Source organism: Ammospiza nelsoni, chromosome 1 (genome assembly GCF_027579445.1).
Source record: "Ammospiza nelsoni isolate bAmmNel1 chromosome 1, bAmmNel1.pri, whole genome shotgun sequence".
NCBI classification, from domain to species: Eukaryota; Metazoa; Chordata; class Aves; order Passeriformes; family Passerellidae; genus Ammospiza; species Ammospiza nelsoni.
Window position 1 is genome coordinate 146,484,550 of NC_080633.1, and position 144,179 is coordinate 146,628,728.

The 144,179-nt window shown below is 43.4% G+C and overlaps 2 protein-coding genes across 2 annotated transcripts; one reads left to right on the plus strand and one right to left on the minus strand.

Annotated features, from left to right (window-relative positions):
• Positions 1–699: 699 nt before the first annotated feature.
• CCN4 (cellular communication network factor 4) lies at positions 700–35,945 on the plus strand. The gene is made up of 6 exons (XM_059474707.1): positions 700–747; positions 908–957; positions 28,285–28,564; positions 32,288–32,545; positions 34,506–34,699; positions 35,568–35,945. The coding sequence occupies exons 1-6, from the start codon at positions 717–719 to the stop codon at positions 35,865–35,867; spliced, it is 1,113 nt and encodes a 370-aa protein (XP_059330690.1). The 5' UTR covers positions 700–716; the 3' UTR covers positions 35,868–35,945.
• A 9,138-nt stretch (positions 35,946–45,083) lies between these two features.
• NDRG1 (N-myc downstream regulated 1) lies at positions 45,084–85,519 on the minus strand. The gene is made up of 16 exons (XM_059477946.1): positions 85,474–85,519; positions 72,042–72,120; positions 69,375–69,410; positions 61,846–61,951; positions 60,304–60,424; positions 57,569–57,631; positions 55,925–55,985; positions 55,383–55,469; positions 54,166–54,222; positions 53,140–53,243; positions 52,694–52,750; positions 51,844–51,895; positions 51,026–51,073; positions 49,454–49,489; positions 48,114–48,165; positions 45,084–46,964 (listed from the first exon to the last, which is right to left on the minus strand). The coding sequence occupies exons 2-16, from the start codon at positions 72,102–72,104 to the stop codon at positions 46,699–46,701; spliced, it is 1,209 nt and encodes a 402-aa protein (XP_059333929.1). The 5' UTR covers positions 72,105–72,120; positions 85,474–85,519; the 3' UTR covers positions 45,084–46,698.
• Positions 85,520–144,179: the final 58,660 nt, after the last annotated feature.

Genomic DNA, 144,179 nt, shown 5'->3' on the forward strand with positions numbered 1-144,179 from the left:
AAATTCAGATTAGGAATGGTTGGGGGAAAGCCTATACCTGTTCCTAAGTAAAAGGGCAAAAATACATCGGACTTTTTCTCAGCTAAAATCAGGGCATATGTTTGCAGGGATACAGGTGATCAGAGAGTTTGGGGTGAGGTTTGGGTTCAGGGTGGGGTTTGCACTCCCATGTACCTGGACAACATTTGTCATGCCCACTGCTGGCACAGGACAGAAGTGTAATAGGGCTGATGCACCCTCCTAAACACTGAAATCATGGAGGGGATGTGAGGCATGGCAGGGGATTGTGTGATCTGGGGTTGCTCTGTAAAGAGAGGAGTCCCAAAGGAGTTGTCAGACTGCTTCCCACAGGGTGTGCAGGACAAATGTCCTTTTGCTCTTCAAATGAAGTCACTCTTTTAAAAAAAATCAAACACATCAAACATCTGTGAATAATTGTACACGTGTCATGTCATTGATTGTAACCAGTAAAGCCAGATCAAACTTTCCTCGCTGTACCAGCCACATTGCCAGAGTCCGAACGCCTTCAGCAGGGTGAGGGATGAGCTCTGAGCCCTTTGGAGCTGAGCTAAAATCGCAGCGGGCTGGACCCGGCGCTGCCGCTGCCCCTTTAAGAGCCCTTTGGCTCACGGCGATGCTCTGAAATGCAGGAGGTGGGACAACACCGCGCACAAAAATGAAGAAGTGAAGGCAGGAAAAGTTTCTCCAGAGGAAAAATGCAGGGCTTGTCCTTCACCGTGACGTCAGGTCTGTCTTTAATAAAATCCCCAAAGAGCCAAGAGAAAAAGGCAGAGTGCCTAGGCTGGGTTGCCGGTTCAGGATTGCTCTGCGTTCCCCAAAGTGGTGTTTTTGTTCAAAACGGCTCTAAATCTGGGTTCAATCAAATGTATTTAATCCCGGCTTCCAGGGATGAAGTGGCTTTTGCCCTGGATTCTAGCAGCAAGCAGCATTTTGCAGGTGAGTTTGGAAACTGCCGGGGAGAGCTGTCTCTGCATACACACCGGGGTTGGATGCAGGGTGGGCTGGGAGAGCCGAGGGTGCTGCAGAGATCTGGGGAGGTGTGAGAGCAGGGGGGGAAAGGTGAGCTGAGAGGAAAGGAAAGGAAAGGAAAGGAAAGGAAAGGAAAGGAAAGGAAAGGAAAGGAAAGGAAAGGATGCAGAAGTGTCTCAGAGTTGAGCTCTTCTCAGCATCCAGGTGGATCAGCACAGAAAACTGTCGGGTTTTTTCTGTGTATTGCCACTATTTATGCCATGGAGCAGAAGAAGGATGAGGAGATTCCCCTCAGCAGCGCGGCCGAGGCTGTCAGGACCGGTGTGGAGGGGACAGGGCAGGTTCCCCACGGGTGCCCAGGAGCGCCGGGACCGAGGCAGCCCCGGTGCCGGTACCGGGGCGGGGTGAAGCCGTGACGGGGCCGGGATGGGGATCGGGACCGGGATCGGGTCCCGGAGGTGCCGCGGCCGCTCCCGCAGGTGGAGCCGCTCCCGCCGCTGCCCCGGGAGAAGGGTTTGATCCTCGATCCCTTCCCGATCTCTTGGAGCCGCTTTCCTCCCCCTCCCCTTTGGGAAAGCCGGTCCAGGGAAGCGCTCGTTTCCCAAAGGTGCCGGAGTTTTGCTGTGCCTTTGCCGGGTGGATTTCCCGGACGGGAGCCGGGGCTGGGAGCGGCTGAGGCAGCCGAGGGTCCGGCGGGACCCGGTGAGCGATCCCTGTCCCCATCCCCAGCGCTGCACTCGGGGCTCGGGGAGCCTCAGGGACCCCGGGAATGAGTTCCACTCTATCCTCCCGTCCCCGGGATGTCAGAGACCCCTTTGGGCTCCCCAGCTCGGGGTGGGGTTCCCGGATTCAGACACGTGTCAGCGGTGTCCGAGCATCCCTGTGCCCGGAGCGGGGTGACACCGCCTGCTCTGCTCTGCACCGGGGATTTTGCATCCCCTCTGCTTCAGGGGCTGGTGGTTTGTGAGATGCAGCGAGACTCTAAACCAGGGGAGCAGCACACCTGGGTGACGGCAGATGGCACACAGATAAGGCCTGCGTGGATGCTGATAACAGGCCGGCTTCTGTAAAATAAAACACTCCGCAAAGCCGACGGCAAACAAACGGCACCTCCTGTGCTCCTGCGGGAAGCTGGTTCTTACCGCAGCTTATTTTTGTTCAGCAGGGAAAAAATCAAAGGAGGGAGGTGCCCCCTGCCCCCCAAACACTGTCACTAGAAGAGATCTGTGCAAACGTTGTAAATTGTGCAGGGGTTGTCCTGGGTTCCCTTGGTATCAAAGATTTTTGTGAAAAACTTGCTGTGGAATGAAAATCTCTGTGAATGTGTCAATACATGCAGGCACATGTTTTTGCTGAGGGGCTAGGCAAGTGAGTGCAATCCAGATGCTCCTGGCAGCATGTTTGGTCTAAAGAGTATCTAAAAAGAGTTCAAAACAGTTTAAAAAATAGCCTAAAAAGTCTCCTGGGTCTCAACAGTTCCAGCTCAGGCTCTCCATTGAGCAGAGCAGGTGAAGCTGCTCCTTGGGGCATTTGGGGACGCTGTCACCTCCTGAACACACCCTTGGGTTGGAACTTGGAAAGCTGTGCTCGGAAACCACTGAGTGGGGATAATTTCTCCCCAATAATGAAATGGCTTTCTCTGGACCCTGTCCATGCCTGAGCTGGGATGTGATGGGGGTTGGTAGGCTGAGCAAAGCAGGTTTCTGTTTGTCATATACAGGGGAGTGGGGAAAAGATGAAAAAAGTAAACAGCATGAATCAGTGAGAGGGGGTGGGCAGAGCACCTGGGAGGGAGTATTGGCCTATGGAGTATTGACAGGACTTTGGGGAGCAGAGAATTCTTAAGGGTGTTGTATGAAGAAACAAGGAATATTGCAATTATTTTGAGATATTGTGAATATTTAGCTGGCCTGGCCACCCTGCTAATGAGATATTTTAGATAAGTCATGAGACTCATAACAGATGAGTCCTGGTAAAGCTCCAACACTGTCTCAACTCATCATCCGTAGCTTTTTGTCTTTGCTGGCATCATCACAACAGTAATAAAGATCTTTCTGACTCTGTGGAGACATCCATGGAGTGGTAGCACCAGGCAGGTCACTGTGCACATTGTGCAAAGCCCTGAGGTCTCCATGGAGGCTTGTCACTCTTCACATATGGGAAGAACTGTGGGCAGAAAAAGATGTTCCACTGGGAAAGGATTGACCCTCTGGATTAGATATAATATTGTTCCAGGGAGAAAGGCAGAGGAGATAATATAGGAAGGTCAGGCAGGTCTCAAAGGCATTTCAGAGGGCAGCTCTCAGGTTCTGCATCTCCTGGTACTGTTTGAAGCAGTTATTCAGTTCTTAAGGAATTTTATCAACAGGGGTTTTTATTAGGGCAAAACTGCACAGGTGATGGGCTTGTGAAAAAAAAAATAACTGAACATTGCTGGAATTTTAGGCATAAGTTTTGAAAGATTTCTTGAAATATCTTGTTGTTTTGGGGGGTTTTTTTGTGGGTTTTTTGGAGTTTTGGGGTTTTTTATGTTTGTTTCTTTTTTCTTTTTTTAAATATAGATATAGGGACAGAGACCTTGGGAGCCTAAGTCCCTTCAACCAGGCTGAGATTCCTCAGTGCCTGACTCATTTTTGCAGCAAGGACTTTAAAACTGGATGTGTTGGCTCCTTTCAGGGTTGCACATTGAGGAGTCAGAGCCAGCATCTTCAGTCTCCAGTCCTGATGAGTCAGAAGTGTGAGACCACTTCTTCAGAAAGGACAAAATGTCCTAAACCAGGGAGATGATTAAATAAACTATTCTGCACTTTGTAGAAAAGTAGCAAAGGAGCTTAGGTAAGAAGAACAGCATTGGAGGCTTCTAAAACACTTGAAGTGGAAGAATGGGTGTTGTGTGGATCTGATAATCTAAAATAAAAAATAATAGGGTGAATGCAAACCTGCAGACTTCTCAAATAGAGAAAGAAAGCAATGAATCAAGTTGTTCTTCATCACATCTACTAGGAGGCAGGTATTGATTTATCTGATGTGATGGCAGTCATGGTCCACAAACACAATGCTTTTGGCTTTGATGGGTGGGAAGGAGGAGAGAGATGCTCAAAAAATGGTTTTATTTGGCACCATCTCATTTGCGGCCACCTATTTCACTACATAGGAACTGATAATGACCCAGGCTCAGGGCTGCCTCAGGCTGTGTGTTAAGAACCACAATGTGTTATTTTTCCTTCTTTTATGAGACTTATCTTACAGATATAAAGCCAAGAATTTAATCTTTAAGATATTTGGATTTGGTAACATGAAAAAAATTTAAAATTTCTTTGGGCTCTTCCAGGAAAAACCATATTTCCACCAAACATAAACATAAACAAAACCAAAACAAAAACACAAATAAAAGACAAAGTGACACCTTTAGTCTTCCCTGCAAAAGTCCCATGGGTCTCCAGGGAGGGTGAGCTGAGCTTTACCTGTTAAGTGCTTCTTGACAGAATGCTCCTGGTTTGCACCATGGCTAATGATGCACAGATAATCTCAGGCAGCAGAGGTTCAAAATTGCAGTGTCTTGTCCCTCTAACCTTCCCACTATTCCCTCTTGCTCAACAACATCTGGTTACCAGAGGTAGACTGGATACACTTCTCTGAAGGGCTCTTATCCTACACTTCCATAAATTGTGGTCAGCAATTAAATCGCTTTGGTTATAGCAGCTGAAGATTCAGCTCTGGAAATTTAACATCTTGAGGCTTGGAGCTGGCAGACACACCTCCCATGGGCATGGCTGCATTGTGCACTGGGCCCTCACAAAGCTGAGCTTTCTTTTGGCAGACCCCCTCACACATCCATTGCAGAGTGAAATCATTGCTAAGGCAACGTCCTGAAGGTAGCACTGAATGTTCTTCACGTGGGTCAGAGACCCACACCCAGGTCTGGTTTTGATGAAGATGCTTCCTAAGTACACACAGACACTCACACACAGAATTTCTGCCAAGGGAAGTAGGGCCTGATGCATTTTATTTCAGAATTTCTCCTGGAAGTGTCTGAATTTGCATTGGTAGTGTGAAACAATATCTTTTCCAGCATTGACCACTACAGGGCTGTGGGCAGGGATTGGTTTCCTCACCCTCCTCATAGCTGTGCCTGTTTGTGTCCCCTGGGACAGGTCCTGTCCCCATTCCACACTGCAGCACTCCTGCCCTCAGGAGAGGCTCCTCCAGGAGGAGGCATTAGTTAAAAGTGAGAGGTATGGAGTTTAACAAAAAGGTGAGGTTTATTTGATGATTCTGTGTGTCTGTCCTTTCAAGTACTCATGCATGTTTACTTTCTCCTGCCTTCCCCAAGTGCTTTGGTCAAAAATTTCAGAAGTCCTCAATACCCATAGGGGACATTTGTTCTTCAGAAGCTCTGGATTCCCATGTTAGCATGTGAAGAATTGCTGTAGCATTTTGCCAGGCTCAGCTTGCTGAGAACTGCTCCTTTTGGATGTCTCTGTGTCCCAGAGGGGTCTGGAGCATTCCTGTCTGGACAGCCCTGGCTCTCAGGCATGAGTGGAATTGAAGCTGTTCACAAACCCAAGAAATGTATGTGAACCTTGGCAGCTGTGGCCTGGCAAAGCTGGACACCCACAGCTTCAGCTGAAGATACATTTGAATATTGAACCTGGCAGTGTCTCATGGTGTGGGCCAGGAAGCAGAGTGAGATTTTACTCAGTCTTTCAGATTTGTCAGTATGAGGTTTGGGTAGCTATCCTGGATTAATTTATTCCTCCTGTTTTCCCCTTTGCTTTCATATTATATAGTTCAAGCATCCTCATTCTTATGGCACATATCTTAAAAACACAATTTTCCCTTTCTTTGAGTAGAAACATTGACTGGTAGTTGATAGACCCAAAGAAATGCTACCCATTTCTTTCCTTTCTGTGTTCTGATGTCCACCGAGTTGGACTGGACTTGCAGCACCCAATTTCATGTTTTGTGCCACCCAGGGTTTGCTGCTACCTGAGGTCAGTTCACTTCAGCTCCCCATTGCTGCAGGACACCACAGATCTGATTTTCACAGATGTGTTGCAGGGTCAAGGGACTCTGAATGCTGCTTTAGGAGCTCTGTGCAGGTGTTCTCCAGTGCTGCTCTGAGTTTCCTAGCTGTGGGTGAGGGTCACAGGTTCTTCTACAGCCTGGTGGTCTCCCAGCTTTGGGATGTACCTCTGCTGGTGCCCTGTTCTTTCTTCATCCATACTGAAACCTTAAGTGTGTTTTGGCATCCTGGATGAAGCTTCTGGAGTCCTTTTAATCCCTTGTATTTTCTTGTAGATTACTGCTGGGTTTTGTAATCCTTGCATCTGGGCAAGGTGTGGGAAAGCAAAAGGAAAAAGGGCATTTTTACCTCTGTGGGTGCCAGGCACTGACTCTGTCCCACAAGAAAATATTCTTGTGGTTGGGGAAGGAAAGGAGAGCCTTCAGGCTGCAATAGCTGTGGAAGAAGATAGCACTTGAGCTGAACTTTGTGGCACAGCTCAAATAATGAATTTCTAATACTTGGGTTGGTAATGCATTCCAGGACTCTGTGGTCATCTCAGTTCCTCTTCTGTTTCTGAATAGCTCCCACGTTGTTCTTCTGTTTTATTAGTCTGGGTCTGTCATTCCACTTAACCTACAAAGCAAATGAGAGATGAGCAAGTTGGAAGGCCAAGTTCCATGAAATCCAGGATGGTGAGCCATGAGCCCAAAAGGAAACCTGAGAGGGATTTGCAGAAATAATTGTGGGCTCATCCACAGAGGGTTATGAGTCACCTGGACCCTGATGGTGCTGGACACCTGCACAGTTAAACCTTTGCAATTCCAGCACTGAAAAGGACCTTATCCTATGAGCTTGCACTGCAAATTCACAGGATTTTCTTGGAAAAAATATCTCATGCTGCGTGGTGGGAAGGTGCAGCAAGATCTCTTGATCCAGCATGAAACAAACTGCTACTCATCTCAAAGTAAACTTGCCCTTTCCCTTCCAAACACATTGAAATAATCTCCAGTGAAAGGCTTGGAAGAGGATATGATGGATTGGTTTTATTATTACATCTCTAACATGCAACTGTGTTGCTTGACTCAGTTAGTATTTACATTAGATTCAGAAATATGTAAATATCATGTGCAGTCATAGAATTATAGAATGGTTTGGGTTGGACAGGATTTTTAAAGGTCAAGCTGTCCAACCCTGCTGCAATGAGCAGGGGCATCTTCAACTCAACCAGGCTGCTCAGAGCCCTCCAGCCTGACCATCAGTGTTTTCAGGGATGGAGCAGCCACCACCTTTCTGGGCAACCAGTGCCAGTGTTCAACCACCCTACCAAAAATCTTCCCTATGTCTAATCCAAGATCCAAGTTGTCCTTCCTTCAATTTAAAGCCATTACCCCTTGCACCCTTGCAGTGTATAAGGAAAAGAACACAGTCAAATCAGGAGCAGTAACCAGTTTTGTAATTCTGTACAATGCCTGACAGAAAATTAGCTGTATGCCACCAGGAGCAGTGCAGCCCACACAGGCTTCACAGCTCTGACCAAAATTGCTCTGAATGACCCACTGACTATCATTATTTAAAATAATGATAATATTTTCATAATAATGATTTTATTTTCATTAGAAGGTAGCAATAATGTGTAGCTGCATGAACTGCTGCACTGTCCCTTTTCTAGGATTTGTAAATGCAACTCACATTTGAATTTCTGAGTGGCTTAAAGGTTTTGATTCTTTCCATGCTCCACCAGTTTTCCACACTATGATCAGGGTTTTGTTTCTGTTACTTTCTTACTGAAGCTTTATGAGTTACAAGTGATGGCAGGATGGGTAGGGGGTTGGTTTTTTTTCTCTTACTGAAGTTTCCTCTTCTCCACACACATATCCTTGTCCTGTGAAAAGAAGAATATAGAGTAAGAAATGGAGCATGGCTTTGCTGGAACACAGTTTGATGCCTTTTGGGAGCAACACTAATCATCCCAAGCAATGACTCTGGTGGATTTGTTTTATCCATGTAGAGACCAGTCTTCTTGCACTGGGTGAACAATGGCTCTGCAGAGAGACCGGGAACTTCCCCAGAAAGGGCCATGATTATCCCATAGCATCTCCTGGCTGTGCTCTACACCCCTGTGCCATCATCACTGCCGTGCCTGCTGTGTCCTTGGCATTCTCATAGCTGTGGGCACATGAGGCCACTCTGCAGCTGAGGTTTTGGACTTGCAAATCCTCCTTTCTGGTTTTGTCAAGTCCACCAGTAAATTCCTGGCTGTATGTGATGACCAAGCAGGCTACAGCTCACATTTATGGTCACCAACTTGTATCAGCTGTGACAAAGGGAACTCTGTATCTGGGCTGATAAGGAGGCAGAGACATTGAAATCCACACGAGGAGAATTAAATTCTCCTCTGAATGGCTGGCACATGTTCCTGGCTGCCCCCAGGCTACCAATTCCTGGGCTTGAGACTAACAGCTGGGTCACTTTAGCTGTTTAGCAAGGAAGGACCAAACCACAAAAACTGCAGCCAGTGCTAAGGATCTGCAAATGGATTACAAGACAAAACTCTTCAGTTACATTTTAATGAGGGGGAAAAGAAGAATAAGGAAAATAAAACAAGAATAAGGAAAATAGCCAGGTTTCATTAACTAGTTTGGCATTCAGCAGGTGATTTATTGATAAGTACTGCTGGCAATATTTCCTGCAAGATCTTGGATTTACGGGACTGGATCATACCCACAGCATCTGTGTGTGGGCTGATAAACACTGAAGTAAGAGAATGAGGGCACATTCATTTGGCTGCTTTCTGTGAGTTTAATTTCCACATTTGACCCTAGCAGTTAAATATAAAATGATATTCCTGCTATTTGACACTGCAGTTCATTTATGGAGACTGTTCACTATTAATTTTCACTGTTCTAGTGGCGTCCCAAGGGCACATTTTTAAAATGACATTTATTCTATGAGGCACAGCAGTCCTTGAGCCTGACAAAGGGGTCATAGGGAGTGGAATTTGGGAGGTTGCTTGAGTTACATTTGCAGATTTTTCATCAAAACCTGTGCTGTTGTTGCACAGTGCACTGGGGCTCCCCACAGTGGTGGTGTGATCCTGCTTATGAGGGCTGGTGAACTCCTTGCCCACCAAAGCTGCCTGGGTGTGGGTGAGCTCCTGGGTTTGTGGTGGAACAATGCATTACATACCTAGTTTCGGCTCAAATAAGATGTTTCTGCTTTTTGAAGATGATTTGTTTAATTTTGTGTGGTTTACATGTATGTATGTGTGTGTGTGTATACATAGTGTATATATATAGTACACATATGCATACTCCACTCTCTTTGTATTTTTTTGGTTTGTGTCAGTTTTTCCATACATATCATACAGAGAGTCTGCTTGCACTTGAGGAGATGTTTGTGCTGTATTATTCACTGTTTCTATACTATAGAAACTATATTAAAATGCTTGCCAGAGTATCATCTGGGAGTCTGGAGTATTTGATCAGAGGAGTAAATGCATACCGCAGCAGCAAAGTTGAGATTCCTTTAAAACCTCTGCATCCTCGATAACTGTAACATTTTATAGGGCAATTATTAAATAATTGAATTTATTTCATTCCCATGTAACTATATGACTGTAAAGGGCTTGATCAGTGTTTCATTGTTCACCCTCTAACATACAAGGGAAATCTTCTTACAAAAACTGCCTCTGCAGTGGGAGCTGACAGGATATAAATGTATACAGGATACAAATATATGGCTTCACACCTCCCTGCCCCTCCCCATTGCCTGCTCCAGTGTGGTTTTTCTGGCACAAAAGGTGTCCGTGGAGCAGCCTTAGCCCAGGGGATGCTCTGCTGGGAGCACCATTTGTGCACCAACACTGCCCTCGCGTGTCGGGGCTGGGGCAGACCAAAATGCTGGTAACCGCATCATCAGCAATTCATCTTCATCCTTCCAGAGACAGCTCACACAGCTGCTGTTCTCCCCCATGGCTGCAAGCAGCAGTGTTAACTCTTTAAGGGCTGAGGTGTTGCCACTTTCCAGGCTGGTGTGGTTTGGGATGGGGAAGTGACAGCAATACCCTGGCCTGAGCAAAGTTCTGTTTGGTTTTGCTTTGTTCTGTGTTGAGACATTCACAGTGTCAGCAAGTCTCTGGATCACAAACAGGAATTTTGTCACCTGCTTGGTTTAGTCTCAGCAGTATCAGAGCTGCCTGCAAGCAAGAGGGAATTGTGTGAAAGACCCATTTCATCACTCTGCACAGACCCATCCAGCTATAAACTGCTGATCGCCGCTGATATGTGAGATTTGAAGGTGCTGGAGAGGTGAAAGAGTTCTGCCCTTTTGCAGGCATCAGGTGCATGTAAAGATTGAAAGCCAAACACTAAGAATCTGGCTTTGCTGAGCTGACAGCACCTGAGAGGCAGCTCAGGGGAATGATTTCTTTTTTGCATCCAGTCAGAACTCAGTAGTTTATTAGCTGTGGGTAGGAGGAGGGATGATGGTATGGTTGCAGTGTAGGAACAAGAAATCTAACTGCTATTTCTGGCTCTGCCACAGATAGCCTGTCTGTCTGTGGGACAGTCACTTCACCTCTGGGGCCCCAGATTAAAACAGAGTCATTTAATAATATCACCCTCATGAACCTTGCTTCTTTCCACCATGAGTGATCCCTCCTAGAAACAGAATGTGACACCCTCTTCTTGCTTGTGCATGTGATGTATGTGCATCCCAAGCTGGAGAGATGATACCTTTAAGTACATCAGAGTTCATATTTAATTCCTGCATCAGTTTTTTAGGTTGACTCGCTGGCATATCTTTTTTACCAAAGCTCTGAATTTCAGTTCTGTTTCCACTGACAATGGGATCCAAGAGATTAATTCTCCAGCTCATTTCATCCTTTTTATATATTTACAATTTCACTCCTTTTCTTTTTTCTTTTAGTGAATTTGTGCCTGGAACTGTTCCCTTTTCCTTACTTGTAGTTTCCACTGTATTTAATTCAAAAGCTATGGTTTTGCCCCCAAAGTCATGTAAAAGTCAAGGCCTCTTTCTATTTTCTTTCTTCCAAATTTGCAATCTGTCAGCTTTTGTTAGGGGTGGCAGGGAAGGTACAGCTGCTTTTTGGAGCTTTCTGTTGTGTATTAAAAGAGGATCTGAGCTTCAGGCATATCTGGTTTAAGGCTGGAGTGAAAAGCCCAGGCTGGCTCAAGAGCTGGCTCTGATTTCTTCTAAGCCCCCTCACTCCCACTGCACAAATTTTCTCTTTTTGCTGTTTCTGGGCCAGATCATCAGGAACAGCCTGTTCTCCCTGTCCAGGGACTCATCACCCCCACTGCCTTCTCTTTTGTGGCACATGGGACAGGATGCTGCCCATAGCCATCACTCTGCTGACTGCTCCTCCCGAGCAGCTCTCACTGAAAAGAAAAAAAAAACCCTTAGGAAAATTGTTTGGATCAGCCCATGTCCCAGGCCTCACATGGGAGACTTATCCAGGTGATCTTCTCTCCAAATTCCCTTTGGCTCTGTCTCCCTGCTGGCTTCTCATCCTTTGTGCTGTGCTCAGCTGCTGCTCGGGCAGCCAAAACGTGGCTGAGAGAGCCCTGTGGTGTTCTCCTGTCAGCAGCAGGGACTCTTTGTCTCCCAGTGTGGGGCTGCCAAGGCAGGTGAGCCCCAGGTGGGGACCTCAGGGCCTGGGCACCCACAGCCCCAACTGTGGCATTCACATTCTCCGAAAAAATTCCTTCGCCCAGGATTTTCCTCCTGGGAAGCCGGGGGGGCGTCTCAGAGAAAAGGAAAACAATAATTATCTCATTGCTTTTCCTGTGTTGTGCTGGTCTGGAATGTGTTAGAAGATTGTTTACCCAAGGTGATTGTTTGATTGGATTCTGGTGTAAATTGTTTTGACTCATTGGCCAATCAGTGCCAAGCTGGGTCAGGACTCTGGAAAGAGTCACGAGTTTTCACTATTATCTTTTAGCATTCAGGAAGCATCTTTTCTGTATTCTTTAGTATAGTATAGTATTCTTTAATATAATATAGTATAATAAAGTAATAAAGTAGCTTTCTGAGAACATGGAGTCAGATGCATCCTGCCTTTGTTGGGCCATTCCCTGCAAACTCAATACCCAATGGGCTCCCCTTGACGTGGGCTCCAGGGCAGGAGCAAACTCCTGACTCAGAGCTGTCACAATGCACTGGCCCTGGGACCTGACCACCTTTATAACCATCTTTATAACCACCTTTATAACCATCTTTATCCAAGCCTTGCATGACAAACATTCTCAGCCAAGTGCTGCTGATTTTCAGAAAGGGAAAGAATTCTTTTCCCAGCCATGAGCTAGCAGCCAAGAGAAGGAACTTTCCCCTGCCAGGTCTGTTGAATTTTAAATGTGAGCTCTATGGAAATCCAGACCAAGAGGGACCAGATGTGGTGAAATTGCCCATGACAAAGTAAGGAAGCTTTACAAATCTGAGAGAACATCGAGGTGAAAATTTTGAATCTGAATTCAAGGTTTTCTTTAAAGAATGTTATCAAGTAGCCAGAATGTTATCAAGTAGCCAAACTATTAAAAAGTGATTTCCCTTAACCTGAGATGCAGAGACCATCTTGGAACATCTGTTATGGGAACTTCCTCATGAACCCCAGATCAGTGCTGAAGAAAAACTGTTTTGGAACAAAACCATTCTTTTCTTCCCTTCTCACGAACATTGAATAAATCTTTCTCAGATATTTGAATAGCAGACATTCTGAATTATCTTAATGCCATGGACATACCTGCTGCCTCCTGACAGTTGCCCTGGATTTTCAGCCTCTGCCTGTGGAAACCCCTGGTTCTTCTGGGTATTTTTTAAATCTCATAATATTTTGTGATCATCTTATTTCCCTTTGCTGCTATTAAAGTGTAAAACAGCGTTTGGTTTTGGTGTTTTTTTTTTGTTGTTGTTGGTTTTGGGGAGTTTTTGTTTGGTTTTGGGTTTTTTTGGGTTAATCTACGTGGATTATTTGATGCTATTAAAAACTATGGCATGAAATGATACAGCACCATTTCCCCTGAGTTGAGTAATTACCTGAAATAAAACCCCCAAACAAAAAGGATATGGATCTAAATCCCTCTTAATTATTGAAAATAAGGTAAAAATGTGGCAGAGTGGCTGTGAAACCCAGGCATCCTCTCTCCACAGCCACTACCAAGCAGGCAGTATCTGTTTTCTCTTCTGACCTGGGGATTTAATGGTTGTGGGCTCTGTGAACATGGGGGCTGAGGCTCTGGTCCCTAAAGGTCAGCCTTAAACTCCCCCCAGCCACCATGCAGTTTGTAACAGACTTGAAATCATTAGTTCTTGGCTTGCAAAATGAGTATATTTGGAAAAAATAAAATGTTGTTTCTTCTCAGTTTGCATCAATCTCTGTAACAGGCTGGCTTGCTTGTGTGCCTGTGGTTTGTTTTTTCTAATAAAAGAGACTGAGTAGGAAGGACACTTTTGCTACAAGTGCCCTGTAGCAAAATTTGCAGGTTTTTTACTCATCTTCTGGTAAAAATGCTAATGCACTTCCTGCCATTTTTGTAGAGTTGTGATGAACTGTATCAGAAATGGGGGGTGAAGGAAGAAAAGTCCTTTTGTATTACAGTTAAAATGCTGAATTCCACTGTTTACTTGGAAAGCTGATGGGAGATCTGGGTAGGGTCAGGAACCTGATTCACACCAATATTCTAAAATCTCTATTTTTCTCTACTTTGTGTCTGAGTTTTATATTGAAACCAATGAGTGTTGGACACTCCTCTGGGGCTGGGAGCTTGGCTGAAGGAATTCAGAAATACAAAATTGAAATCATAAATTCTTAAGGGTATTCAACCATGGAGAGTAGGGGAGAGAGGAGAAAAGTGGCCTGGAGGCCAGGCAAGATGTGGGGGTGTATGGTGAGATGGAGAACCATGGGGGTCCGGTCCACACAACTTTGGCTGCTTCTGGCTCAGCTCGACCCAAGGGCCTGTCAGTCATCCCCATGTCAGTAAATTCCCATCATCTGAGACTTCCTTGAGCCTTGAACAGGCTTTATGTCTTCATGGTGGGCTGGAGAGAGGATGCTACTGCTGATAACTGCTGTGCCAGCACACTGGATCTGCCCTCTCCCTCTCTGTCCTTTGTTTCTACAGAGTTTGCACGCTTGTGGTCTTTCTTTTTTTGTGTTAAATCTCCCCTGTTAATCTCCTTGGTAGGTTTGAGAAAGAAAAGGACAAGTTTAAAAATGCACTTCTGACTCCAGATTCCACTTCCTGTTGATACAGCTGTGTTTTCTACTGGATAGCTCTGTAAACACAGCGTTTAACCCTTCACATCTTCCAGTTGTGTTGCTTCAGCATCACCAGTTTCTCTCCTTAAAGGAAATTTCTAGCTTCTCTGTCCAGAGCATCCTTTTTTCCCTCCTTCTTCTTTTAGCACATCCTCACACATTACACATCCTGCTGTAGCTTAACACTTCACTCAAAAGGAGCAGGATTTCCTCTTGCTGTTGGTGAAAACACTTCTGTCCTTCAGAATCCCTGTTTTGTCATGTTATTTTGGTGGAGGGGAAATAATTGAATCTTCTAAGTTTAATCTACAGGTATTGAAATAATTAAATTTCCTGGCAAGAGCACCAGCAGAAAACCAATGTACCAGAATTCCGTAAAGAGAATTTTTAGTGCATGAGATGAGAAAGTGTCTAATAGACCTCAGCTGGGGATAAATGACATTCCAGGGGTGAACAAAATCTTCACCTCTGTCTGTTTTCTTTTGGGTCTGCACACTATTTAATCGATGGCATTGGGGGTATCAGACCCTATTTAATTGATGGCATTTGTGATATCATACCCATTGGTGAGGACCTGGTTGCATCTGACTCTGCCATCCTGAGTGAAACCTCTCTGCTGCTGGAGCTACAGGCATATCCAGCCTGAGGAATGTCCTGCCTGCCAGATCATGCCTGAAGAAAATGCAGAAACCCTTATTTTTCTAAAGTAGATTTCCTGAAGGTGCTCAACTGTGGTGTTCCACCATATTTGAACTCTTCCAGACACATCTGAAAGTCATATTCAGACAAAATCATATGCTAAAAGCTGAATAAGGATATTTCTGTGGGTGAGTGGGTAGAAATTTGTTCTTCCCAGGTGCAGCACCAGCAAAGCCCTGAGGTTACAGCCCTTGTAGCAGCTCTGGGTTTCCCACCTCTCCCTGTCCATACTGATGTCTTCATAGGGAACTCATCCCTCACCTGCATTCATTCCCTTCTCCCTGGCAGCTGCATGTTCCTCCATGGTCTGGGCACCTCACAATCTTCAGAGTTTGTTCCTTGTAGCAACAGAATTGTTACCACTCCTGTTCTGCAGACACAGAGAGGTTCAAACAGCAAAGTCATGCTCTACTCTTCCAAAGCAGAGTTTATGTTCTCCACTTTGGCTGCATTAAAATCAGGCATTTTATGTAGAATTGTCAAGATTCTTGTGAAGTCAATGCAATGATTCCCTCTGCATTTAACACAGGTTTGCACCAGGGTTTGCACCCAGCAGCTGTGAATGCAGCTCCTTGTCAGAGAAGCTGAGGAGAGTGGGTGGATTTTGACACATTTCAGCAGTGCCAAAGATCCCAGTGACCTACTGAGTGTCTCACAAGGGTGGTTACTGCTTATAACCAAACCTGGAATCTTCTATAGCACTGCACAGAGCTGTGACCGTGTTCACAGGGGTCTCAGGTTGAGGGAAGAGATGAGGATCTGACTCCATGTTTCAGAAGGCTTGATTTATTATTTTATGATATATATTACATTAAAACTATACTAAAAGAATAGAAGAAAGGATTTAATCAGAAGGCTAGCTAAGAACAGAATAGGAAAGAATGATAACAAAAGCTTGTGTGTCGGACAGAGAGCTCGAGCCAGCTGACTGTGATTGGCCATTAATTAGAAACAACCAACATGGGCCAATCACAGATCCACCTGTTGCATTCCACAGCAGCAGATAATCATTGTTTACATTTTGTTCCTGAGGCCTCCAGCTTCTCAGGAGGAAAAATCCTAAGGAAAGGATTTTCCATAAAAGATGTCTGTGACACAGAGCTGGTGACTTGCTCCAGCACATTTTTGGACCCAAAACACTCATACATTTGACTTCCAGGGGGATTTATTTGTGGACTAGATCAAATTAATTTGTCAGTGCAAATTATCTGACTTTTATTAGCATAAATATTCTTTTAAGGCATTGCTGTTTTAGTCATGCTGTTCTGCCTGTCATTTATCCTTTGCAGTGACTATGAGAAGTGAACAAGATGCATGCATGTGCAATTACCACGTGGCTTTGTGGTCTATATTAGAAAAGGAACTTCTCTTACATAGTCTTACTTGTAATTATGTCTTGCTGCATGGGCATCTCCAGGTCCCAGACAAAATTGATTTCCTCCATTTCTCCTCCTCTCTCCAGCTGAAAGATTTTGTGTTGTTCAGCCTGGAAAAGAGAAAGCTTCATGGTGGAGTCATTGTAGCCTTCCATGACTTATAAAAGCAGCTTATAAAAAGAGAGGCAGAGATTTTTACATGGGCAGATGTGACAGGACAAGGGGGAACAGGTTTAAATCAGAAGAGGAGGCACATTTACATTAAATATTAGGGGAAATCCTTTACTGCGAGGGTGGTAAGGCACAGACACAGCTGCCCAGAGAAGTTTTGGACACATTGTCTCTGGAAGTGTTCAAGGCCAGGCTGGATGGGCTCTGAGCAATCTGCCCTACTGGATTCTTTCCTTCTCTGGGGGAAATCTGGTCAGATATCCTCTTGAATGTGTAAGAAATGAGTAGCTTCTACATTCACAGAGAAGAAAAATGTTTCTTTTATACCTTTAATGGGATAGATTGACACTGAAATGACTGCATGCCCCAAACCCTTTCCCTCCTGATGGGCTTGTCTTGAAAGCAGATTTTCTTTTCCTTTCTTAAAGAAAAATTAGAGGTTGGTTTGCTTGTGGTTGGGCTTGAAGCTTACATGAAGTTTATGACAGCACTAAGAAAATTAATAATATGTAAAAATAATTTGTGTTTTGACATGTCTTATTAGATGTTCTCTTGGAAATGCAGTGCTGATGCTGATTTCCAGCATGATCCCCAGACAGGTTAAAGTCTGTCATAAGAACTCATCTGTCCCAGATTGGTGCCAGCTTTAGGGGGTAATTTTCACTCTAGATAGCATCCAGTCTGTGGGCTTCTGATGTCCTTTTGCACATCTCTAAATTCAGGTACTGTACAGCATTTCACACCTGACCACCACTGAGACTGAGCTGATCAGCTGGGTGAGAATATCACTTGATCTGTTTTCCTAGATTTCGAAGACAGAGGATGCTTCTTTCCAACACTGTCTGTTTTGGTAGACCAAAAACTACCTGTGCAGGCTTGTCACTTGTAACAGATCACAAAAAACTGAGCACAGGGCTGTCCTGGATCTGGTACATCTGGTGATGAGTACTTTGGGTATCTGAAATTTACAGTCTCTTCCTTTCTGCTTGCAAAACCTGTATTCCAATCTACTTCAGTGTCTCAATTACCATCTGGAAAAATTAACAAATTGCAGATTTTTTTAGTTTTCCTTTCCATCCTCATGGCTTTAGGCCTAATGGTCTTTGATATCATCATTGGGAAGGGATGTTGTGTTCATGTTTTGGCACATAATGTCCCTGCTCCACATGTTGAGCTAGTAAATTTCTTCAGATAGGCTGGGCTTGTTCCAGGGATTTAGGCTGATAAGTTCAGCAAAGCTTGGGAAAAGCAGGCCTCCAGCTAATCACTGTGCTCCTGCTAAATGATCTCACCATAAAATTGGCAAGGTTGTTGGTGCTGATCTCAGTTTAGCTTCTAATATGAGCTTAGAGCAATTCATCATTTCTCTAGCTTATGGACCACCCCGTGTCTGGCTTGCTGCCTCCCTGCTGTGCCTGGGCTCAGACTCCCTTCCAACCATGCTCTTCTGTACATTTGATCTCATGAAGTGCTTGCAGCTACATTTATACTGAATTTACTGGTTTTATTTAAAAAATCTTAAGTCTATTTTTGTATGTGTGTGTTGTTGTTGTTTGGTAGTTTTTTGCTTTTCAAGTCAGAAGAAAAATGCTCAGAAGGCTTGTGTTAGCATTCTGCTGCTTGCTTCTCTTTTTAGGCATCACTGCTGCAAAGGACTTCAGATTTCCTTTGGAGAACATTTTCTGCACATTCTAAAGCACAATGACAAAATACATAATTAAATCTGTTGGGGGGATTTTAAGAGGCAGTTGTTTGACATTGGTACCCTGTGATATGGCTAAAAGGTTGATACCAGCTTTAGGAAGTAAACAGATTAGGAAGATAATGTCTCCCTAGGGAATTCTCTACTTCAGTTCCTCTAGGATGTGATTTAAAGCAGCATCTGCTCTGTGCTGTGTGTTGTTTTACACTTTCCTTAAGATCCCTGAACTGAAGATTGTTTAGATGTGTGTCTGAGTGAATAATTTTACACTGTAGCATAGAGAAATGTCATGGGAATTCTGTCTGGGGTTTTGAAAGAGGCAGAAGGAACTTTACATGGTGTCCCACCCTTCTAAGAAAGGGAAGCATTTGTAGGTGTTCATGTTGACAAACAATGACAAAAGTCCATGAAAACTGACAAAGTTTTATTGGTTTTCCACTTTGCATGGAAATTGGTGTAAGTCAGACCCTGTTCTCCTAGTGTAAGCACACAGCAGTGGGGTTTGGGTAAAGGAATAGGGTGATAGAGAAAAGAGAGAGATGGATTGGATTAAAGAAGGGGAGAGACGGGAGGGAAGAGAGACATCACCAGTCCTGGTGATCCATCTGATAGGGTGTGCAGGTTCCTGAGGGTCACAAACACCAGGGCTTCATGGGGGCACTATTTTATTGATAGATCTTCCTTGCCCTGGAAATAAGTTTCTAATTTTCTATGGAAATTATTTAGCATGCACAGACAGTCTGTTCTTTTTGACTTTTCTGGAAATGGGTTGGAGGATTTTGGGAATATTTAGTGGTCTTGAGCCTGTTCCTCATCCTCCTGTGGTGCTGTACTGAGTTGCGTTAATCTGCAGGAGCCAGAGCAAGGACATTTATCTCAGAAATGTACTGTCTCTACCTGCCCATGATCCCTTCTCCAGCCACGTCCTGTTCTTCCTCACAGTGTGTTATTACTAACACCTTTGGCTGGCTCCACAGCTGTGTGGCTGTTGGTGTTTGAGGCATCCACATCAGCCCCTCATCTTCTGTGATTCCATGACTTACATGACAGTGAGGGCAGAAAACCCAACCCTTGGAAGTAGCACAGGCCATGGTGCTGTTTCTGTGCTGCTGTCAGTGCGATCAGATGCCCCCAGAGGGTGATGGGGGGAAAAGCAGAAGGTTCCCCTTTTCCTCTTTGTGGAAAGGTTCAATTCCCCTTTTCCTCTTTGTGACAGCCTGAGCACTCCAGCTACCTCATGTTCATGGTTTGTGCCTCCCCCTGCCTTAACCATGTCAATGACTTTAACTCACAGGGAGGTTTTGTGGTTTGTCTTCTGTGTGAGTCTCTCTTTTCTCTGCACCCCCAGTGTGATGACAACAATCAGTCACTTCCCAGATGTCTCAGCACTGCCATGGTCCTGTTTTCAGGGATTTCCAGATGTCTGCTGCTTCTTCAGAGCATCAGTCAGACCTCTGGCTGTCTGGATGCATCTTCAAGTCATGTTTCCCTTCTTAAATTTAAATGCTGTTCCATTTGATCTTTGGAATTTGATCTGTTTTTTTTTTTTTTTCTCAGAGGAACTCATGGTGGGGGAGATCAGCTGAATTTTTCACAATACAGATGTGAAAGTATCACAGGCTGAGCTGAGCTGTGGTGGAGAGTCTTGTCCTTGCAAGCACAACACAGCAATCATATGGATGGGGTTTGTCATTGCTGGTACTTGGAACTGCACCATTGCAATTCACTCTTTCCCCCTGCTTGGTGTAAGATAAAATCTGATGATACTCCTTTCCCACTCTGTGTTTCACAGCTTTCCTGATTTGGTTTTCTAGAAAGGGCCATAGGCTCTAGTTAAAGTCTCGAATATTGAATACTTGGATTCCATGATTCTGCTGCTTTCCTCACAGAAGCATGGCCAGAGCACACCCAGATCAGGCCACCATCCACTGTGCTGGGGATGCCTTGGCTTCAAATGTACAAATGCTGCTTTACTGATCCTTTTGCACACACAGAACCAGCTCACTTCAGATGCTACAAGAGATTTGTGCCATGACTTTGCCTGGCAAAGGGTGAGATAACACATGCCACTTCAAGCTGGATCATAATTTTCTGCATTCAGACTCAGGATTAGTTTCAGGTCCTCCTCAAGTATGCAGAAGTCTGGCATCTTCCATTGGCCCTAAGGATGGTGCTGACCTCTCTCTTCTCTCTGCATCCTCTGTCTAGCAGATCTCATAATATACCATATGCCAGTTACCAAAATATGCCACACTTGGAACAAAATACCCTTTTGTGATGGGACTCTGTATCTGGAAATGCTGCTGCTTATTCAGACAAGTTGTAGGCTCCATCTCTTTGTTACTTAACCAGAGGGATGTAGCAGTGCAAAGACTGCTCATCTTTCATTGAGAGCCTTGAGGTGGGTTTGATATAATGATGTAACACTGTATTAAATGGCAGCTATGTTTTTTTGGATGAAGCCAGGCACGCCATGTGTTCCAAAGGGGCCATTAAAGTAGCAGTAGCAGCAGCTTCTTTTTCCTTCCAGCTACAGAACCAGATTTATGGTATGTTTCCTGTCATCAAATAAAATAATAATCTGTCAAATAGCTTTTGTTTGGCTGGGCTTATGATAGAAGTTGGCATGGTCCTGAAAAATAGAATTCTTTCATCTGCATTATATGCACCATTTAACAAACAGATCAGTTTTTATTCCATTTATGAGCCAGAAGCAGACTTTGGGGGGCACAATGCAGAACTGAACTGGGGAAGATGCCCTGTAGGTGGTTTGGGGGCATTTTCACATGTGGATTTGGCAAGGTGTGCCTGCACAGGCTGCCAGGAATGCTGGCTGTCCTTGCCCTCTGAGGGCGACGCGTGAGAATGGAGAATCCAGAGCCTCCCTGGATGTCCTGGTGGTGCATTGCTCTGCTGGTAAAGAAGTTGTGTTCAGAACCTCCCCAAATATGTTTTGTGGCTTCTGCCCATTGTTTCACCCTCTGCTACCACTGGGAAGAGTGGACTGAGAGCAGCCCAGCTCCCTCAGTGTCTGCTCCTTTTGGTCTCTGACCATCTTGGCTGCCATGCTCTAGACTGCAAATTCCCAGACAGACCATTTGAAGTGAGAGTTCAAGACTCTACTCCAGGAATTTAATTGTTCTATTGATATCTCACCAAAACCAGATTCTTTTCCATGTTGCATCTAAATTAACTTATTAACATAACAATTGCAAAATGAGAGCACTTAATATGGATTTCAAGGAAGAAGAAACTTTGATAGTTGGAAAATAAAGTGACCAACTCAGAAATTCAGAGCTAGAGAGAAACAGTTGTGAAAACTTGATATGGAGGGAAAATTGCTATTTAAGAGAAATAGGGATTCTTGACTTAATTAGGGATTCATGACTTAATCAGTTAATTAACAACTCCAGGGAAGAGCAGATATTAGGTCAAGCAAATTGTTTCAGATTAGAGAGTTTAAATAACACTGAAATTTAAAAATAAAAAGTTGTTTTAAGTCAAAATTCTCTGCATTGGAACAGAAACAGAAAATTCAGGATACTTGAAACTGCAGATTTATTTTTTTGTTTTAAAAAATCCTGAAAACCAAGATAATATTGAAGAGCTTAATGAAATTTGGACTATTCTTGCTATGGGGAAAGACACCACAACGAAACAAACAAGTGGAGCTTTTAAATTTTTCTTTACTTTTTATGCACAGCATGGAAGAATGTCCCCAAGAGGGTAAGAAGATGAAAAGCATCTTCCTTTTGATTTCACAGCCATGAGTGAAAAGGAGATAAGCAAAAGCAGAACAAGGCCACTTGTAAAGTAAAACCTCTGCCAAAGCACTCTGCTCCTGTCTGGCTGCTGGAACTGACACTGGTTTTCCTACCCAGCTTTTGGCTCCATACATATCTTGTGCTGCGCAGTTTTAGGACGGTTTCAGACTCTGTGATCTTGGATGGTGCACACACATTTTCCCTTTCCTAAAACTGAAGTCTGTCTGCTTCTGGAGACTTTTCTCATTGCTCCTCCAGATGTTCCCTGTTACTTTTCAAACTCCAGTTCAAGCTTCTTTCATGGGATGAGCTCATTGCAGCACAAGACATTAAAATGCTCTTAGACCACATAAATTGTGTTCCATATCTCTATTTGTGGAGTCAGTAGTGGCAATGTCAATTTGTTAATGATGCCCAAACATTTTTAGGTCACCCTATTCTAAGTAAGTGCTTCTACAGGGGGCAACAGTTATGAAACATCAGGTTGCTTTCTAGCAGGGAAGGTTTTTTTCCCTCTGAATACTCCATAGAAATATATGAAGAAAAGGGGAGGTCACACTGAGTTTGCCAGTATAAGCAATCTTTTGGCAAAGAGATGAATGTATGTAATCTTTACTCTGTAATTGTCTAAACTGAGTTAGAAAAGGCTATTCCAAACATCTGTCTACATTCTTCCCACAGATACATTTCCCAAAATAAAGTTATGGGAAGCTGATTGCTCATCATTCATGGATCCACAGACTTATAATGGTTGGCTCACTGGGGATATTTTATTTTCTTGGGCTATTGGGTGTTTTCCTTAATGCAGAATGTTCTTTTCTGTTCAACCTACCATGCACAGCAAGAATAAATCATGTCAGCTGGCACCTGACATCTTTAAAACTGTCTTATATTTTCTGGGTTCAGAGTCTGTTATTTCATAATATGTCCAGGAGATTTCAAGTCTGGGATCAATTTTAATGAGCTATCTAGACCCTCATGCATGGGGAAGCTGAGCCCTGCATAATCATATTTTACTCTGACCATTAAATTATGTGTCCTGCAGAATCAGATTTATATCTCTGTCCTGATGCTACTTGTGCCTAGCATTAGCTTGTGACAATTTATGAGCATTCATGGGGACTTAGGGATTTGTTGCAAGAGTTTAACAGCAAGGAAGTCCTGATGGTACTGTGATTACTGCTGATCTCCCTGTAAGAACTGGCTCTCTGTTAACCCATCTGTTTTGGGTATAATAATAATGCAAATATTCAGAAATATTCAGCACAGAAGTTTCAGCTGAGCAAAATCAAGAAAAATGTCTACCCTGAGGGCCTGATTTAAGCCCACTGATGTAAGCCAGGTCCTGTTTTACATTGCCATCTCTCTGACAAGCATTATGAGTTTTTAACTTCTGTCAGTTCTGGAATGAAACTAAGCATCCTCTATGCTTGCCCAGAAATACAACTGAGGGATGGAAAGGTATGTGGCTTTATTTAATGGATTTTTATATTTCATTTTGTCTTTTCATTTTTTACTTATTTATTGAGCTGCAGCTGCTGTGCTCCCCTGGGAATGTGCTACATCAGGTTAATGTAAGAAACTCTGGGAATGTGCATGAGTCTCCTGGGGTGTCTTTAAAATAATTTTGGATAATGGGAATAATGGGTTCTTGGAACTGGAATTGTCTCTACAGGCATTTCTGCTTGTGCTGTCTCAATAGTTCAGCCAGTAGGTGGAACCAGGGGAAAGCAGATGTGTGTTATGTACAAGGGCCCAGCCCTTTCCTAGGAGATGCATCCCAAAGTGTCTGCATAAATCTGCATTTTTTACTTCAGTGTTCTTGTTTAGTACAGTCAAACTCCAAATCTGGACTTACTTCTAAACAGTGACAGGATGACGTTGTCAGACCTTGTAGTACAGAGAATGTTTTAATAAAATTTCCTCACTAATCATTTTCACTTGTGAGTATGTCAGAGATAGAGAACAGGATAATCCAGATCACATCATATCCCTCCATCAACAACATCTGGCATTTGCTCAGAAGGGCAGTATCAGAATTGTAGGTTAAAACTATTTTAATGTGTTCTACTGTTAGAAATTAAATGTAGTGCACCCAGCAATGTGTATCCTGCAAAAGACTGCTTGGGCAGCTCTGACTGAAATAAAAAGTTCTCCTTTGAGACTAAATTACCACCAAGGAGAAAACAGTGGAAGCTGATAAAGTACCAAGGTTTCTGCTGCTATGGAACCACTTCTCCAGCTCTCTTGGCAGCCAAAGGAATCCAATTTAGAAATCACCCTCCTGTCTGAACATTTCCCATCAACAAACTGGAAGGGAAGAACAGGGAAAGTTTCTCCCTGCCTCCACCCCGCTGAAAAGAAAAATACTTGAAAGAAAAAGGTTTTAAGAGTGAGATCTTTCAGCACTGAAACAGTAAAATCAATGCACATGAATTTATTTTGAAACATCTGTAAAAGCTGGAAGCAAAGGGGTATATTGTGATGCTTTGCTGCTTTAAAGCAAAGGTAGAGGTTTCTCATGTACTATGTAAAAGTTCTGCGAAAAGACTGCCTAGCTTGTAGTTTGGGCTACATACACTGGTTTCAGTACCATAGTGTGATTTTTCCAGTTTTCAAAATTAAAACATACTTACAATTGCAGGATTTTTCAAAAGATTGAAAATATGTGCTGCCAGTAGGAAGAATGTGCTGCTAAAATGCTGCTATCCATTTTATGTCTTAAAAATTGGTAGTAAAACTCCTGGCTAATAAAAATACTGAGTTTGTGGCTATGGCAGACAGTGGGTAGTTTTCTTATTTTCTCCTCTTTTCTTGAATGTGAAGACAGAAATTAGCTGGGAATTGTTGCTAGCCATCTGCTCTGCAGATGCAAAAAGAAAGTAATTTTGGAGCTTGGCAAGCATATATCAGGATGAGAAAGGCTTCATCTTGTTTTAATGAGGTGGGCTTGTGTCTCCAGAAGCAGAAAAATTAGAACTCATGAATAATTTTGGTGGAATATTTTCTCCTTGGCACCCAAGATAACAAATCTGCAGACTCCAAGATTAAAGAATAATTAAATGAAACAGGTTAATTACCAGTACTTCAGAAAATTAATTTCCTAACAGGCTAATTCTTTTATCTTTCTGATATTTTGAAATAAGCTTGTCAAATCCCCACTAGTGTGACTTTTACTGTTCATTTTCTCTTTGTTCTTATCACTTTCTTAAACTGAAATCTTATTTCAGATTTCTTACAAAATCATTGTCCTCCTCTGCATTATACTGACCCTAAATACATGATTCCTGAAACCTTAAATAACATGGGTGGATTTTTTGGGGGTTTTTTTGGTGTTTTTTTCTAATGAAAGACAGCCATTGGGAAAGGCTGTTACAGTGTGATTTCCTGTTGATAGCACTTGTGGAAAGCATTAGTCATGATGATTTAACCAATATACTCATTAAAATGGAAGGGTCTATTTTCTAAAATGTTCTGGGACATTGAAGTAGTTGGGCTGAATGACTTTTCCAAAGAGACTTAGGTACTCCTAAGTGATGACAGCTGACCATGGAAAGGGGAAACCCAAAAATTTTATTAATCTACAGAATGGTTTTTCCCTCAATGAAGGCCTGAGGGAGAGGAGAGGAGAGGAGAGGAGAGGAGAGGAGAGGAGAGGAGAGGAGAGGAGAGGAGAGGAGAGGAGAGGAGAGGAGAGGAGAGGAGAGGAGAGGAGAGGAGAGGAGAGGAGAGGAGAGGAGAGGAGAGGAGAGGAGAGGAGAGGAGAGGAGAGGAGAGGAGAGGAGAGGCTGCAAGGCTGTACAGGTTGTGCCCTTTTAAAGGCTCCAGTAGAAAACAGTTTCCAAAGGCTGGGTTTTGTTTAGGTGGAGATGGAGCCTAGGACACGATGCCAACCCCAACACTCCATGCCTTCCCTGTTTGTAAAACCCAGAGTGATGGGTTTGATGCCTGTCCACACTGATTATCTGAAGATGCTCATGTGCACTATCCATCCAAGGGACTCAGTCACACCTCTGGACAATTCAGCCAGCACATCCACAACAAAACCCTAGCCCCTGATTTTTTATCATGCTCACTTCATGACTCACTTTCTCTTTAATTATCCAACCCAAACTTCTGTCATTCATGTCAATAAATCCCCCCTTCTAGCAAACCACCCATTGCTCCAAACTCTACCCCCTGAACCTGACCACGAACTTAAGCTTCTTCAACCAATTTCCAAGCCCACCCTTCCTAGGAATCCCACTAATTCTCATCTCAATAACATTCCCAGCTCTCTTACTACCCTCCCTAGACAATCAATGAATTACTAACCGACTCTCAACCCTCCAACTATGATTTATCAACCTTGTCACAAAGCAACTAATAATACCCCTAGACAAAAAAGGACACAAATGAGCCCTAATTTTAATATCCCTCATAATCTTCCTCCTACTCATTAATCTTCTAGGCCTACTACCTTACACATTTACCCCAACTCTCTATAAACTTAGCCCTAGCTCACTGTAAGGACACTGGAAGGGCTTCCCTGGCTGGCTCAGGTGTCAGACCTAGAGGAAGGGCTGTTGAATAATTTACTCTAATAATAATTTACTCTAAACTCCTGTTTCTCACAAGCCACCGAATGTCTCCCAGCTGTTCTGTGCTTTACAAGAGCTCAGCCTCAGCCCTTCACATATTAACTAAACCCACAGGAGCACGAGGGCTCCTCTTTGCTACGTGTGCTGGCTCACAGACACGTTCACATCTGCACAGGGAGAAGCTGATTGCTCATGTTGACAATAGAAACAAGGGATGGTGAAGGGATTTACTTACAGGGCTGGGCTGTGGCAATGAGCTCTTTAAATAGCTTTGTGTGACTTTTGTCTGTATTTCTGGACCTGATTATTAAGCACTTTTTTAAATGATCAGCAACAAAGTAAATAGGTTTATGGCACTTGAGGAGGCCTCTCTTCTCAAGTGGCAGATTATTGCACCTACTCAAATGATTGTGAGTGGAATGAAAAATCCTAGGATTGAAAGGCCAGAGCTTTTCATCAATCTGAATGTTCCTCTTTTAACAATCCTGACAGCATCAAGGAGCCCTAAAGTGGGAGTAAATTATATTGGTATGTTTTAGTTTAAACAAGAGTTTAAAGGTGTTTTTAAGCCTACTTTAGGGCCAACTGTTTGTAAAGGGGACCTTAATGGAATTGGGAATTCTGCCCAGAGCAAACACATTGTCTATTTGGCAGTGATTAGCAATGTGTTCCCAATTTAGTGTTCTAAATATAGGATAACCAGTTTCCAAGATATTTAAATACACCTTCAGATACAGCAGCAGCAGGCTTAGAAATGTACTTTAATAAAATCTGAGCCTGCTAACAAAGAAACTGTAAAAGAAAGTAAAGGGACTTCGTAGAGCTATCCTGATGGATAGCTCACCAGCTGTGGTGTCCTTTCCCACAAACTCTTGGGTGAGGCATTTTCTTCATGGAGAGATTTTGGAAAACCTTTTGTTTGAGACATCTCAAACTACAAACAGGAAAAACACTGGGGATATAATGTACAGTACAGGGAAGGCAGTAATGGAGGGAATTGCCTTAGCAATTTCTAGAGTCTGACTTTCCTTCTTTGAAGTTTTTAGGGTTGCACACTTATTTTTTGCAGCACTAGAAAGGGCTTCTAGACTGCACGTGCCCAAGCAGTGCCATGTTCCTTCTGCTGTCGACCTCATGTGAATAACTCCATTTGTTTCTGTGCCCTGCTTGACCCCCATGTAAAGCCCAGGTTTTCTTTGCAGTGATTCTCTTAGAAAAACAAAATCTTTGCTTTGTCACTTGCCTGATTTGCACCTTTCCTGCACTACAAGCAAGGCTGGTGCTGTTAAATGTCATCCAGAGTTTGTTGTCTAGGGATTTGAGAGCTCAGAATGCAATGAGCCTCTACCTTCTCTGGGTTTTGACATGAACTATGGCATCCCAGTTCTCCATGATCTCAGTAATAGTGACCTGGAATGGCATCACTGTGCTACATGAAATCCCTTTCCTACCTTGATTAACCTTGATCATACTTTTTATCTGATTATCAAATTTTGAATGTGATAATTCATTGATAACGAATAATTGAATAATGAATAATGAATAATTGACTTGTAGGCTTGGTTTGTTAAAGTTTCTTTTTTTTACTCATGAGACCTGAGGGGATTTTAACTGAGGACTAAGCAGCGCAGGGTTTGCAGCACAGGGTTTGCAGCACAGGGTTTGCAGCCCCCATTTCTCTGTAACACTCTCCAAGCTGTGTTTCTTTGTTTGCAGGCCACTGGCCAGACCTCCCTGAGCATGAGCAGCCCCGTCCCAGCCACGGAGGAGCCCTACACACGGGCTCAGTACTGCAGGTGGCCCTGCGAGTGCCCCCGGTCCCCGCCACGCTGTGCGCCCGGCGTCAGCCTGGTCACGGACGGCTGTGACTGCTGCAAGACGTGTGCCAAGCAGAGAGGGGAGAGCTGCACCGAGGCTGACACCTGTGACTTCCACAGGGGCTTGTACTGTGACTACAGCGGAGACAGACCTAGGTACGAAATAGGAGTATGTGCACGTAAGTGATGTACATATATTTTTGATTAGATATAGGCTGGCAGCTCAGCTGGCTGAGCAGGGGTTGAGATTTATCTCATTTTAGATACCTGGCTTCACGTTTATCAGCTCCTCCATGCGGCATCTTCCATTCCCTTGTAGCTGTCTTTGTTCTCAGGGCACTTGGCTGGATGAGAAATGACACCTGAATTCCTGCCTTTTGATTTGAGTGCAGCCAAGAGCAAAGACCACCAACATTTGGAAGTCTCCATATGTGTAAATAGATTATTCTGTAACAGGAGGAGGTGCTGTAGTAGGTTGGGGATGAAGGAAGGATAGATAGACAGCAGGATTTACAGACAAGTAATATGGGCCCCTACATGATATTAAGGAGGCTCTTTTGGCCAATTCCCTATAGCAGATACCTTAGAAGGATAGCACATGGTCTGTAGAACACCCTGTCAAGATGGTCAGGAATTAATCATCTCCTATCAGATCTTGTCAGCTACAAATTGAGGTTTGAGCCTCAATTTTACAATGGTTCCAGTCACATTAGCTGTTATGAGGCAGAAGGATTTCTTTCCACCTCTGACAGCAAACTTTTGGTTCCCTGACACTGGAATGTTTTTCAAGAAAAAGCACAGAAAGAAATTAGATAGTGGTTTATGTATCAAGAGCATATTCACTTGTTCTGAGTTCCAAAACATGAGGGGACCCTAAATCTCTCATAAAAATTAGAAATTTTTGAAAATTATTACTCTGGGAATAATTAAAAGTGAAAGGATCATCAGCCCAGCCACACACATTGCTGATCAGAAAGGCTGCTTTTAGTAAGTTATTAGAATATATGGTCATGGCTTTAGGTTCATAAACAGGAAAAAGCCATTCAAATCAAGGGGCTTCTGGACCGGAACATAAAAACAAATTATTTAAGAGAAAATGTAAAGGTGAAAGGAAACCCGGAGGAGAGCTGACTGTGAGATGGACTGATAGAATAACTCATCCACAGAAGAGGAAAAATATCGCAAACTGTGGGCTTCAATAAACTTAGAATATGAGCAGAGGTTACCCAAAGGACAGGTTTGAGGAGTTAAGAAGTTCAGGGTAAGCTGGCAGGTTCTTGCAGAAGCGATACTAGGCATTGCTCAGCAGCAGGGTGGGAAGTCTAGTAAGAAATGACCCGGCTTTGCACTGGCTCAGGCACAAAAGAAGAAAAAAAAAAAAAATCAAGCATGCAAAAAGTGCAGTCTGACCAGATTTTTGTAGGATACAAGCAAAATAACAACAAGAGAAGTTACGTGCTAGGAGCTGTAAGGTTAAACAGTGATTTCAAGATTAGAAAAGATTAAGGCTAAGAAAAGAGGATATGAGATCATTTAAATGCATTGTCTGGACTGTGTGTAGAACATTCATGAGAGGTCTGCAAGAGCAGGTTAGACAAACATTGTCAAGAATGACATCGTTACAGCTGGCCCTGTGCTGGAAGAGGAAAACAGGCTGGATGGTGTCTCAAAGCTATCAGGCTTCCTAGGCCTCTCTAAAGGCCCTCGTGGTGCTTTGCATCTGTTTATTTATTTAAATGGTTGTTTTCTTAGTTGGATATCTTTTGGTCTTTGCAGTCCTCCCACACATCCCAGGCACTCTGTGTGCCAGGGGCACATCCCTGTGCTGAAGGAACACTGACCCCAGCTCTTCCAGTGAGCTCTGGAGGCATTCCCAGTCTGCTTTCCCTTCCCTACTGCCATGACAACATGGGACATTTGTGGTTATGTGACATTTATGGGTTTTTTGGGAGCAGCTTTACAGTGTGCACAGCTGAAGGGAACAAGAGGAAGCTCTTTCCATGGGTAGGATGTGAGGCAGATTGTCTCTGACTGCCAGAGAAACCTGTGGCCTTTCCCTTGTTTTCAGCACCCAGGCAGAGGCACAGGACAGGGTCTGCTGATGTGTTCTTGTACCCTGGGCCACACAGAGGCTGCATCACCCTGCTCTGAGCCCACCAGCTTCTGTCCTGACCGGGGGTCTGAAAGCTCCTGTGAGTGGGAATCCTGTGCTGGATGTTGGGGACTAACTTCTGTGAGGAACTGGATTTGCACATGGATGCTTTTGGCTGGATCTAGAGAATCCAGGGCTTGAAGGGCTACAGAAACAATGTAATTTATGGAAACTAAAGACCCTGAAAGAGTCAGGAATATGTGTTGGGAAAGGGAGTGGTGTCAAACTGGGGGAAATTCAGTCTGTATCTGGACTGCCATGCTGAGGTGTGCCCCGGGATTTAACCTCACAGACATCAAATAGGAACCTGCTGGGAGTCACTGCAACTCTCCTTTTGTTGTTGGCTTTTCTCTGCAGCAAAGCAGAGGCAGCAGGTGCTGAGCACAGGCCCAGGGGGTGAGGCAGATATTGTGCATGTGGGGCTGGGAATAAGGATGTGGGTCCAAATTGCTTTATTTTGATGCAGACTCAGTGAAGTTCTTCATGAAGACATTCAACAGCCCCTTTGTCTGCGTTTGGGGATGTTCTCATAGTGAACCTCTTGGTTTATGAGACCTGTAGGAAGTCTCTGCAGAGACTTCTAAATTAACATAATCCAGGAGGAATACACTCATAAGAAAGCACCAGGAGACACAGCATTTTTTGAACTGTCACAATCTGTGTGTGTACCTAGAAGTCTCTCTGAATTCTCAGGCCCAGCTCCAGCACTGGGTGATTGCCTTTTCAGTACAAAGGCTGAAGCATTACAAAAATTGGAGCTGAGTGTGAACTGGAGATCTAGATCTGTGCTTGAAATTCCAACAGCTCCCATTTTTGTGCAGAAAAAGGGATTTGTGCCTCATGTTTTCATTCAGCTCATTCTAAAAATAGGAAGCCTTTGCAGAATTTTAATCCAGCATTTCAATTTGTGTTTTCCTGAAGCAGCTCCATTTCTGACCAGACTCAAAACATAAGCAACACAACCAGTGTGAGCAGTGCCTCCGTGTGACTAAACAAGAGACTAAAGTTTGAATTTTCCATTGAAAGATGCTGCTTCCAAATAACTGTCTATAATTTGAAACAACAACAAAAAAAATGCTGCTCTGTGATTACTGTTCATGAGCAATCAAAAGGCTTGACTTTTAAAAGTGATTTTATACAAAAAATAATTACACATAAAATATTTATTTTTATGGCTTTATAATGTGTACTTTATTTTCTAAGAAAACTGCTCTGTGATAAACTGGGTAAGATCTAGTTTCCTGAATATAGGAATCCAGTGACATTTAGGTGCTCCTTTTCCTCCCTTGTTTGTTCTCTCTTTTTGCTTCAGATATACACAGGTGTTGTTAACAGCTGTGTCATATGTGCAATTCCATGAATGTCTCATATATCTCTGAAAACCTCAAATTTCACTAAATATACTTTTTTAAATTATTTGATTTCTCCCCCTGTGAGTAATTCCTACCACCACGCTATGAAATGATTTTGGTTTTTTTAAGTAGGAATTTGTAGATAAAACTTGTTTTATTTTCTAACTTATTTTTTCATTGAAACATTAAAAGGTTCTCTTTTTTTTGCTGTGATTTAGAATGGAAACAGTTTCCTAGATGGTGTAACTACGCATGGTGCAGCATCAGGCTGAACACGATGCTCTGCAGAACTGCCAGCCCACAGATCAGCTTGGTAAAGGAATACATTAGAGCTGTTTGTTGCCAGCATTCTTTTAATGGTGCTCTGTGTGTTTTTCTCTCTTTTTCTTTCTTGTCAGAGATTGTTGGTGTAGGATGTGTCCTCAATGGACTCAGGTACAAGAACGGGGAGACATTCCAGCCCAACTGCAAATACAACTGCACCTGCATTAATGGTGCTGTGGGCTGTGTTCCCATGTGCACAAACTCACGTCCTCCACTTGTCTGGTGCCCAAACCCAAAGCTGATTAAGATGACAGGGAAGTGCTGCGAGCAGTGGGTTTGTGATGACTCCAGGAAAATCAGGAAGACATCTCCACGCCACATCTCCTCTGCAGGTACGGCGGGGATGAGGCAGAGCTCTTTGCCAAGGCAGATCTCTCCTTTGCCAAGGCAGAGCTCTCCTTTGCCATCTGGCAGAGTCTACAAGCAAAGTATCAATTTGTATTGCCATTCCTGGCAGGTGTCTGACCTTTGTGAGGGAGACACAGCCTCCCACACAGCACGTGCTGAAGGACAGGGCAGGCAAACACCAGTGGAACTCATTAGTAGCAATATGGATTTGGATGCCCCATCCCTGGTGGTGAAGGCCCTGATCTAGTGGGTGCTACCCCTGGCCATGGCAGGGGAGTTCATTGAGATGATCTTTAAGGTCCTTTCCAACACAAACCATCTCACAATTCCATGACTGTTATATTCATCAAATATGCTTGTGCATATTTGATGAATATAATGATGTGCATATTCCATTCTGGAATTCTGTGTGCCAAAGCCCCCTTTGAAGGACATGTCTGCTGGAACTCCAAATATATCAAAAGTCCTTTTTAATTTTTCATATTAATTTTTTTCCCTCAGTCTGAACCCTCTGGGAAAGAGAATGGACTCAGTTTAATTTGGGACTGAGGCTTTCTGTCCAGGTTATATTGCTACTGTAGTGCAATTTTAAAGCCCCTGTACATTAGGATAGGACTTAGGAGTCTCAAACTTACACAACACCTTAAAGGCAATTATTGTGTGGAAATTTCACTGTGAGCTGGGCTAAGTTGTCTTTGTGGTAGTACAACTTTTCATCAATTCTGAACTGATGGCATCATTAAACATTCTGTCCTCACACTCACATTTATAATAATGATCACGTAACCCACTGCACAGAGGTGCTATCATTTGCCTCAAACATGGTCCCAAATGCTTAAGATGGATTCAACTTGCCATATGTCTTAAATTTATTGTCAAAATGCCCTGTTACAACTGTAGTGACATTAGCCACATTAGCTCCATGTTTTAGACCATCTCACAACAGCAGAGCTCAAGGAGAGACAGGATTGTTGTAAACAAAGATTTTGGCTCCTTGGTGGGAAGAGCTTTTTCCCAAACCTTGGTCTTTTGTTGCAAAAAAATAAAAAAACAAACCTCAGTCTTCATTTTTGAGGTAAAACCACCAGAGTTTAGCCCTCATTTCTTTGTCCCTGATAGCTCTGAAATGTGGGGTGGGCCCAAATTCAAAATATCTACTACCGAAACTGGCCTTATGTCCTCATGGCTGTGTCCCAAAATGGGCAAAACATAGCTTTGTTTTCCTGGCTTTTCTCCTCTAAGGAGAAGTCTTATAGAAGTCAGAGTAGCATTTATTAAATTTAATATAATAATTAATATAATAATGAATATAAAAGCGAGCAAGCTCAATGCAGCAGTTTCTATGGACTGTCCTGTGAGCTGTAAAGCAGTGGGGACTTTGGCTGAGGTTGGGACAGAACTGTAAGTAGGGATGTTGGCTGCTTTCAAAACAGAGCCCATCCTTTCTTCAAATGGCTGCTGAGCTCTCTGAGAGCTATTGAAGCTGTTCTTCCTCCCAGTGGAAGCCTGTGGCTGCTTCCCAAGCTCTCTGCCATCCAGCAGAGACGCTGACCACTTTCTGCTATGGGGAACCAAGTGAATGGGCTCAGAAATAAACCTTCATGGTGAGATCAGATCTCACCCCCTCTCTCCACCCGCTGGCTCAGGCTTCTGTAATTGTTTATACTGTGGCAGCACCTGGGGGTCCCAGACAAGGACCCCCTTGTGTGAGGCTGTGAAGGGGAATAAAGGAACGAGCCCTGGCCCCGAGCGCTCGCAGCGATGGAGAGCCTGACACAAGTAGGTCAGCACAAAGAGGGTGGGATGTTCACAGGAATGCTGGGCCACTTTGCTGTGGTTTAGTTATTTGGGTTAGTGGCCTGAATGTGCAATGAGCTGGGGAGAGGGTGTTTAATATGTAAAGCTGCCCGGGCTGAATGACGTGGGGTTAATCTGTGTCCGCAGCCTACGAGGGAGAGGAGGAAGCCTGGCAGAAGAACTGCATTGTGCACACCTCACCCTGGAGCCCCTGCTCCAAGACCTGTGGGCTGGGCATCTCCACCAGGATCTCCAACGACAACGAGCAGTGCCGGCTCCTGAAGGAGAGCCGCCTGTGCAACATGAGGCCCTGTGAGGTGGATATAACCCAGCACATAAAGGTGGGGGCTGTTCCTTTGTGCACCCCATGGACACTGAGTCAGCCTTTGTTTGGCAGCGTTCAGGCCTCATGAGGCTGCACTTGTATGTGGACTTATTGTGCTGCACAGAGTTCCAAAATATGTCCTGCCTGTGCTGGTATGAAAACCTTTCCCTGAGAGTCTCAGCTCCAGCCAAAAGGTCCTTGCAAGGAAAGCCAAGCCAAGCCTGCTGTGCTTGATGCTGGCTCGGACAGCCCTGTGCTCAGCTGGCAGAAAAGCAGAGCTGCATGCCTGGTCATGGCTGTGAACTCTATTGTGCAAGTATATGCACAATATACAACTCTATTGTGCAAGTATATGCACAATATACTCTACAGCTTTTGGGTTCCTCTGTCTAAACATGTAAATCTTTCACACTACCTAGGTCAGGGCTGTAAAATCTTTCCTAATCTACAAATCCCTTTAAACATAGGAATCATAGAATAGAATCATAGAATCCTTAAAGTTGGAAAGAATGTCTAAGATCAGTAAGCCCGACCTTTGACTGAATACCACCATGCTTGATAAACCACACTGCAAATTGCTATATCAGTTTCTTGAATACTTCTAGAGATGGTGACTTCATCACTTCTCTGGGCAGCTTTTTCAAATGCTTAACCTCTCCTTCAGTGAAAAAAATTTTTCCTGATATCCAGCCTGAACCCCTTATGGCACAATTTGAAGCCATTTCTCTTTGTCCTACCACTGTTCATCTGGTAGAAGAAGATGAATCCCCTCCCTTGCCTAAGCCTCCTTTCAGGTAGCTGCAAAGAGCAATGTGGGTTTTATTTCCTACATGTCTCAGCACTGAATATTAACCTCTTTATTTTTATTTTCTTCTCTGATTTAGCCCGGGAAGAAATGTTTGGCTGTCTACAGGGCGAATGAGCCCATGAACTACACCATCTCTGGCTGTGTGAGCAAAAGCCCCTACAGGCCCAAGTACTGTGGGGTCTGCACAGACAACAGGTGCTGCACACCCTACAAGTCCAAGACTATTGAAGTGAGCTTCCAGTGCCCAGATGGAACTGAGTTTTCCTGGAAAATTATGTGGATCAATGCTTGTTTTTGCAACCTGAACTGCAGGAACCCCAACGACATCTTTGCTGACTTGGCTCATTACTATGATTACTCTGAAATCGCTAATTAAATTGGCTGAATGCTGGAATTGACCCTTTGCTCTGATTTTACAGAGGTTTTTAAATAAAAGGAGAATCTTCATCCATTACCAATGTGCAATTTGTTCTTTTCCTGAGTTAGGATGTTGATGCCTTGAGAGGCTACCTAGAACAGAGGCTAGACAGTGTCAAAGGAATAAAATATTTATTTAAAGATATTTATTAAAAAGGCCTTCAAAGAATACACCCTGGGCAGCACAAGAGCCCAGCTGGGGCTACACCCAAGATGGGTGACTGGTCGTGTGTTTTCACGCTTGTAAGTTTTGGCCCATTTACATATTGGGTTAATTGTCCAATTACAGCTTCAGGTTATGAAGTCCCATCCTCCCAGTTTGCTCTCCTTAATTTGCTGTTGTTTGTACTTTTTGGGCCTGAAGCTGCAGGGGTGTCCTTGGTTCTCAGGCTGGGAAGGATTGTTTTGTCTAATGAAACTGTGAAGAGAACTTGCTAACACTCTACATGAAGTTCAGAGTTATAAACTAATGCACTACAGAATCTGGAAAATACGAAAGCTAAAGCCTAAGGCATCAATGTTAAATCTCTTTGTTTTGTCACACTGTTTTTGATGAGGCCTTGAACAAACAAGATTTTTAATAGCTCCTCATCCATTTACAGTAGCCAGAAATTCCTTTATGCACTGATGCTGGGACTTAAATGACAGTTCTCTTGGCACTGTCATTTACTAAGCCAGCAGTTTAATTGCCCATAGGAAAGAACAGTGCACTAGTATGACAGCAAAAGTATGGCTGTCATTAGCTTAGACATGAGATTCAGGCATCCTTACTGTCATTTCTTGAATGTTATTGTCTAAGCTGGAAAACTGATGTAAATGTTTCATATTCAACATTAGACATCAGGATTTGATGGCCTGACCCTTGCAGCTAAAGTCTAACATCTGTCAGGCTGAGATCAGTCCTAGAATCACCCCTCTGTTATTCTCAGACAGATTTTACTGCATGGTGAATTTCATGGAAAAACCTAGGGGAAAAAATGTTTCTCCTGAAATCTCTGTGTGATGTTTCTGTCTCACTGCAAAGGCTGGGTCCAAGAACTTCTGTGTCCTGCTCTCCTTGGACTCACCTCAATCTCTTGAAGTACCTTGTGCCAATAACATTTTCATAGTTCTCTGAATTCTCTGATATTGAATAGCCTGACTGAACCCAAAACAGCCACTCCAGAGCTCATGTTTTCAGGATCCATCTAATCCACAGTATTGCTCCTAGGCTATCTCTGCAGATGAAATGTAGAGAGCCAGATAAGAGGTGAAGGACAAAACCTCTTGCATCCATTTATTCTGATAGAAATAGAAATTGTGTGGCCTCTGCTTAGGGACCACCAGCACATCCTGTTCCCCATGGTGTTACCAGCACACAGGTGCCTCTTCCCACTGCCAACTTGCCAGTGACACAAATAATTGTTTTACATGACTGGGGAAGAGGGAAAAAAACATGTTAAATGAGAAAACAAGTGTTAGGCTTTACACCAGCTCTGAGAATGTGTGGATGCAGAAGGAGAGGCAGCCCTTGGTGTAGCTTCTGGTGCATTCATTCCAGCTGGGCTGATGCTTAGAGTAAACATCAATATAAACATTTTCTACAGAAGTGGTTTCACATGCAAATGTCAGCTAAGAGAAAAAGAAAAACAGCTCTGCCATTACCTTTCCAGGTAAGAAATTTATCAACACTGAAGGATGTTGGAGCCAGCTTTATCTTCAATAAATTTTTAGTACAGCAGCTATGCCCCAGGGCATGTTTGCTGCTGCTTCAGTTGGGAGAGCAGAATTGTGTTTCTGTATGAGCAAGAGAAATGTAGTATCCACTTCAAAAATCCCCGGTGGCACAGCAGAACTGCTGAGTGACACATGATCTGGGGATCTGACCTGTACAGGGCTGAACTTTGGGTGATGCAGTTATTTTGCTTTATTTTCAGCTGGCAAATTGTCTGTCTTCATCTTGATAACCCAGCAGAAGCTTGATTAGTTTCTGGGAGACATAAATTTTTCTGGCTATGATGAATTAAAATTTCTTGTGAGTGGCCTGAAAATAATACCATCCCTATAAAAAAACAATTGGGAGAAATGTTGTATATCATCAAAAGCTCTTAATACCAATAGCATCTCAATTTGTACACAAGGATTTGGTTCATATATTCTTTATAGACCTAGGTCATTCCTGAATTTAAAGCTTTATTTCTTTTTTGAAACTTCCATGAAATCTCTAGTGGCAGAAAGGAAGGGTGATCCCTGCCCACAAGTTCCAATGCAGGTGCAAAGCTCCTCTTCCCTTTGTTTCTCTGGTCTAAGGAACCTGAGGCCACCACATTTTGCAAGACTCAACCTCATGACTGCCTTGGCCTGGATGATGTGACAGCAGAATTGATACCTGACTTATTTGCCTCCAGTACAACAAGACCTCAGCACTTGCAAGAATGAGAATGTTACATTTCAAACTCCATCCTTGGTAAAAAAAAGTTCCATGTGAACACACAAAAAAGAGGCCATGGTCAAGAATTTCACAATGTTTTCCAAAAGGGAAAATGGTGTGAATTAAGAAGTTATAGGGAAGAAATACTAGGACCTCTTTCTCAATCAGTTCCCCAAAATATGACTTAGAACCCTGTGTTCTAATTCTTGCCCATCTTAAAATGCCATATATATGCATGTGTGTATACACATTAAAATAAATAAATAATAAATAAACAATATAAATAAATAAATAAATATACATTTATATGTAGATGGATACACACCTATAAAATATTATGTGAAGTCATCTATATAATATTACATATAAAATCTTATGAAAACATGCCCTTGAATATATATATGTGTTTATTTACCTATATACATTCTTATGGGGCACAAAAAGCAGTGCATGTATAATGGGTGTTTATAAGTACATTCAGTCTTTCTCTGTCTTACATGAACACATAAGGAAGCAAGAAAACAGGATCAGATCATGTATGAAAAACTCTGTCTCTTAACTGGCTTGCTCTGCTTGCAATTAGTTAATTCTGTAACCACAGCAATCAAATGCTGCAGTGGCTGTAACACAAGGCTTTCTCTGAGAGATAAAAGAAGCTATTGAGAGCTAATGTATGACCAGCAGCTCCAGTGTGTGTCAGTTTTTAGTGAAGTGAATGCCTGGAAACCACAGATCTTGCCCAACGCACCCAAGATGTTTCTGTCTCCAGCCTGGTTTCCTAAGGAAACTGAGTGTATGCAGCCATACTGTTCATTTGTGTGTCTGTCAGGCAGCCCTTTTGTGGGAAATGTCAAACAAAGCAGGCAGAAGTGTAAAGATCTCAGAAGCCTTGCAATTCCTGCAATAAAACATGAAATCAAGGAGCAGGGTGGGGAAGAGGCTGACCACATTGTCCCTGCCAAGGCCATGCACACCTGCCAGGCAGTCACTGTATACAACATGTCTGCAGTGCGGCACAACCACCCCAGCAGTAGCACAAAAAGTGGTTTTAAAACAGATTTTCAGGCTGGAAAAAAGTAGCCATGGAGGAGGCAGAGCTGAAGGAATCACAAATGGGGAATAGCAGTGGTTATTACACTGCTGTAAAGGAATTTTGTGGGGACATTGGACACAAATCTGTAGGAAACCAAGCACTGGTAGCTCTACTACTCTGCTTGTACCACTGGTTGTCTGTCTAGTGGCTCTGAATGGGGAAGAACATCACTTGTAGCCAATTACCTTGATCTGCAGTCTGTGGTGCATTTGAGATCCTTTGTTTTAGTAGGTGTTTACAAGCAGATTAGCCCTAGGACTGAGGCAACAGTCCAGCTTTAGATTCAGTTCCCTGGCTCCCTCTGTGCCTGGGGAAATCATGTCTCTTTTACAAAAGTACTTTTGTGGTTACTGTTTGAATTCATTGAAGATCTAGATCCCCGAAGGCTTTCATGGATCCATCCCTTTGCTTCACACTTCCTCAGGATTTCAGAGCCAGAACAAGGCCCTGCTGTTCACTGCCTCCTCCAGTAGAAACTGATGCTCATTGTACATTTGTGCAATGGGCCCAGGTCTCTGCTGGGACCTGAAAGTGATGCCACCACCAACAATTATAGCACTGAGGAGGTGCCAGGGTCAGACCCCTCTGCTGCAATGGGCAAGTGAAAGGCTAAAGAAAGGATGAGAGGGACAATTTTGCAATCCACCTAAGCCAAGACTGTTTGACCCCCATTCAGCTCATGGCGATCATCCTGTTGGTCCTCTAGGTTGGGTCAAGGATGCAGGGTGGGATTTTGAAGGTCTGGTCATGCTGGTAGGAAAGCAGGCATGAAGATTATTAAATTGCCTTTGCATGGAGTGCTGGCTGGAACTTAAAACACCATTTTGGTGTGCATGCAACTGGAAACAGGGAATAGTGCAGTTGCCATGTTTTTCACATGTTCACTAGGGTTGTGCTGTGTATATGTAATATTTCAGGAATACCACAACATTTAGAAAGACTGTGTCATCTTGTAAATGAAACCCTGGGATTTTGTTTTCTCAGCTTTCTTGAAGGAATTTTGAAACAGTTTAGTAAACTGATAGAGACAGTGTTCTCACTATCTAGAGACACATCTCCATACATTTACCTTCTCAAATTGGAACTTTCCAGTTTTAACATTTCTATAGAGTTATTTCTGTAAGCTTCATATACTGAAATATATGAAAAAATAATGAGAAAACCATTGGTTTGGCAGTCTGAGTTGCTCCAGCTATATAACACATTACTTGTTTGTAAAGCATCATGGTGAGGTTTTTTAAGATGGCACATTGCTTCTGTGGTTTAAAGATATTAAATAAGTGGCAAATAGTTAATGAATCTGTGATTGGCACCTCATTAAGAAGTTTAGGCAAGCAAATGAAGGTGAAATATATCTGTGACTGACATTCCCTTTTCCCATCTTCTTGCCTGGCCAATGTCCAAGTGGGCATTTGCAATCTGTGACAAAGCTATGAACTGGAGGACACAGAAAAGGAAAGAGCCTGCACTGTAATGTGGTAAAAAAAATTGGTCTGAGAGCGTTTCCTTCATTTTGAATATTTTGGCAGATTGGAAAATCCAGCTGTTTCCCAATTTACATTTCTTTGCTGGTCTGTTTCTGGCTCAATATTTGGGTTTTTTTCTGCAACACTCTTATTGGACCTGGGACAGAGGTCTAGAGTATTTGAGCAAAGTGGAGTGTATTACCCAACCTGCCTAAGCATGTCTTCATTATCAGCTCTCTTGAAAAGTTGCAGGAGTAACCTGTTTGCAAAAGCCATACACACTGAAATTGTTCAAACAAGGTTATTAAAGACATGGGGAAAAGCATTTGAATTAAAGATCACTGTTTTGGATCCTTTCGTTTACATATCTCCAGAGCTAACTCAGTAAGGATTCTACCTTTTATTTCTAGAAATAAATGTCTGTAGTGTTTTCCAACAAATCAAGCTTGCCTTCCAGCCTGAAGTACCCTATCTGCCTTCATAGGAGCAAAAACACTTTGAGTGGCCTCCTGTCCTGGACTGAGATTGGTTGATTTGGCTTGTTTATGGCAAGAAAGCACATTCTCCTCATTCTCCCCACCTTCTCCTCCAGTGTGCCTTTTTTATACTCTTTTTTTTTCTTTTTCCCCCAAGAAGGGCAGTTCTCTACATTTTTAAGCATTTTCCAGCCATATTTACTGGCAATAGCTTTCAACAAAGGAACCATATTTCCCTGCTGTCTCTACAGGCACCAGAAGTCCCATCTGGCCTCTGCAACCTCTGCTCACCCATGTGGCAGCTGCCCAGCACATAATCCTGCATGAAAGGCTTCCTGGCTGCTTTCACTAGTCTGGGAATATCACAATCTCCTCAGTATTTGCACTTTCCAAATGAAATGCTGGCCCTTTGTGAGGCTCTGCTTCTGTAGGATCTCCTCTGCCCCAAACACTCATGAGCAGCAGAGAGGGAATCACCACAGGATCAAAGTTTAACATTGGCAGCTGGTGATAAAGAACTAAGATTTTTTCTATTTGGTCATATTATCACTAAAAATAAATGAAACCATGTTGCAGTCATTCAGTAAATGACAATTTCCTTGCTGGAGAGATCTGTGTGGGTCTGAGGCCCAGCAAGGCGGTGGGACAGTGCACATCTCACCACTGTGCGTGGGGCTGGGTGGCACCTTTGCTTGGCGTGGGCTTGCCAAACCCTACAAGAAGATTGGCTGCTCCCTGTGCCAATGGCAGGTCCAAAGGGTGGGGCAGAGCCACAGCTCAGCAGCCCCATCCTCCCTGCCCGTCATGTGCTGAGCCTCGTGGGGACTTGTGCATACACACACAGATACATATATACACAGAGCCAGGGCATGAAAAGCCCAGGCTGGTGGTGTGTCCTGCTCTTTTCCAAGTGCCCTGGCTTGTGTAGGCTTTTCCTGGAGCTGCCCCAGCCCTTCCTCAGTGCTGCTGCCCAGCAAACAGCCCTGCCCTCCCCCAGCCCCCTCCACGCACTGACCTTGGCCTGAATCCCATAATCCACTCCAGCCACAGCAATTGCAGAGAGTGGCAGGTCACCCAGGGATAGTTCCTGCAGCTCTGCTGCAGGTCAGAGCCCACTATGGTGCAGCTGCTTGTGAAGGAAAACTGCCTGCCATCCCCTTTGCCAGCCCTTGGGCTCTTTCCCATGCCCAGGGGTGTCTGCATCCAGTGTTTGATGCACATCCCCCCAGAGCCAAAGCATGTAGGGGTCCATGGGATGTGGAGCTGCCTCTTTAATAACATCAAAACAATGACTCTCCTCCAGCCCATAGGAGTGCTGGGTAAGAAAATGATCCCCACACTGAGCTGCAGAGAACAGACACTGAACTGTCTGGCAGTTGCAATCAGAAGCCTTTTTTTTCCTTTTTCTTCCCCCCTAACACTGGTCAGCAGCTGTGTTGTTTATAAAATGAATGGAGCCCTTAATGAAGCAATAGATAGAAACAGTGAGAGGCAGTGTCTGTTTGCTACAAAGGGCTGAGGGGGAAGGGTTGAGCTCTTAAAATACCCTGACATCCTTTCTGTCACTTATTTAAACATTAGGCATAGCAGTGATCAGCTACCACCATAAAGTCTATATTTGGCTCTGTGGAAATGCTACATCCGCACTCAAACCAGCTGTTCATATAGACAGGGAGAAGTTTCTGTGCCTATGAATGTAAAACAGTGCAAAACAGTGTAAAGAAAAAGGAGGAGCAGACAACATGTGGGCAGGGGGAGGGCCAAGCTGCAAGCAACACTGCTCAGGGTGTTGCATTGGTGGATGCAAGACCCCATTACAGGCACAGGGAGGATTGCAGCAGATACCCTGCCCAAGATGCAAAAGCAGACAGGGAGAGGATTCCAGCCCTGGGGAGGAAAAATAAGCAGCTTTGCTATAAACAGTTTTCACTCCAGCTCAGCCCATCACTCACAACACATGACATTAATCATAAACCTCAGAAACACATCTAGGTTAAAGTTTCCAGCTGTTCAGTCAGTAGAGACTTTTAAAGAGGAAAGCAGCAGCATCCTTCAGCACAAAAGTCCTGCTGCCAGCACATGGGATTGGCACATTCCCTCCCACTCCCCCTCTGCAAGGACAGGGAGGGGCAAGGATAATATGAAGTTTAGTCAGATTTTTATACAGTAGATGTCAAGGCCTAGGCAGAAGTGGAAATAACTTGGATTTCAGCAATGACATCCTTTCTATTAGTGATTTTGAAGTGTACCACTGCAGCAAAGATTTGGTATTGAGATACACTAATGCAACCAAGCCTCATGGTCCCTGGGAGCCCATCCTGTTTTTTTACTTTATAGCCCCAAAAGCACTGTGAGGAGTGAACTGGATATTTTCTGGAAACCTCCTGTCACCCAGTCAGAATTTCTTCTATGCCACAGTAGCTCCCTAGTGGCCATTCACACATGGAAAAAAGTGAGACCCCAGCTCCATTTTCCAGGTTAATGACTCTGCAATATCCAGGCTATTTTTGTCTCCAACAATAATGCAGAAGTCAGTACTTGCAGGTTTGGGAAGGGTTTTTATAAAAATTTCTGATAAATCTGCAAGCCACTTGCATCTCTTCAGTTACAACACAAGCTAAAGATGCCAGGAGAGCAGTACTGCAGGAAAGAGGAGTCATAACTCCTTGTAAAAGGTGAGACACCACTCCTCTGTGCTGCCCTCCAGCTTTTATGAACAGGAACACAGTGTTCTCTGCCAAATGAACACTCTGATGGCAAAGCTGACATTTGTAGTGATCCTAGCAACTCCTTGCAGCTCAGAAGTTCTTGCAGATCCCTTTGTGCTGCAATAAGGCTTGGATGCATTCCTCCCCATTAAACCAAAATAAACTGCCTGGGCTTGACAGGCACACCATGGTGTCCTTGTGGGAGGACATTAGCCATTCCCAGAAAAGCTCAGCAAAGAACCCAACTTTGCCCCTCTTTTGTAAGATGAGCTGGCACAGGTTGCTGCTGTTTTCACTGGCACTGGCTGTCAAGCCCTTTGCTGGTATCAGTCCAGTCCTGACTGCTGAATCATCACATCCAGTAGAGCCTTGGCTCAGACATGACAAATATTTGCTTTTGCATCTTCCTATCACAGGATTTTTTGAGCTACAGGAGGAATGAGCAGCCCAAAATAGTCCTTGCAAAGTCATCAAAGCACCTGTCCCTGAAAACTCCAGTATGTTAAGTAAGTCACTGGGTTAATCTTTACTTTCCTGAAGTTACATTCTTGTAAGAGCTCCAAAAAGAACCACCTTCAAAAAATCCAAGTGGCATCTGCAATTTCAGTCAAGAGGCCTGAATAACTCCAGATATGCATGGGGAATTCATCACATCAATGGATTTAGATCTCAGAAAGGATGCAATGATTGTGGCACCACCTCCAGTGAGGAAGTCAGACCCCAGATCTGTGCACTAGACAGAAAAAAAACTTTAAACAGCAAATAGTATTCTGTATCATGGCTCAATAATTTTCTGCATTTCTATATCCTTTAGTACTAAAATAGTCAGCAAAAAAGCTGAAGAAGTGTGTGCTGTTTTCTTAGAATAGTACGCTGGAGGAGGGAAAGCTCTGAGTACAAAAGCAGGGAATGACAGATCTGAGTGAAATCAGAAAAACTTCATTGATACAAAGGGATGACAAGAATATATTTGGACTGAAAAAGATTATTGTGCTCCTGGTAAAATATGAAGACACCAGACATTGCAAAGTTACAAATTTATTTGTTTTGAAATAAATACAAATACTTCATTAAGAAACTTTTCTTGATAGACTTTACACAATAGCTTTATTCTTTCTGGAAATTGTCTGTTCTTCCCACAAAATGTTATGGATATTCTACACGAGAGCTGAAGTTAGTCAATATAAAGTAACCTAGATGGTGTTCTTCTGAACAAGAAATCCCAAAGTATTAACATTTTCTTTTTAACTGCTCAGCATTTGAGCTTTTTGTCTGTTGTGAGGACTGCAATTCAGCAGGTATGCACTGGAGCTGTGGAAATCCTGTCCCACTAGCTATGGAAGGACAAACTTAAGAACACCCAACTGTGACATTCTGAGTGGCAGAAAGGTATCAAGCCACTAGCTTCAAGGAAAGCAACTCAAGGAGGCTATGCAAAGATGCAGAACCAGCAGATCATGACATTTACAGAGTCATTAGACACTGCATTCCAGACATGCAGTGTTGCTGCTCCACCACTTCATGGAATACACTTCTCAGCACCAGTGAAATCTCATCAGTTTCAAATCTAGTAATAAGTGGCAGTTGAATGTACAGTATCTAATTACATGCCCGTCCCACAGTTATTCATCTCTCCCGACAAAGAACAGCTGGATCTGTCTTTGCTTACAGAATTCCAAATTTATGACAATTGTGCTGGACACAAAAAAACTTGAGCTGCAAAGATAAGAAGCTTTCTGAAGGAAATATCAAGCTGTTTCTGTTTAGCTGGCATATCAAGCTGTTTCTGCTTAGCTGGCATATACAGCTACCCTACTTGTTACAACTACACCAACTTCTGGAGTTTGGTAAACCCTTTGGCCCAAGTTCCCAAACAGGAAATCCTACCTTGCTTACCAAATTTAAATCCTGTCCTCATTTGGCTAAGCAGGTTTTAGGGTCTAGGAGGGGGGAAGGAAAGGAAGACTGGAACAATCTCAAAAAAGTGAAATGAAAAACCTTAAAGATTTAGTTCATCTCAAAGTCACATTAAAATTGCCTATTTTAGTAGTATATTATTGTACATAGGAAAACAGGCTTGAATACTAATGAATTAGAAGGCCTATAAATGCACGATACGTTAACTTCTCTATCATTTGAAGTCAAGCTATATACAATGAATTCAACTCCAGCTTCAACATGAGGCCATAACACATTTGTTTCATTTCCTTTGCTTAAAGTCATTCTTAACAGTTATTTTTTTCTCCCCCGCTTTGAAACTCATCTCAAATTGTGCCAGTTTACTTCAAGAGAAGAAGAGATAAAATAAAGGGGCTTGTAACAGCTTTGATTTTAAAGGAGGGTATTGAGCAATTCTCTTTTGACTCTGAAGTGTTTACAACCACATCAGCTTTTGGCAAGAATCCTTTAGAATTTGGCATCCACTGAAGGAGGGCACAATAGCAGCAGCTGTCTGAGACACAAGAATAACGATAGAGCAAATGAGATGCTTCTTTTCTTTGGTCCCTCTCAGACCCTGGTGAACAGAGTTCATCCTACAGAATATCTAGAGATTAATACCAGTTATGTTTTTGCAATACACAGGGGGCATCCATCACTTTTTCACACTGTGACCAGTTTTGAACCTCCCAGAGCCATCTAACAGGACACTTCCATGGACTTGGGGCTCGATTGTTCCGCGTTGCTCGCTGAGTTGGGCGTCAGCTCGATCCGCGTGTCTGTGTGGGAGCGGTTCCTGGAGCCGTCCCCGGTGTGGGAGCGGCTCCGCGTTCCCTCCCCGGTGTGGGAGCGGCTCCTGGTGCCTTCCCCAGTGTGGGAGCGGCTCCTCTGTCCGTCCAAGGAGGTGACGCTGGAGCCAGAGGCCGTGCGGGACCGCATCAGCCTGGTCATGCTGGCAGAGGGCACTGCAAGAAGAGCCCTTCATTAATGCCTTTCATTAACGCCCCTCATTAACACCTCGCTGCATGGACATGGAAAAATGCCCTTGCCTGTCACAGGCATATTTGCTGAAAAATCCTTTCCTTAGGAGCTTTTCTCCTGAGAAGCTGAGAGGTCTCAGAAATGAAATGTAAACAATGATTATCTGCTGCTGTGGAATGCAACAGATGCACCTTTGATTGATCTCATGTGATTGTTTTTAATTAATGGCCAATTACAGTCCAGCTGTCTCAGACTCTCTGGTCAGTCACAAGATTTTATTATCTTTCCTTTCTAGCCTTCTGATGATATAATTTCTTCTATTCTTTTAGTATAGTTTTAATAGATAATTTTCTTTTAATATAATATAGATCATAAAATAATAAATCAGCCTTCTGAAACATGGAGTCAAGATTCTCATCTCTCCCCTCATCCTGGGACCCCTGTGAACACCACCACACTTGCCTTCCCCTCAGCCTTAACCATCCTTGGAGGACCCTTCATAGTGGAATAGGTACTTTCAGGGTACCCTCACATGCTCCCCTGCTCCAGGCATGTGGTTAAGGAGACCAAATCACTACAGTGGAATTAGTGGCCAGGGCTGAGGGATTCAAGAAACTTTAGGGCACACTGCTGTGCCTGCAAGAATCCAGAGGGAGACTGAAGAGACTCATCAGCCCTCCCATTACTTTCCAGTATTCAGCCTCTGAAAAAGTGCATCCTCACAGCAGCTATCTGAGGCAAAAATGTGGAAAAAACCCAGCTACAACTAAAAGAAGTTTAAATGAGGTTTTAAACCTCATTTAAAACCAATGAGGTTTTAAATGCTGTGTGCAGTAGATGAACCTCATCCTTTGATGCCACGAGGGGACACTTAAAAATAGCCAACCTTAACAACATTGAGATGAAGTAAAAGAGGTATTTGTGGGTATAAGCTGTTTACAAAGCACTCTACTATTTAATAACATCACTTGGTCTGAAAACCTTTTGCCCAGATATAGCATGTGTTTTTTCCCCTTAAAAATGCATTTCCAAAAGGGAAAGAGTGACACATCTGGGATCAGAGACTTCTGGGTGCTTAAATGCCCAATTAACTTCAGTAGCAAGATCAGCCATTCAATAAAACCAATACTTACTGTATCCCATTCCCTGAACAAAGTATTTGAAAGCTTCAGCAAGCTTGGCAGGCTGCAAAAGAGAGGCAGCGTTATCATAGGCAGTGCTCAGTAGGTTATATTACAATTTTACATATTCCACAGATGCCCTATTTTAACAGGGACATATTAAATATTATCTGGGTTCTACTGACTGCATGAAAACTTCATTTATAAGAAAATTCCATCATTCCCCTTCCTAGTCATCCCCCCAATATTTTACAAAATGGATACATGCATTTGAGATCCAGGGAACACAAAGGGTCTAAACCTGGCTCAAAACTCAACTTGTGCAGGTGAACCAAAGTAAAACAACTGTCCTCACAAAATGTACAGGGCAGTTCATACAGGACTGGTAATTGAGTAATTCCTATCAGCAGAGAACAAATTCAGCTATTCAGACCCGAGTTATGTGTACAGGGCTAGAAAGCTCACCAGGCATACACCAGCACAACTGCCCACAACCAAAATTCTTGCAATGAGAATTCTGTTCTTCTCTGCTAACAGTGGCCACATCAGCTTTACAGTCTCAGTTATTTCACATGAAAATATTTTTTGCATAATTCTCTGAAACACTGCAAAGAATGGACTCCCTATAACAGAAGCAATGCACATACTACCACATGGCTTTTAAAAAACCTTTTCCCAGTTCCTACTGTTGGAGCACACACTGCCTGTATAGGGATTCAGCTGCAGGCAATTACAAATTTAGCTTTTCCTGAAGTTCACAAACACCACTTTATATTTCTTAGAAATCTGTTTAAATGTTAGATCACATTCCAAAGCTGATTACAAATCAGCTCTTTAAGTGAAGCAACACAAGGGCATAGGTAAATTTTAACTTTGCCTGCCTGGCTTTATTAGCAGCTTGGAACTTATGCCTAAATGTGTTCTAGAAACTCCGGTTCATCCACAGTCAAGCTGAGCCAGTGTCTGCAATACCCTAGCATTGTTATTTCCTGTCTTCCACTTTCCTGATATATTCTATAAATAGTCCAAGTAAGAATGTTCTTTAAATGTCAGTGGTTAAAGCCTTAATCCACATTACCTTAGTAAATAGGCATAAAGTAATACCTCTGCATTCCCACCTCAGTTCTTTACTTGGTTAAAACTATCAGTGAAAATAATATCCCCTTCCAGTGTTAATTTTGTGCTTCATTGCTCTTTAAAGAAAAAAGAAAGCTCAGACGACCAACTGACATCATTATTCATGAAATCATAACCATCCTTTTGGCTGACATTTGGGAACAGCAAGTACCCTACAGGAAAACACCCATTTGTTGCAGAACATGATTAGTAGGATTTCCGACAGCAAATCCTACCTGGGAAACTTGGGGGAGCCCACCACAGTCAGCCATCTGAAATGGGATGAGAACAACCAGTTAGAGTAATGCCAGAGGAACTCAGTTGTGCTCAGGATATATTGAAATGACCTTTTCAGCTATCTGGCTGAAAAACACTTCCTTTTGTTGTGTGAGTAACATACATGTGGATGAACACATCAAAGCAAGCTGTTAAATGTTTATAAAGTTACCACTGCACCCCAGAAAACCACAAAGGCTCTTGATGCTCAGGGAAAGCATCAGCTGGAGCTACAAATGCTTTTTGCTGGGCAGCAATTACCAGTTTCTTAGAAACCAGCCTATTAGTCCTGCTTGCAAGCTCAGCTCTGAATTCCAATAACATGACTGTGTATTGACCTGGATGACAAACAGGGTAGGGAAAACAAACACCTAAAGCTCAGAGGTGAGAGAAAAAAGGGGAAAAATTATTTGCTGAGATTGCTGATGGCAAGCATCAGCCTGACTTGCCAAGGGAAGCAGGGAAAGCCAAATGAGAAAAGCTATCTTGAGTGCATGAAATATTTTTGGAGCATTTCATTTTTCCTGCCACTCCACCCCTCAAAGTCAACCCAACAAAAACAGTCCTGTTCCAAGGAACACTACAAGCTGAAAACAGTAGAGTTGTAAATTACAGGAAACCCCAAATCCCATCTAGGATTAGTTAACAGAAAAACAGGCCTGCAGCAGGATCTGGCATCAGGCATATCCCTGGACTAAGCAAAGGCTGGCCACTGATACAAATACTGAGACAGTGTCAGATTTTAGGGTGATTGCCACACCCACATTATAGGGCAGCAGAATAACTCTTCAATGTTAGGAGGAAAACAAATTAAATATTTTTATTTATTATAATTTTCACTGACTAGCTCACTAAAGAGAGATGCAGTAGAAGCTCTTGGCAAAGCATGACCAAACTTGTTTCACTGTTTGCATGCTATTACTTCATCATTACTTCATTACAAGCTGAAGATTGCACTCATACTCTGAATGCCAAATATCAGCCAAAGCCTTTGCATGATCTTCTGCTGTTTTTAAGTTCATTTTATCAATTTTTCTGGAAATTAGCAGTAAGATGTCCTAGACTCTACCCTCATAAAAGGCAGATTGACCAAACTGTGGCTGATAGATTAGTTGTTCGTTCACCTGACACTGCTGTTGAGAGGCAACCACAGGAACAGAATGAACCGGTTTGCACTCCTACTCTGCTCACAGCTTTTCAAACCTTTCAAAATATTTCAAGATCATCTTTGCCAGCTCTAGTCAAATTCATTATGGGTATGTGAAATACTGAACATTTCAACTCTCATCTCTACTATTCTAAAAATGGAGGAGCTGAGAAATTCCTTGCTGTAATTCTGACATGAAGCCCCTAGTCTTGTTTATCCCACTAAAATCTCTCACCCTGAAGGAACTGTGTTTTTAAATCAGAACTGCCTTCTCACTGTATTATCAGTATTGCAACACATCACTCTAGTTCTGCTTTTTTAGCTAATCCATCTGGTTTTATGTGAGAGGAATGTTTATTTTGAAAAGCACAGTTTTTGTTATTACCTTCAGAAGCGTGGTCCTTGTTGGGTCCAGCTTTGAGTTGCATTCAACCTATAGAAAAGAAAAGCAGCATAAGGCATTGCACACAAGATTTTAGGTATGAACTTTTATATGAAAACAGATCCAACACCTTGTTTTCTGGCTTAATTCAGACTAAACTGAGTGTCTTATGATTCTGTGTGAAGACTCTGTGTATACATGTACACATCTCTAAACCCAAGTAAGTCAGCTCACATTTTTAACTGCATTTTCTCCACGTTACAAACCCATACTTGGGAACTGGAGACTTTCTTTTCCCATCTGTTTCTGGGACTTCAATGGCAACAAGTGTTGTTTATCTTGTGATTTGGGGTCATCTGGTAGCGTCCCAAGTGGTGAGTAGCCATGTGGCCATGGGCCAGCAGACTGGGCATGCCCATTAAGGCACAACATTTGAAGTCATCCAGTCATCTGGGGAGAGTTATAATGGTCAAAAAGAACCTCTTCACTTGCAGAGTGACCCAGGGCACAGCTCCAGCACCACACAGCAAGTTAAAATACCAGCAGCAGATTCCTCTCCAAAGGAAAATATTTGCGGTTCACTGCAACTGCTGTGGTGATTGTTCCTAATGTGGTAGCTATTAAATAATAGTGCACAGGCAGAAGGGACAAACAGCATGGAACTAATGGCAGCTCTCCTGTGGTCTGGAGGAGGAGAGCCACTGGGCTGGACTGAGAGCCAGCAGGGCTGCAGGGTGGCAGGGGCTCTGCTGGCCTCCTGCTGCCCCTTGGCTCACCCACCCATCCCCAGCAGGGTGACAAAGAGGGCTCGAGGTACCCACCACAGCATCCACTGCTGGGGAGCTGTCACCGACCACCAGGAGGACAGGACACCTGCAAAGAAGCACACATGAGAGGTGTTATCTCTGCCACCCAGCCCAGACTTGCCCTGAGCTGCATTTTGTGTCTTTGGAAGGGTGGGACAGTGAAGAGTGTGGAAATTATTTGGTTTGTATTCCAGGCGCCTTAAAGATACATCAAATCCTGTATTGGCTGCAGATCTAGTGACATGCTCTGATTCCCTGCCTGAGAACCTGTTCTCTTCCCCAGCTGGCAGCAAACCAGCCCTTGCCAGTGCTCTTATTCCTTCTTTGCTTTATAAGAAATTGAATGTGAGTATCAGCATCAAAGCCTCCTGCCTACCCCCCAGACCCCTGAGCTCCAACTTTGGTTCTGTCCATCCAACTCCAAACAGATTGCCAGAGGAACAGAGTGCCCTGTGTATAGCCATCAGCAGCTGAGCTAGGAAGACTTCACAACTTATATTGCACAAGTTGGAGCATAAGCAAAAGCCAGATGATCTATCAGTCATTCTCACTCCTGCTTTGTCTTCCTGGGAGTTTTTGTTGTTTGGTTGGTTTTCTAAATGGTTTTAAGCTGGGCTTTCTTTATTCTTGGTTGTATAAGCACAGCTCAAGTGCCTTTAGAGGTATAGTTCCATTAACTGTAACACATTTCTGCATGAATCTAAACACACTAACTTTTCAAGTACTTTGTAAGCCCAAATTTTTACATGTACAGTGACAGGAACTACTTAACTTTCAATTTCAATATGCTTGCCAGGTCTGAAGAGAGGAGTTCTCCCTAATGACAGTCCCTAACCTGCAGTAAGCTCTGAAATAAAATACTTACTGAAGGGTGACAACATTCACTCCAGGAACAGGGCGCTCAATCTCTAGGTCTCGTCGACTAAAAAAAAAAATAGAGAGGACAAAGGCTTTTAATACTCTGGAATTTTATATTCTTCTAGTTTAGGGAAAGCACAGACGCTCACATGGTAATTTAATTGACTTAATTTAATCACAATTTAATGCATTGTGGCCTCCATAACTGATGTAGAACCACACTTAGAATGAAGGATCAATGTTGTAGTTCAGTCCCAGTGTACAACCTTTCACCACACAAATACATGAGGTCCTTCTCCAATAAGCAAGCCACCTGAGATCCCTACAGGTACTATTAAGCAGAACTTCATACTGGGGGAACACATGTAATCCCACCACACAAGAAATACTGTCTCTAAAGAGCTGGACAGCCTCTTAAAAGTTTCCAGTTAGAAATCAGGTAAATGTATTTACCTGTTGTAAGAGTTGACAAAGAGATGAAGGTTGGTTTGATTCATATCATTAATGATATGCTGACGGTAAGTATGGATCAGGTCATGGTTGCTGTGAATCTCTTCCTAAAGTGGAGACAGAATTGTTCAGAACAGGGGCTGTTTTCTGAAAAGATCTGAAGACATGGCACAGTAGTTGTGTATCAGACTCATAGATATGAGATGCACAACAGGAGTGCATCTTGAGGGAAGGGACAGCTTTCAGCACCCAGTGAAGTCACCCAGAATTAATACTGGCTTCTGATTGCAGCACCAAAATTTTCATTTGAAAACTCAAGTATGTCGTAATGTTTAAATCTCACAATTGCAAAACATGTTGTAGTGCAGATGGTTACAGTCAGACAAGTGTGAGGTTTTAAAACAAACAGAAGAAGATTCAGGGTAAGAAGCCTAATAAATGTTTCCAGAGTAAAGCAGATGTTGAAAGCTTACAAAAACATGTAACATGGAACTCAATTTCACAATAGTAAATAACTAAGCTTTGAGGACTTCAATCAAACAGTTGGGTTCTAAAGTCTTTATAGATTAGTTCCTTGTTCTGGTGGAATGGAGTTTTCCATTGCATTCACTAACAATTTCAAGCACAGCAAAGTAGCCTCAAAAACAGTCCAGCACTTTACATTCAGCTTGTGCTGGACTGGAGAGCACTGTTAATACCAATAACCAGCTGACACAGAGCTACAAGTATATTATTAAAAAAAAAATCTGTGGGGTTTTTCAGCTCAGAACATGAGCATATACAACTCTTATATCATGTTTAATTGTTGGCTGCCTAGGCAGGAATCTGCACAACTGAGGTGCACTTGAGTACTCAGGACAAAGAAAACCCCAAGGCAGAATACTGCCCAAAATGCTGGGGACACAAGTATGAATCCTATCTCCGTTTAATTCATCTTTTGTTGTTTGACTGAAAGCTTCTGCACTCCTCCCAGCCCCAGGAGGTAAATACACATGACTGAATACATCAGAAGAATCTTTTGAACATTACCTTTCCAAATAGATGTGAAATGACCATGTCTGGCAAAGCATTCGTCCAGCCTGAAATCTGAACAGCAAGATCAATTAAGTATCTGCTATTAACACAGCCCCTGGACAAATAACACCTCCCAATTACCCATAAACAGACCAATGGATGCTCTCTCTACATATAGAATATCCTGAAGTGATATTTTCCCCCCTCAATCCAACTAGAACACCATTGGGCATTGGAGTCATTCTCATCAGATGCCTTCACTAATGAGGTTGTACAGGGAACACACTGCTAGGGGAAGAGGTGTTTAGAGAATCACTCCCTGCAGGAACATCAAGCAAACCAGCCTGGTGGGTGTCACTGAACCCCACTGCCCACTCTCCTCCCTGACAATGCAATGGAACTGGGACCAAAAGCTCACAACCCACAGTAAATGCTCCTGCTTTGGAAGGACACAAGAACATGAGGCACCTGCTGTGCTCCTGAGGTGAGCAGTACTCCCCTTGAGAGGTGGAAGGCAGAGGCACAGATATGGAAGAATTTAATGCACTGAGGCGTTGGGTGAGAATCAAATGGGTCAGGAGGTTCATTTCAGCATAGAAAAGTTATTACATTTCATTTAAATAAGTTTGTCTCTCACTTTATTTTGATAAGTTTGATATGGGAGTGTATTTAGTAACTAAGCTTGAAAGAATGTTACATCCTGGCTCTGCAGGTTTCTCCTAGGAGTTTATTTTATGCCAGCATCATCTGGTTGTACAAACCATCTGCAACCAATGCTCTTTTCTAAGTCTTTTTGGCATCTAAGACTCACAAATGACTGAAACATGGAGGATGCTGTTCTGGACATTTTTCTGTGCCCTGCTTCATATTTTGGGCTGTGTTGGTAACAAAGCCATGGAGAAGAAAGCACTGAATGCTATACTACACTTGATGTTTTCTTGAAAGTTGTTTCCAAAACTACCATGTCCAGGTAAACTGTTCTCCCCAGCAGTTATGAGCTGCTAGGAATTGTCCCAGTAGCTCCACTGTGCCACATGTATCTGCTTTCTCAAAGGATTTATTGTTATCACTAGCCTTGTATGAAGTTTTTTTGCAAATGGAAGAATAAACCCAAAAGGAATTAGCCCAGGATGTTTAGCATCTGCAGCCATGCCTGACATACAAGATGGCCAAAATCCTCACATCCCACAGGCTTGCTGTAAGATTTATTTTTCTAACTTAAAGATATTTACCTTAGTTGCTGCCCAGTCCATCCAACCCTCAGCACAAGGGTTTACATTAATGAGAACTAATCCCTCCACCATCTCTGGATGGTTTAACTGCAAAAGAGAAGATCTAAGATTTGTCAGATATCCTTTGCAGCTCAACAGTCAGCAAAAAAATTAAATTAGCAAATTATGGCATGGGGAGGAAAGTGGTAGGTCTAGTTTTATCTTGCAGAAAAGACACATATGTATGGGAAAAAATCATTAAAGCAATTCAACTGAGCAGCTGGAGAACATTAGGATTTAACTTTTTCTCCACCCTCAGTTTAAATAGAGAACTCCCATTATAAAAACCTTCTGCAAATTAACTGGGTAGAGCCCAGGCCTTAAAATGGAAAATCTATGTCTTCTGGATTAGCTATCCTGCAGATTGTGGTATTTCACTTAAAAGCTTGGCTTGTATGCTTAACTGGGCACAGCAGAGCAGGAATTCTCCATGCACACTATGGGGACAACAATGTGTAAGGAAAATCAGGTTTAAGGCTTTAGGGAAGTGCGACAAAACTTACAGCAAATCTGGTTAAAATGTAGGCACCAGCTCCAGTTCCCATTCCTATGATGGTCTTCAGCCTGCACAACAATAAAACAGAAGAGACAAATGAGGAAGGGTGCTGAAAATGAATTTACATCAGTAGCCTTCCTCTTTCACATGCCAGAGTGTATCTGCAGAGGGGAGGGCTCAGCTGGGGCAGGCTGTGCACCCCCAGCCATGTCAGTGCCCCCAGGAATATTTGCAGCACCCTGGTCCTCCTGCATTGCAGGGCAGCAGCCATCCTCACTTATCTTTAATATACTGAGCAGCCACAGCATTGTTCTGATCCTGGGAGGAAATGGTTAGACTCTGGCAGAAAAACTTATAAGATACAGACCTGAAATTTGCAGCCTAAATACAAAGCTCCCCTTCCCCAGGCCCCCCCATCCCAGCTGTCCAACTGGGGCACTGGATCCTCTCTAACAGGAGCCTGGCAGGGAAACATCTCCTGCTATCCAGCCACTGGGGTGAAGTTTAAAGTTCATAACCAAACAGGGCAGAGACAAACCAAATATTTGCATTTACTGAAATCAGATTTAAAGCATCACCCTCAAGGTCAGAGAAAATACATGGCAGGGAAGGCTAGACAAAACCACTGAGAAAAACAGGTTATTCAATGCTTTTAGGAAAATACCTGAGAATAGTTTTAATTCTCATTAGCAATACTAAATCAAGATTTTGTAAATACACTCCAGTTTCATTGATTTCCAAGGTACTGATGTTATTGGTAACATTTTTTTTTTGAGCAGGGCAACAGAACTGGCAACCCTGTGCCTGAAATCAGGCAGTTCAAAAAATACACACCCCCCTAAGGAGGGAGTGAGGTAACCTGGACCACAGTGCTGTAAGAGCTGCTTATAACTGTGCAATGTCTAAATTGGGGAGATGGTTCAATTTTTGTGTTTGCCAAAGCTGCCTAACTCTGAATGCAAAGTTTTCTCTGCTTGTTCTAAAAATCTCTTGGAAGTGTCTCCTGCCCTCTCCACTGTGAGCCAGGAGCATGAGCTCCGCAGAAAATGAATTTTTCTCAGCTAAAGCTCCTGCTAAAGCTGAGCTTTAAGGGAGGACAAATCCCCAAACCTGGTGCAGGTAGACAACCCAGGAACACTGCCACTAGGTCTTTCAACACTGGTGACTTGGCATCTGCGCTTGGTAGTACAAGATGCTCAGGGAGGTCAGACTGACCCCCTAGAACACTCAAGCCACAGAAGCAAAACAGTAAATGTCTTCAGATGGCACAGTGCTTCTGTTTTTTTCTTGTCCTGCTTAACCACACAGGAAAACGTGGGTTGTTACAGTGGGAAGAACAGATTGTCTGTGCCCTGCCCCTGTGAGGGATATGCACACAGAATATAGGAGGAAGTCCCTAAATTAGGCTCATGGGATTTCTCCTAAGTTGCTTCCTGTTTAAAAATAACCAGACACTTCAAAAAGGGCCACAAAAGAAGCTCTTTCAGAAACCAAGGCAAAAGCAACCCATCTGTAAGAGAGGAATCCAAAAGAACCACGAGTGTATTTCTAGCAAACAAAATGCCAGACAGCCAAGCTAAAACAAATTCCTGCTCTTTCAGTGAGCCACATAGAGAGAATGAGAAAAATAAGTAAACAATTCTGCACTCACCCAAACTGTTTCAGGATTCCAGGAATCATTTCAGCCAGCTGATCCATGGAGGGATACACATACCTAAAACAAGCATGTTTTTGAGGAGTTACTACACCACATCCAGCAGAGTACTCTGGCTTATTTAGAGACACAGTGATCACTGTAGAGCTAGTACTAAGTGTGGTCAGTGTGAGATCACTGAATGAATGAGCTGAATTTAAATCAGGAGCAAGCACAAACAATTTTGCAGAAATATGAGCATAATCCATATATGTATTTTATATGTTACAAGACAATAGATGTGAAAGAACAAAGCAGACTACAATGAATCTTTTCCAAGGAAAGTTTACACTTAGAACTTATGAGAAAGTTTGAACAAGAGAGATGAGTTTCCAACCACATTCACTATGTTTGTATTTCTAGTCCACCACAAAATTTTCCCAGTATTGCATAATCAGAGACCACAGAAATGTCTTCTAGATATTTGGCAAAAAACTTACATGCATGCTAAAACATGTCCCTAAAAAGGACACAAATATTACCATAGGATAAATGAGAACAGCTTTCCATTAATATTGATGAAGAAAATGAAGGCATAAGAAAGACTATGAAGCTGATGATGAAGGCTCAATAAAAACAGCTGTTTGTTAATGCTCCTGGTCTTCTTAAATCAGAAATAAAACTTTGAGAGAAGGAGATTCTGAGCAAAATCTCAACTGAGAAGCATGTGGAAAAAAAAAAAATCTATCCAGAGTAGAGCTGGAAAACATCTGCCTAGGATGTATTTAAATCTCTCTTATACCTAATTATTCTCTAATTTAGTCGCCAAAATATAACCAAACAAAAACCACCAAGAACTGTGAAACATTTTATTTTTTTAGATTTTCTTTTTGGGAAATTAAACCTTAACATGACAAAAGCTGGTGTCACTGCAACAGCTTTGCTCAGGGAGACTTTATTGCAGCCTTTCAGTACTTTAAGGAGACCTATGAGAAAAAGGAGGACAAACTTTTCAGCAGGGTCAGTTGTGATAGGAAAAGGGTTAATGGTTTTAAACTAAAAGAGGGTAGATTTAAATTAGATCTAATGTAGCCCCATATTTCTCTTCACAGAGAAAAGCAAGGCACAATTCTTCCCAAGAATATTTCTGGGTTTCATATTCTCTGAACATCAGAGAAAGAAAATACAATTCTTATCATTTGCTGTGCCTGTGTTGTGCCAAAGTAGAATGCAATATGGAGATTGTTAACCCAAAGAGATGGGGTTTTGTTTCCTTGGCCTAGCAGGGCCAAGTGTGTGTGTGTCAGGGCTGTTGGGTGACAGTCACAGGATTCAGTGCAGTGTGAGAGTTGTGTGCAGGGTCCAGTGCTTGGCAGCTTCAGTTTTAGATGTATAGAATAATATAGTATAATAAAGTAATTAATTAGCCTTCTGATATCCATGGAGTCCTCCTCATCATTCCTCACAGCACAGCTATAATCTAAGGAAGAAGTTTTTTTACAATGAGGGTGGTAAACCCTGAAGCAGGTTGCCCAGAGAGGTGGTGGCTGCCCCATCCCTGCAAACATTCCTGATCAGGTTGGACAGGGCTCTGAGCAATCTGATCAAGTTGTCCCTGCTCACTGCAGAGGGGTTGGACTAGGTAACCTGCAAGTTTCCTTTCTAAACCAAAACATGATTCTATGACTTAATTTGGGAATTCTGGTCTCCCAGTTGAAGGGCAGGTAGAGATAATAGAGCTTCTTACAAGCCCACCATGATTACACTAAGTCTTTGCCAGCCCCAGAGCAGGATGGTTGCCCTCTGCAGCTGCCAACTCAGAAGTGTTAACACTCGCTCAGGACACGAGGGCTAAGGCACTTAAAAGCTCATGATTTAAACAAATGCAAAGACAGGGTGACTGAAATAGCTTTGTAGGCTGCTCTGACAGACAACTGGGCCATTGCAGCTAACAGCAGCATCAGACCAGCTTAAATATTAAGCAGGGAAATAGACTGGCTCATGCACTAAGGGTACTTATAAGCTCCTTAATACGCATTTCTTACAGAACAACTGCTCCTCGCCCTGTTCCCTCCCCTGGCATGTTGGCTGCTCCCTTCCTCAGCCAAGCTGCTTCTTGTCCAAGGGGCACCTCAAGGTAAACCTGTCCCACTTGCCCTAAACAGGTAAAGCATTTTGGCAATGGCAGTGCTCATGGCCCACCAGGTTTCCAAGAGTTACAGCATCATACATGACAGAGTCAGGAGTGCAAAAAGCCTCTCTAAAACCTTCTGTGGGGGTCATCATCACCCTGTTACTGCCCAACAACCTGCATTTTCCAGGTGGGTTATCAACTTAACATCTACCATGCTGCCACTTCATGAAGACCACAGATTTACAATGAGATGATGTAGAGGTTAATGCCTGTCTTGTTTAGTATTCATTCAGTATTTATATTCAGGGTGTCATTACAAAACAAGCTAAGTCAATACTTAAATTTACAAGATGTAGATATCTGTCAAGGAACTGCTTTACAAGCAGCTTAGTTAGCAGAGCTAAAACACAGAATTGCAGCCACCAAGTCTGATGTGAACTGGCACAACAAAACAGAGCTTCCAAAACTCCACTGCTTTAGAAATAGTGTCAGGATTTAAGTTCAAAAGCCAACTACTGTGCTTAGTGCAATTACTTTTTAATGAAACTGCAGCTCAAGACTCTCTTTTCCCAAAAAGAGGGTAACAATGAAAGCATGGGCTGATTCCCTGACAACTCACCCAGCCTGGAAAGATGGTGCTCCATCCTGCTGACCAGGTGCATCCACGTGGCAGACTGCAAAGTGCTGGGTGATTTCCTGCATATCCTCAAAGTTGAAGAGAGGATTGAAACATGTTTTATCTTGGGAAGAAAAAGAAAATATGAAATAATTGTGCTGATGGAAATACTAAGTTTGCAGCTACAAAAATAATTTATTAATCAGGTTAATGAAAAGTTGAATCAATCAGGTCAGCTAAGGTTTTCCATCTTATTTTTGTACCTACTAGAAGTATTTACTTGGTACACCTAATTCCTAAAAAAAATATACTTTATGCAAAAGTTAAAATACTAATAAAATTTAGCCAAGGATATTCATCCCATTCGTCTTAGATTAAATTATCCATTTCCTTGTCTGTTTTCTTTTTTTTCTTTAGTTGTGTCAACACAAATGGAGGGAAAAATATTCAAGGCTAAGATTGTGACTTGTGCTTTTGCCCAAATATTACAAATAGAACATTATGTGATCAACTCCTGCAGCTCAAGACAAAAGCATCTTTTTGGGATACTCAGTGCTGTAGGCTCCAGGGCTTGAGATGACATGATTTCTGATTTTTAAGCAATATTAATACAGGGAGAGGATTAGCATATTTTTCCTTCTGGGGTGGAAAGCACCATCTTTGAGATGCCTAGAAAATGGTTCAGCACTCTCTGTGCTTCTGAATGTCCTCACAAAACACACATGCAAAATTTTGGCAGAATATAAAATAATTTTAACTTAAATCAACTTTAGAAGAATATGCAAATCCAGAACAACTTTGGAAAGGAAAAAGGTGTAATTTAAAGTTAAGTTATAGATTCTCTGTGCTGATTCATTGAAAATCAAAATTAATTACACTTCCAGGAAACACAATGGCAATGTGTTTCCTGGAAATAAATGAAGCTTTTTTTTTGTCTTAATAGTAATATTCACCCCCTTGCAATAGCCAGCCCATAAAGATCAGCAGGTGCTTTTAAATATTGATAACTGATTAAGAAACCATGAACTGTGTGCAACAAATAGGATTGACAAAAGAACAAACTAGGGCAGGTCTGGCTATTAACTCATCATATGACAGATAAGATAAAAGGCACCTCAAGTTTTTATTCCTAATGCTGGCTAAGGACACAAAGCCAGCACTCATTTCATACTGACTTGTATAAAAACCAAGCAGCACAGGGCTGCTGATCAGACAGGACCAAAAGCCCCAGCAGAGTTCTTTTTCCAGTCCTGTTGGCAATACACCATCAGCCTCCCCTTGAGATTTTTACAGCATTCATACACAATAATTGTGAACTACCAGAGATCCTTTAAAGTATTCCAATTATTTACTTGGAATAATTGGAATACTTTAAAGCAAGGATAAAAAAAATCTGAGAACTACACTTGCTGTAAGGGTTAGGTGCCATCTAACAGCTTCCAGGGCACTCAAAGAAGCAAGGAGCTGGGGAGGGTTTCCCAAGCACTGCTGCTGCCTGGCAGAGCTGTCCCAGGAGCTGCGCAGGTGCAAGCAGAGCCCACTTACGGTTGAGGCCGATGTCGTGGTAGGTGAGGATGGCCGGGCGGTTCCCGCGCGGAGTGCCGCACATGGTGACCCGCACGGAGCCGTGCACAGTCTCCACATCCTGCTCCTGCCAGGGACAACAACAGCCTGTCAGGGCTTGTCTAAGGGCTCCTGCAGCAGAGCCTGATGGAGCACAAGCACAGGTCCTGCCCCACACCAGGGTCTGCCCTGCAATCCCACCCTGACACCCCCCGTTCTGCCCCATGGTACATTTTACATTTGATGTCACCTCCCCCAGTCCACAGACAATTACAGAAGCACTCAAGCTGCTAGCTCTAACCAGATGCTGAGGGAACAGTTTAACAGTTTTTAACCACATTAAAAGGCAGAATAAGAAAACAGAGAAAGCAGTTTTGTTGTAATGACACCTAGAATACCAAGAGCTTACAACTATGACTCTCAACATTTGCAAAAGTACAAGTCACTAAGATAAAATATTTCTGATTTCTAGAAAAGAACTCTAGCTGAGAAAATGATGACTATTCCCCAAAGAAAGTAGCATTAAGCAGCTTGTACATGCTTATCTGCCATACGGATTTATTACACTGTGAAGCCTTGTGATTGCAGCAGTCTCCCCCAATAAAATCAGCAGCCACATGTGTTTGTTTTATGAGTTGTGATGTACAGACCTGAGCATAAACCCAACTGTATAAAGTTTCCTATTAGAACAAAATTACCACAACATTATTCTGATGGCTACCAGAAAAAAAGATTAAAATGTAAACTGCTATTATTTGGCATAACAGGAGTTTATACTGCTTACTGATCTCAAAGTCAAGGACATGTTCATTAACAAACCAAAGTCCCCATGAGCACCATCTTTTGAGTCTCTAAATCAGATGTGACTTAACACAATAGATGGAACAGTTTTTTGTTTCTTTTCCACTTGAACTTCAGATGGGTATAAACAATTCGGTATTTTGCCAACATGTATCAAAGGAATCCCAAACCAACAGTTATTTCTGACACTTATTTACAGTATGGCTATATTCACATAACAATCAAGGGATTATAGAGGCAGTAGCCAGTCTTTGCATCTCCCCAGAATCCTTTATTTACAGCACAGGACACAGATATGATCCATGGCATTCAGTGCAGTGCACTGCCTACTGCTGCAGGGCTTGTTTGACTTGTTCCATGCAATAACACTTGGAGGCAAAGTCCAAGTAAAATTCAAATCTATCAAAAAATTATTCTGTAGATATCAGAGATGTACAGCCTCTGCAAAAAATCTTTTTAAAAGGTTTGAATACATTCCAATATCTGAAGTAATAATTCCATCTAAATCTCAGCTCCTTAATTTGATACAAGGAATGCCCTGCACATTTTGTTGCAAATAAAGGTTCTAGGCAACACCATTCTACATTTCATGTATTTTTCTTTTAATTACACAATTACATCAGTTTTAAGTTACAACTGAGGCAGTAAATCACGATCTATCCCCCCTTGCACACAGGACATCACTGCTCTCTGAACTACACCCCAAAACTCTAATTTTCAGATTCTCTGTCTCCTCAGAGACTCATTCCTCTGCATACTCACTGCATTACTTATCAGGTAAGCTGTATCTTCCACATCTAGGACCATCCTTAGGCAAAACAGGGTGACAAATCCAGCGAGTCACACAGAGGACGGGTGGCAGGTTTTTATTTTGCCCCAGCAGGGAACTGGGTTATATAGACAAGCTGCTCTCCTACATAGGCTTATGACTCCCATCATGCCCAGCTGGGAAACCAAAACAGACTCAATCACGAGGATGTCACTCTTAAATAGGATTTGAGCCAGGTTTGACCAGGGGAAGAATGTACTCAGAGGTCAGACATCAAAGATGAACTAAGTCCTTGCCACACAATGTACAAAGTGCCAAATTTCTGACCTGGGATTTAGCAGAGCCTTTCCTGTTGCTGTTTCCATCAGATTTTGAGACGTTTACATTCATTTAATGTTTTATTACGTGAAATGCTGAAAACACCCCAAACTTATGCTAAATTGAATCAGAATTGAGTTCTTTCCTAAAAGCCAGGATTAAATTTTTCAGTAAATGCAAAATAATGAAAAATTAGTCTAAATCACAATGATTCTGAACCAAAAAAAAAAAACCCAAGGCCTTTTAAATGCTTGATATCTAGTATTTCCAAAGTAGATCATCAACATTTAGTTTACAGAATTCCTACATCACCCACAAATGTCATCAAGTTCAGCTTTTGGTGGAAAATATGGTGTTGTGCATTATACATTGGGTGGTTCATTAACATATACTATTAAAATACAATTATAGAAAGGCTTGGGCTGGAGGGGATGTTAAATATCATCTAATTCCAACTCCCTGCTGTGGGCAGGGATGCCACCCACTAAATCAGATTGCTCAGGGCCCCAATAACATTCTATATCATTAATATATATTTGGGTACTTTCATTATATAATAGTCCTAAAGAGATTTGCAGTGCCAGTATATAGCAATTAATAATACATGAAATTAATAATGATGGCAATTTATATTTTCCTTTCCTATTCTACTTTCTTATGCTTAGCTAATTAAAGAAATAATAATTTGGCAACCTCAGCACTGTAATGAGAGTAAGCATTATTGTGTAACACACCTCCTGCTGAGTGTGGAATATTGAAATTATTTTCTCCTCAGTTAGAGACTAATAGGCATTTCATATAATCAGATTTTATTGCTAGAGCTTTCCAGTAACAACAGTGAAAATCCAGGACTTGTTTTCTTTGCAGGGAGCACTTTCAAGATTCAGGATCAACCTCCTTCATGCATGAAAGAAAAGGTCTGTTCATGGTAGACAAAACCAAGCCCTTGAACCTGCACATCCCACTGACCGCCACAGAGAACTCTTCCGGAACTGTAAACCTGGACCCAGTTCAAACTCAGTGCCAGCTAAAAATAGCTCAGAGACAACAGGTGACCACGCTCCCAATAAGTGGCACAACACAGTCAGTTTAACAATTGGCTCAATTCCTCGTTATTGTCCCAGTGAGACTCCCCTAATTCAATAGGGTTGTGCTGTTTTCCTGTAGCACAAGTTCTTAATGGGAAATGCACACAAGGTTCTAAAAAACAATCAATTCAAACCAGTTTTTTTGGTGACATCAACAACTTCACATCCCTATTGATCCTATTAAAGATCAAGAGATTTGTCTACGTGATGTAGGGATGGATGTTTTCAAAATGCAGAGCACTGAAAACAGATGGCAGCACATCCCAATCAACATCAACATTATAGTAAGAGGCTCTTCACCAACTGATTTGTATTAAAACACTATCTTGGAAAAAAATCCAAGGTACACTAATCCGATAGAAGGATAAAGACAAACACACCATCTGTTCACATCTCTCACTTTAACAGAGGTGCAGTCTTATCTCAGTGCACTAAACACACACATAAAAATACTTTCAATATGTGCAATTTAAGGGAGGCTGTCTCAGTTTGGAGGAGCTAGTAGATCCTAAAATAGATTTTATTTTTGCTTCAAGTGACCTTTTAATTTTTTTTTATGAGGTTTTATGAGGAGAAGACAATTTGTTATCACACAGGAGGGCTCAGTAATTCCTTCCCCTCTACCTTGGGTAAGTAAGACATGGATGGAGAAACATGTTTATGAACAAGTTGTTTTCTCAAGTACGGAATACACGACCAAAATATCTCAGATATCTAAAAAGGAAAACTGCATATGCACACTGCACATTTTGCTAAATACGTCATGTTTTATATTTTAAGTAAAATACTGCATTCCATCAAGATTATTTTAAAGCTTTCAAATATACTTAATCCTCAATTAAAATCTCATGCTTTTATTTTAATTCATGATATTATGACTGTCAAATACACCTCCCTTCTCTTGCCTTAGAACTGAGGGAAAAGCTTCGGAGCTTTTAAAGAAGATTTAAATAGCTTTTAAATTTCTAGGAGCAAGTATATTTTAAATGCTTATTACTTAAGAACTTTATTACAGTAATACCTGCATAAGCTATTTTTTCACTTTCCTTTTTCAATTTCTTGGAGATTAAAATTATTTGCGAGTTCAATGTGTTATTTCAATGTTGAATTTCAAACTCCCTTTGCCCTGAAGTTCTTTAGCATTTTCTCAATAGATTTTTTTTACTCTAAAACATAATTTCAATTTATCTTATGCTTGTTTTTTCCTAAAACCCCAAAGCCCACATTTCCTTTTTTTTTTTTTAATTAGTTAACATTTCTATTCTGAATTAGCAATATTAAGAAAAAGTTTTCCCAAAACTCAGGCAGGGAGTCAGGTACATTAATAAGAATGATACTTCAGATGTAAATGTAAGTGACCCTGCTAAGGTGGAAGCCAAGAACGAAAACTTTGCAGCAGGAACTGACGCAGGTCATTGCGACAGCTCTGCCCAGGGATCCTTCCTAGTCCGATTAGCAGGGGTCACCCTGCTCTGCTCTCACTCTGGTGATGCAAACCACAGCCACCCCCTTCCCTTCCCTTTCCTTCAGGGTCCCAAAGGATGAGGAAATGCACACAGCACACTGCAATGCCCCAAACCTGGGAATCCCACCCCTCCTGCCGGCTGCTCCAGCTGATTCATCCCCCCTGCAGCTCTTCCCTTCTCCATCAACAGGCAGGAGGAGGAGGAAGCAAGGCAGAAACAGATCTTTCCTGCCTATGGATACAGATGGCCACGAGTGCAGGGGACAAACTCATCTCTGCAGCTGCCACACCAGAACTTGGAGCACCAAGTTCTGCTGAGCCACTGAGGAAGCAGAGTCCTGATGGACTGAAACACAGCTGGGAGGAGGAATATGCACAGTGAGAGGAGCCAGGGCTCCACTGCCTCCAAAGCTACTGAGCTAGAGACTACACACATATATCAAACTGGAAATGCAATTAAAATGTGCTTGGCATGAAGACAACACAGGCACCCAGGGCACAGTGCCCTGCACCGTTTATCATCAATTATCCTAAACCAGGTTTGGCCAGGAACATTCCCTGTTTGAGACAAGGGAGACCTTTACTGCAATTTTCAGGGGGTGCCACAGACATCATAACAGACAAATTGCTGACTGGAGGCAGCTCAGAGCTGTCAGCTCTTTTGTCTCTTGTCTTAGCCATCCCCTAGTAACTTCACAAAGACTTTCCTCCAGAGAATAACCACACACATGCCTTGCAACATGTGCTTTCAGAAGGGCAATATACCACTATAAAGGGCATACTCTAAAAATGGAAAGCTGTGTTTAACTCCAGTCTGTCTAGAACTGCATGTGAAGTAAGAATCTAATTTTTCCAGATCTGACTAACTAGGTAAAATTTACTTTTGGAAAGGAAACACGTCACAGACAGCTCTTTTCACTAGTGGCAGAAACAAAGTCGTTAACTGAACACTGCTTAACTTGCTCCCAGAAGGATGAAGGAACTTGCAGTGGATATAGTGGACATCCACATCCATACACAGGCATTAAATAAGAAGCTCCATCCTGCCAAGCACCAATAACTTCCTTCCCTGGCCAGGTCCATCCTCTTCCCAAGTAGTTCATAGGAGAGGTTGCTCCCTAAGAGCTTCAGCCTCAGTCCTGAGTGACCTGGGTCCTCTAGAGCCACACAGGAATTTCTCTAATGAACTAAGCAATCAAATCTCTCATAGCAGTTCCAAACCACTTTTTCCATAAATCAACCACAAAAGAACTTCAAGAAGCACAGGGAGGGTACTTGTGGCTTTAAGGACCAAAGAAAGGCCTCCTTTGCAGTCACAATTCTTAACAAAATGCATTGAGACTTATTCCACATTTTTCTTGAACTAGAACAACTAAAGATTAAACTCTTAACAAAGATAGATCATTAAAAAAAGTAAGAGCTGGCAGAACATAGCTAAATGACAAGAACCACTGCTCTGGATTAGTGATAGTTAATCCAAAACATGGAGAGGAAAAAAAAGCAAAAAGGCTTAGAGAATTTGATCTTGCAAGTTAAAACAATCTATATATACACATGGTTTACAAACCAAGCAATTTATTCCAAGAATAGAAATGAAATATGGGTCACTTCTGGATTCTTAATCAAAAGACTGTAGTATTCCTGCTAGCAGACTTAATCTGGGATTCAATTTATTTAGACCAAGTGATCAATCTGGAACCAACAGAAAGCTTCTCCCGTGCTGTGCACAGCCCTGCCAGAAGCTGTGTGGTGACAATCTTAACTTACATTTATCAAGACCTCAAGCAGTAGATTTCATTGGAAAAAATAGGGGCAAGATGCAGGATTAGTGTAAACTACAGCTTTGTTGTAGAAGTAAGAACCATTGAAAGATGAAAAAAAGTTCAAGATAGCTGTCTCACTTGGTTTCCAAGGAAAAGTCTCAAATTTGGGCTGTATTTTTTAAGCAACTGGCACAACATTGAATAAAAATATAGACAGGTGCTAATAAAACACAACATTCAATAAAGTAGAAAAGGGTTATTTCCTTCAAGGACCTGGACAGAGACTAGAACAATTGAATAGCTTTCCCTGGTTCTGCACAGTCTGCTTCCATTTCTACACACCTTGATAAAAATGAGACACCCAGTGAGCCTCTGTTCCCAGGACAGAATCCTCATCCTCAGCAGGGGGAAAACAGCACTCACACTGAGCATCAGGGCAGGTTCACCCTCCCTGATCTCAGGTGGGAAAACAGCACTCACACTGAGCATCAGGGCAGGTTCACCCTCCCTGATCTCAGGTGGGAAAACAGCACTCACACTGAGCATCAGGGCAGGTTCACCCTCCCTGATCTCCATCCCAGCTCATCCCAGCCTGGCTCCTGCAGCCATGCAATTCCTTGGTCTCAGCTAAGAATCAGCAAGGACAAACTTCTCAGTCAAAAGCCCAAATGGCAATAAAATGGCAGGAGAGTGACCAAGTCATCTGTCAAAAGTGTGACACTCAGGGAAAGTGAAGGGCCTCCATGTGACCTAGTGCTGTGCTATGAACTTGCATGCTCTGTCTCTAAATAAAAATATAGAAATATCATCACTCCTTTTACTGACAATACTGATTGTTCAGCACCTTCCACCACCCCACAGGCTTCAGGAATATTTTGGAAAATTTCAACAGCATAATGGGATTCATCCAGAGGAATGTTTCCTCTGAGGAAATGCACGCTCACTGCTAATGAAAGCAAATTAACTGGGGGAAGTGTGTGCCCATATGGGAGGGGAATATATTGTTTTCACCACCACTGCTGAAGATTCTCATTCTCCTAGCAAGAACAGAACTGCTTGCAAACCAGCCACCCCTTTGACCGAAACTTTCTCAGCTCTAGCCTGAAAAGGCCCCCTGTGGTCCCCTTCACATGGCCGCAGCACAGCCCCATTCAGAACCCTCTCCCACAGTAACAGCATTCCTGGCAAGCAGGCAGACCCTTCTGGTCACATCTTGCTGTTTTCTCAAATGTCAATTCAATCTCCCTTCATGCAAAAAGAAAATAAATGGAAGAAGAAAAAAAAGAAAGAATAATAGTTTTACTTGCCTGAACATCAAAGTCTGGAAGGAGGCGAGTGATGGCCTGTGAAGAGATTTGAAAACATTAATGGAAGTAAGTTGGAGCTGTGGAAATCTATGCTTGGATATGTGTTCTAGCCCCCCAGTTCTGCAGCTGAGAGCTCTCTCTGTCCATTCAATGAAAGCTCTTCTGACGAGCATCAAAATTCACCCAAGAGCTTTTAAAGCCACTAATCCTCATGAAGAAATGAAAGCAGTAAAATACTAGATTACAGACCAGCAAAATGAAGGCCAAAAGCTGCTGCATCCTCAGTTATTGTTAAATTTCTGAGCAATACATTCACAAGGAGCAGTAAAACTGAACTTTTCTGCAGCACTTATTGTAGCCATGGGACAGCCAAACAGCCTCAGTCCTGCCTGGGGTGGGAAGTCTCAGTTCAAGAATGCACTGAACACTTGGAACTCAGTTAAGCAGTCATTACTGGCACTTGGTTCTGTGATGTGGAAAGTGGGAAGGGTTTTATTCCAGCCAAAATCAATCATTGCAGTGTTTGGGAAGCAGGCTGGACACACAGAAATCCATTCCACCCTGTCACCTGCCATAGCTGCCGCTGACAATCTCCTGCACCTGTCAAGGGTCTCAACCAGGAAAGGAATTAGGTGACAACCTCCCCAAGGCTTATAGCTTCAAAGGAGGAAATGTCTTATAGTTAGCTCCTTTTGTTAAGGGAGAAGAAAGGAGTCAAACTCTTATTTCCACTGGAGAAAGAAAATAGAGGGAAGAGCAGCCAAGCAAACACTTTATGCTACAAAGTGCAAAAGGCCAAAGCTTGAAAAATAATATTGAGTTAAAAAGGAAAGCTTAGAATCTTGGCAAGGAGGTCACTCAGCCTCAGAAGCCCAGATAAAGTAAGGACAGACGTCAGAAGCACCACAGGTACTTTCCAAGGGACCCTCAAGCACTGCAGTACAAACTGTAATTCTCAGTTGTAACTTTTCGGCAAAATTTTGGACGTGTAAACAACTACCTAAGATCTAAGCGAGCAGAAATCATTTTGCACAGCCTTAGCTTTGGACAATATGCTGTGTTTCACTCTTACTGTATTGTTGGTCTCATGATCTTTTAAACAAAACGTTTCAGCCACTGTTTGCTCCCATGGGACCGAGGGCTGAAAGGAATAAGTGCATTTGGCACCTGCACCAACAGCATATGAAATAGGGGTGCTCATTGCTCAGGAACAAAGACTTGGCTGCAGCAGAAACCCAAGCCCAGCAAGCCAGGACACAACTCCAGAGAGCCTCACCCAATAACCCACTCAAAACCAGCTCCCCTGTTCATCTCAATAGGTGCTGAGCATCATTCAAGGCAACGTTTTCCACTTTTTCAGAACAAATTAACATCTTTCACCTACGTTAAAATGATCACAGAAGAAATCAAACTCTGTCCTAGTTTTCCCCATGCAGACAAAATTTAAGGCAACCTCGTGAACAAAAGCATATAGGGCTCCTTGTTAAGATTCCAACTTTTGGCCCATGAGGAACCAAACCCCAGGAAGTTAATCAGTATTTTAAGATATTTCTGAACTTTGAAGCAAAGATGTTCCAGTATCAACAGGATTTCTGAATCTTAGAATCTCCTTTGCTTTGGTAGTTCTGAACAATATGGGCATTAAAAAGGGGTCTTAGCTGCTGAAAAGTTTGAGCACTGCATTCAGTGGTATCCAAACAAGCTCTGCTTTCATGCAATGTCCTTGGCAAAGAGCTGTGTTTAAAGTTTCTCTAGCCATTTCACTGCAGTCACAAGTGGGAATTATTTTCTGAAGTGTTTACATAAAAGAGGGAGGGAATAAAAAAGAAAGCAGTAGATAAAGCAATGAATTCTAGTGTATAAGACCAGAAAAAAAAAAAAAACCAGCACATTTATATAAATGATTGTCAAGAAAAAAATGTCATTGGGAACAAGAGAAAATCTTAGTTTTGTTTCAAGAAAACATTGAGATGTTTCTTCACGTATTACAGTGAATTTTTTGCCATGAACTTACCAACGCACAGAGTATGGCTACCAAGAGTCAGACACTGAATCCAGATATTGTTGATAGGGTTTAAAAAAAAGTCCAATAAATAGTGGAAAGTAGTACAACAGGTTAAAGAAAAAAAAAAAAAAGGGCTAGGATGATGTTTCTGTGCTGTAACCCCAGGGGCTGAAACAGTCTGTGGGTTGCACACACCCAGCTGGCTGCAACTCATAGTTCAGTGCACTCAGGACAAGAAGGGGCTCAGCTCTACCTCTGGACTCAGCTGTGCCCAAAGGAAATGAAAAGGCTCTCTCTGAGAGAGGCAGCTGACAGAGCAAAGTCTGTCTTTACACTGAGAAATGTGTAGTTGTAGAGGCATGTACATGAGATTGCCCAATTGGCATCATTTGATACAGATAAAGACACCCAGAGCTGTCATTAATAAGAGAAGAAGAAAATGTCACCATCATATTAAAATAATAAAACCAAACAAGAACAAATAATTAGGGTCAGTTTTGCATTATTTAAAAAACCAACCCAATGAACTATTCTTATTCTATCTCCAGTTTTTCTTTTCTTCTTCCCACAATATGTTCAAGGCAATCTAAGAACACACATTCTGTTCCAAAAGCAGTCATGACAGAAAACACAGAAGCTCTGAAAAGCTTTAGATTAATTACCTCCTCCTTCTCCACCAGAGGTTTCACCTCTGCAAGGTGAGCATCCTGGAACTCTGTTGACATGGTCAGTAGCTGATATCTGCAAAGAGGAAAAGAGATTTGTTCTCAGCTTGCATCAAAGATCAAATACAGGAACAAGAAAAGATCCTGCTCCACCCAGCCCCCACAATGCCCCACTCTTTCAGGTTATAGTTTAAAAGACCTCTGCTAGAAGATTGTAAATCTCTTGTAAAATGTCTCCCTGGTTTATTTATATACACACTCCTGCACAATATGAGATTAAAGAAATACTAAGGCTGCAAGATCAAAAAGAAGTTTGGCAGCTTCAAAGCAGAGAATGCTGAAGAAAACAGGGTAGGGACAGCAGAGAGAACCATGGAAACTGTCATTGCATGAGTGAAAGAAGACGTAGCCAAATCTGCATGACTGCCTGTTGAAATGTGCTTGAACAGTTTCTGAAAACCTTTTTTTTTGCAGTGTATGAAAGGCTCCCTCACTATTCCCCAGATTTTTACAGTGAGAAAATCAAACTGGACACTCATTAGCATCTTTTTATTGTCAGATTGATGTGCTCCATTCTTCGGGACAGATAAAAATCAGAGACTCCTTAGAGTGGACACCAACAAGGTTCATGCAATAATGCTTTTTTCAAGACTGTCAAAGGAAGGGACAAGACTGCTGTATCCTGCTCTTGGACAGGACTGGCATTGTGATGTGCAGCCCTCAGCTGCAGAAGCTTAACTAGGAACCCAGACACAGCAAAGCACAGCAGAGGTGATGGCCAAGGCAAACAGAGTCACAGGTCATGCTCAGGTGCAGAGCACCTTCTGCATTTCCCAGACTGGGAGTCATCTTCTCATTCCTTTGGCAAAGATAAGGGACCAGAGTCACTTGCAGGCTGCTCCCTGTGAAGCTCTAAGGAATGACGAGGAGCAGTTCTCAAGAGAGATCCCAGAACTGCTGCAGCAGCAAACACGGAAGTCAAAGTCTATCTACTACCTATCCTTTAGTCTGCTGGAAATACATATCATATGGGGTTTAGGCATCTTAAATAAGTTTCCAATTTTGTACATTTACACAATTGTAAAACAAATTAAATATTTACTTCCTAAGAAAATTTTAGAATGGTCTCAAGTAAAGCATATGATTAAGTGCACTCAAAGCAAGCCAAAAGCCTGAAATATATTAAGGAATTATTGATTAAGAGTAACTGAACACATTTTAATTATTTTCTGAAAATAAGCATAGAAGTACAGAACACAATTTACATCGATTCTTTAAAGCATGATTCCCCATCTCCTGACTTAAATCTGATTTAAGCCCATCATGCTGTCTACATAAATGACCTTATGGCTCAGGACGGGCTGTGAAGCCTACAGGAGCATCCAGGCAGTGGCAGCAGCATTATTTTTCACTCTGCCTCATGGGTTAACTCAATGCACTTATCCCTGGGCAAAGATGCTCTGGTGACACTTTGCAGGACAGCTGGATGCTGCAGAAAGCCGTGAAGGGACACACTCAGACTAGAAGAGTTAATGCTGGAAAAACATGGGTGTCCATTCACATTCAAATTGCTTTGGACTTTAGGAACTCTTCTTGCTAGCTATGCAGTTGGGGAGATTTTAAGTAAAAATTAGACTGTGGATTTTAAGTTTAGAGAAATTTTTCATTAATATTTTACACCATCAGTTGAGGCATGAAGACAGAACCAAAACTAATCCTAGTGTCAGTGCTTTGTAGTTCAAATTTACAAGATGACATCAGAGGTACTTTAACAATCAGGGGACTCAAGTGACTCTGATTCACCCTTTTCTCCAGGTTTTCCATTGTGTTTTGTCCATTACAAATTTTAATCATAAAGAATAAGCAGGAAAAAGAAAGGCAAAATTCTGAAAAAAAGCAAGTGATATTTTAGCAAACATTACATGTTTTTGTGACTACAGCCTTCTATGTAGTCTGCCATTCTACATGGTGGGCCATGGGAGACAGCAGAGAAGAAAAATAAATGCTGTTGCAATATTTGGAGACTGAAATAGTCATATGCAATTGCACCCAAGAGCTTTTTTTTTCTTAATTCAGCAAGTTCTGTTAAGACAATTACCTTAATATTGCACCTAATTCTGCAATAGGGATTAGAAGTGCAAGAGATTTTTCTATTGTTTGCCCAAAGGTGAGGAGAGTAGGAAGGCAGGTCCCTGCAGTTTTCCAGTAAGAAGTTGCTCAGGGAACAAAGCCACGGCCACCGTATGTGGAATAGAGCTGTTTACATAGGGTAGTTTTGGATTTTCAGGGACTCAGAGCATTGACTACAAATGAGCAAAAAAACTGTGCCAAAAAAGAACAAGATGGATGCTTTTTATAGCCTTAAAAACAATCCTGTTTTCACAATAGTTCAAAGTTGTTGCTCTGTGTTTCCGAAAGCACCGGCATTAGGAAGTGCTGACCAGCAGATTGCACGACCGCCACCAAGCTTGCTGAACAAAAGCCCTACCTTCACCAAGCTCTCACTTTTGGAAAGATATCATATCTTGGAGCCAAGTGTTTTCAGATCAGGCATTTCCAAGCTCTGGGTTTGCCGTCTGTGCATCAGGAACACCTGAAACGCTCCTAGCGAGCGGCAACCTTGCTTCAAGGCGGGATAACAATGCGCTGTTTGTTCACAAGGACTGCCAAACAAAGCCCTGCTATCTGACAGCACTGTAAAAAACATCTTTTCTAGGGAGAAAGATGGGGAAGTGGCTTTGTACCACCCTTGTTCAGCACAAATTTTATACTTTCTAAATAGGTGCTTTGTGCTGCCCTCTGTTATGTGACAGGGCAGCTCAAAGCTAACGTAGCTGCATAAGTCTCCTAAATAGAAAACCATACAAGCATCCCTTTATGCACATTTCAAAGCACTTCCCTCACAGATGCCTTCCAAAGACAAAGTTCATTTATATCTGGAAGCAATAGTGTAAAGTTGCTAACTGGGAGAAAAACAACTTTTTTTCACTCTGCTTGGCCAATTCAGCCTGCGGAGAGGTCCCAAGTTCTCCTCTCCAGGACAAACCACTACCACCAACCTGTACCCAGGTACCGGTCTTAAAATAATTATACTTTAAGAGAAAACTAAATGTTTAAAATATTTGAGATGGCAAAATGATTTAAAATGCATATCTATCTTTGCCAAGTAGTAGGAAAGGCATCAGAGTTTAGGAAGCAAGGAAGGTGTGGGGTAGGGTGAAGTCATCTGTGTTGGCTAATTTCATTCAGAGGTTTTTCTATACACCCTTTCTAGCCCAATCCCACTACTCCAAATCCACTGCAGCAACTGGCCAGTAGCCCAGGAATTTCTGATTACTTTGATATTAAAAGTTCAGAATACATCCCCTCCCTCTGCGTCACTGCTGGAGGGACAATCACTGCTGCAGCCTTGTTTTGGTAGCAGAAGGAACAGCATAAATGTGCAGCCTGGCTTTGCATAACAGAGATCCCAGCAAAAAGGCTAAGAAGACACCCATCAGGCCATCCTCAGACCCCAGCAATGACAAATACCGAACATCAGGTAATATGCATGTCTGTGACAAAATTCCTTTCAAGCACAGAAGCAAAACAACTTCCAAGATCTCCCATTTCAAACCTCTTGCTTCTGAAAGCACGTGCAGGGCTGTCCAAGCTTGTGCCATGGGGTATCTAATCAAACACAATGGCCTCACATCCACGAAGGGCTTGGGGACACTGCTACTGGCTCTACAGCATTTCTCTGCCCTCACACCCAACCATTTTTTATTAATATGCTGTCATAGAAAACAAAAAGCAACAAAAAGCTCCTGCCTGAGTTTCATAAGGAAGGCAATTTCCTCAAAACTGCTTGTTTAAACACTGGCAGCAGAGATTATTCTCCTTTTGAGTACTGGTGTGTAGAAGGGTAACCAAAGCATCTTGATGGCATTTTCATCTCTGCAGGCTGAGCAAGCAGGAGGGACAGCAATCACTTTGCATGGGGGATTAAACTCTCATGAGCATCTAATGGCAGAGAGGGAAACAGTTGTGGTCACTGAGGGTGCCAGCTCCCAAGAACTGGTGTTGTTCCCTTTGGAGAGAGGGACCATGTGAAACTTGTGCTGCAGAACCACAGGTGAGAGGTGTTTCCAAGGCTGTCCCATCATTCTGCCCTTCATCCCTTGGAAACGATGGGTGTCTTCTGCACTGTCACCAAAGAAGGCAGGGAGGACAGGGGTGGTGGAGGTTTGTGCACCTGTAGCAGCTCCCAGAACAATTATGCAAGAATGAGACAAGAATGGAGAGAGCTGAAATGCCTCCAAAGCTCTGAAAAAGTTGATTGGCAAATATCCACATCAAAAAACAAACCAAATCTCAGGCATCTGACAATGAGGGAAAGTTACTGAGATGCTCAAACAGCCTTTGAGCCTTCCACAGTCAATTAGACCTCTTCCAGTCATTAACAGTAAATGCTGTAAACTTATCTGTCTGGCCTAACATAAACATGGTTACTGCAAACTGGAGGCAATCTTGACAAAAAAAAAACAAACTAGTCTCCACTAAGCAGAGACTAAACAGAGATAAGTGCACAGCAAGACAAGACAGCTCACAGCCCCCATGTGTGGGTTTGGGCCATCATGCATCTCTAAGTGCAGTTTACATCTCAGGTATTTTATATCAAAGTTGACAAATTTAATCTTCCTGTTTGTGAACAAATGATTCATCTGCAAGCATCCAAAGAGTTCATGCACGAGCATCTGCCCCCACTGTGCCCTGTTTAAACTCCTCTTTGTTACAGGCCTTGCATCACGAGGTCCTTTGTGCTCAGTTACTGCTTTTCTCTGCCATCGTTCCACACAATAAATTATGAAAGAGGTTTTACAGCAATTCCTCCCCTTTAAAAAAGGCAAATTACTTTTGACATTTAAGTTGGATCTGAACAAACATTTTGAGCAGGAAGTGTCAAAAGTTGAAGACGCTCAACTACCTGGGACTCTCCAGGCTTCCTTAGCCTCCGGTTACACATTATCGCAATTTGCAACCAGAAGTTAATAACCTGAGACAAAGTTTCAAAGCAGAGCCCTTAAATAGCCTGAAGTTTCAAATGAGAAAAGGCCAGGAATCAATGCCTTAAACCAAATATTACCAAATTTTATCAGGGAACTGAAACAGTTGTGCTGCCTGGTGGTCTCCAGGTCACAGGTGTGATAGGTGTTCATAGGTGATGGCAGTCCTGGGAGCTCTATCACCTTGCTCTCTTCAAGCACAGGACACTGCTGATACTCAATGTCATTCCTTTTTTCTAACTATTTTACTTTTATTTTCTTTCAACCCTGTTTGCGAGTTACTCCACCAGCAAGTTTTCATGAAGGCTCTAGTTGAAAATGAGAGCTGGCATCCAAGGGAAAAAACCCCAAATGTGGGTTTTTAGGAGGATAACGTAGTATAACAGTGATTCTTTTCAAGCAAAAAAAAAAAAAAACAAGAAGAGCCTTAAGTTTTAACCATTTTTAACTTCACCCTTATGCTATGTGCTAACCAATCTGATTAGAAAATCAAAGCCTTTCAGCCAAGAACTTGAGCCCTGTGCCAGGGAACAGCTGGGTGAAGCTGCAGGGACACAGCCAGCAGCTGTCCAGCACAAAGGCACAGCTGGGGGCCACAGCATCCCCCAGCCCCACCTGCCAGCAGCTGGGACACCGTCCTGCAGTGAGGGAGGAGATCCCCAGGCTCAGCTCCAGCACACCTCCCCTGGCTCATCTCCTCTCGTGCCACTGTCCCCAGTGCCCGAGGGACAGAGCTCAGCTGAGGCCACTCTGGGATCAGACACAGCCCTGAAACTGCCAGTCCCTCACACCAGGGGCTGGTCACCACCCATGAACCCTGCTGGCAGCTGCACATGGAGAGCAGCACCAAAACACAGGAGCTGGAACAGCCCTTCTGCCTACCCCACAGATGTTGAGCAAGCTGTTGCAATACAGCTTGCACAATCTCTTTCTGTGGGATGAGATGAAGAATGTTCCTTAGAAAGCTTGAGGTCCTTCTGTGTTCCACAGGAGCAGAAGTTGGCTGTGAGAAGGGTTGGTGAGCTGGGCAAAGGACACCCCTGCTGTCCCCATCACCACTTTGTACCCCTGCTGTCCCCATCACCACTTTGTACCCCTGCTGTGTACCCCCTCTCAATATAATGAGCAACTCTCTCTTCCTAGCTGGCAGGGAAATGGAAAGATTTCAATGCCTTAGGGCTTTTTCCTATTGCAGCAATCCCTAATGTTACCTACACTATAACATCACAGCTCCATGAGGGACAGATTACAAACCCTAATGCAGTTCTCAAAAATTCATGTTTACCTGAAACTGCCTCGGGGCACATCTCTGTGACAAGTGCTTCTGTCTGATAATGCAAAGTTCAAGGCCAGGCTGAATGGGGCTTTGAGCAACCTGGCCTAGTGGAAGAAAGGTTGGAAGCAGATCTTTAAAAAAGACAGATGTGCCCATTCACACTGGTGCCAGTGTTGTGCTTTGGCTTTAAAGGGCTCCAGGACATGGGTGGCAGCACTGCAGGGTGGGAAGGATGAATAGCAATCAGCTGCTTTCCCAGGCTTTGTTTCCTCACACCCACCCTGCCAGCCAACCTGTCCCTTCCACTCCCCAGCACCCTTCTCTGCATCCATCCCACTGCTCCTTCCACTGACCCACACCAGGGTCTGAAACAAAGATTGAAGGTGATGCACTGACACAGGACCTGGCATCTGCTCTGCCCTGGGGTGTTGGGCTCTGGGGGCAGAGGAAATTACAGAGATGTTATGGGGGGGCAGAGATGGATTAGGTATTTCATAACATGGAAGACACAGCTCCTGCCACAAAGATTACAGTCTAAACAGACAAGAAAAAAGCCATTGTTCCTGCAGCTCACAGTGTCAGGACATGCTCCCTGCCCCCTCTATTCTCAATCTGCCATGCTCTAACAGCCCAGAGCTGCTGCCCAGCTGCAGCCGCTTCTGCAAGTGGGTGGTGCTGTCAAAGATAGAGGCAAAAACACACTGAGATTATTCCAGAAGGGAGAGGCTCACAGTATACTCAGAGATGAGGAATGCTGTCTGGCTCTCTAGGCTGCACCCTCACAAGATTATAGTGGAGCATTTTTATATATTTTGCATTGTCATATTGATGTTGCAATGACAAGGACTTAAGTTACAAAGCATCACAGCTAAGGTTGATGACATTTCTCATTTATTCATGAGGTTGTACTATACAGGTTGCAGCTTCTGAGTACATAGGCGACTTGTTCTACCACCTATTAAAATTGCTTGGTCATTGCTATTACAAGTTCTTTCTAACCCCTGCCAAAATGTCTGGGCTGAAGTTTTCCATGATGAGTGCATGAGGATTTTTGCTTGTTTGTTGAGCAGAAAAGTATAATTTATGGATATTATTCTGTTCCCATGCATAGCCAGTTCCCTTTTCTAGGATGAACTTTAGCTTTCTAGAGCTTAATGTGAACTCAAACTTTGCACAAATGGCCATTGTGTTAAGACATATCATTCATTCTTCCCAAGCAAGTCCCTTTATAAAATTACCCAAATGTAAGCATTTTCACATGCTGAATTATGTGGGACTACATCTGGGCAAAAGTCTTTCACTGCCTGCAAGCATCAGCACCCAAATATATAATATGATCTTCCCAAGGGCTGAGGACACAGCCTGTACCACAACAGGTGGCACTGCTGAGGAAGGGTCTAAATCAGCACCATCCAGCACCAGAATATTCCTTGCTTCTCAAAATAAGCCTGTTCAAAACCCTTCAAAGTGGGCAAAAGACAATTCACCATTCTCTGCTGACTTATTTCAAAGCCTTACCTATCTACACTCCAGATTAGTGCCCATCACAGGCAGAGAACTCTCTTATCACTTTCCAGGCTGTGTTTACAAGAAGGGTGGGAGTTATACATGTCCAAGCTTTTGTATAGCATTGGGATGTTACATAAAACTTCATAAAACTCATAGTGTTTCAGATGGGGAAAAAAACGTGATGCTATTAAACTGAATCATCTAGGAAAGAAAATATAAAAGGTCATCATAAAATTCTGCAGTGCTTCTACTGCATTATTAGTCCCATAGCCCAAAATGCCACACCTTTTCAAAGGATAAAAATACATCTTAAAATTTAGCAGGGATATGTTACAGCACATGCAAAGCATGTTTAGAGCACTCCAGAACTATGGCTGTAGGAAAATTACATCATTTGACAAGGTGCACACGATCTTCCTGAAGGAAGCAACACAAAAACCCACAGCAAGAGCAATCCTTCCTTCCTTGAACAGTGCATTTCCCATCTGGATGTCTGTTTACTGTGTTCACAAATAAAAGTTCCTTTGAAAGTTGCATCCTACTTTGCTGATTACTCTTCCATTACAGATTATGCCCACTAGTAAACACACTAGCAGATTTTTTGTCATATTGCCTCCACCTGCAGAGTCTTCACGAGGGCATTAGAGTTGAAAATCCTTATTAATTAGTTTGTGCTTCCTAAAATTCAGAATTTCTGTAAGAAAAGTCATGTTGTAAACATGGTGAAATGGCAAGAAAAGCCACACATACACAAAACAGCCAAGGAATGGTTGAAAGCAAATGGAAAGATTTGTTTTGCAGTGAGTTGGGTTTTCATGCTGTACTAAGTCTTAATGTTTGGTGTTTCCACTAATTTCTGCATCATCTGTACAGGTCTAGCAGACTGGCCCTACACATCCATGGTAGAAAATAAGCTGAAAAAGCTACACTTTCTAAGTTATACTTAGGTCAGGCAGGAAGCAGCCAGTTGATGGCTTCAAAAAGTGGTGAAAAACCAGTTCTAAAAACAGGTCTTGAAAAGGAAGATCCATATTGACTAACTTCCAGCTACCAAGAGAAAAACCTTGACAGATGAAAAAGATATATTAAAATTTTGACAACTAACTGAAAGGAAGCAGCCCCAAACCCAGAAGAAACATAGGAAACGTGATCAGCCACACAAAATAAGAGCAGCAAAACTGACACACTTCCTGCTTAGTACAAAGAGATACAGCTGTGGAAAATTTCCTCAGCACAGGCAGTCCAGCTGTGCATCAGCAAGCACACCATGGAACACCTCTGCATGGAGAACACCTCCTCTGACAACAAACTCCTGGGCATTATCCAAAGGCAACACTCTCTTGCCAGCTGGGAAACGAAATAGGCCTGAACCTGCAGCAGCCCTGAGACAAAAGTAAAACTAAACTCCTCTCCCTCATCATCCAACATAAGAGCTTGCACGTTCAAGTCCAACACTTGGACAATTTCAGGCTTTCCTTTTTTCTGTACTGCACTCTTGCTGTTCTGGATTAAATGCCTGACAATGGTACTGATTCCCATGGGCTCTCAGTACTGGGATTAATTATTTCATAGTAACACTTCAATGATACATGAACACATTCAAGAATAGCTCTAAATGGCTCCTTACTGCTGCTTTAAAACCACAGCTAGAGGAAATTACCGGCAGGGATTACCTCCCACTAGCTGTCCCTCACTGAAGTCACCCAGGGCTCTGGAAGTGACACAGATGGGGAGAAAAGCTGCCACCATTTGATAGAAATACCAAGTTCAATAGCCATTATATCCACAGCCATTGATTTCCAGGATGTCTAACCCAGATTTTAGTCATCCACAGGAACACACACCACTGAACCTGAAAATGGGTTTGCCTTACTCTTAGTCTTTGAAACAGTTGCAGAACATTTCCCCTAACTTTCCAGTAGTAGCAAGTAATTGACTGGAAACTTTTGGGACAAAGCTTTTGACAGAAGGCAGAGGGGTAACTGCTGCTCCTGGACCTGAGCAACCTGATCTAGTGGGTGGCCCATGGCAGAGCGGGTGGAACCAGAAGATTTTAAAGGTCCCTTCCAACATGAGCCCTTTATGATTTTATGATGAGCCACTGAAACTGGAGATCAGTCCCCACCTAACTGTCCAGGGAAATTCTCCAGAGACAGCTCCAGGGACAGCACCATCCTGCTTTAGGCAAACATTGAAATTCACACCTAGAGCTGAAGCCAAGGGCAGTCTGTAAGTGCAGTGCCATCTTTTTAGCAATACAGTGACAGGAAAAATTGGGATATTCTGTACTTCTGTATTTCTAAGTGCTGTGACTGAACTTGAAAGTTAGATCTAAAAAAGTCATCTGAAGGTCTTACTTCATCTCCAGAACCAGTATTTCATCCTTGTTAATGCTAAACAGTTGCATTTCCTGTATAGGGGAAGGTTTTCCTGACCAAACCATGGCACTTAGAGAAAGTCACTCATGTTGTCATTGCTGTGACTGAGCTGCTCCAGGCCATTGCTTGCCCAGGCTCTGCTCTCCCTGACAGCAAACAGGCTTTGCTGCCTTAAGCTTCCAGCTGTGCACATGATGTAAACATTGCTGATCCACCACAATCAGAATTTGTCTTATTTTTGAAAGTCTCGCAGTTCCTACTCATGTTCTGAAGAGCTTCAAGGCAGCTTCACCCCTTCTGTATCTTTTCTTTTACTCTTTGTCTATTTTGAGAAAATAAAAAGCAGGAAATGTCTCATTACATGTATGCTCTATGTTTTGTACTCTAATGAGGTAAGTGAAAAACCAGTATTTTCTGTGGGAATCTGGAAGTTTGTCAAAATCTCTTAAGCTGCTCATGAGAAGTTTTATGTTGCACTTCAGTCAAAGAAATTAATCACTTAGGCTTAAAATCTGAATCAAAGAATTTTTCTCCCAACACTTCACTGCTAATCTCACCTGAACTACAAGAGCAAATTACTTAATTGCCTTATAACTACCTCTAAGGATCAGGTTCCCTTGCCAAAGTGTTCCAAAAGGTGCCCTGTAATCTCCCCACATAATTGTCATAGTCCAAAAAGGAATGTAAAAAGAGCAGAGTACCTCCCACTAGAGGAAAGACAATGGGGGAATCCTGCTGGTTTTACTGAGCATTCATACAATCTACCCAGATGGTCTGCCACAGTTTTAGTTTAGTGTAAAAAAAGCCATTGTGGAAGGCACAAAGTGAAAACCTTAAGAGCTTGTTTGCTGGTCGCCCAGGTGCTGGTTCCCAAACACAGGCAGTGCCTGTGGCAGCTCCCTCAGCACAGGGTGACACTTCTTTGGCTTTGCCTAATTCTCTGGACACCTGACACTTTGACATCTCTATCCTGCTGTCATCTGGGTAAAGAGGCCAACAAATGCAGAAAATAATCACACAAACCCTTCTTTCTATGGGAAACAACTGCAAACCCGAGCTTGTCTAGACCCTTCTTGCCCAGTCTGGTTCAAGGTCAGTGACTTTGCAGTGCCCATTCTCAGGGGAAGAGCTCATCTCCTTACAAGAGTATGCAATGACAGGACAAGGGGGAATGGTTTTACACTGAAAAAAGGTCCATTTTAGCTGGATATTGGGAAGAAATTCTTCACTGTGAGGGTGCTGAGGCGCTGCCCGGAGAAGCTGTGGATGCTTCATCCCTGAAAGTGTTCAAGGCCAGGCTGGATGGGGCTTCGAGCAACCTGATCTAGTTGAAGGTGTTCTTATCCATGGTAAGGGAATTGTAATAGATATTCTTTGAACAAAAACCATTTTGTGATCTCACAGTTCAGTACTTGTAGAAATGTTCAAAGTTTTTAAAGTTGAAATCAAACCCCTTCAGTTTTCTGCTGCACAAGGAACTCAGAAGTTAAGGCCTTCCAGGTCCTCAAACCATTATGCTGTGGCATCTGTTCAGTTTTTACTGAAAAATATTAGGTGTAAAAGCCAAACCCCAAGGAGTCCATCATTACTACATTAAAACCTGCTTCCACTGCATCTGTGTTTTCCATATCAAAACACACCAGGTCCTCCTGAACACGTTCATGAGTTACTCTTCTTTGAGGGCCTGGGACTCATTAGTACTCTGGGAACTGTACAGGCCTTTAAGAATCACAATTTGTGCTGCATCTACTCTGAGCTTCATCCAAAGTCATTAAATTCTTGCTGTGCACAGAACATCATACAGCATTAGCTGCCTGCTGTTTACTCAAGTACCTGTGATAAAAACACAGTCATTCCATGCCAAACTACATTAGACTCTGGTTAAAAGACCACAAAGTTAAAATAAACAGGAAAGAAATATCCACACACACACACAAAAAAAACCTTAACAAAATGCATACCAAAAACAAACCAAAACAGAAAAAGCCCCCTCCCCCTGCAAAAAAACAAACAAACAACAAAAAAAAAAAAAAAAACACAACCAAAAAACCAAAACACAAAAACCTACCACTAAATATGTTCCCAGAGCCACAGAGCCAAGTTCAAAGTGCACCGCTTAATGCCAGTGGCTGAAGTTTTGATGTAAATTATACCTGTAACAGCAAGGCTGTAACAGCAAGGCAGGCTCCTCAGATGTTTGCCTGAATCACTTATAGCTCCTCTTTACACTCATTTCCATTGCTTGCCGTCAACAGTGAGTTTTACAGCAGTTGTGTATCTTTGACGCACTTTGATACACACCAAAAAAAGTTAATAAAAAGCCAGAAGAAAGCAAAACAATCAAAACACCATGCAGAGAACCTGGACAGAAAGCTTCAGGTTGTCTTTGACCTCTTCTATGTCATTACAAGCGCATTTTCTAGGTTCAAAATATGGTTCCTATTTAAACCAGAGAAAGAAAATCATCAAAATAACGTAGATGAGAAATATTTCTGTCTAAGCCCTGTTTGGGGATGGGGTGCCAAGCAGGGCACTGTGATCTTTGTGAAACAGTGGGTTATACAGTGAGCAGTGCCAACTTACAAGTGTTTCATAGGAAAACTGAACCATGATGAAAAACATCAACCAAAACCTCCTCGTTAGCAGAGATGCAATCCTTTCACCAAGCCCAGTGCACGCACTCACACTCCCTTCAGGGGCTCTGAGTCTGGCAGCGCCCGGGGGACGGATGGCGAACTGTGCCTGTCACCACACACGGTGACAACGGCCCCGCTGAGACACACGGTGACAATAACCCCGCTGAGACGCAGAGCGGACCCCGAGTGCTGTCCGGGGCTCCAAACCCAGCACAGAGCTGCGAGAGCAGAGAAACGCGAGCAATCACCAGTGGTCAACTTCCTCAGAGAAAGTACGTGCCTTGGCTCCACAGCTGTTTTCCAGCCCATCCCATCCCACCCCGCTGCTCCGCGCCCGGGAGCCCGGAGCTCGGCAGCAGCAGCATCCCGGGACGGGCCGGGGTCCGGCTGGGAGGATCGAGCCGCTGGGAGCCCCCGCTGTCCCGGCACAGCCCTGCCCGGCGCCACGGGGAGAGGGGCTCCGTTCGAAGGGAAAGCGGGAGGGTGATGCAAAGATGCGAGCTCGAGGGGCTGCGAGGGTGGGTGAACGGAGGGATGGAAGGAGGGATGGAAGGAGGGACGGAAAGAGGGACGGGGCTCCCTTACCCGCCGCTGTCCGTGCGCCGCCGCTGCCGCCCCGCGCTCCGGTGGCCGCCCGCGGCCCGGGGTGCATTTATAGCCCCTGCCCCGCCCGCCGGGCGGTGCCGCCGCCGCCGCCGCCACCGGCTCCGCCCGCCCCGCTCGCCCCGCCGGCCGCTGCGCCCCCGTGCCCGGCCCGATGGGGAGCCCGGGTATCGGCAGGCAGCCCCGGGTATCTGCAGGCAGCCCCGGGTATCTGCAGGCAGCCCCGGTATCGGCAGGCAGCCCCGACACCCACGGCAAGCCCGGCCGCCCCTCCCTGGCCCCGGCGGAGTGGGCTCAGCGCTGACATCGCGCTCCCGGCGGGCTGGAGAGCCCCCTCCCGCTTTCCCCGTTAGCCGCGGCATCCAGCAGTTCGGTCAGGAGAAGGGAATGTGTGCAAGGGCTTGCCCAAGGACCCAGCTGCCGCCTTGGGAAAGGCTGAGCTGAGAGAGGCGACAGCGGTGACCTGGCACAGGTGGTCTTGGTCCCAACTCCTACTACTTCTATGTGATATAAAGTCTATTTACCAGAGTTGCAAAATCTTATAGTCACACATTAAAATGATCACTAGGAAGGAACTGTAATTGCAGGGGGGAAAAATGCCTTTGCACATTTCTGGTGAGTTTCAGAGGGCGCAGCCAGTGCTGCAAGTGCTGGGTGAGTTTCCCAGTGAGCAGCCCTTTGGCAAGAAGTGCAGCTAATCGTTTATTCCAAAAAAGAGGCCCTGGCCTGCTGAGCAAAGAGTATCTCTGTACACACAGTTCTGTGTGCAGCCATCCGCCAAGAGGTGGGTTAAACTGTCACGGCCTCAGCTGCTTTTTCCTGACTTTACTGTAAAACACTCTTCCCCCAAGTGTGTGATTTCACTTAACAAACTTCACTTTTATGGCATGTTACTGTGACCCAAACACATGAAATCCACAGCATGTTGTCATTGCCCCTTATGAGGTGGCCTGAAGAGGAAATCAGAAAATCCTCAAACTCTGAAACTCTGTTAAACTCTCAGCCTCTGTTTTCTCAGTTATATAATAAGGTTATTAACTTGAGTCTACAAAAGCTTGCTTCTATTTAAATGCTTCTCTCCTCCTAAGTCAGCTTCTGCACCTGAGTCAGAAACTGCTGCCTTTGGAAGTGGAATCCTGGAAGTCTGGTTCCTTTTTCACCACAAAATTATGGGAGATCATGTTGTGCAGCTCTAATTGCAGTATTACCAAGTGTAGAATAAAGGGAATGTTTTGCTTTCTTCCCTCTGATTAATTAATGTCTGCAAGGATGAAAAGTATTTCTGAACAATGCATGAGAGCATTTGTCATCCTAAGACAGCACTGTTCTCTATGTGCTTTCTTTGGTTTTTTCAATGACAAAAGGCCTAATCTTTTTCGTAATTGTTTTAAACTGTGATGCCAGGAAACCAATGAAACCATCACAAATAATTTCATTTGCAACTGAGCCTATTTTGAAGTCATATGTTCAAAATGACATCATCAGCTCGCTGGCATGCTGTGTTTGTTAGGGAAGCTCAGTCTAGCTCAGTGTACCCAAGTCATGGAACAACTGCAAATGCTAGAACGAGAACATGGGCTTGACTAACTTTCCAACAGAATAATCCTTCCTTCATCTGATCATGAAACAATATCCTCACTCAAAAACATTCAGTTCTTCAGAAAACAGATCTGGGGCAGTGTCTGAATTGTATGATTTGGCCCATCCTCAAGCAGTTTTAGAGTGTGCTGTGCTTGGCTGCTTTTTGGGGAAGGGGCTGAAATCTTCAGAGATTCAGATAAAATGAGCTATTCTCTGCTCACCAGATGCAGAGTTTTGCAGTTAAAAAACAAGTGCAGAGTCTGGAATGGACTGGAAAACTGAAATGAAGTGTTTTCTTTCACTTTGGCCTTGCAGTTTATTTAGATCACATGCAGCGTTGGACTTTCAAAAATGTTGAAGGCAGGCATGTAGAAATCCCAAGGAGTAGTTGCTTGGAAAGCCTGGTAATCTGTGCATCCAAACAGAGCCTTCAGTAGTTCATGCACTCCTCCCAGCTATTTTGCTAGTTGTGGCTGAGGATAACCTGATTTACAGTCACTTCTGAGAGACTGGTGGATTGCGAAAGAAAATGAAGTAATTCTAAAAATCCAAGTTAGGAAGTATTTTACTGTGTAAAGATATAATTGGTAAAGCTTGCACTCAGAGATCTGACCTGTGCCAGAAAGGAGCACAGCTGAAAGCTGAGGGAACATCACTCCTCTCTGCTTGAAAAAGTCTGCGCAGAAGACAGGTTGGAAAAACAGGAATCTCCAGGCTTAATTTGCCAGTGTCACTGCTGACAGTGCAACAACTCAGCCTCAGTGAGTTTTTTTAGGCCATGCTGGGCTGCAGAACTGCTCTCACTGCATTCCCACAGCAGCTGGATGGCTCCTGCAGCAGCAGCTGTACGTGTACAGACGTGTGTACTTCAGGAACCACCGGGCTGGGGAGACAATACAAGCTGCCACCCATGTGAGCCCTCTGAAATCCTAATGGGTATTTCTGTTGTAAATATTATTTCACTTAATAAACCAGCTCTGTGCAGCTGGCAGGCCCTTGTCCTTTTGAGAAGAGCATCTCTGGAGGGGTGGCTGCCCTGACACAGATCTCCATTCCCATGCCAGCAAACAGGCTGTGCAAACGAACCTGTGTCGCAGACATCTTTTGTGGAAAATCCTTTCCCTAGGATTTTTTATTCCTGCGGCCTCTCAGCTTCTCAGGAAGAAAAAATCCTCAGAAAATGTAAACAATGGTTATCTGCTGCTGTGGAATGCAACAGGTGCATCTGTGATTGGCCCATGTTGGTTGTTTGTAATTAACGGACAATCACAGTCAGCTGGCTCGGACAGAGCCGAGCCACAAACCTTTGTTATCATTCTTTGCTATTCTATTCTTAGCTAGCCTTCTGATGAAATCCTTTCTTCTATTCTTTTAGTATAGTTTTAATATAATATATATCATAAAATAATAAATCAGACCTTCTGAAATATGGAGTCAGATCATCTTCTCTTCCCTCATCCAAAACCCCCTGTGAACACCATCACAAACCTGAAACCTCTTCTGTGCTGCTGGTGCTTTCACTTGAGATCACAGCATAGGTTTTCAAGTTATTTAAGAGTAAAGTAAACAAGTCCTTGGTTTACTGTTTTGTTTTATTTTATTTTACTAAAATGTGTTGCTGTAGGTATCCACACAACCAAAGAATGAAAGGCAATAATTCCATGCTAGTGCAAGACTAATCACATATGCTGAGCAGAAACCTGCCTATGTGCTCCAGTATCTGGCAGTAACAATATTTCAGCATTTAAATAGCACTTTAAAGCCATTAACTAATCAATGCTAACAAGGCTCCAGGGAAAAGAGTATGGTGCAAATGAAGAACCACCAGAGTAGGGACCTGGTCCAAAGTCTACTAAAGGGTGTCAATTCCATCAATTTTGATGCTATGGAAACAGGTGTTAATTATGAGATTACTCGTCTTTCCCTTGACATTATACTTCTTGCCATGCCAACATTAATCCAGGAAATTTCAGTGGTTGTGCTGCAGCAGCAAAGAAGGAAAAAAGAGTTAAATAAAGTTGGAGTACAGTGTTATATTTTGCAAAAGATATTATGCATTTGTTTAGAAAGATCTCTGCACACTGTTTACATTTAAGCAGTGGTAATATTATTAGTCACTGCAAAAGAAACTGGGTGTTCCCTTGTTCTCGCTAACAATACAGGAGGGATAATTTTGGATTAAGCTACATGTTTTATGAAAAATATACTTGATGTTTGCTGGTTCATGTTAAAAGAATTCCCTGTGTGACCCATCAAATATCACACCCTGTCCACTGGGAATTTAATTCTACTATAGTCTTTTGTTGTTGTCTTTGGATCCCTGGATGATGCTGACATGTAGCCATTCAGATCATTTGTCCTTCCAAAAATTATTCAATGCAGCTTTGAACCAAGGGCATTGACCTCAATTAAAAATGTAAATAAATAACACCACAAACTGAAGATTCACATGCATTTGTCAGAGATTTGCCTGGTATTATTCATATCCCCACTTAAGTACTTATTTCCAGTTTGGAAACTTCTTTTGGCAGGTTTAGCTGCTTCAGCAAAAGCGTGGAAGGGGGTGAGTCATTATTTGGTCTTGCATTAGGAACTTCCTGCCATTTGCAAAGGAAGTGGCTTTTTTAAAAAATATTTGAAAATATTGTGTTTTTTGGTAAAGAATGGAGGGGCTGGGGGGTTGATCTGTTTTGCTTTGAACAGGTTTGTGCCTTTAGGAGGTTTTGGTGGAGTGTTTTACCATGGAAGCATTTCTGTAGGAAGCTCTGATGCTGCTGTGGAATCTGTGAGTGGCATTGGCAGCAGGACTTGGCTGCTCAGTGACGCAGCCCCACGTTGCCCGCTCAGGCTTTTGGTCCCATGACATGGACAAATAAGTGCCTAAGAACTGGGTTTATGAGAAGCCAGCATGATGACTGGTAAATATTAAAGCTAGCCAAGAGAAAAAGCCAAGAGAGACAAGGTCTAAAATAGATTTTATGTTTATTTCCACATAAGGTTTTTGACTGTGAGTTCCCTCTGAGATGAATACCTATGGTCACTGAGAGTTTTCTCTGTGCTGCCTCTCAATCTGTAACCCAGAGAGGATGCAGGCAACCAGGGGCTTGGTGTCAGATCCCAAACTCAGCTGTGTGTGAGCACAGCTCTTCTGCTAACCAGGAAAATGTCTCAGCCACAGCCTCCGGGGTGGGGGTACATCCATTGCACAATGCTTTGCCTGCAATCCTTCCTGAAGGAGTTAATGCATTTTGTAAAAATAATGAAAGTTCTTCAAGCCAAACAGGAAAAAGGAAGAATTTGGCTCTGCAGCTCACAGATGTCATTGTGAAGGCAGAGAGATAGCTCTACATGCCTGCTGCAGTTGAAAGGGGAATTGGGATTTGCTGCATACTTTCAGTCCTCCTCCAAACAGAAAAGGCTCCAATTGCAATATCTAGATGAAAACCTCTCTCTCACACTAAACTCACAGAGAGCCTTCATTTTTGGATCTATCTGTTGTGCAAAGCTTAAGCCAGCAGGAATTATCCTGAAACTTGTGCAGGATAAGACAAAAGGAAAGAAATCCCAGTTGGGGTTTCAATTAGGAGCAAGAGCAGCTCCTTTTCCTAGGGTGGCAGGGGTTTCACACACATCCTGATTTGGTGGCAGCACAACTGGGGTTTTATAGGTCTCAGTGGCACCTGTGCTTCAGACTAAAGGAGCAAATGCTGGGTCCTGAACATGTGCAGGAATAACCCTGGGCATCAGTACAGCTTAGGGGCTGACCTGCTGGAAATCTGCTCTGTGGAGAAGGACCTGGGGGTCCTGGTGGACAACAAACTGTCCATGAGCCAACAGTGTCCTTGGGAACCAAGAAAGCCAGAGGTACCCTGGGGTGCATCAGGAGAGCATTGCCAGCAGGTCAGAGAGGGGATCCTGCCCCTCTGCTCAGCCCTGTGCAGCCAAACCTGGAGCTCTGTGTGCATTTCAGGAGCCCTCTGGGCAAGAGAAATGTAGAGATCCTGTAGGGAGTCCAGTGGTGGACAACAAAGATGATTGAGGGACTGAAGCTTTTCTCTTCCAAAGAAAGGCTGAGGGAGCTGGGCCTGTCCAGCCTTGGAAAGAGAAAACAGAGAAGGGACCTCATCGATGTCTGTCTGTCTGTAGGGAGGTGTCAGAGGATGAACCAGGCTCTGCTCAGTCGTGCCCAGCAATAGGACAAGAGGCAATGGGCAGAAACTGATGCCCAGGAAGTTCCACCTGGATATAAGGAAGAATTTCTTTACTGTGCAGCCGTCAAGCACTGGCACAGATTACCCAGAGAGGGTGTGGAGCCTCCTCACTGGAGATATCCGAGAATTGTCTGGACACAATCCTGTGCCATGTGCTCTGGGATGACCCTGCTTGAGCAGAGAGGTTGGAGCAGATGACCCACTGTGGTCCCTTCCAGCCTTACCCAGTCTGTGATCCTGTGACTCTGGGATTCCCTGAGGTTCAGGTGAATTCAGCACAACCAAAGTGTAACACACAGATTTAGTCTCAGTTTGGCTGCTCAGATGGGTTCTTTGTGTAACCTTCTTTGTCACCTGCTTGCCACTGTGCAGAATTTGAGCAGTGCCATGCACTGTGGCCCATGAAGATCCCTGGTGGCCCCAGCAGGATGTGACCAGCTGCTCACCTACCCTCGTGTTTGTCCAATGGTCTAAAAGAAAGCTGTTTGGGGCTGATGGGGGATTGGAGAACTGGGTTTGCTTGAGTTTGAGTTTGTTTGCTCATTCTGGAGGAATGTCATACTCTTCAGACCTGTCCTCCTGTTAAACACACATGTACACACCTTGTGGACAATTGCACAGTTTGTTGCTTTAGATCTACACTAAACATACACAATAAGTTCCTTACAGATGTAGTTTTCCAAGCTGGCATGATATATTATTTTTTTTTCCATTTATGTGGATTTTTTTGCACTCAACTATGGGCAGGCAAGGAAGTACAGAAACCAATTTAACTGTGAGCTAAAGGCAGTGCCTTAGTCCTACACAGCAGTCAGAGATGGGAGAAATGGAAATTTGAAAGGCTTTAAATATGTGTGGATTTTTCTCAGCTCTCTCAGAGATGGGTGCCCTTCTCTACCCCATCCCCAATGAGAAAGTTGTGTTTGTTCAGATGGAGTTTCCTCTGCCTAAAGAAATAGAATTAGTAAGTAATGCTGTCATCATTAACATCTAGCCTTTGACATTCCTTCCTGTTGAACTTTTCTTTCCAAAACAGCCTACAAGAAGACAAGATGAAGACTAATTAATTAATTAGTGGTTTAATTAGACCACTAATTAAACTTCTGAGGGGTTGAGTGAGCAGAGATTTTAACAGCCCAGCTAAAGCTCACAATTGTCCATCTACAACTTCTTCATCTGAATCCTCCCTGTCTGCCTGGCCAAAACCTTGGTGTGCCAGAACTCCCTCCCCATTCATCAATGATTCTTGTGGGTCCTTTCAAGTCAGTATATCCTGTGGTTCTGTGATCCTGTGATTTGCTCAGTGAGGATCTGACTGACCATCCACTGCAAATACTGTCCTGTGCTGCAAATTCAACAGCAAATTTAAAAGAAGTACCTGTAAGTTGTAATTGGCCTTCCTTAAAAGCAGCTTTCACATACTAGAAAGGAGGGATTCTATGAACCTGACCATCATGAACCCTGCTCACATCCTCCCTGGAGGCTCAGTGTCAGGGATGTTCCAACAGAGGTCACCTTGGGCTGCATAAGCAACTTGAAGGGGACTTTTAAAGCCATTTATGTAAAACAGACTTTGCAGCAACTTGTTCTTTAGCAGGAAAGTGTGGCCAAAGAGGTGTTGTGTATGAGTCTGTGCTCTGATAAATTATGCTGCTAGAAACAAGAGATCACAGAAATTGGAAGCCACTAGGAAACCTGATTTCAAACAGTTTTCTGCAGATTCCTTTAGCTGAGCTGCCTGCAGTTCCTATACTGACCAGGGCAGAAGGCACCAAATGCAATTTGGCATCTTTTTGATTATGTGTGGTCATTATTTATTTGAGAAAAATTGCTCCAAAGCTGAAGTGCAATTGCCCTCCTCTCTCCCTTTTGCCCCCATCTTTATCTGTTATATTTTTAAAGAAGTTCCTCTGCTGGCTAGAAATCTGGAAAGTGCTTCCCTCCCCCCTCACCTCTTCCTCCCACTCAGTCTGGCTGAGGCATTGCTCCACACAAACACGTAGCCAGGGTTCATCTGTGTGTACCAGAATCCTTCCCATTCCATTTCTCACAGTCTCACTGAAGGAACATCCAACTCACATCTCAGCTGAACTTTTGAACCCACCAAGGCTGACATAGCTCAAAATCAAGCAGAACAGGCTGAAGGGAGCCTATCACTTTGAGGAGCAGCTAAGCAAGTGCAATTCTGTCCTCACTGATGTCTGATAAGGAAGAGCTGGTAAAAGGCCTGATCATTGTCTAATCATCCTCACACAGAAATATCATGTGCCCTCTGCTTGAAAGTGCACTTAAAAGTGTGTGTCTCTTTGCCCAGGGGCAAAGCAGAGCAGTGCAAAGCTGAGCAATTCACTGAAAGAAAGTCTGGTCCTTCAAGGCCCTGAATGACATGTGTCACTTGTGATTAGCTAGATGGCTGCTGTTTTTTTCTGAAGTTGTTGGTCATAAATGCTGGTCTTAGAACTTTGAACCAAGGAGACACAAAGTAATATTGCTGGTTGGCAATGTATACTCAGAGCTGACCACACCAACAGGACTGAGACCACGTTCCTGTTCTTGGACTCCTGGGCATAAAACACAAACACCAATGAAACAGAGACTTCAGGTTTCTTCCCTGATTTCTGTTCAGGCAGAGGAGACAAGGGTTGAATGGCTTCATACAAAAATTTCAAGGAAGAAGATGCCAGAGAGAGCATGGATAGGACACAAGCAGCAGTTTCTGATTGCAATCTAAAAGAACTTCTTTTGACAAATACTGGGTGTACCCTTCAGACAAAGCAATGGAGGGAGTAGGGACAGGAGAAGAGAGCAATAGGTAAGCTGATTGTAGCCCTTGCAGCAACACTGGACATGCTCTTTTTGCCAGCCATTTCAAAACAGTTGCTCAGAATCAAAGAGCCAGCTCTAAATCAGCAGTTCATTCATTTAATAGCTTTAGAGGCTGTTCCCTATTAAACAAGGCATGGTAAATCTGTTTCAGATTAGCAGAGCAAAAGAGTTACAAAAAAAATCCCACTCTGGTGTTAAGTTTTGGCCTGTACAAGCTGTCTCTCAAACAGATGCTGTGTCCATTCTGCTAAATATAAAATGGGCAGCCCCAGTGTCTGGCCCTGACCCCGAGTGACGTGGCCTGGCTCCAGTCTTTGGGTGAGCCCTCTGTGTCAGACTGACCCCACAAGTTGTGTGGCACTTGGCCCTGGCTCCCTTCTGTGCTGCAAGTGGTGTCCCTTCGGGTCCTAAGAGTTATCTTTATTTCTCTACTGTGTTTTTGAGTACAAAGGCTCTGAAAAAAAACTAAGGGCGGGGTTGCAACCCACAAGAGTGATGTATTCATGGCCTGAAGCTGAAGGCGTGTGTTGCATCCCCCGGGGTATGCATGAGGATGGGGCAGCCTTGGGAGGCTGTGTGGGCTGGAGTGTGGTCATCACAAACTGCTGGCAGCTCCTGGGGAGAGGGCAGCCCAGAGTCAAGGAGAAAAACAGAAATTCACCATGTGGCAAAGCAAGGGTATGAGCTCACACCCTGTCCCTTTTAGCTTGCACATCCAGAGGAACGGAGAAGGCTCCTCTGTGGGTTTTATTATCACAAGCATCCACCTGGAGTTAAACACTGAGCAGAGACAACTCCTGAAAACCTATTTAGCCCTCAAAAACTTGCTAATGAAGAATTACAGCAGGTGAAGCACCACCTCTTCTGACAGCCTCTGGGTAGGTGCAAAACATTGGGAAATTTCAGCTTCCATCTGCCTGAAACTGGGTGCCAAAAGGAAGGCAGTAGTCTCATTTCTCACAACAGCTGAAATGTTTGATATGTTTGTTTAACAGCTTTCAGTGAACTCAAGAACAGCTCTGATAAGTTTTTTTTTAACAGAATACAGACACTCCCATAAATAAAACATAACTGCTGTATTGTTATCGGAAAACAAATTGTAAAAGAAAAATGAAGAATTTCTCAAGATGCCACAGAATAGAGACATTTGCAATCCAAATCATACCTCCAGGAAAGCGTTCCTCAGCCTAAGGCCGAAAGAAGGAGAGAGTTCCTTGCGGTAAGAACCATCAAAGATGAGTGATGATTGCCAGGTTGATGTCTGCCATCAGCAAAGCATCCTGTTATTTATGGGAGGTTCCTGACATTTGTCCTTGGAAAAGGACAGCTGTTGGAGAGACTGGCTATGTGAATAAAGAGACAGTGAGAATATATCCTGTCTCAGGTAACATTTTTGACACTCTCACCCACAGCATTTTTATTTTCAAGTTGAGAAAGTATTGAAGGATGCATGAGTGTGCTTGAAAAAAGGCTGTGATACCAGGCCTGAAGTGTGTCAAAATCAGTGGCTTAACATCCAGCTGAAGGCCAGTAACAAATGGAGTATCAAGGGCATCCAGGATTTTTCAATGTCTTCATCAGTGATTTGGATGATGAGACAAGGGGTTTGCACCCTGCAGCAAATTCCAGATGATGCTTAGTGAGGGAAAATGATTGATCCCAAGTGGCAAAGCTTTAACCCAGAAGAACTTTGAGAAACATGAAAAGTGCCAAGAACTCCCTGAAATACTGCAGGGAGAAGTTTCAGGTTCTGTGCTGGGGTGGAATAACCCCACACATCAGCACAGGCTGGGAACTGAATGGCTGAGACTTTATAAAAGGGAATCTGGATGCCAAAATGTGTAAAGAGAAAATACTCTGCTCTCATTACAGGTGGTGCAAACAGCACATGGAGCTATATTAGGAGAAAGAGATTCAGGGAAATTATTGCTTCCTTTATTCACCCCTGGTGAGACCAGTTTTGGACTTACCAGGATGTCAAGAACTTTAAAAGCTCATCAAAGGGTTGCAAAGATAGTTATGGAAGGGCTGAAGATCCTCAAGGAGAAGGTCAGGGAGCTGAGCTTGTTTGTGCTGCAAGAGGAGACTCAGGATGGTGGAGCAGCAGCTGCATCTGTGTGAGGGGAAACTGGAGGGATGATGAGGACAAACCCTTTTTGGTAGTGGCAGAGAATATAAAGGGGAAACAGACACAAATCATGGCTTGGGAGGCTGAGATAAATCTGATGTTTAAGACAGTAACAAAAAGCTAAAGGAAACTGAAATAAGTTCTGCTCAGTGGAAGGAGCAGGCCCAAAGGAAAGGAGGGCATGGAGTAGATCACAGCAGTGCTGGGATCTCCACTGTAAAACAGAGTCAACAGTGAAGGGTGCCAAAAGGGCTTAAAAAGGTGAACTCTGGAGGCTCCACCTACTTGGAAAAATAAGCAGTTTCTGGACAGAAATTCTACTGTACAGCATGTTTCTGGATATGGGAGGAAGGCTTAGAGTTTAAAACCTAGGGAAAAATGAGAGGCATAAGGTCTCTGTTAATTTTGGAAGAAATATGGTTCTTTCTGACCTACTTCTTAATCTTCAGAACAAATATCTAATAGAGCAAACATCTGAGGGTCAATGTGGGCAGGTCAATGTCATTTAAAACCTGTAAACATCATATTCCTTTTTTGAACAAATAAGTGGTCAACACTACAGAACTACTGCTAAGGATGGGCTTTAGATGAGAAAACATTAGTTAAAGTTGTTGTTAGGAGGCAGCTGCACTGCCTTTTTCCAGCCCCAGTTGTCACTGGAAAGGTAAGAGCTCACTGTAAATAAAACTTGCTTCAGAGACATCAAACTGCAGAGCACAGGCTGGAGCAGGAAGGAATTCTGGTGAAAATGCTGAGGACAAGGATGTCACAAAAACTGGGAAATTTCAGGGCTGTGTTGAAGGGTATCCAATGAACAGAGACAGAAAAATCTTAAGGCCTGCCTTACTTACAAAAAGTACAGATCAAGCAGAGTAAGAAGGAACAACCAGAGCAGTGTTAACAGCAGCTGGAAAAATGCATCTTAAAGGGCTACTTGTATTTATATTCTATGAAGCACAGCCCTTATAGCTTGTATCCTAAATGGCCCTGATGGAAGATCCAGTACTGAGACATATAATTTCTCTTTAATTCACAGCTCATTTCACAGCAGGTGATGCCCAGCACTGATCACAGCCTGGGGGCAGGAGCTCCCACAGTCTGTAGTGAGTTATTCCTGCTGCTGCTTGCTGGTCCTCACTGCAGTGGGCTGATCACCAGTGGTGCCAAATGAAAAAAGCATCTTTTCAGGAAATGTATGTTGATCCCTGTTACCTCACTGAACTCTCTAAGTGTCTGCCAGCATGGCTGAGGATTGAATTTAGCTTTTCATCACCCAGAGCTGAGACTTAACATAAAAGGATGCAAGGCTATTAAACAGGTGTTTAATAGTGCACAGCAAAGCTTTACAAACGTGGCTAATTATTATTCATTAATTTTGTTGTTACATTGCTTGGTAGAGCTAAGGTTAGGTTAAGGCTGGTTTACTAAGTTGAGGCTAATTTGTTCAATTAAAGTTAATTTCGTAAGCTAAGGTTAATTTACTAAGTTAAGGTTATTTTACTAAAAATTAATCTTGAGAGACCTTTTGTGACAAAAATTACTATTGAAGTGGTGAGGAAATTCCCTATCCTTTTCTGCTTGAGAGCCAAGGCCAGAATATAAGACTGGAATACTTTGAGGTTGCTGGTAATTACAAGTACTGGAGCTAGCACAAATATTATTGTTGTGGGATGAGCAGATTCTGAGTGCACGTAGGCTTTGGGTAAAGGCCTGAGTGTTGTAATCCACCCACACATGGTCTGTGGCACTGGGCAGCCCTGCAGAAAGGGAGAATCCATCCCAGCAAACAGCACCATGTGTGGCGTTCACATTTTCTGAAAAATCCCTTTGCCTTTGATTTTTCTCCTGGGAAGCTGTGAAGCCTCAGAGAAAAAGGAAAACAACTCTTATCTCATTTGCTTCTCCTCTGTTGTGCTCACGTGGAATGTGTTTGGAGATTGTTTACCCACAGGTGGTTGTTTCATTGGTTTCTGCTGTGAGTTGTTTTGACTCCTTGGCCAATTGGGGCCAAGCTGTGTCAGGACTCTGGAGAGAGTCACGAGTTTTCATTATTATCTTTTTAGCATTGTCTAAGTATCCTTTCTGTATTCTTTATTTACTTAGTATAGTATTCTTTAATATAATATAGTAACATAAAATAATAAATTAGCCTTCTGAGAACATGGAGTCAGATTCATCATTCCTGCCTTCCTTGGGGCACCCACAAATACAATAACCATGGATAATGGAGCTTGGACACATCTGAGCAATGAAGGCAGGGGTCTGAGCAGGATGATTAATATAACATCACCCTGGGAGAGCAATGTGAACATACTGAAACAAAACAGTTCATGCTTAAAGGCCCTGTATCTGAAAAGTCTGCCTGTACCACACTCTGTGTCGTTTCAGCTCTGAAAGACCCTGAGCAAACTGATAAGGGAATAATTAAGAATATTTGTTAGTGACTGTAAGATTTCCTGTTAGCATGCTTTCCCTGATGGAATTCATTTATGGCTTTGTTTGTCCCACACATTGTAGGTTATCTATATCTCAGAAGAAGCTCTTTAAAAATTATCAGAGTTTAAAAGAGGGCAAAAATCTGTTGCAGTTTTTACTGTCAATTTTCAAACATGATATCTCAAGCTATATTTGGACAGCATTTCAAACCCATCTTGATAGAAACTTAAATAAGTTCTGAAAACAATTCTAAACTGAGAAAGGAAGCCTTGACCATAACTAGTTAACACATTTTAAAAATCATAATGATCCATCTGCAGCAGGATTTAAAATTGGGAATTACAGTAAAATTGGAACATGCTTCAAAAATTCTTTTTAGGTAGCATGGAAATAATAAAAAAACTTTACCTAGATTTTTTCACTGCAAAACCAGATATGCCATATCTGATTATTCTTGTTGGGTTATCACTGTCATTAGTTCCAGAACAGAAAAGCCCACAGAAGCCAAATGTAATGTTGTGTTCTTTCTGTGGCATTTGATGCAGGCTGGGAGAAGGAGCAGCTCTTGCCCCACGTCCCTGGGCAGCTGGGAAGCTGCTTTACAGCATTTTATTCTCAATGGTGAAAGGAGATTTTCTAGACCTTTCTGTCTGCCACCATTAGAAATTCAAGACAAAGGCTGAAAGCAGACTCGAGCTGCCTGAGACCCATTAGTGATTGGTTTTCATCAGGTTTTAGCTTAATCCTGGTCTTGGCCATGCTGAGAGCTCCAGATGCAGACATGAAAGCCAGAGCACATCTGTTCTTTCTCTGTGTGTATGATGGTTTTCCAGGTAGGGTCCCAAAGAATTCCTGAGATACCTGCAGGAAGCTCATCCAGGTCTGATCTCCCACCTCTCCATAACCTCAGGCAAGAGCTCAGGTTTCTCACTCACAAGTGATAAACACTCAGGTGATGGAGGAATCTGGTGGGTTCTATCCTCAAAGGACAAGATTTGTAACCCTATCTGCCTTATGATAAAGTCCTTCAGGGCTTTTTCTAGATGGGACAATCCACATCCTTGGTTTGGACCCTCCTTCAGGCAAATTTGCAAGAGTAGGTCATGAGAATTTCTGTTTTAGGGAAGGTGCTGTGGAAAATGGATCCTCACCTGTATCCAAGTGGCTTTACAGTAGTGTCCAGCCCTTGGGGACCAGCCTCTCAGTGCTGCAGGGTAGCTTGTGTTCTCTGCCTGTGTCATCACACAGAACCAGCACACTAAAACCCCAGGCAGGAAAAAAGCCCAAACAATGTCCCGTGATAACTGCTGGTACCAAAAGTGCCCTGGGTTCTGCAGCTGCCAGTGTCTCTTGTTAAAAGTTTGTCAAAGCAGAACTTTCCTCACCAAAAGGGGAACTGTCCTTTTCCCCCAGCAGCTGCAGTGTACTGAACTAGACATTTTTAGAGCCACATTGTCTGTGTGCCCATTGCCAACATCCAGCAGTTCTGTTATGTACTCAGGACTTTTCCTGGCCAAGTGTCAAACCTCCCTGGAATAATCTGAAGGGGCCTCAGTTCCAATGTTCCCTGGGACTGCAGAAAGGCTGAGCCAGTGCACGGAGCGAGATACTGAGCCTGCAGGTCTGGTAAATATTTAAGGATAACATTAACCACTATTTTAAAACACCTCTTTCTCATAAACACTCACTTGTGTTATGACACCCAAAGTCCTTTCTGCAGTTAAATAACAATAATGATTCATGGTTGCCATTGATGTGTGTTTCTGTTTAAATGCTTTAATCAGTTCCTTAATATAGGAGGTTTGTTTATAAAAGTGGAAAAGGAACAGCATATCTATCCCAGTCTGACTGATTGAGAAAGGATTTGAGGTGCTTTCATTTAAGAGGGAAACCTGGGCATCGTAATGTTCTTTGTTCAATCCTTTTTTGAATGGGAACAGATTCCTGTTTTTCTGGTCATAGAGAGAGGGATGGAGTAGCAGAAAGCATGAATAAAAAAGGGGTGGGAGGGATCTGGTAGCTGAGGTAAAAGTTAACTTCATCTTCTTTAGACTGTTTCTCACTTAAGGATAAACACATGGCAGAGCTGCTGGGTTTCAGAAACCTGAACTGCTTTTAAGATGAATTTAAGTCCAGGAAGCTCCACTGGCAAGGGCTCTGGACAACATGGGCACACATCACTGTGCTAAACAGACAAAACACAAGTAACTCTGGAAGCTGAATATGATTTTTCCTGCTTATTCCTTTGTGCTGAACCTCCTCATAGTGCAAATATTTAATTATTGCTTTGTGACCAGTTTATCAATGGTGTAAATGTTTCAAGAAGGAAAACAGCCTAAACATCACCAGAACATGTGGAGAAGGGAGGCTCAGACACCCTGGAAAATGGGATGTGACCCTTTAAAGGACTGAAAGAAGGTTTTCATCCAGCTTCCTATAGAAAGAGGATTAGGGAAGCTCAAGCGGTTTCTTGTTTTTGTGACCATTTAAACAGAAAAAAACTTCAGGAAAAAAAAGTACCAAAAGCAATGTAGTGCTGCATAAAAAGGGATTGTAAAAAGATATTAGATGGAAACACTACTGAAAGTACTGACTTACTGTAAACATTTGAAAAAACCAGGCTACTAGCCTTGAGGCTTTGAGTGAAAATCAAGGCTTTAGTCTATTGACAGGAAACCAGAGTTGGAAAGAAATTCACAGCAGTTCCAAATATTACTTTTTTTCCCCCTTAAAGTGAGAACGCTGCCAGCAGCTCTTAGTGGAAAGAATATGTATTTTCATATCATATTATAGAAAACTAGAGTTGAAGAGAACTCAGAATGGGAATCTGTGCCTCTTTGGAACAAGGGTCAATTAAATGTAGCCATTGCTTATCAACACTTTTTAAACCTCTTTTAAAATCCTCCAGAAATAGAGAACAAGCTTTCCTTCTAATATGTAACATTCTTGATAACATTTCCAAGTACAGGAAGGCCAGCAGTTTTCAGGCTTTCTTTCTCTGTGTGTTTCTGTGGTGTTTCTACTGGTTCTTTTGCCCTTTTAGTACAGAAAAGCACAACAAACTTTATTTTTAGAACATTTCCTCATAAGTCCTGTTGCTTAAAGGGCATGCCAGCATCACAGTTTTTCACTTTCTGTTTTCTTTACATCCTTTTTAACTTCTGGTATCCAAAGCTGGCACTGAAATCTGGAATTCAGAAGTGCTGAAGGGTCCTCTGGATTTGTTACTCAAAAGGGATAAATGGAGGGCAAAGTTTACCTCCTATGTCTGACTTACAGTAGCTCTGCTAATACAGCCCAGGGTGATGTTTGCTTGGTTTCCCAAATATCATCCTCTTTCATATTCAGTTCGTAGAGCCTATTCTCTGTTACTGCTGCCTTGAGAGGTTCTCTTTTCTCCTAATTAGTCAATGATTTCTGATTTCTACGTTTTTAATAAAGTCACTAACTTAGGCCCTTTCTTCTGCTTAATGACATCAGTTTGAGTGTTGAACCTGCCTGCACATGTTGATGCCCGTTGCTTGTGTAAATTGGATTTCTATTTTAGTGATATAAATCACAATCTGAAAGGAGCTATTTTGTGTTCCATCTCTGTTGGGTAGCAACTTTTACACCCTGCTATGAGCATATCACTGAATTTTGTGGTTACATTATAGCAGTTTTTGTAGACCATCTATACCAAAGCTTTATTACTAATGTAATGAATTACATCAATGCTTCCCTGTCATCAGCTGAGTGTGGTGGATTGAGCTTGGCTGGCCAGCAAGGGCCTATCAAGCTGCTCTTTCACTCCTTAGCAGGATGAGGGGAGAAAATGAGGTGGAAATTATGTGGGCTGGGATAAGAGCAGGGAGATCCCTCACCAGTTACTGCCATGGGTAAAACAAACCTGACTTGGTGAAAATTAATTTAGTTTATTGTTAATTAGCAACAGTGAGAAATGAATGGAAAACTAAAAGCACTTTCCCTCCATCCTCCTTCCCAGGCTCAGCTTCACTGCTGACTCCTCTACCTCATGCTCCTTCAGAAGCCCAGGGGGATGGGGAATGGATGTTGAGGTAAATTCATCACACATTCCTCCCTACGCTCTTCCCCAGCTCCAGCATGGAGTCCAATCACACAATTATTCTTCATGAACTGTTCCTCCATGGCTCCTTTCTACAGCCTGCATCCTTCAGGGCAAACTGCTCCAGTGTGGACTCTCCTCCTTGGGCCACAGGTCCTGCTAGAAGCCTGCTCCAGCCTGGGCTCCTCACGGGCTTCAGCTTCCATCAGGACACATCTCCTTGCTCTGGCAGGGGGGGTCCTCCATGAGCTCCAGGTGGATCTGTGCTCCATCACTGATCCCCATGGGCTGCAGGTGGATCTGTGCTCCATCACTGACCTCCATGGGCTGCAGGTGGATCTGTGCTCCATCACTGACCCCCATGGGCTGCAGGTGGATCTGTGCTCCATCACTGACCCCCATATCTGCAGGTGGATCTGTGCTCCATCACTGACCCCCATATCTGCAGGTGGATCTGTGCTCCCCCATGGACCTCCACAGCTGCAGGGGCAGAGCTGCCTCACCAAGTCTGAGCTCCTGGTGGTTCTGCTCCAGTGGCTGGAGCACCTGCTCCCCATCCTTCTCCATCAGCCTGGATTTCTGCAGGACTGTTTTTCCACATATTCTCTCTCTCCTCTTTCCTCTGGCTGCTGTTGCACAGAAGTTTTTTCCCCCTGTTTTAGTTCATTATCCCAGAGTTGCCACTGTTGCTGGTGGCCTGGCCAGTGCTGGGTCAGTCTTGGAGCTGGCATTGGCTCTGTCAGACAGGTGGGAAGATTCTGGCACCTTCTCCCAGAAGCATCCCCTGTAAACCCTGGACTTCCAAAACCTGACCACATGAGCCCTGCACCACATCAGAGAGGGAGCTAAATTCCATTAACATGCTTTGCTCCTGACAAAACCCTGCTGGCCATTTCTGAGCACTGTATTTTCTTCCAACTGCTCACAGGCCATTGCATAATTTATTCCAAGAGCTTTCCACATTCAACTGAATTCTTGGATTTGTTCCTCTTCCTCACTTCCACCTCCTTAAAGGCAGATAGGGCACTCACCCTCACCAGCCCTTACTGCAGTCAGCCTTTAAAGGCTCCCTCTTTCAGGGATTTTTCATGCAAAATCAAGTGAAAAAGAGCACAGTTGGTGACACACTTGCTGGCTCCAACTGGACATCTCTGTATTCCTCATTCTTCCTAAGGTTTTTATTTGGCTGGAGTTCATGAGTTGTCTCTTTCCCCAATCTATACAATGCCTGTTCCACACTGGAATTCTGCAAAAGGAGTCAGAGGTTTTGGCACGCTCTTGATTGATTTTTGATAACACAGCTCCTGCTGTAACAGCCTGCCATTTGTCATAACCATTCAGTGAGCAACAAAAGGTCTCTGTTAAATGTTTAATGCCAGGCATGATCCCAGCAATCAGGGCTGCTAGACTTACAAGAATATGAAATATATGAGGTAGGAAGAAGACAGAGGAAGAAAACTCAAGAGACAAAATGTGGAGTTGTTGTCTGGGTTCTGTATAAATATAGCTGGAGGCATTATTGTCTTTCAAAGTGTAAGACTTTCCCTTTTTGATAGAAATAAGAAATTGAATGAGTATGAATATTCCACTTAGCAAAATAAAAACTGCAAATCACAAATATATTTTATTTTACTCTCCATAAATATGCTTGATTCAAAACAATCAGCCATTCCCTAGAATAGTTCCATGTAAAAAGAATCAATTATAGCAAACCTATTGGTTAAAATTTAACTTTTGTTATTGGAAGGCAACATTGGCAGCAACAGTGACATTTTTTTCCTCCAGCACTTCTGCTTTGCAAAACAGACTAAAATTCCACTGCAGGCCAGAGTCATCCACCATCCTTCCTCATCTGTGCTGGCCTTAAAAAGTTTCATAAAAACTATATAATGAAACTTGATTTATAGACATGTTTTTTGTTTGGTTGGGATATTTATTTGGGAGGGATGGAGACATTTGGAACATATTGCTGTCTCAATGTGGAAAATAATCATCCTTGACTCTCCAAAGATATCATAAAAATGTGGAAAAGTGTTCAGAGTGCTTTGAGTTGATCTGAAGAAGCCCTTTAAAGCTGCAGCATGTCTAGTAAGTGTGGTACAGATAATTTCCAAGTAACAAAAAATAAAATCTTTGAATCAAAGCTGAGGTGAAAAGTCTTCAAATATAAATTCTTACAACCCAAATTCCAGTGAAGTGTGGAAGCCATTAGCATAAAACCTCATTTCAGAGGATCTAGAACTGTAAATAGTGCCCAGTAAATAGCAGCAGTTTATGTTTGTATCACTAAATTGTGCAACTGAGGAAGGATTCAGCAATTGATGGCAACCTATATTGTCCAAGAAAAAGCAAAATTCCCTTTAGAATGCTATTATTGCTCAACCAAGTCTTATTTAAATTAATTATCTTCCCAAAGGAATAGGATTTTGTGACCTTTTCAGGACATTATAATAAAGTGTGCTTTGTTTATTGAGTGTTTTTGAAACAGCTTGGACCAAGATGCAGTTTTGCTCTAATAAAATGTAGCTGGAGCAGCTCCATTACCCTCCCACTCTCTGAAGCCCACAGGACTAAATGGGTGTAACAAAATGAAGTATTTGGCCATTGACCTGTGAGTCCAGTGACTCATCCTGGGTCACATAAAGCTGGTTCCCAGTTAGAGCTGTAACAGAGGGCTGTGCTAATGCTGAGCTTCCCTGCTGCCCCACAGAGTGTGAGGGGATTCAGGGGAAGGGACCTTTCCTGTGCATTCACAGAACCACAGATAATGATGGAGGCAGGAAGGAATTTCCAGAGGTCACCTGGTCCTTCCCCCTGCTCAGGCAGGAGCCCCCAGAGCTCAGGATTGCCCAGGATTGGATCTGGCTTTTGTTACCCTTAAAGGGAGATATTCCACCAGTGCCCTGGGCAGCCTGTGCCAGAGCTCAGTCACCTGCATGGCAAGGAATATTTCTTATATCCATGGAATTATCCTGTCTTTCAGCTTGTGCCAATCACCTCTGCTCCTGTCAGACTGAGGAGAGGTGGAGGAGTGAGAAGAAGAAGGTTTGGAGACTGGAAAGGCCATGTTGAGCTGCCAGCTGACTTCTCCTCCAAAGCCAGTATTCAGGCTTCATGCTTCTGGAATTTTTTCCTGTGACAAAGTCCTTGCTTATGGGGCTGGAAAGCTGTGGGAGTTTTGGTTAGAGGGTCTCAGGACCCATCGAGCTGGCTCAGTGTGGAGCTCACTGGTTTTTCAGATTCCCAAATTGCTGGTGCTCTCCACAATGCACAGACAAATAGAAAAACCTCCATCTGAGCAGTTCTGCCCAGGTCTCATCCCTGAGTTTGCTCATTCCATAGGAGCCTGACTGTGCTCCAGCAGATGAGCCATGCTGCTGTGGGAAGGGAGGAAGGGCAGGGATGTCTGGGGTGAAATCCATCCCTATGTTTGTCTGTCTGCATTTTTGTGCTATTCCCATCTCCATTTCCTTTCTGAGGCCCTCTCACCTGGGCTGTGTGGAAGCACAGTCCCTCTCCATTCACACAAGCAGAGAATACTGTATGATCCCACAGATTTTATTTTAGGATTTGAGGATTCCATTACTTATGAGGATTGCCTAATCCAACACATCAGCCAGCCAAATTGGCCAAGCATGTTACTGGGGGCTTTCCTATTTTGCTCAACCAGGGAGCTAAATGTTTTCTCTGCCTGGAAAATTTATCAAGAAATATTGTTTCAGAGAAAATGTTTTCGAAGCATCATCCCAAGTGGGGATTAGACTTGTTTTAACTAGGGTAATCTGCAATTGGAAAGCTGCACAGACATCTGAGAGTGTCTGGTGATATGTGGAAGCAAAAAGGTGAGACTGACTCATAAAAATGCACTTGGGGCTGTTTTACAACAGCAATTCACAGAGCATCTGATCCAAAACAAAGTAGGATTTGCTTGCCTGCAGGGATCTCTGTGTATATACAGAGGAAACAAAGGGCTTACATCTTTCAACACAAAATATTTCTGTATAAATAGCTCACAGGAACGCAGCTAATCTCTAAGGCCTTCTGTCAACCAGCTGCAGAAGAGGGAGGAAAGGAAAATCATTTAGGGAAGGGTATCTTCAGCATGAAGGGTGGGCTTTTTTGTAGCCAAAAAGGCCCATACTTGGTGCTTCACTTTTGAATCTAAAAATTCAGAAGAGGGGTGATTACTTTAAGCAGAAGAGCCTCCTTCAAAAACCAGGGACTGTGTCTTGTCTGTCCCTGAGACTGTGGTGTGAGTTCTGAACAGTTTGATCTCCCACCTGTGCTCTGGTGTTATATAAAAATAAAACTTATCCAGAGAAGAAACTGAGGCAACTCAAACTCTGACTGCCCACACTGCAGGACTATTTCTTCTTTCCAGGATCTGTTAGAGAACAGCCCAACCAGCTCTGCCCAAGACAAAAGTTTGGCTTGGTGTGGGTAGCAGCTCCCCCAAGAAGCCTTCCCCACATGCAGTGAGGGTGAGACCAAGCCAGGTGCCTTACATTGTCTTTGTCATCATCCCTGCTGTGTTTCAATCCCCAGGCTCCTGTGCTTTCCTTAGGAATGCACCCTCAGGTTCATATTCTACAATCACCACCCTGGTGCACCTTGTGACAGGACACAAGGATCAGTTCCTAGAGGAAATAAGTTTTTGGTGCCCCACAGGGCAGCAGAGCTGATTGCCTGATGCATGGGCCACTTTTCAGTGAAACTGGGGCATTTGGCAAATTCTATCTGTCCATCTGCTGTCAGACACAGAAGAATGTCTAGGAGGGATGCAAGGAAGAAAACTGTCTGCAAGTCAAACAAGGCCCCCAGGTAGTATGGCTTTATGGTGTGTACTCACATTTAAGGGGCACAGCCTTGTAAGGACAGCCTAACATTTCCTTTCAAACAGAAATACAGAACTCTGGAAGGCATGTAAGCACAAATTTGAGAGCTAACCTCACAACCTCATTCTTATGTGCTAGGGTAACAAGGTGTACAGATCTGGGGTCAGCTCCTCAGGTTACTCAAACCAGAGGACTGAAAAACCTCAGAGTATTGAACTTCTGATTTTCAAATGTTTGTGAAAAAAATTAATGGAAATCAGAAACAGATTTTCACAGGCATGGGGAAGAAGAAGGAACAGGCTGCTTTTGGGGAAGGGAGGTGCCTATTTTCTAGATACATGTGCAAACCACATGTTTTTCTCAGCAGTTTTTCAAGACCATTTAATTGACAACATGTTAGCCTGGGAAAGAAGAACAGCTTGCAGAGAGTTTAGAAACACCTTTCCCATGGACACCTTGGCTCTTGGTGTTGCTGTTGAGCAGGTAAGCAGTGCCATGGCACTGTGGCCCAGAGATCTCAGCATCTGTGGGTGCAGGGTCAAGGTGGGGACACCCCTGGCAATCAGGGGGATTGATCTCAGCTCTTCCTTTTGCCAGGACTGTCACTGTTCCATGCAATGCAAAGCAGCCAAGCTCATTCCCCAGGTGGGCAGCCAATGGAAGGAGGTGGTGTTCATGCCTCAGTGACAGTGTGGCTGATATGGTGATGGCTGCAAGCACAATGAATTGCTCAGGAGAGAGGTGAAAGATGGTTTCTGCCAGCTTAGGTTTTCTCCCTCTGATGTGCACACACCCTGAGGCAGTGGGCAGGGATGCCTACATTTGAGGAAAGGCCAGGAAAAGCTTGTTGGTCTGTGTAATATTTCAGCTGCACAGGTACAAGAACTGTTCTATGCACAGCAGAAATATTGTGGAAAGTAGCTGACCAACCACACTCTGAGATGGGCTCTAGTTGTGCTTGAATCCCAGGGTTTTCCCCATCACAGACATGATGCTCCATGGTGGTGTCGCAGACATCTTTTATGAAAAATCCTTTCCTTAGGATTTTTCCTCCTGAGAAGCTGAGAGGCCTCAGGAACAAAATGTAAACAATGATTATCTGCTGCTGTGGAATGCAACAGGTGGATCTGTGATTGGCCCATGTTGGTTGTTTCTGATTAATGGCCAATCACAGTCAGCTGGCTCAGACACAGATCTGAGCCACAAACTTTTGTGATCATTCTTTGCTATTCTATTCTTAGCTAGCCCTCTGATGAAACCTTTTCTTCTATTCTTTTAGTATAGTTTCAATGTAATATATAACATAAAATAATAAATCAAGCCTTCTGAAACATGGAGTCAGAGCCTCATCTCTTCCCCCATCCAAGGGGAACACTGTCACATGGTGGGATTCTGTATTAACTCTGGTGTTTAACACAAGGCACCAAAAGCACATTTCATCATGCAGTGAGAGGTGAAGCAAAACAAAACCAACCTCTCTTAGAGGACCTGTGGCCAGTCATTGGCCTCAGGAGTGCCAAGGCTCAGGCCTTACATGCCCAACCTCACCATGAAATCCAGACATAAGATTCCATAAACAGTGCATAAACATGATCTGAACATCCAACACAAGCACTGCCACCTGACAGGAACATGAAGTGCATGGCTTTGCTGCATTGCTGTCCTACCCTGGATTGATCTGCCTGAAGCAGAAGAGAAATGGAGCTATCACTGTGTGCTGAGGACACAGAGCCTTCTCCTGAGAGCAGGTGACTGCTGATGACTCCTGTGTATGGGGTTTCCTTTTGGAGCCAGGCACCTTCTGATCTTGGCTATACCCTAACCCACACTCCAGAGGAGTACTGGAACAGAGTCCCATTCAAAAATTACTGTTTAGGGTATTTTTAGGGTATTTTACAGACAGGCAGAGGATGTGCTACACAAAAGGTGTTCCATATAAAGGATGTCTGTCATTATTCATGGTGTAGCAGTGTTTCTGGGGCAAACAAGAGTCATGCAGAAGAGCTGTGAAACAGTCTGAGGGAGATTCTGCCTGCCTTTCCACCATGGCCCAAATGGAACTTTGAGTGTTCTTCTCCCTACTAGATCCCAAGGTCACAGGATTCAGTCTCCCCAGGCTGTGCCAATTATCAAGGCTCTCCACTCACAGCTTGGAGCACAAGGCTCTGGGGAGCTGCAGGGGTTGAGCAAAGTGAGGGAATGAAAGGTTTCTTTTATTTTTTTTTTATGCTTTGGCTGGTGGTTTTACACATTTTTGAGATCTCATTGGACTCTGCTGTGTCCACCTTCCTTCCCCTGATATCCTGGCTGTCAATGACTGCCCTACTGGCAGAGCAGTATGTGGCAGCATTCTTCAGTCATCTGCTCATGAAAATCAGCTCAAGCTGAAGGATAAAAGTAATTCAGCTGGTTTTCCATGAGAAAAAGAAACAACAGTCCCTCCCACAAATGCATCATCCAGTAAACTGGCAGTGGATGATCAGACTCCATCTAGGAGGAGTAACCACTGATACAAGTGCATCCTAGCAGTGTGTCTAACCAGATAGACATTTCTGCTTGGGTCTCTCTCAACCTCTCCTCTGCCTAAACACTCCTCTGGGAGAGTTTCCAGGAGAAGCAAAACCTAAAAGAGATCAGACATCCTTTCCTGCCTATGCATTTGTTACTCAAACACACTTCAGAAGGAGATCTATTTCAGTTGAGATCATCTGTCCAGGGCAAGACTCTTTCAGAGAGCTTTGCTCTGCAGGTTGGTTTGAATCATCTCCTAACAGCTCTTATGCCATGGCACTCACTTGGAAAACTGATCCCTAAACATTCCAGCTCCTGGTCAGTTGACAGGACATTTCTTTCAGTTCCCATTGAAATGTGCACATGTGTTCTTCTCCTTGGAGTCTGCACAAAGCCCTGCATTGTGGGCTACACTGAATGCTAAAACCAGTACAGTTGGCTTAAACTTGCCTTTTTCAAAGATTTGCCCTGCCTCTTTTGAGCAAAACAAAGCCTTTTGTATTTTTGAGGCCAAAATGGTTCAAGAAAGGCAACCACAAGGCATTAAGAGTGCCCAGCTCCTCTCCCATGGCAATTTGGAATCCATTTCCCAGCCCAATGTGAACACAAGGGACAATCATATGGAACTGTCCTGCATAATTTGCTTTAGGAGCATTGCAGAAAGGAATAGCTGAGAGCAGAGGTGAATGTTCATTCCAGTTCTCCTGCCAGTCTCCAGAGCTGGTAGAAGAGAAGGTTTCTTTCCCCTTCCCATGTGTTGATTTACCCTCTGAGCCTCCAACACATTCATGATTTTCATAAAGACTTTTGGCAATGAGCAAGGTGAATACACTGGAATTAGGAAAATACCTTTTGAATTCAAGATGGGATTGATGACATTCTCTGGCAATGAAACAACAGAGGTTTGCTAAGGGAGGGGGGCAGGACAGGAAGTGAAAAATGCATTAAAAATAAGATGCAGGGAAGAGAAGATCTGGGAGGTGGTGTTGCCTCTAGATTGTGCCAAGCACAGGCACAAACAGATGCCTGTAGTAGCAATGTTTTGCTTTCTCAATCAGCCTGACCACAGAACTGGTTCAGTGACTGGTCTGTGTGAAAGGCAAGCACAGAGGCTCTAAAGAACCAGTTCCCTATGAGCACTACGTGGTGCCAACAGCAGCACTTGCCCCATCCGAGGGCAGCACTGGCAGTGCATGGGGGTGGGACATGAACAAGCAAGGAAAGCTCTTATCACAGTACCGAGTAATAAAGCACAGGAAGTTCCAGTTGTGCCTGTTTAGTTGCCTGGCACCTTGTCCTGAAACCAGTCCTCCCAATCTGCCCTGGGTCCCAGCCAAACCAGGGGGTGGTTCCCTTTGCATCAGGGACTTTCAGTGCAGAAAGCCTCTAGCAGAGAGCCTGCTGCTCCTCTGAGGCACAGGAGGACATGCTCCACTGCCCAGGGTCCTTACAGCAGGTCCATAAAAGATAACAGTACAGTCACTCAGCACCAAGGGTCCAAGCAAAGATCCAGCATATGACCTGAACTTGGATGAGAAATGTTTCCCTTATTTGTGTCCTGACAAGATGTCAATTTGCAAAATGTGGTGTGAATTCTGCCCCTGTTCTGTGTGTATGGATGTAACTGGGGTGGTGCACTATGAAGTGTGCAGCCTGGGGGGCTAAGCCATCACTTCCCTAGGGACAAGTTATAGGGAGGTTAAAGAAAGGCAGAGCTTAAGTGTTTAATTTTTGCAGGACATACGAGCCTGTGTTCTGTGCCAGTTCATCTAAAAGAAATAATTATTCATGGCTTTGCTGCAGAAAGGCAGCAGTGAGTGCCCCAGACACGGAGGAGGTGCTGGGGCAGCAGCAGCAGGATGTCCCTGGTGCTGGCTCACTGCTCACTGCTGTGCAGAGCTGCCCAGGCTCCTCTGCCTGCCCTGGGCAGCTCCTGCAGGGCACAGCCCCTCCCTCCTGGGGCTCTGCTGGGCTGGGAGGCAATGTCAGGAAAAGGGAATGGGAAAGGCATTTGGGAAAGGGTGGTAAGGGGGAGCTGGAGCAGACCCTGAGAGGAGGCCAAGCCAAGCAATGATCTGACCTAAAGCTTTGCCCTTCACAGGGGCAGCACCAGGATTGGTGCTGAACTCCCAGAAGAGTCCTGGAGGCGAGAGTTCTGCCTTCAGTGGCTGCTAATGACTAGCTGACAAATTCGGGACAAGTACCTTTGTCTATGCAAGGTGGCATTAGAGGGCCCATGTCATTAATGAGGCTGGAAATGGTCTAGTTTGCTGACAAAGCTGAATCACCAACTGTCCTCACTGCAGAGTGCTGTACCAGGTCTTATAGTTGAATACAAATTATAGTTTGTTTGTTTGTTTGATTGTTTTTTAATCCATTCTGTATTTAGGTTATAAATAGATATGTTGTGGTTGAAAGCTTCATCTCCCCCATTTACCTATTAAAGTCATATTCCATAACTTGGAGAAAAATAACTCACTGCAATGCAATGACTAAAACACTCCTTTCAAAGCACTTTAACATGTCTGCACATTTCTCAGCTGGGAAAATGCATTATTCACCCATGGTATGGTTAGATAACCTAGGGTACATGATTGCAAAGGAACCAGTCCATTCTGAATGAGTACATCTCCTAACTGGAAACACCTTAACCTAATAAAACAGACTTATGAAACTATAGACTTATAATTTACCCTAATTAGCCAGGGACAAACCCTCTGGCCTTTGGTTTGTTTGCTCTTTGCATCTGAGCTTCCATTTTGTTCATGCTGGGTGCTGTGTAGACATTCATTTTCAGTGAATCAGTGAGAGAACCATAAGTCATCCAGGATGACTGACTCACAGTCCCATGATTTTTAGCAACAGACATAGTGGATGGTTTTAGATATGCCTAATAGCACCATTTCACTGGCACCAACATTTTAGGAAAAAGCAGATCAACTGCTCAGAGATACTCCCCTCCCATTAATCAACAACACAGTGGAGTCTCATTCACCAGACAGTAAGAGCAGCAAGTCACCTGAATCCCTTTGATTGGCAGCTCAGCTATAAAAATCTTTAATCAAACTGAACTATTTTTCTCTGGGCTTTTTTGCTTCAAACAGCTTTAAAGCACAAGATACAATTCATCCTAAACAATCCTGGGAGAAAGTAAACATGCTGTGAATTATTAGCTAACTTGACCTCCACTTTCTAGTGGAACAATGTCTTTTATGTGAAAAGTTGGAAAACACCAATGAGAACTGATGTGTGACTGCAATTAGCATTGCTGATTACTGTTGCTGTTTTGCCACCCACATCCTTTAGGAGGCTGCTAGAAAAGTTATCTCTTTTCAGAGCTCAGTTAGCCCTGCTATCACATGAGGTGCACAGGTCATGGCTTTCACCGTGGCATGGCACACTGAACTTCCATGCTCTGCAGTATTTTGTGCACAGGCCTGTTTTTTTCCACTTGGACAGCAGCATGCCAGATTTAGTTATTTGATTTACTCCAGCAAGAGGACCTTGACCCTCTTTGCCACTGCTGGTTGAAATGAAATGCTGTCTGCAGTTGCCAAGGATGAAACCTAAGTGAGGAAGCTCAGTTAGGAAAAGAAGGCCTGGTAAAGAAGAACAGTGGAGATTTGGTAACGACCTGAAAGCAGTGCTGACATGACATGGAACTGATCAGTGTCCTGCAAAAAGGAGCTTCCCAGAAGGGCCCTAAAGCAGTGCCTTGTATCAGAAACAGAACCAGGACCAGGGATCAGGACCAGGGCAGTGATCAACCCCCTGTACTTGACACTGATGAGGTCATACCTCAAATCCTGTGCTCAGTTTTGGGCCCCTCACTACAAATAAGATATTGAAGCATTGGAGTGTGTCCAGGGAAGGGTAATATGGCTGGGGAAGGGTCTGGAGAGTAAATCTTGTGAGGAGCCCTGCAGGGAGCTGGGGGTGTTCATTCTGGAGAAAGGGAGGCTCAGGATAGACCTTATCACTTGCTACAACTCCCTGAAAGAAGATTGTGCTGAGGTGGGAGCTGGCTTCTTCTCCCAAGTAGCAAGCAATAAGACAAGAGGAAATGGCCTCAATTTAACCAGAGGAGACTTAGTTTGAATATTAGGAACAATTTCTTTGCTAAAGGGTTGTCAAGCCTTGAAACAGGCTGCCCAGGGAAGGAAGTCTGTTAATGGAAGGAAAGGAAGGGGAAGGAAAGATATTTATTTATCATCATAAATCACTCCAGGATTCATCATCTGTCCTAGAGTGATTAATGATGATAGTCTAATCCCATCCCTGAAGATATTTAGGAGATGTGTAGATGTGGCACTTGGGGATGTGGTGTAAAGGTGATCATAGTGGTGCTGGTTAATGGTTGGAGTCAATGATTGTTCAGATTTTTCCCAACCTTAAGGATTCTGTGATTCAATGATTGTATGACTGAGGTGTCAGGAGGTAAAGGGTGGAACAGGGAGAAAAAGCAGGTAAGCATGAGCTAAACAAGAGTGGAAATGCAGGAAAGGCTTTGGCAAGGTCAATGAACTTTACTGGAGCAAGGGCTTTGAGCACATGGACAGGAGGATGGTGAACAGAAGGAATCCTTTGGACTTTGTCCATTGGCATTATATGAGGATGTGTACTTGGGAGTGTGCCACTGGAAGTACTGCACATGTTTGGGAATCTGGTGGGCAGCACAGGGACATCTTTTTTCTCCTGGCAGAAAGAGGGTTAATTTGGACTTTGGAAGGGCTGAGAGAAAGTGGACTCGTGGACAGCGATGTCAGTATGGATGTGGATGTAGCACACAAATAACACTCAGACCAAATAAATGCTCAAAATATTTACACAGCAGTGACACTGCTATGACAGCAAAGGGACAAAGTCATATGGTCTGGGGGCACGTGCTGTTTGTTCAATGTTTGTGTGAGACAGGCATTAACAAATTAGGCATGAATGCAGGAGTTTGTAAGATATGAACTATTTGTTCCCACAGAGAGCTGCTTTGGGGTGAGCATGGGAGCCTTAATCCACAAGGAGCCTCAATCCACATGGAGACCTCACCACAAACACCTGACCATCACACTGCCCATGGGACTGCCAGCAGACCCTGTGCCTCCAAAGCAAACAGCATTCAGGCTGCCTGAAGCCATATTAAGCTTTCTAAAATCACAGAATTGTTTAGACTGGGAAAGACCTGCAAGATTATTGAGTCCAACCATTAATCCATCATTGCCAAGTCCATTGCTAAACCGCATCCTTAAGTGTCACATCCATGTCTTTTGAACATCTCCAGGGATGGTGACTCTACTACTTCCCTGATCAGCATGTTCCAATGCTTGGCAACCCTTCCAGTGAAGAATTTTTTCCTAATACCCTGTCTAAAGCTTGCCTGGTACAATCTGAAGCCATTTCCTCTTCTCCTATCACTTGTTACCTAGGAGAAGAAACTGACTCTCACCTGGCTGCAATCTCTTTTCAGGGAGTTGCAGAGAGTGAAAAGGTTCCCCTGACCCTCCTTTTCTCCAGGGTAAATAACCTCAAGAGTTGGATGGGTTTAAGGACACCAGTTAAGATGTCTCTAGCCCTAATCCTCCCCAGCTCCTGCTGGGGAGGTGCTTCTGCATTTGCACACTGGATGTCTGCAAAGCATCCCTGTTACACCTGGTACACCCCAGGAAGCAGCCAGACTCAGATGGACACAAACAGCTGATAGCTCATCCTGGGAAGGTCCAAACACAACATTAAAGTCAAATACCAACAGGGAGAAAGGACTTTGCTTAATGATATACTCCAGCTGCTGGGTTTTTTCAATGATGTGGAGATCTCTGTATATCAAAAACAATCAAGGGATTTCCCCCCTCCCCCTGCCTTTCCTTCTTATGAGTGAAAAGTGGGTCTGAAATTTTCCCAGTGGAAAATAAGGTTGAAAAGAGAAGATGGTTTAACAGAGCCAAGGCAAAAGAACAGGTCAGCAGAGAGATAAATATTTGAGTAAAAACATTTATCATGCTAAAAACACTACATTTACTAAGAGAAAAACAATTAGGCAATTCACATTTTGCAGCAAAAATAGTAAATCAATTGTTTACCTTTAATCACTCATGAAGGCCAGACATAGCTGGTCTCTGCCCTATATAGGATTTCTCAATGCCAAAAAGAAGGAATATTAAATCACATCCTTCATGGCCAAAAAGATGCCAACAAGACATGTTTTATTGTGTTATGCTTGTTGCTCAGCTGTTTCCAAACCCTTAAAAGAGAATTATTAATTAAAGGGAGTAACTATTGCTTGGTAGAACTGATGATTTGGAGACAACAGATCCAAAGTCTTTCTCCAGACCTGCTGTTGTCTTTTTCTGTATTTTCTTGGCAAGCAATTCAGTCCTTATGAGTTTCAGTTTGTCTGTCTGTAAACAGAGATAACATCTGCCCACCAGTATATTAAACAAACTTGGCTTTTCTATCCATTCACATTTCCTTCCCTGTCCATGAGCAGCCTGGTTCTGCATGTAGATCACCTCTGGTCAATAAATTTCTTTACATGTGCTGTTTACAAGCACTGTCTTTGTTATCTAAAACTAAAACACTGAGAGTGACAACTATTTTGGCTCACTAGCCCCATTTTTCTGTAATTCCAGAATATTATACTAATCCCTCTTGGGCACACTGGGGATTGGATGGGGTGATGTGCCAAACATGAAATGAACCAAATAATTTCATTGACATCTTATTTAAAAATATGTCACTTGCATGTCTGCAATGGGTTAGTGCTGCTGAATGAGAAACAAGTTAGTTACTGACTCCAGGGCCACAAGCAGAGCAGTTCACCACCACTTTGCTCATTCACAGTTCAGGCCTAACAGGCAGAAACAAAATCATAAATGCTCTCTACTCATTTTGAAGAGTAATGATTAAAATGCTAACAGAGATGAAAATCCTACCTTCTTCTGCACCGCAGTGGAGGAATGAACAGGGGCAAATAGATGCCACTCTTTCATCCACACCAGCTGGAGACTCTCCAAATCTGGTGCTTAACAGAGTGGTAAGCAGAGCATCAATTAAATAGGACATGGGCACAGTGTGTACACTGTGACCCAGAGAGGTCAAGCTCCCAGCCCTGTTCTGATGCTGAATTGCTGTGGTGCATCTTGCAGGCAGATTCCCATTGTCACCTCACTAGGCAAAAAAAGGAAGGCTCTGCCTATATTTCTCTGCCTTCCTTTGTGTTTACATTTTGTAGTGCTAGTCAAATTTAAGGGCAGCTCATGCTGTGGCTTTGGAAGTTGTGAGACTTACAAACAGCCAATAATAGATAGACTTGGTGTTTGTTTTGTATTTCTGGGTCAATGGTTTCCTTCTGTAGGGAAGGAAAATTTTCACACGGTCACAGATTTGATCTTTAAGGAAGACGTCTTTAGAAACTGGTAGTTAGACTAAAGTTTTAGCAGTCACAACACTGTACACAAAACTGTTTGGTTTTACTGCACTTGCCACAAAATGCATCCACAGACTCATACAGGTCGTGCTCAGGGTGTAGGGCTTTGATCAGAAGTGTCTTTTTGTAAATCACCAGGGTTCAGGTTATTTGTTACAGACACGTAGAAAATTCATTTCACCTCATTTTAAACTGAGTATCCTAAACATATCCATAATCACAATAAACTTGCAAGGCCAGAAAATATTGTAACCTCCATTATATAATTAAAGAAACTGAGGCAAGAACAATCTGTCAGCAACATTCCAAAATAGCAGGTCCCCAAGAGAGAGCTTAGACAGAAATTGGATTTTAAACCCAAGGAGATATCCACAAAATAACCACTAGGTAACTTTGATACTTAGGATCCCAGAACTTCCATGGCATTACTTTCAAACCTATGGGCTGCAGCTCTGAGGGTGTCTGCAGCAGTCAGTGGGCACCCAAGTCACCACAGCTCCTACACTAGCACGGCTGAGCCCCTGCAGCACCCAGCTGGACATGAACAAGTCCATGTTTTGCCCAATAACTCAGTGTCAGAGTGTGCAGAAGGACCCATGAGTGTCCCTGCTCCTCTAGCCCAAGGGGGCTCTGCTGTCCCTGGTGGGGAGGGCAGGCTCATGGGAGGGGGCATTAAAGCTGGGACAAGAGAAATAAAGAATGTGAGTAAAACAAAGAATGTGAGCCTCTGTCCGCCCTGTGGGTGAGGATGTACTGCCTAAAATGAAAAATTCAGGGAGCTACAGAGAGTGTTAAGAGAGAGCAAGATATTCAAGGCAGTAAGGAAGGTTCCTATCCCTGAGCAGACAAACTAGTTTTCCATTTGCTTCTTGGATTGTTTATGCATTTTTCATTTTAAAAAGTCATTGGGGGAAAAAGTGATAGCAGGCACACAAGAACCATAAAAAAATTATTTCCAGGGAAAACCTGGAGTAAAAGTCACAGGGGGATGGGAGGGAAAAGAGAAACCTCAGTAGAATTTTGTCATTACAACACCAAGCCACACAGTTTATATTCAACGACAAAATATATTGTGGCAAGAAGGTTGTGTCCCAGGGAAAGCTGTGCCTCTGAAGGCCCTTTGTACACCCACAGTAGGATTTTACCCCATCCTGAGTAAGAAGGCTTCAAGCTTTCCTTAACGTGGCTGGTGGCAGTGTCCCAAGCCAACTGGAGGCCTTTAAGTTCAAAACAAAACAGAACAATCCCTTCCTAGGGATTTTCTTCCCATGAAGCATTTTTGTGAAGAATCCAACCTCTCCTGAGAGATTTGGCAGTCAAAATCCAGAAAGCAAATATATAAGTGCTTCCTCTGCCTTCTCAAGCTCCTTGGCTGCTCTGGGCTGTTTTTATTGTGACTTCTTGGGGAGGGCAACAAATCTCCTGGCCATTGGGCTATAACTCCCAGGCCTCTTTAGGCCAGCAAAAAGAAGCTTTGACATGTTTTTAAGCTGTGATGAGGCCAGAGTTTTCTTTTGACCATGGATGGCCAGCTGGGGACTGATTCCTCTTTGGTTTCTTGCTTGTCACCTGCTGTCGAGCTGCTCATCTTACAGAGCCAGCTGGAAGAGCCATGAGGGGTTTGCACACCAGACCTTTACCCCTAAAGCATCCTCCTGGGGAGGGAATGGCAATGAAGCACAGGTAGGTTCAATGGTGGCCACCTCAACAGCCTCGCTGATTCGGGGATGGAAGTTGGCTCTCAGCTCTAGGAGGTGGCTTGGTTAAACCACACACAGGCAGGGATGGTTTCTTTTGTGTTTCAAGCAGGAGGTTTGATCTCCCTTCTCCATGCCCTAAAGTCAATTTGTTTCCCAGGACACTGCAGGGGGAGGGAACAGCTCTGCCATGGGCAGCCAGGCCTGGCCCAGCACGGACTCTGGGCAGGGACTCAGGTGGTTCTGGGGAAGAGGAGAGAGATGGTTCTTGCTTTGGCTCCTCTGTCAAGCTGGAAGACAAATACTGTGCTGACCAAGGGAAACTGCTGGGATCAACACAAAACTGAAATATCCAGTGATTCTAAAATTGCTGCACATCACAAACACAGCCTTCTGTTATGACTGGTTTTGCTGTGATTTCTGTTACCTCCTATTTTTGACTCTGACTGCTTTAACCACTTGGTGTTCATAGTGATGGCCACAGGCATGGGTGAAATTCCAGCTCCCAGCTCATTCTGAATCTAGGAGAACAATATCCCTCATGTGACTGGTAGATCTTAGAGAATTTCACGGAATGTTTAAAAATGTTTGTCCCTTTTACTTGTCACACAACAGGAGTTGCATAACATCATTCCAAACACTCCAAAAATCTGCACACAAAGAACTGCAGAGACCTGTATAACAGGCCTTTGTTCACCTGCCAGCCCACCTGCTCATGCTGGGAATGTTGGGTTTTTGCAACTCATCCATCATTCCAGTGGCTTCCAGTATTTTGGAATACTACTTACCCCTTAACCAGCATTGTCTTTTTAAAGCTTGTATTGAATAGGCAAGAATAATAACCTGATTTAACCCCATTAGTCTGAGTGCTTCTGAGGTCAAAATTGTGAAAATTGATTATGTTGAAATTATAGTTGAGAGAAATTGAAAACTTATGGAGACAATGAAAACCTCATTTTTCCAAAATATTAATATTTTTTTCCTTTCAGTCGTAAGTTATATTCATGTCTATTCAGGGTGTGTATATTATATAGGCATGCAATTTAGTACACGTAAATACATCCATGTGTGCTTTGCACTGTGCAGAGTGCAACAACAAAATCTGTTCTTGAACAAGAAGCAATGCTGTCACTATGCATTGGTGGAGCCTGGGCTGGTTATTGCAGTGAACTTCCAGTGGACACAACTTCTGCCGCTGCAGGGTCTCTGAACAGCTGAGACTGAAGCAAAGCCTCATCCTGCGCACTTTAATTCATGGCCCATTATCCAAGGGTCTGTGGTGCCCCATTAAGATATTAACATCAGATTTTGTGTACACACTTCTGCATCTACAGACATTTTGCAATCAAGTCTATGTAGCAAGCTGAAGCTCTTCAAAAAATCAGTGGAACTTGGTCAAACCACAAGCTTGTCTGCGAGGAATATTTCATCTATCTGCCATGCACTGAGGTTGGTATTAGAAAATCATATTGGGATTAGAACATGGAAGGAAAAGGGAGCTATGGAGAAACTTTTAAGTTGAAGAAAAGTACTCTGGAGAGCCTCAACAAACCTAAGGGTTGGTTGTTTGGCTCACAGATATATGTTGTCTATTTAAAAAGTTCTGTTCTTTCTGCCACAGAGATGTTTATTTAACATGGTTGATGCTGTCTTTTTTCTGACATTATAATTATATTAGCATTGCAGACTGGAGATTTAATCCAAACTTTTTTTTTTTTTTTAATTCAGGCAGTGCTATATTCAAAAATCATTCCTTGGCTTCACATATAGCTCTCTAATCTATGAGTCAGATTTTCAACAGCTATTTTGTACTGATTTACACCTGCTGAATAGCAGGGTCACTGCATCTAACAAGCTGAGGCCTAAAATAATTGGCTATGTTTCATTAGCCAACTGCACAGACAGCCCAGTCCTGGTGGATTTACATGTTTGCACAGGTCCTGAAAGTAAAATAATATTGGGATTCCTTGCAGTTATTATATACTGATCCAGATGCTATGCTGCTGCCTCCTGTTAATCAGCGGATTTCAGTGATACAATACATTTTCTTGCTCCTTAGGCATGAGAAGGGCGACCAGCCCTGGATATGACACACACAGTCCCTGCCCAAAATGCTCATGATTTCAGCAAGACAATCACAGAGCAGACAGTGAAAAACATGATGAAGGAGCTGCTTTAAGGGACAAATAGATACAAATTATTATAATCACTGTTATAATAATTTTATCTAATTACACAAGAGACCATTACCTGTTTGATGATACAGCAAGCATTGATTTGTTCTCTGGCCAAGAAATAAGTTAGTGACAAGAGTATCCCAGCTGTCTGTCCTGGACTGTAATGCCAACAGTCTCTATTCAGCAGCTGACTCTAATAAAATCATCTGGCTTTTTGAAAAAAGCAGGAGGGGAGGGCAGCAGCTTGCTGGGTGACCTCAATTCGCTGAGCTGAAAGGCTAGTTTTTTGGACTCCCCTTTTATAAATGCTGCAATTATCTTCTGTACATAATTCCAGTTACATTTCTGATTGGAAAATGGAGCTGCTTAGGGGAGCTTACAAGACAACATCTGTTCAACAACAGACATCTGTGCCAGAACAGCAAAACAGGGCTGCCCATGGTGGGGTGTTTGAGAAGGATGCTTGCACAAACCCACATCTCTGTGTGCTGACATGGACCAAAATTGGTCCTTCTTCCATTAAAATCTGTTTGTAACCCAGACCAAGTTCTCTTTTACTCTCTTCATTCCAACTTCTGTCATTAAAGAATGTTTTAAAAATATCTTATAAATGAAACCTCCCTGAATGTTCTGTCCATAAATCCTCTAAACAAAATGACTACCACAGATAGCCATCCCCTACACAGTGCAAAGAAGCAAAAACTGACTAGGAAAACTAGTTTTCAAGTATTTTTTGCTGAGCCTTTGGACTTATTTAACCTCCTTTTGATAGGGTTGACTAGTGAATTAGTTGATTTCTCTGCTAGCCCACTGCCCTCCTACACTGTCACACTGCACCTGCCCATTCCTGTTTGGGTACTAACAGCAGGCTCAGAGTTACACTGGACTTTATTTGCCTCCATTTAAGAGAAGTTAGAGCAAGTGCTCCTTCCAACCTGCTGCTGCTCCAGCCCAAGCCTTTGCATTTTTTGTTGGGCTATTTGGTGAGTAATAAACAACTCTCAATGAGTTTTATCATATTTTGCTTGTCCTCAGGTTTATCCCAACAGGACTTTCCAATTCCTGTACTTCCTTGCCTTTATCAGAGTAAAGCACTGGTTAACAGCTGTGAATGGTGGCTGCTCTGTCTTGTGTGACTCATGTGTGCCACCAAACTGGCCAGTTCTGCCTGTAAACAGCCATTGCAAACTCTTGCAGTATGTGGCCAAAGTAAAATGAAAAATACTCTCCGTCTTTCCTCCTCCATCCTTTCACTGCTGAAAGAGCCAAATTAGGGTCTGGCTGTTTCTCCTGGTTCAGACAAAAATCACAACATCTCTTCCTGAGTGAGCAATAATTTTTAAATTACAAAACCAAGAAAATAGATACACAAGCCAAAAACCAAAGAGAAAAACCTTTAATACTAAGCCACAGTTCAACAGAAATATTATAAAATTACTAAAATTGTTATTTCTGTGATAACATATTGCTCTAAGGATTCACAAAGAATTAATGAGCTTCTTTTTCAAGGCTAGTAGAGAAGTGCACTCTAGAGCACACAGTGTGCAGCAGAATGACACTTGACATAGTAAATAGTATGAGGAAGATTCATTGTAAGCTCTGTAAAAAATTGCTGAAGTTCAGCAATTCAGTCTCTGAAGAGTCTGTCATGCCTCACATCCTCTTCTTAGAAACACCCAGTGATGGGTGGCTCTGAGAGTCACAGATCATGTCCTGACACACACCCTGTCACACCTGAGCCACCCCTGCTCCAGGTGCACTGCAGTGAGCAGGAGGCTGGGAATGGAAAGGTGCATCCTGGGCCAGCCCTGCATTATCTTCCCAAATAAAATGTTCCTGGAGGCAATGTGCAAAATTTGAACAAAGGACTTTGCCTTCTGCTGGACCTGAAACCTTCTGAAACCAGAAAATGGAAGGAAGGAAGTGGCGGAAGGAAGTGGCAGAAGGAAGTGGCGGAAGGAAGGAAGTGGCGGAAGGAAGTGGCGGAAGGAAGGAAGTGGCGGAAGGAAGGAAGTGGCGGAAGGAAGGAAGTGGCGGAAGGAAGTGGCGGAAGGAAGGAAGTGGCGGAAGGAAGGAAGTGGCGGAAGGAAGGAAGTGGCGGAAGGAAGGAAGTGGCGGAAGGAAGTGGCGGAAGGAAGGAAGGAAGGAAGTGTCGGAAGGAAGGAAGGAAGTGTCGGAAGGAAGGAAGGAAGGAAGGAAGGAAGGAAGGAAGGAAGGAAGGAAGGAAGGAAGGAAGGAAGTGGCGGAAGGAAGGAAGGAAGTGGCGGAAGGAAGGAAGGAAGTGGCGGAAGGAAGGAAGGAAGTGGCGGAAGGAAGGAAGTGGCGGAAGGAAGTGGCGGAAGGAAGGAAGTGGCGGAAGGAAGGAAGGAAGGAAGTGGCGGAAGGAAGGAAGGAAGGGGCAGAAGGAAGTGGCGGAAGGAAGTGGCGGAAGGAAGTGGCGGAAGTGGCGGAAGTGGCGGAAGGAAGTGGCGGAAGGAAGTGGCGGAAGGAAGTGGCGGAAGGAAGTGGCGGAAGGAAGGAAGGAAGGACGGAAGGAAGGAAGGAAGGAAGGAAGGAAGGAAGGAAGGAAGGAAGGAAGGAAGGAAGGAAGGAAGGAAGGAAGGAAGGAAGGAAGGAAGGAAGGAAGGAAGTGGCGGAAGGAAGGAAGTGGCGGAAGGAAGTGGCGGAAGGAAGTGGCGGAAGGAAGTGGCGGAAGGAAGGAAGGAAGGAAGTGGCGGAAGGAAGGAAGGAAGGAAGGAAGTGGCGGAAGGAAGGAAGTGGCGGAAGGAAGGAAGGAAGGAAGGAAGGAAGGAAGGAAGGAAGGAAGGAAGGAAGGAAGGAAGGAAGTGGCGGAAGGAAGGAAGGTAGTGGCGGAAGGAAGGAAGTGGCAGAAGGAAGGAAGTGGCGGAAGGAAGTGGCGGAAGGAAGTGGCGGAAGGAAGTGGCGGAAGGAAGTGGCGGAAGGAAGGAAGTGGCGGAAGGAAGGAAGTGGCGGAAGGAAGGAAGGAAGTGGCGGAAGGAAGTGGCGGAAGGAAGTGGCGGAAGGAAGGAAGGAAGGAAGGAAGGAAGGAAGGAAGGAAGGAAGGAAGGAAGGAAGGAAGGAAGGAAGGAAGGAAGGAAGGAAGGAAGGAAGTGTCGGAAGGAAGGAAGGAAGGAAGGAAGGAAGGAAGTGTCGGAAGGAAGGAAGGAAGGAAGGAAGGAAGGAAGGAAGGAAGGAAGGAAGGAAGGAAGGAAGGAAGGAAGGAAGGAAGTGTCGGAAGGAAGGAAGGAAGTGTCGGAAGGAAGTGTCGGAAGGAAGTGTCGGAAGGAAGTGTCGGAAGGAAGTGTCGGAAGGAAGTGTCGGAAGGAAGGAAGGAAGGAAGGAAGGAAGGAAGGAAGGAAGGAAGGAAGGAAGGAAGGAAGGAAGGAAGGAAGGAAGGAAGGAAGGAAGGAAGGAAGGAAGGAAGGAAGGACAGCTTCTGGGTAAGGATGGGGCTGTGGGACCAGTTTTGTCTCAATGTCTCTGTTGTTTACATGCTGCTGTTTCACTTTAGTGGCTCTCGTGTAAAGCTCTGTTTGCTGTCATTTCCCCAGGCTATTTACCATGTACACTTGAAGTGGCTTAATTGGGACCAGATCCCATTAAACTGGACTGTGTGTGAACATCTTAGAGCATTTCAGGACTAGAAGAATTTTAAATCTCTGCCAACCTGAATGAAAAGCTCTCTGTTGCCAATAAATCATGAATTTCAAATGACAGTGGTCTGGTTCACAAACAGAAGTCCTCAGTCTCTGGAAGTGTAGAGATTCCCTTTCCTAGCACCAAACAAACCCTAAATCCCTCCAATTTTTGGGCCAGGATCTGCTATGAAGCCAAGTGTAGGAAATCCCAAGAAGATCAGGTCTCTCAGCATCTCACCTCTTCCAAGAGACTGCAAAAGATTATTTGTGGACCTGAACTTCAGATGAGTTAGATGTCAGCCAGCAAATTCACTAAACTTTTTTTGGCTGGACCACTGCCCAGATGCCTGCAAGAAACTGGTTATTATATTGTCCCCAAGTCAGCCTCCAGAGGCTGGAGTGGAAGTGATCAGATGTGAGCGTGGTTTGGGAGATGTTCCTGGTGCCTGCCAAGGGGCGTGCAGACAATCACGTAGAGCAGAAATGCACACACTCACCCAGGCTGCTCCTGCTGAAAAATGAAACTCCTGCTGCAGCAGCCCTGACTCACAGCAGCGTTTGCATATTCTTGAGCAGGAGAAAAATAAATTAATTAAAAAAAAAAAGCCATCAACAAAAGGACCAGGAGCTGAAGAAGGGCGGGATGATTAGGAAACAGCCAAGAGGAAAAGCATATTCACAAGTGGGTGAGGCTTTCCTCACCTGGGACGTGCTGCTCTGCACCTGGAAATGTCTGCCCCCCTCTCCTCCCCTGCAGGCTGACATGGGCAAGGAGGGATCTGGCTTAGCCTTGTCTGGGCCAGCCCTCTGCAACCTGAATTTCAGCAGGAGGGAATTATGCACATAATGGCAGTTATCTACACTGCATATTTTTACACCATTAAACTCAGAGATGGAGGTTTAATTTCCCCTTACCCTGGTTCCCAGGAGTGAGGCATTATAAGGCTGTTGACTTTTGAGATCTTCTGTGAAAGGAATAATTGCTGAAATCCCATGAGGTTTGAAACAAAACACTGTATTATTTTCACACACCCACATGCACACAAAACAATTTTACTAAATGAAATTACGACTATTTTCCTTAATTAACAGATCCTGTAAAAAAATGTTGCTACTTAAAGTGCAGACTGGGACAGGGTGAAAACAACCTATTTTGGAGGCACCAATAAATGTTTTAATGCTTTTAAAGGCAGCTCATTTGTTTAACAATGAGAACAGGATAAAAGGGAGCACCACACTCTCACTTTGGTGGAAATTCCTCTCTCCCTTGCCGTGGTGACAGGCACACATGTCCAGCTACAGAAACATGGAACTGGAGATGCTTATGCTGGAACAATTCACGAGGTGCAGTGAAGCATGTTCTATTTCTGCTGCTAAACAAAGGGACAGAATCCCACTGTCATCTGGAATTCCCATTAGCAGTGATGCCTTTGGAAGGAAGGGACAGAATCCCACTTTCAGCTGGGGATCCCATCAGCAGTGATGCCTTTGGAAGGAAGGGTGGGGCCCTGCTCTAAAGGAGTGGGAAGGGATGGGCAGCCATCCCTGGGAGCACTGAACTCCAGCAGGCTTTTGAGGAAGGAAAGGCAAAATCTGTGCAGAGGGCATCTGAAAGGTTCCTTTGCACCACTGCTGTCTCAATGCCATATCTGGGCTGGGATGTCCCCTGTGTAAGCCAGCACACCCCACCAGGGAGGGGTTTGCATTCCCAGCATGAAGCACCTGCAACCTGGCCAAGCTGCAGTGGTGTCTGAGGGGAACAGGGCTTGCTGGGCAGATGGAAAGGCTAAAGCACCTGTAGAAGATACAGACAGGTTCCATTTGCTTCCTTTGGCCTGGGTAGTGGGGCTGCTTGCTAGACCCTCACTACCAGGGAAGGCTGGTGAAGTGCCTCAAGCCCATGGCCACTGTCACAAGCCCCACAGGTACAACAAAAGAGGCTCCAGAGCTGCTGCAGTTCTCTGTGCTGCTGCAGCTTTCATTCCTGCAGAGTAAGCAGCAGTTGGTACCTGTGGCAAGGTTTGTTGGGTCAGGATGGGTTATCAAGGCTGCAATAAGGGGATAATGTCAGGGTTTCTGTGAATCCACATCACCTTTTTAGATCTCTAGGATACCACAGCCTTTAGCAAAGCACTCCTCTGATAGAAATCAGCATCACAGAGCTGATCTGATGTGAAGTTCATAGGGTCAGGCAGCAATTGAAGCACCCTTGGAAAAAAATGTATAGAGCAAAAAAGGATTGTTTAAACTATCCTGTGGAATTTAACATGGTAGTAACTGAAAACTGGCATCTATATGGCCTCACTGTCTTCCTGGCAGATATTGAATTTTTTTTTTGTTATGGTCTTCTTCTTGCAGCTGGTTTTCTCAAGATCATCTTACACACTCATGCTGGAGCAGGCAACAGAGGTTTTATTATTCCCATGTTCTCCTTTTTGCTGTAGGCCCTGGACACACATTCTTTTGCCTCCCAGTTTAAGTAGGTTAGTTACCTTTATTTCCTAATGTTAATACAATCTTTGCCTAAGGGAATGTTGCAATTGGATATTGATTTCTTATAAAAGAAATAGGACAGGTCATTGCAATTCTTCATGAACTTCATCTTCCCTGTTGCTTAGGCAGAGCTGGAGGATGGAGAACCTGCTCTTGCTCTGCCTCACTGGCACTCAGTGGTTTTTCTCAGCCTCTTCTTGCATCAAGTGCTTTGCTACACTGTAGTCACTTTTCTTATTTTGGGGTTTTTTATGATCTCTTTCCTTTCTGTGGGTGGCAGTTTTATCTATTCCTTCCTTCCTTCCTTCCTTCCTTCCTTCCTTCCTTCCTTCCTTCCTTCCTTCCTTCCTTCCTTCCTTCCTTCCTTCCTTCCTTCCTTCCTTCCTTCCTTCCTTCCTTCCTTCCTTCCTTCCTTCCTTCCGACACTTCCTTCCGACACTTCCTTCCGACACTTCCTTCCTTCCTTCCTTCCTTCCTTCCTTCCTTCCTTCCTTCCTTCCTTCCTTCCTTCCTTCCTTCCTTCCGCCACTTCCGCCACTTCCGCCACTTCCTTCCGCCACTTCCTTCCACCACTTCCTTCCGCCACTTCCGCCACTTCCTTCCGCCACTTCCTTCCGCCACTTCCTTCCGCCACTTCCTTCCTTCCGCCACTTCCTTCCTTCCGCCACTTCCGCCACTTCCTTCCGCCTCTTCCTTCCGCCACTTCCTTCCGCCTCTTCCTTCCTTCCTTCCTCTGAATACTTCTCCAAGAAACTCAAAGCAAACCTGAACTCGCAAGAAAAGCAAACCAAAACGCTTAAGATTCAAACCTTGAGGTTCAAACTCATTGAAAGCATGGAAACATCATGGAAAGTTGCAGCCCAATGCTCTGAAATTTAGCAGCATTCCCAGTTATTGAAAAGAAGGCTTTAGAGCCAAAATGTTAACGTGAATAAACAGAAGTGGTCCCAGATTGACCCATCACTGTTTCCCAAGGAGTTTACTGGAAATACCTGTGCATTTCCTGGGTCTGATCACCCAGCACATGAGCTGCCTAATTTTACTTGGGAAGCTGAAGCAGAAATTGTGACAGTTGTTTTCAGCACCTTATTGTTCTCAGCCTGTACTTAATGATAGTTTCAATGTTTCTCAAATATACCAGTCCTTTCCATTGGACTTTGATGTTTGCTACTGTAGACACTTATTAACAAGTCACAGCTAATCATTTGGATATCACTGGCTTTGTTTCTTATCTTGAATGTATATTATGATCACATTTCCTGAGTGTATATAACTGCATTTACACAGCAGAAAAGCAGATTCTGCTAAGTCTGGAAAAAATGCTTCCATTTGCAGGCAACATGCCTCTAGGCCTCCCTTACTAATGCATATTTTTACCACAATTTCTCCACAAGAGGAGAAAAGATCCTGCCAAAGGCTCCTCAAGAACTGCAGTAACTCCCAGTCCAGAAGGCAGTGGTGTTCTGTTAGAAAATGCCTATCCCTACAAAATACACATTGTAAAAGTAAGACTGTGCACATGGAGTTCAGTCAGCAGATGCTTTGTGCCATAAATGCACTTGTATGTTGGTGGTCCTCATATCTTTCCCATCCTCTACCAAAATGATCAAACTTCACATCCTGGGCCAGGGTTATGGTCTTCTCCCTTGCAATATTCCATGTTCCAACTCAGAATCACAGAATGGTTTGGGTTGGACAGGACCTTGAAGATCATCCAGTTTCAACCCTGCTGCCATGGGCAGGGATGCTCAGACTATCATCCAGTCTGGCCATGAGCACCTCCAGGGATGGGGCATCCACAGCTTCTCTGGATAACATGTACCAGTGCCTCACCACCCCTACAGTAAAGAATTTCTTCTTAATATCTAATCTAAACATACTCCTTTCCAGATTGAAGTGATTTCCCCTTTTTCTGTCACTTCAGGCCATTGTAAAAATTCCATCTCCACCTTTCTTATAGGCTTCCTTCAGGGACTGCAAGGCCACAGTCAGGTCACCCCAATGCCTTCTCTTTTTCCAGGCTGAATAATCCAAATTCTCCCAGTCTTTCTATACAGGAGACGTGCTCCATCCCTCCATCCCTGTAATCATCCTGATTCCCTCCTCTGGGTTGGGTCCAACAAGTCAGAGCTCTTCCTTATGCTGGGACGCCAGTGCTGGAAGCAGCCCTGCAGGTGGGGTCTGAGCAGAGCAGAGCAGAGGGGCAAACTCCCCTCCCACAATGAACAACAGCTCGAGCAGGGCTGGCAGGAGGCTGCTGAGCAGGTTCTGAGCAAACAGGACAATTCAGCCTCTCTCATTCTACACCAAGCTCTTCTTGCCAAATTGTCACTAAGGGTGGCAATGCTTTGATTGCTTGTGGGCTAGGAGGAGTCAGGTGGTGCTGTGAATGCTGGCCAGCCCTGTTGGGGCATCTCAAACCTGCCACCACACAGAAATCTGCCCACCGAGGGAGGGGAGCTCTGGGTGTGCTCCTGCTGTCTTGTTCCATTGTTTTCTCAGTGTTAGTTCCTGAAAAGGGATCACATGTGTGTCCAGTTATTATTATTAGTAAAGCTAACTGCATTTTTCCAGTTGAAAGCTTCCATAAAACCTTCCATTTCCCCCCTCCTTCTTCACATGTCTTTGATTAAAAATTTTCAGTGTTTTTTTTCTTCTTATATAGCAAAATGCTTCATTTTCAATTCAGGGATTCTGGAGAGCAATTTTCATGGCATAATTAAATGAAATACAATAGAAAATACAGATAAATTTGGGGCCCAGATCTGCTTGTCAGGATTATGTTGTATCTGTCCTACAAGAGTGCATTTATGATCAGCCTGAGGATATCTGAAGATTGGACCTGGCAGTCCACTTAAGCTCTTTCACAGATGATTACAGCAGTGCTGCTGAAAGCAGGGTACCAAGGCCTGAGCTAACAAAACCCATTTGAGTGAAGAAATGCATAAAGAGAAACATGACACAATTAACAGAGCTGCTCAGGCTTGTCCAGCTGCATGGACTTACCTGATGGATGCACTGGAGTTGATGGATCCCATCAATCTCTAAAGCAGAGAGGAGAGAACAGGGCTGGCTGCTGCTGGTAGGTGGAGTCTGTGCAGTTATCAGACAATTATGCACCTTCTCTCAACCTTCAGTGTCTAAAGGGGACATAAATGAGTATAAAACATGTTGTCTATGCAGGGCTAATAATTATACAAAGGGCACAAATGTTCACCTCAGGTTTCAGACAAGGCAAAGAGGTTTTCAGACCATGGGGAAGAATGTAAGAATCAATGGCAGGTTTATTGTCTGATGGATATAGTTCCAATCACTGAGCTGGGGGAGTACAGTAATATTTTCTTTCAACACAATTGCATCAAATAATAACCACTTTCAACCTAAAAAGCCACTTATGACCATGAAGACATACAGCTGCAACTCTAAGGCTCATGCTTTTGAGATCCTTGGTAATTCTAAGGCAGGAGGACTTGGCAATATACATGGACTCAGTTCATTTAGCCAGTGATGACTCAGCTCATGTTGACAAAAACATTTGATCAAATTTCCTCTCAGATTGCATCAGCTGTAAAAATATGTATAAATAGGCTCCTTTTCTGTGTGCATCCCGCCTCTCCGTGGAGAGTTTTGTGATGTTGCTACTTTAAGTTCACATTATGATTCTTTCCCACCCTGGATCAATGCAGTGATGCCAGTAAATCTTTGTATTTCAGATCTGCCCTAAGCTGGGAGTGTGGTGATGCTTCCTGATGTGCTTGGATGAAGGCCTTGACCGGTCTGGTCCCAGCTTAGATGTTTGATCCTGGGCTTGCACCCTTCACTGGCCATCAGTCAGGGGTTTGGAGGCTGGGTGCAGCTCTCAGCTAACATATTGAACTGTCTGTAAATTGGTGCTGAGGTTTCCAGTGGCATTTCGCTGTGGGCTGTGGATCCAGGACCACCCCCAGGCTGAGGTGATGCCCAGGGCTCTCAGATGTGACCTTTCTCCTGCACACGGCTGCTGGATGAGGGAGTGCCTCAGCAAGGAATTGGACTCTGTTTGGGGGATCATATAGTTGTGTCCCCATTAAAATAAAAAAGAATAGCCCCAAGCACTAGCCAACTCCAGGCAATTTCTCTTTGTTCCAGAAGCAGAAATTGCAAGACACAAGCAGCCACTAAATCATGTGTGAGCAGGACATGATGAGCTCTTTACTTTTATATTTTTTAAAGATATAAATATTTGAACTTAGCTCAGTCATGAGAACATAAATGGGGGTGATGCCTCAGGTTTTAGCTTTTATATTTTTCAGGTTCTGTACTGCTTTAGTGTGTAGTTCTGGGCTTCACATTAAGAGATGGTAAGCTCTCTTCACAGGCAGACAAAACAGTTCCTTCTCTAGCTTGGAACCAAGGACAACCAATCCAAATTTCAGACCCACCATAAACAACATGGACTGAAGAGAAAAAAACACGAAGGATGGGACTTCATAAGCTACAGTTATAATTGGACAATTAACTCCAACATGCCAATGGACCAGAACTTATAAAAGTGTGAGACACCGTGACTAGTCGTGCATTTTGTGACCATTTTGGTTCATCTTGGGTGTAGCCCTGGCTGGGCTCTTGTGCTGCCCAAGGTGCATCCATTGAGTCCTCCTAATAAATCCCTACTTTATTATTAAAATCCATCTAGTCTCTATTCTAGGTCAGCCTTCACAAGACCTATGGGGAAATACCACAGCAGCCCAGCACTGGCCACAAGACCAAAACCTGTACAGAAGAAAAGGCTTGGAAGTGCTCACTCAACTCTATTTGTTGCATGAACCATCAATACGTAATTCAATTTTTTTTGGATTTTGCTCCTCACACTGTCTACAATGAAGATTAAGGACAGAATATTGTTTTAGCCAGGCCACAGGGAATCTGAGATGTTTATTTTTATCTCAGTCCTCCCTTCAGGTTTGAAATTATTTTTGCTGGCAAAATGTGGTTTAAATTTTCTGTTTAATAAAAGAAAAAAAAAAGAAACCTGATTGCACATGATATTTTTCTTTGGGAAGTGTCTAAAGCCCATTATTTTGTTCTACCTTCCTGTTACACGCTGAGCGTTCATGGTGAGGTGGTGTTGCACCATATCAGATTTCAGGGAGAAAGTGAACTCTGAGGGCTTTGGAAACTTTTTCCACTATCAAACTACAAAATTATCCTCTGATACACCATTTCTCAAAACAGGATAACAAAAAAATTTTAGACATGCAGTTGAAAAACTTCACCTTTTACGTCATGAGTTTCCGCACACTGATCTGTTTGCTGACAGAAAGAAATTCACCTTTTGTGCAAAAACTGTGTCTTTGGATGTGGAGGCAGGCATGGATAATCAAAGTTCACTGCTTTGCCTCTTGTCAAGTGTCAGGTTCATTTTAAGTCCAGGAGAAGAATTGCAGGGACAGAAGTGGCCTTGGTCAGAGCTGAGATGGGGCTGTGTCACCAGCCTGTATTTGAGGGTGTTTGCTGTGTTTTCTGTGCCCTGGAAAGGCAAAGCTTTTCTTCTCAGCAGGATGGGTGCTTGCACTGCCTGTTTTGTCCCTGATTTTCTCCTTGGTGGACTGATGACATTGTCCGGCCAAGCTTCCCTCTCCCCCAGCTGCTCAGGAGCTCAGCCCCATCACACCACATGGCCTTCTACCCCAGATGAGCTCATTTGGTTTCAGCAACCACTGAAGACCTTCACAACAGACTTGGGGTGCTGGGAAATTGAGATCTTGGACATTAAACTCCATGTTGGTAACACTGGGAGAGAATCTGAGAGTTCTGACACATTAAACTAGATTCCCAAGGAATTTGCTCCTCAGGCTATAGAAGACAAAGCAGCCAAAGAACAGAACAAAGATTACCAAACCAATGAATCACAATGCCCAGCTCTCTCTGGTTTAGCATTAATTAATTTTTGTATGTACACTGGTAATGATTAAACATAATTGGAGCACTTGTACAAGGGAATATACTGTAGACTACTAATTAAAATCCTCTCTGAAGAAAAAAGGGACAAACACTAGATCACAGTAATCAGTGGGCTTCTGATTAAAGAGCAAAGGCAGCTTAGAAATGATTCATTTCAGGCTGGCATCCAGTCAAAGCAAGCCACAGGAGAAAGAAACTTCAAAATGATGATTCATGCTGCCTTTTTTTTAAATGGTGGCCTTGGCCTTGGGTTGGTTTTTTTTTTTTTGGTTTTTTTTTTTTTTTTTTTTTTTTTTTTGGTTTTTTTTGGGTTTTTTTCTTGGTTGGTTGGTTTTTTTTTTATTTTTTTAGGGAAACAGTGAAGAAAGAGGATGATCGGTGAAGACACCAAGGACACTGGTCAGGCAGGTTCTCAATGAAACTGATTTCTGAGTGTCTCCTGTGCATCACTGAGAAAAGCAAGGAGCTGCCCACAGTGTAAGTCTGCATTTCAAATGGCACAGAGCTGTTTCTGAGCAGAAGTTTAAAGGGGACAGCATTTAAAGTTTATATCCATGAAAAGCTCAAAGCGCCAGAACTTCTTCATGACTTCAGATGCAACAAACTTATTTTGATGCTTCTCTTGGCTGTTGGGCTGTTCTTCCCCTCATGCTTATCAGCAATACATGGAAAGCACCTTTAACCTTTAAAAAATACCAGTAGCCACCCCAAATTGTGAGTGCACGGTGCTGAAGACAGGCTTTTACTGTGGGTTACTATAAACCCTCTCTTTAAAACAGTGTCAAGAGTGAAATGATGTGACAGCCCTCTGGTCAGGTGAGTCTATTCCATGAAAATAAGTTATAAATAGACACTGAAACATTTCACACAAAGGCTTAGGCCGTGGGCGAGTTGTGATGCTGACAATTGACAGAGAGTCAGATGTTTTTCCCATTTACTGCTGAGACAGCTGAGTTTTAATGCAGAGTTGGGAAAAGCCAGAGTAGCTGCACATTGTCCCTTTTTTTTGTCCCCAGTGTGATTTAAAAGTGGAATTCTTCTCTACTAAAAGGCACAGCAGTGCTTTGTAGCCAATGCAGAAGCACCTGTGCAAGATCATCCCTCCCATCCTCAAATGAAGTGTCTGAGAGGGGCTGGATTGTCCTCCAATGTGTTTGTTTTCTCCACTGGTTACAGAGGGAGAGTACAAGCTCACTTTGCATTACTTATCACAAGTTTAGGTGGACAAAATTAGACAATCCCATCCTTGAAACTGGAAGAGATAATCTGAACCTCTTTTCTGAGAGCAGAGACCTCACATCTAGCTTGTAAGAGCTTATTAATGGTTTATGGAAAGTCTTTCCCTGCCCTTGCTTAAAAAGTCCATCACATCCCACTCTGCATATCCTGGGGAAGATTTGCACTGTGCCAGACAAAGGTGCCATCCTTCAGCATTTTTGTCACTACTGGGACAGCCAGATCACGGGGCTGTGGCTGGGCATGACCTCAGAATTAATTAAAAATTGGGACTTAATTAGTTGTAAGTTCCAGGTAAAGATGCTTGGAACGTACAACTAAAGCAATGAAGCATCTCTCTATTAAAATACAAAAAATAAAGGAAAGCCCCAGTGATTACACCAATATTTGTTGGTGCCTGTATTGCTACTGCCAGAAAAAACAATCTGAGGGATTTCAATGAGGCTGCCAGCAGCTGGGCTGGTTTTCGTCGTGCATCAGGGAGGTGTGTGGATTTTTTTTGTCCTCCATAAAGCTCAACCTCACTCTCAAAAAGCCCCAGCTTGTTTCAGTTGTAGGTGCAGTGGTTCCCTGCACTCAGGAATCAAGGGTGAGCTCTGTGTGCTGAGCAGGGGATGGTGTGGATCCCTCTGGGTGCTGTGGAAGTGCTGGAGCTGCAGCATCAGCTGCCACCAGCCGGTGGTGTGCTCCTGAGCCCTGTGGGGACAGTGTCACACAGAGCCCTGTGGGAAGGGCTGCCAGAGCCTGGTGCAGCTCTCCTGGAAGGATCTGTCAGGGAAACCTCCTACAATGGTCATGCTGAGTAGAATTAGGCTGCTCAGAGTCCTTCACAAGTATTTTTATGTCTGTTCTTTTTGCAGGGAGCACAGAATTCCCTTCTCCTCCCACTCCCATTCCATGGTATTTGCATGGATGCTTCAGACAAGGGTTTTATTAGATGCTGCCTGTATTAAAAAATCACCCAACTGTATCTGTAAACTCAACAAAAGTTAAAAAAAGAGAAAAGAAATTAAACTTCTATTTGGATAAAATCAGACTAAGACCTATTATTAGGCCTTATTATTTAGTCTATATTAGACTAAATTCTATATCTTATCTGAAGTTATAAAGAAGAATTTTCTTAAGACTTTTAATGAGCTGAACAAATTTGAACAAGGAAGAATAGCATTTTGGTAATTTGTGATGTGTAATGTTTTGGGAACAATCTCCAAACAATTGTTAGTAGTTTTTTTTTGACAATAGAATTAATTGCTTAAGTACATTTTGTTGTAATATTTATTTAGTTTCATTTCAAGTATACTAAACACTGAATTCCCACGTCCACAGGCCAAAAAAAAAAAAAAAAAAAACCCAAATAAATAAACAAGCAAACAAAAAAACTCAGGAAAATTCAAACATGGTGAGAATCCAAATCATCATATTAAAATTAAAGATGGGCATGAACTGTAAATATTTGACCCCTTAGTTCAACTGAGAAGCTTCAAAGAAAATAATCTGAAATTTTAATTTCTTACCTAAATATGTTTGAAGGAGTCTTATATCCCAAATGCTTAGACTGAAGAAAATTTGTGTTTAGAGTAATAAAAGGATAAAATTATTTATGTCAGAAAATGTCACTTGTTACCTGTGAGAAGAACCTGACCCCCATCTCACTACAACCTCCTTTCAGAGAGATGTGGAGAGGGATAAGCTCATTTTTAAAAACAACTGTCCACACTTTGGTTTTGAGAGGGGCCTGATCTTTCCAGGACGATGATTCTAGTGGCACAAAAAACAGAGCAGGACCCTCAGGAACTGAGTTAGAGTTTCAAAACTGAGTCAATGTGAGGAGCAGGTCCTGATTGCTGGGACTGGGCAGCCATGTGCAGGAGCTGATCAGGACATTGATTAATTGGGTAGTGCCTGAGCACTATTGAACATCCAAGCTGAAGTCCTGATTAATGGCTTAGTACCTTTGTGCCAAAGGGTCATGAAAAATTTTAGGTGCAGTGTTTTGAGTGTAATCTCATGCCTAAAAAGAGAGTATGGCAGTGATTAAACCTAGAATTGACTGACCAGGGCATGTAAAAACATTTCATTATGGTGTCTGAGAGCTGCATAAAAACACTGGGAGTAAACAATTTGCACTGAAGGATTATGGTGACCCAAGGCTCCAATAAATGCCTGACAAGATTAAATTTGATTTTTCTTTCCTGAGGTCAAGATGTTCTTTGTCCCAGTAAATTTATTTAACCACATTCACCTCCTCCAAGATGTATTTTATGTACACTCTCTATGCACTGCAACTAAGCCCAAGCCATCCTTTAATATTGTATCATGAATGGACAACTCCTTGTGTGACCAGTGAATGACCTCCAACTTTACCCCAAAGAAGTATGAGGTTTTTATCTCTGTGGCAGGGACATTTACTATTATTAGTGCCTCAGAAAAGTTGCCTTTGTTGCATATTTATGCATGGTACAGGCAGAAGGGTGTAGCAGCTACGTGTGCATACTCATGTGTGTGCATGCAAGGGAACTCTTAAAATTAATTGCCTTGGCACACAAAACCTTCTGGATCTATTTACATTCCTGAGGCAAATTCCTTAATATATCTGTAGTTAAACTGTTCCACAGCCTCTAAATGCATGGCTTTGGTATGCTGCCCACCTTCCCTGCACAGGGAATAGCTGGGAACATTCAGTGCCTGCTGAGCACAAATGTGCCCCTGATATGAGCACAGCAGCAACGTGTGAATGTGCTCTGCTGATGCTACTTAATCCTGAGGATAATGTCCTGGATTTTCGGCATATTATCTTAATTTAGCACAGAAGGGGAAAGTGTTTGGTTGGGAGTGTGGAGAAGTGGGCAGAGGGAGGAGGAGGAGGGAGGGGAGTGGGGAGTGTTTAAATAGCTTCAGTAATGACCTCGGTGCTGATGGGGGGCTCCCACTCTCAGAATCTCAAACTGAGTGCTTGAATTGAGCAAGATTTGCCCAATATTGCCAGATAATGTGCAGTGCTAAGGGCTGGGCAATGCTCATTCAAGATAACAGTGAGAAGTGGTTGCAGTCCTACAGGAGAGCAGGTGGGAAGTTTCTGCCCCAGCCCTCAAGGCCATGTCAGAGCCGTTCCCAGCGACCTTTCAAGGCCAAAAGTATTAGCTGTGAGATAAAGGTTTGGAAACCAGCCTTGATCATGCAGATATTTTCTCCCAGCAACCTGAGAGCTGACCCTCTTCCATCCATATGGGTCTGTGGTTCAGGATAGGGCAATCCCATGAGAGATGCACCATCTGCATAGCTGGAAAGTAGGTAGCACATGAGAAAGGTGATTATGTGTTCTCCTGCTTCTGCTTTATGAGAAAAAATAAATAAAAAGGTCTGGAGAAGCTGGAGCAGAAGAATATCTGCAGCTTCAAACACAGTGACTCAGAAAGTGCAGGAGACAGATTCTTTTGGGCAGGGTGGTGGGATTGAAAAGCAAGCACAGATCTGCATCCCTCTTTTCTGACTGCTCTTTGATCACCTCTGGTAGGAATAGGATCACCTCTGAGCAGTATCTTGTTCCCCCATCAATGTCACAAAACACATTCTCCATTTCTCCAAACTTGCCTGGTAGAGCCAGTAGCAACATGTTAAACCTTCTCAACAGAATATATGGATGCATCTGTTTTCTTCTCCAAGGTAAAGGTGCCATCAAAAGAGTCAGTTATGCAAGAGATGTTTTGAATGCTGTAGCAAGGTACAGCTGTAAATTATTCAATTTACCAGGCTTTCTGGTGTTGGAGACTGGGACTTGGGAATGTGATGTTCACCAAGATGGTGAATCACTGGAGTTTATGCAACAAGTGCTTTACATAACACCTTGCTTGGTTTTTTAATGTAAGGTAAAGAAATGCAGAAATTATTTTAGCATTATGGACATACATTTACTTTGGTGCGGGGGCAGAAAACGTCACATATTTAATGTTCTTTTTAGTTTTAGTTTTTGTAAAAATAACACTTTTTTATTTGGTGTCAGTTATTTTCATACTGGTAGAGCTCAGAAACTCTCACTGTGAAGAGAGGGCTCTTCCAGCAGCTCCCCGTGCCTCTCTGACTCCAGCCTGGTGCCCTTTTCACGGTATGATGATGAAAATTGAGGGATTGAATGTTTACAGTGTTTACAGGGACCACAGCTTGAAATAGCACCATGGAAAGAGTCATCAGCTGTAGAAACAATACAAGGAAAACAAGCCTTCAGAGATTGAAATCAGCAGGTGTGATGGACCCTAAATGTACCCTCATGTACCTAAGGGAGGAAACCTTTTCTTTCACAAGATGTGTGTTTGTAGCCACAGCTCAAAGGGACTGTGCCAAAGGAATGGGAGATCACTGAGATCCTGAAATCACTGAAGAACCCATGAAGAACACAGTGCAAACTTCAGACTTGAGCCTACTCCTTCTGGGATCAGTGTCTGCTGGTTTCACCTTGCACACCTCCAAAATGAGAGCTGCCACCTTGATACCAAGCAGGAGATAAACCACTGCCCTGCTACTGTTCTGGAGGCACTGTTTACTAGCACACTTGGACTCACTTTCTGCATGTGTTTATTCAGAGCAGTCACATGCTTCAGCAAAGATCAGAGTTGATTTATGTCTGCTGAAAACCCCCTGAATATCAGTTACTGATTAAATTCTTGTTATCATTTGGAATAGATTGCTGTGCTAAGGCAGCTCTTGGCACACTCAGTGGGATTTGTCTGGGACTGTGCTAAAGCTTGGTCAATACCATGCTGAAATTAAGTACTGCTTTATTGTACTTTGCTTTCTGCTCAGGAGACATTTATGAGAGTTCAAAATGTAAACATGAAATTCTGACTGCAGATAAGACTTATCCAGAAATATGTGTTAACTGCTCAGCTGTTTGTATGCATCTGCCTTTCTGTCACTTTGAAACATGTCTCTATCTCTCATTTATGTTTTAGTAGTGGCCATGTTAGTAACCACCCAGCTTACTGCAGGGAGCATGTCCTTCAACAGTGAAACACACAGGGCTGTGCAACTGCAACCCAGAGAGGAATGAACAAAATGGCAAAAAATAAAACTTTCTCCATAGAACTGTCACAGCTCAGCTGCTGCTGCAGCAACTTGGACCTGGCACCCAAGCTGGGAAGGGATGAGAGAGGAAACAAGGTCAGATGGACTCCAGTGTGAGCAGAAGCCAGGTTCACATCAGTCACTGTCCCTGTTTCACACAAACAAATCCCAGCCTGTAGCTGCAAACCTGCATCACTCACCCAAGAAAATTGCTCAGCTGCACCCTGAGCTGGGGCAGAGCTGCCTCCAAAGGCTGCAATGTCCTGTCCTACCTGTCAGGGCCTGGCCAAAGGTAACCTTTCCTGAAGGACAGCAGTGTTTTGAAACCTCAGACAGCTGCTCAGTCTGCCCAGTGACCTTTACTGAGAGCCCTGTTGGGAGCAGATAGGCATTTATGGAGACCTTGCACTGCATTTCTCAGAAGCTGAAATGTCCTGTAACAGGATTCAGCATTCTTTAAACTGCTGCCTCAGATTGCCTCAGTTAAAGGGAAGTATTACTTCCCCCACTTTACTTGTAACCAAAACAATAGACATCATTATACCCTCTGCTGGCTCTGGGGTGTGCGAGTGGGAGAAGGCAAGTCACAAGTTTTACTAACTAGAGGGATTGTTTGATTGCCTCTTAAAAACATCCCTAAATCTGGAGCAGCAAAGCTGCAGCCACAGCCATCTTTCAGGTTTTGTATTGCTGCAAATGAGGATTTATCACTTGCACTGCTGGCAGATGGATGGCTCAGCACTGAGTCACAGAGAGCTGCTCTTCTCTGCCTTGTTTGCCACTTGTGTCCCACAAAGGCACAGGTTGCTTTGTGTTTTAAAGAACACCTCTGCCACTTGATTTTTTGGGTGTAATTTAGAGTTTAAAAAGAAAAATAAATTAAAAACAATGTAGGAAGCAAACATACCAGCTGAAGACTTCTTCCTGCCCAGGTGTTGCACAAAGCAACCCCAGCTCCATCAAGCATCTCTAAATTATGAGAGTAAAGGCAATTTATAACTTGAAATTCCAATTTTTTTCACTGCAAAAGTGAACAGATTTTTCCAGTTGAGGTGTTGACTAGGTGGGGTTTTTTTCCTTGGCACTTCTGTCTCAAATGATGAATTCTTTACTCACCCTTTCCTAGGATACATTGTGAGTTTATTTGCATCTGCATCTTCCCACGAAAGATGAAGATTTATCAGATTACCAGCAGTCTGTAATCACAACCACACAGTACCTGAGGTGTGCTGCAGGTGCAGGGTATATGCAGAACTCCCACACATGCACACACACACTCACACACACACACACACACACACACACACACACACCCCCATCTGTCCCACCAACACCCAGAAATAGTATTTGTCCTATACACAAAAATAAAAGAATAATTAATAATAAATAAATACATTAAATATACAAATCTATTATTTATTATCAATAATTGGTATTTAATGTCATGTCTTCATGAGGATGGAACTGGACTTAAAAAGCCCTGTGTGGACTTGTGGCTGGAACAGAAGTGTGTGCCAGTGGACACATCCCCAGTGGGATCCATGGGGAGAACCCAGAGGAGAGAGGCATTGCTGTGGTTATACAGCACCACCAGCACCCTCCTGGCTGCTCTAAAGAGCAGGAAATCCCAGATAAGGTAAGAGAGGAGAGCACAGAACACAGCACCTTGCAGAAAATCTTCCAGATAACACTGGAATCCTTTACATATTCAAGCAGGATGGACCCCAGGATAAGTTTCCACCCAACAACTATTTCAGGAATGCACTTGGGATCCTGCAGGGAACAGCCCAGCCCTCAGCAGGTGAGGCCCAACCTACTTTTAATGGGAAAAATGGTGAGACAGAGTTCCCTGGGTAGGAGGCCAAGGAGCTGGAGCCTGAAGAGAACATTATACTGAGCTGAAAAGACTTGCTCCTGGCAAATAAATCTTGTAAGGTCTGATCGAAAATTAAACACCTGAAAGGAATATCTGAAATGTCTTCTAGGGATTTCCCTTTGTGATACATATTTCACAAAAATCTGGGTAAGGTATTGCATTCTTGCCTCACTGCAGGGAGCTGAATGCTCTTGAAGTTCCTTGGAGTTTTGTCAGGGGTGAAAAAACCCCCAGGATTTTGTATGCCAGAATCACTTTCAGTGCACTGCAGGGTGTCCTCAGGAGTGAATTGTTCTGTCCCAGCTGGGCACAGCAGAGGCTCCATACAGAGGCAGTGGGGGGATCCCCCTGCTGGTGCAGAGCAGGACTGAGCCCTGGGGGACTGTCGGAACTCAGCACATCCCTCCGGGTGCCCAGAGTTGTGGGGGCCTGCCAGGGGGCTCGGAGACCCTGGCACACAGCCCACAGCACCTGGGGATTTGATTTTGTCCCCTGGAGCAAATTACCATCTTTGTATGAGGACCTGAAAGTCACAGAAGTTTAAATAATATAATAATAAAATTGTCGCATGGTGAAAATGTAGATTTTAGGATTTTTGGTACGGGGGTTACGGGGACAAGATGGAGAAAATTGGGCGTGTCCAGCCTTTCTTCTTCTTGTTCTTGTTCTTGTTCTTGTTCTTGTTCTTGTTCTTGTTCTTGTTCTTGTTCTTGTTCTTGTTCTTGTTCTTCTTCTTCTTCTTCTTCTTCTTCTTCTTCTTCTTCTTCTTCTTCTTCATTTTCTGCAGTGCTGTTGGCACTTTGGGATTGGTTTAGAGTAGAAGTTAACTATCTAACGTAGGTGATAGGTATTGGAAAGTAATTGTAAATATGATATATGTAGTTTATAGTATAAAAAGACAACACCACCTGGGGGGCGGTCAGAGTGCCTGTGGCTGCTGTGCTGAGCAGATCTCGGCTGGGCAGAAAGAAAGCTTTATAGATGGGAATTAATAAACAACTTCAAGACCAAAAACTGAAGAGCTCTGACTCATTCTTCAGATGCACGGGCTGAAGCAGAGACATCCTGCACATCTCGGGGCAGCAATTAACAACCTGAAACCAGAGAGGGGACTTCCAGGAGCCTGGATGGGAGGCAAACCTGCAAAGAGAGTGGGGAAAGAGAATTTCTGCTTCTCCTCATTTGACTTTTCAATTTCTTTGTGTGGAGCTCTTAGGAGGGATGAAAATAGGATGGCTGCCAGAAAACTTGTGAGAAAGCCTGCTGCAGGCTAGATTTATTTACTAGATAACATCTAGTGCAGGTAACTTGCAGCTTGCCTTACACTGAAGGTTATACATTTCTCTGTCTGTCACTGAAATTCAATGTACAGGTGCACTGTAATTAATCCTAGATTGGACTCTCAGTGCAAACTGAGACTTGGGGCCATATTTTATATCATCTATCCTCCCAGAGAGTATCCTCCCAGACTTCTAACAGCTACCACTGGGGAAGCTTTGCATTTCTGAAATATTTGAATAGTGCTGTCCTAGCCCATTTGCTGCATGTTTTATTTTGACAAAAATGACATAAACACAGTAAACAGCATTTTTTATGACATTGTGCATGCTGTGAATTCACATGGTAAATCCCTGAAGCATCTGCTCCTCCATATTCACAGGTCCTTTAAAGGACCACAGTCTACCTGTGTAAAAATTTGCATGCCAATATTTCCTGATTTCTGCCACTGATTAAGGGTGCATTTCTCAAGTGCATGGCAGTGGAACAGGGAATACACTGAAGACACCTCAGCTAGATATCCTCTGAAAGATTTTCCAGGCTTTCTCCTTTTGGAATGATGTTTTAGAGGACAGGGCAGGAGTAAAGTACTTTGTGGGGAGCTGGGAGGCATTGAGACTGCAGCTGTCTGGGGAAAATCTGGATCCAGAAACAGTGTTGGCAGTGCTGACACAGAGCAATGCTCTCCAGAACCTGGCTAAGTGTTTTTCTCTTTAGTAAACATTTTCGGGCACAATTTACCCTGGAATTACTTATGTATTTTAAAGAAATCACACTGCAGTGTAACAGTGATGTTCCTGACACCAGTTTCCAGCTCAGCTCCTGGTCACAGCTTTGGCAGGGTTTGTCTGGTCAGGGTTTGCCTGAGCTCAGCCCTGCAGCCCTTAAGTGAAGAAACAAAAGGAAGGAAAACACTTAATGACTGATGACCTCCTCAGAAACCAGTTGCTGAAAGAAAAGTTTTATGCCAATATCTGAATTGATATGATTCATCCTGGGCTATACTGAGTTTAGCAGTTCTTCAAGTTGGTGTTTCCATTAGGTGTTTGAGCACTTTTAGAGCAAAGGGAAAGCTTAAGTTTCAGCCAGAACTCCACTGCCTGCTATTCTGCTTTATATTGACATTTTTCAATGGCATTAACATCCACAGTCACTCAGCCAATCTGGTCCCATCCCAACTCACACAAGATCTCTGCTTTTCAGTAAAAAAGATTTTTAGTGCAGGGCAAGTGGTGACAACATGAGTTTCATCTGGGGGATGTCTGTTTTCCTTTCAGCACA

Coding starts and splice junctions, on each gene's coding strand:
- CCN4 (XM_059474707.1), top strand. CDS start 717: ATGCAGGGCTTGTCCTTCACCGTGACGTCAG. Junction 958..28,284: donor CAGCAAGCAGCATTTTGCAG/GTGAGTTTGGAA, acceptor CTTTGTTTGCAG/GCCACTGGCCAGACCTCCCT. Junction 32,546..34,505: donor ACGCCACATCTCCTCTGCAG/GTACGGCGGGGA, acceptor CTGTGTCCGCAG/CCTACGAGGGAGAGGAGGAA.
- NDRG1 (XM_059477946.1), bottom strand. CDS start 72,104: ATGTCAACAGAGTTCCAGGATGCTCACCTTGCAGAGGTGAAACCTCTG. Junction 57,632..60,303: donor GCACCATCTTTCCAGGCTGG/GTGAGTTGTCAG, acceptor TGCTTGTTTTAG/GTATGTGTATCCCTCCATGG. Junction 52,751..53,139: donor TTTGTCAACTCTTACAACAG/GTAAATACATTT, acceptor TTTTTTTTTTAG/TCGACGAGACCTAGAGATTG.